Consider the following 144,179-nt stretch of genomic DNA (forward strand, 5'->3'; position numbering starts at 1 on the left):
AGACGAAAGATCGTTTTTATGCCCAGCTGTCTAGCATCCTAGCAAAAGTACCCCCTCATGATGTTTTAACCCTTCTTGGCAGCTTCAACAGCACTGTCAGAGATACAGACGGAGTTTGGAACAGTGTTCTAGGACCTGTAACACCCTAATGCTTGAACGACAATGGGCTAAGGGTGCTTCAGCTGTGCAACATGCAGGATCTCGTGATCACCAACACCCTTTTTCAAATGAAAGAGGTTCACAAATATACCTGTTATAGCAATGACGGACAAATTGTTGAACTTACAGAAGTGCAGAATTGGGAAATACCGACCATAGGCTTGTCGTCTCTAACCTTAGATTAAACAAAAAAACTAGTTTTTTGTAACTGAAAGTAAGGAGCGACACCAAAACTTAAAAGGAACAGATAATACTCAGCATATGAAATGCGTTGTCTCCTCCGCAATCCCTCGCTCTTTACGCTAAACTTTTTAATTGTTTTAAAAGTAGAATTGTGGCAAGAGTCAAACTTTAGCGTAAAGAGCGAAGGATTGTGGAGGAGACAACCCATTTCATATGCAAAGTAATTTCTGTTTGTTTTAAGTTTTAATGTTGCTCCTTACTTTCAGTTAAAAAAAACTAGTTTTTTTTGTTTAATTTCTGAACATTTTTGAATTAATGCATGTTTGATTTTGGCTCTCCGCACATAAATTATTAAAATGAAATTTGCATATTAATTCTTTTTTTTTGGCTAAATGACTTTCTCTTAGTTTTGATTAGACGATTTTGAGAAATAAGGGGTGGGGAGGAGGCCTAGTTGCCCTCCAATTTTTCGGTTACTTAAAAAGGCAACTAGAACTTTTAATTTTTAACGAACGTTTTTATTAGTAAAAATATACATAACTTAAGAATTAACTTTCGTAATAAACTTTTATGTTCTTGTATTTTTATTATGTATATGAGGGGGTTTGTCCCGTTGTTAATACCTCGCTCTTTACACCAAATCCTAAGTCTTGTCCCAATTCTTTAAGAATGATCCCTGAATCAGAAAGGCTGTATAATAAATAGTTGAAATTATTAAAAATATTTTAGCATAAAGAGCTAGGTATTTATCTCCTCCTAAATACCTCACTCCCCATCCTAAAGTATTTTTAGAACCCCTCATATGCGTAATAATCTCTGTTCGTTTTAAGTTTTAATACTACTCCCCATATTAAATAATTATAAGATATTTATAATATATTATTATGTAATTATAATATATTTCTAATTATAACATATATATATATATATATATATATATATATATATATATATATATATATATATATATATATATATATATATATATATATATATGATACGTTAATATAATATGTTACAAATATATATATATATATATATATATATATATATATATATATATATATATATATATATATATATATATATATATATATATAAAATATGATATTTGCAAATATCCATCCATCCCAATCAATTTAAAGCCTCCTTCTCAACACCCTCTCATGAAGTTCCGACTTCCCTTAAATCCTTTCTTAGGGAACGATCCATTCGGAAACGATCTGTTTTGCTTGATCCTCGATGATTGGTCGAGAAGGACGATCTATTTATATTGCCTAAGTTAAGCCTCGTTAAGTTTATGAAGTCTACAGGCATTAGTATAAATAAAATGGCTTTTTTTAATCTTCGAATTTCGGTGGAATTTCTGTTTTTCTAAGTTGGTTTTCATAGCACCACCGGGACTATTTTCTAGGACATCAGGACTAAAACGTGAAATTCGAGACTCTTGAAAGTGGGTCACGTTTGATTAGACGAAAAAGACATAACTTATATAGAAAACATACAAATTTTTTTTTGTCAAAATCGTAAAAGTATTACTCTATTTCTCTGCCGATACTCTATTCGTCGCACTGCGCCATGTTTTTTTCGATGTATTGCAGTTAAATTCCTAGCCCAACTGCAAGAACTCACTGGAATCATTAACTTTGCCTGAAGCCTGTAGAAGTTTTCATCTGCCACATTGGGCCAGAAATTTATTTATTGTATCTCTGTGTAGGCTAGATGATAGTCTGGACTATGCAGTCTAGTAATCTACGCAACCTAGTGTAGTCCATATCTGTCTAGTACTCGGCTAAGACTTGAGTCTAAAGCCGTCCTAGCTGAGTGGTTAGCGCGGTAAACTTGAAATTCTAAGTACAAGGGTCGGGGAGAGGGGGTTAGGTGGGAGGATCATTCCATGAATTTTCCTTGGGGGGGGGGAGAGCTCACATGGCACTTATGGCGAGGTCGAAAGAGCAAGAGCTCATATGGTATAAGCTGTAGCAAAATTTAAGAACCAATAGATTGCATTAAAAGGAAAATCAGAGGCTTAATGCCGGTCGGGATTTAAAATGAGAACTCTGAGTCCCGAGGTCCTTCTAAATATCAAAATTCATTAAGATCCGATCACTTACTCATAAGTTAAAAATACCTCAATTTTTCTAATTTTTCCTCTCCCTTAAGCCCCCCAGATGGTCGAATCGGGGAAAACGACTTTACCAAGTCAATTTGTGCAGCTCCCTGACACGCCTACCAATTTTCATCGTCCTAGCACGTCCAGAAGCACCCAACTCGCCAAAGCACTGGACCCCACCCCGTAACTCCCCAAAGAGAGCGGATCCAGTCCGGTTACGTCAATCACGTATCTACGATATTTATAAGCGTTTTCCAAGATTTCCGGTTTCCCCCTCCAACTCCCCCCAATGTCAATAGATCTGGTCGGGATTTGAAATAAGAGCTCTGAGACATGAGTTCCTTCTAAATGTCAAATTTCATTAAGATACGGTCACCCGTTCTCAATTCAAAAATTAAATAAAAAAAAACAAGTTTTTTTAACGGAAAGTAAGGAGCGACATTAAAACTTAAAACGAACAGAAATTACCTCGTATATGAAAGGGGCTACTTCCTCATTAACACCCTGCTCTTTACGCTAAAGTTTGACTCTTTCTCTCAACTACTTTTTAAAACAGTAAAAAACTTTAGCGTAAAGAGCAGGACGTTGATGAGGAAGCAGCCTTTTTCAAATACGAAGTAATTTGTGTTCGTTTTTAGTTTTAATGTCGCTCTTACTTTCAGTTAAAAAAAACTTGCTTTTTTTTATTTAATTTCTGAACGTTGTTGAATCAATGCCTGTTTTGATTTTGGCTCTCCGCAGAGGAATAATTAAAACTAAAACGAACGGACAGATCCGTTCCGGTTATGTCAATCGCGTATCTAGGACTTGTGATTGTTTTTCCCACCAAGTTTCATCCCGATACCTCCACTCTAAGCGTTTCCCAAGATTTTAAGCTTCCTCCCCCAGCTCCCCCAATGTCACTAGATCCGATCGGGATTAAAAATAAGAGCTCTGAGACACGATATCCTTCCAAACATCAAATTGCATTAAGATCCGATCACCTGTTCGTAAGTTAAAAATACCTAATTTTTTGTAATTTTTCCGATTGAACCGTCCCCCCTCGTCAATACCTTGCTCTAACCGGCCCCCTTGTCAGTACCTCGCTCTTTACGCTAAAGTTTTTTTTAGTACTTATAAAGCTATTTAGTCTAATTAAACGTCATTTATTATTCAGGGGTCATTCTTAAAGAATTGGCATGGAGTTCGAACTTTAGCGTAAAGAGCGAGGCATTGACCACTCATTCTAACAGATATGAAAAGTTCTAGTGACCTTTTTAAGTGACCAAAAAAATTGGAGGGCACCTAGGCCCCCTCCCACACTAATTATTTTCCCAAAGTCAACGGATCAAAATTATGAGATAGCCATTTTATTCAGCGTAGTCGGAAAACCTTATAACTATGTCTTTGGAGACGACTTACTCCTCCACAGTCCCCGTGGGAGGGGCTACAAGTTACAAACTTTGACCAGTGCTTGCATATAGTAATGGTTATTGGGAAGTGTACAGGCGTTTTCAGGAGGATTTTTTTGGTTGGGGGAGCGGTTGAGAAGAGGAGGATATACTGGGGGAACTTTCCATCGAGGAATTTGTAATGGGGGTAGAAAATTTCCATGAAGGGAGCGCAGGATTTACTAGCATTATTTCAAAAAAAAAAATGAAAAAATAAATATGAAAAGGTTTTTTTTTCAGCTAGAAGTAAGGAGCAGCATTAAAACTTAAAAAGACAGAAATTATTACCCATATGAGGGGCTCACCTCCTCCTAATACCTAGCTCTTTACGCTAAAGTATTTTTAGTAATGTCAACTATTTATTCTACGGCTTTTGTGATTCAGGGGTCATTCTTAATAAATTGGGACAAAATTTAAGATTTAGTGCAAAGAGAGAGGTACTGACGAGGGGGCGAACCCTGTCATATGTGTAATAAAAACATGAGAATAAAAATTTCTTTACGTAAGCTAATTTATAAGTTACGTATATCTTTTACTAATAAAAAGATTCGTAAGAAATTAAAAGTTCTAGTTGCCTTTTTAATTAACCAAAAAATTGGAGGGCAACTAGGCTTCGTCCCCCACTCTTTTTTCTCAAATCATTCGATCAAAATTATGAGAATGCCATTTAGCCAAAAAAAAAAAAAAAAAAAAAAATATGCAAATTTCGTTTTAATTATTCCTCTGCGGAGAGCCAAAATCAAAGCATGCATTGATTCAAAAACGTTCAGAAATTAAATAATAAAAAAAAAGAAAAGTTTTTTCAACTGAAAGTAAGGAGCAACATTAAAACTTAAAACGAACAGAAATTACTTCGTATATGAAAGGGGCTGCTTCCTCATCAACGCCCCGCTCTTTACGCTAAAGTTTTTTACTGTTTTAAAGAGAAGAGTTGAGAAGAAGAGTCAAACTTTAGCGTAAAGAGCGGGGCGTTGATGAGGAAGCAGCCCCTTTCATATACGAAGTAATTGCTGTTCGTTTTAAGTTTTAATGTTGCTCCTTACTTTCAGTTGAAAAAACTTGTTTTTTTTATTTAATATAAGCAAGAAAAGAAAATAAGACGGAAAAAGATCTGAAAGAACTAGAACTATTCATTCATTCACGCAAGAAAAAGAAAGCTTTGTATAATGAACAATCGTTTTGCTTTGTTCAAATATGTTAAACTGTATGTCGAGCATCCTTAATATTAAATCAAAGAAGTTTATAATTCCTATTTGTTTTAAGTTTTAATGTCACTTTGCTTTCAAATAAAAATTTTTTTTTTTAATTTAATTTCTGAACATTTTCCAACCAATGTACATTCGAATTTAGCTCACCGTACATGAACAATTGAACGGAATTTGTACATTAATTTTGGCAAAGTTTCCCCCCGTGTAAAATTTTCCCTGAAAAGTTCATCTCCAGAAACTACCCGCCAAATGTGAAAATGTTACCGTATAAAACCAAAATTATTTATTATGTGTACAAGGGGGTGTCCCCTCATACAAAGCCAGGAAATCTGGCTCCCCCTCCATGAAAAATTCCTTCCCCTCATCGCAAATCCCTCCATGTAGAATTCTTTCCATATAAAATACCCCCCAACCAGGAAAATTCCCCTCAGGTAATTCCAATCTAGCTGAGAATTACCCCTGGAAAATTTCTTGGGGATGATTCCGGCTGATTTTTTTTTTAAAGCCCACTTTTATTTGAAAAAGACTTTAATTTCTGATTGTTTTTAAAATCACCTCGGATATCCCCCTCCATAGAAAATGCTTCTCACAAATAAACCCCCCCCCGCCCCCAGTAGAAAGATGCTCCTGCAGAAAATTTCCACTGGAGAATTTATCCCATGGAAAACTCCCCCATGGAGAATTTCTCCCACGGAAAATTCCCCCCCCCACCTACGGAAAGATACTCAACACAATCCCAACACGGCAAATATTTCCCCTGAACAGTTCCCCATTAAATTGATCTCCACATGTAATTGAGTCGGTAATCAAGATAACATGTAATGTAATGGAGATAACATGTAATGTTATCTCCACATGTAAAATTGAGTCGGCAGAGAGAAAGTAAGACAAATAAAAATAATTTTTGTATAGGAATCTTGGCAAATTCCCCTACTGTAAAATTTTTCTTCGAAAATTCACCCCCCCCCCCCCGGGAACTTATATCCCCACGAAAAATTATTCCTGTAGAAAATCCCCCCACCATAAAATTATCCAACCTCCACGGAGTACGTCTGTCTGTATACTTCCCAATAAGAAATTCTATACGTAAATAATGGGGAAGTTTCTTGACTTACAAACCATTCCCCAGGGGCAGTGGAGGTTTTGTTATCCTCACAGACATAGTTTCTAGGCTTTTGCACTATGCAAAAACAACAAGTCTATCTCAGAATTTTGATCGGATGAAATTTATGAGTCCTTTTCTGATATTCTAGGACTATTGGTTCGATGTGATCACCCCTCGGAAAAACCAATAAACAAACAAAAACAACGAAAAAAAAACACCAATGAAAAAACAAATAAACACATATCCGTGACTTTTTTTCTGGCAAAAAAAAATATTAAATTCCACATTTTTGCAGATAGAAGCTTAAACTTCTACATCAGGGTTCTCGGATACACTGAATCTGATGGTTTGATTTTTATTAGGATTCCTTAACTTTTAGGGGGTGCTTTCCCCTTTGTCGAAAATCAGGCTAATTTTCTCAGGCTCGTAGCTTTTGATACGTAACACTAAATTTAATGTATCTTGTATATTTGGAATCAATATAATAAGCTTATTACTTTTATATGTCTATTAACAGTAAAATTCGTTTTTTAGAGTTTCGGTTACTACTGAGCCGCATCGCTTCTTACTTAGGATTCGTTACCTGAACTGTTTGATACCAGATAACATTAAGATCGGACGGTATTATTACCGAAAATTAACTGTACAGAAGAGGTTTTATCAAACAGTTTGTAGTAACAAACTATAGTAAGGAGCGACCCGGCTCAATAATACCCAAAACTCTGAAAAATAGAATTTGATACCAGTAGTTACGTCAAAAGAATTTAATTTTTATTCTGATTTTAAATATATACGTTTCATCAAGTTTAGTCTTCCCCATCAAAAGTTACGAGCCTGAGAAAATATGGAATTTTTTATTTTTGCCAGAAGACAGATCACGGATACGTGTTTATTTTTTTTTTATTTTTTTTTTTCCCAGGGGTGATCGTATCAACCCATTGGTCCTAGAATGTTGCACGAGGGCTCTTTCTAATGGAAGTAGAAGTTCTAGTGCCCTTTTTAAGTTACCAAAAATTAGAGGGCACCTAGGCCCCCTTCCACGCTATTTTTTTCCCAAAGTCACCGGATCAAAATTTAAAGATAGCCATTTTGTTCAGCATAGTGAAAAAAAAAAAATTATGTCTGTCGGGACTACTTAATCCCCCACAGTCCCCGGGGGAGGGCCTGCAAGTTACAAACTTTAACCATTGTTTACATATAATAATGGTTATTGGGACGTTTTTTGGGAACTTTTTCGCGTTGAGGGAAGGTGGGGTTGGTTGGCAGAGGGCGTTAAGTGGATCTTTCCATGAAGGATTTTGTCACGAGGGAAGAGAATTTACATGAAGATTTTCATTACTTTGATTTTCTATCATTATTTTAAAAAAAACAATGAGAAAATAAATGAAAAAGTTTTTTTTTTCAGCTGGAAGTAAGAAGCAGAATTAAAACCTAAAACGAACAGAAATTATTACGTTTACAAGGGGTTTCGTCTCCTCCACAATACCTCACTCTTTATGCTAAAAGTATTTTTAGTAATCTCAACTATTTATTCTATGGCCTTTGTGATTTAGGGGTCATTCTTAAAGAATTGAGACAAAATTCAAGCTTTACTGTAAAAAGTGAGGTATTGACGAGGGGGTGTACCCCTCATATACGTAATAAAAATATACAAAAATAAAAGTTCTTCACGTAAGTTAATTAGTAAGTTACGTATATTTATTACTAATAAAACCGCAGGCACTTGTGACGAGGTCCGAAGAGCTAAGAGCCAAGAGCTCATATGGCATGAACTCTAGCAAAATTCAAGAATCAATAGATCGATTTAAAAGGAAAATCAGAGGCTTAATGCCGGCCGGGATTTAAAACAAGAGCTCTGAGACACGAGGTCCTTCTAAATATCAAATTTCATTAAGATCCGATCACTCCTTCTTAAGTTAAAAATAATTCATTTTTTCTAATTTTTCAGAATAAACCCTCCCCCCAACTCCCCCGAAGAGATCGGATCCGTTCCGGTTATGTCAATCACGTATCTAGGACTTGTGCTTATTTTTCCCACCAAGTTTCATCCCGATCCCTCAACTCCAAGTGTTTTCCGAGATTTTAGGTTCCCCCCCTCAATTCCCCCCAATGTCACCGGATCCAGTCGGGATTCAAAATAAGAGCTCTAAGACATGATATTCTTCCAAACCTCAAATTCCATAAGATCCGATCACTCCTTCGTAAGTCAAAAATACCTCATTTTTTCTATTTTTTTTAACTACCCCCCCCCCCCCCAAACAGAGCATATCCATTCCGGTTATGTCAATCACGTATCTAGGACTTCTGCTTATTTTTTCCACCAAGTTTCATCCCGATCCCTCCATCCTAAGCGCTTTTCAAGATTTTAGGTTCCCCCAACTCCCCCCAATGTCATCGGATCTGGTCGGGATTTAAAATAAGAGCTCTGAGACACGATATCCTTCCAAATATCCCTGGAAATTCACTCCCTGGAAACTTCCATCCCCATGGAAAATCCCACGAGCAGGAAATTAACACCCCCCCCCCAAAAAAAAAGTGTATGCATACTTCCCAATAACAAAAACTATACGTAAACAATGGGCAAATCTTGCAACTTAAAGACCTTTCCCCAGAGGCTGTAGGGGGTCTTGATATCTTCTAGGGCATAGTCATTCGGCCTTTCAACTATGTTGAACAAAATGACTATATCAAAATTTCAATCGGATGGTTGTGAGAAAAAGACGTAGAAGGGGGCCTAGTTACCCTCCAGTTTTTTGGTCACTTAAAAGGGCACTAAAACTTTTACTTTCCGCTCGAATGAGCCCCACCCCAATATTCTAGGACCACCGGATCGATTCGATCATCCCTGGCGAAAAAAAAAACAACAGCAACAACAACAAAAACAAATAAACACGCATCCGTGATCTTTCTTCTGGTAAAAATATAAAATTCCACATTTTTGCAGATAGGAGCTCGAAACCCCTGCAGTAAGGTTCTCTAACATGCTGAATTTGATGGTGTGATTTTCATTAAAATTCTAAAAATTTTATAGGGCGTCTCCTCGCTTTTTTGAAAATAAGGCAAATATTCTGAGGCTTGTTACCTTTAATGAGTAAGACTAAGACCTAATGAAACTTATATATTTGAAATCACCATAAAAATCTTATTCTTTTGATATATCCATTGGAATCTAAATTCCGAGTTTTAGATTCTCGGTTACTCTAAAAAACTTAATATTTCATATATTATGAATTATATTAGGGGGGCTGCCCCCTTTTCAATACCTAGCTCTTTACGCTAAAGTTTTTCTGAACTTTAAAGAAAGCTCATTAATCTAATTAACCGGCCGCTGTGTTTCAGGAGTCGTTCTTAAAGAATCGAGACAAAAAGTCAAAGTTTAGCACAAAGAGCGAGGTATTGAGAAGGGGAAAACCCCCCTCATATAATCAGTAATTTCTGTTCGTTTTAAGTTTTGATGTTGCTCCTTGCTTTCTGTTGAAAAAAAACTTTTTTATTTCATTTCTGATCGTTTTCAAATGATGCTGAGAAATCCCCTCCTCCATGGAAAATTCCTTCTCCCACCGAATACATCCACGGCAAATTATTACCACGTAAGATCCCCATCCTCCGCCATGAAAAATTCTTCCATACAATTCCATTCTAGCTGAAAATTCACCCCTAAAAATTTCTTGCGGACGGTTTCACGAGAAAATTTTTATTAGCGCACCTTCATTTGGAAAAGACTTTTATTTGAAAAGATTGTTTTTACAATCATTCCGAAAATCCCCTCCTCCGTGGAAAAGTTTTCTTACAAATACCCCGCCCCCTCGTAGAAAGTTGCTCTCGCAAAAAAAAACTTCCTCTGGAGAATTTATCCCGTGGAAATCTTACCAAGGCGAATTTCTCCCGTTAAAATCCCTCCCTTTAACATCTCCACACGTCAAATTGAGTCAGCAAAGAGAAAGTAAGACTAATAAAAAGAAAATAATATTATATTTTTAACTAGAAAAATAAGTTTATTTTAACTGAAAGTAAAGAGCCATATTGAAAATTAAAACGAACAGAAATAATTCCAAATATGAAAGGGGCTGTCCCCTCCTCAAGATCTAGCTCTCTACATTTTAAAGTTTTTATTACTCTAAAGATTAGCGTAAAGAGCGAGGCGTTGAGGAGGAGACAGCCCCTTTCATATACAGTATAAAATCAGCTCGTTTTAAGTTTTAATGTATTTCCTTACGTTCAGGAAAAAAGCTAGCTTTCTTAATTTAATTCCTGAACGTTTTTCAACCATTGCAGGTTTGAATTGGGCTTACCGGAGGCTATATGAAAAATTAAAATTAAATTTGCATATTAATTTTGGCAGATTTATTCCGTATATGAAGGGTTACCCCCTCTTCAATACCTTGGTCTTTATGCTAACGCTGTTGCCATTTCTTAAAAAGCTTCTTATTCTTTCAAGCTTTTTGCATCTTTGATTTAGTTTTTTCCCTGTGCTTCTGCATGGCAACCAAGCCAAGTCCTCTTTTAGTAGGATTCTTCAGCATCTTTTACAAAGTACTTTTGCGAACTAACAAGGCCAAGTTCTTTAATTATCTTTCTCGTCTTTCCGCAACCTAATTTGACGGAGCATTCCTATTTGCATAATATGTTGAAACATTTACTCGTAATGTCAAACTGTTACATGACATTATAATTTGTACACAAGCAATTATACAAATCAGATAAATGTTGCTTAATTGTTTAATAATTTACTCGTCAAAGAATACTTTGGAATACTGGCATTAAAAGTTGAAACTCGCTTTTTTGCCAACTTTCGTTGAACATTTTATTGAAGTAAACATGCAGAGATTAAGCTGAAAAAGAACAATCAAATCAGGTTTCGATTACAATTTTAAACTGTAAATAAAATGTTAGAAAACAGCACGTAGTTATGTTGGGAAAGCTGAATTAAGCACTGATTAATTTGAGAAGCATGCACAGACAAAGGATGCCGATTGAAGGGGGCAAAGACGAAGCAAGGGGCAGAAGGCAGAATACTGGCCTTTGACCAGTATTTTAAAAATCTATTTTCGGTATTTTTCCTACACCACTATTTACTCATAGATTAAGCTATTTCAATCAACGGGCACTAAGTTGAAACGAAAGAGTGACGTATAGTAAAATCCATGGGAAATATATAATTTGGGATAAATATCTGCAAATTAGAAGGACGGGGTATAATAAAGTGAAGCGGAATTTGAAATTATACAAGTAATCCTGAAAGTAGTAAAATACTTACTTATACTATTCCTAAGAAAACTTTACTTTACTTTAACCAAAATTACCCCTTTCTAATGTGCAAATAAACGACCCAAATTATATATGTCCTATATGCTCTCTTTGACATGAAACAAATATGACCCGTTTGAATTCGAACTCATTGAATTTGATTTTTGACTTTGATAAAATCATAGAAAAATATATATTAAAAAAGAATAAAATACCAAATGATCTTACAAAGCACAGAATTTAGATATCATCAATGCATTATTTTGGTCTTAGACAACTGATAATCTCTTGGACAACTGATAATGTATTTTGGTCTTAGACAACTGATAATGTTCATAATGTCTGTTCAGTCTGTTGACTGAACAGACTGAATTTAGTCTGTTGACTGAACAGACTAAATTATTAGCACTTTTCATGCATTACAATCATTGTGGGGTCTAAAATTGTTAAAGGCAGGGGACAGTTGCAAGTAATTAATTGTCATCGATAATAATTGTTTTTGGGAAGTTGCAATTTGACATGGAGAGTACCAATTTTAACAAATACATATGGAAACGAAAGCTTTTCTTAAACGCGGATTGAATGACAAAACGACGAATGGAGGGGAGGGGGGATTGCTTGGTGCTTCGAAAACAGCTTTTATTACTTTTATGTTTTCCATTCATGATTACATTTTATTTAGGTTCAATGAATAAGCATACGCTCACGTATTTATTCATGTGCGGTTTCTTACATAATTTGGCTCGCAGATTTGGAATTCTACTTTGCTTTATAGGTAATAGCCAAAGACCTTTCAATGTTAGGCACCAAATTATACTATTTAAAATTCTACTCTTCATGAAAATGTTCCTCATTTTCTTTCTAACTTGTTGTGACTTTTCTTATGTTATTTCACCGACATTTAAAATCATGACAGCATAATGTCTCGGTTATTAGTGTGCTTTAACGGAGTTGATAAGTACACGGTGATGTCTTTTTGAGGAGGTAAAAATGGGGATATTTTTAAGGGGAGGTTCTTTTTTCCTCTAAAATGCAAAAGCTGATTAACAAAAAGAAAATAGAAGTATTGATAAAGGAAACGGACAAATTCAGTTCAGTTGATGATGTAGTCAATAGGCAAATAATAACTGAAAAACATTAATATATAATAGTCACTGAGCATCAGTAAACAAATAAGATAAAGGCTAAAATAATGATGGTAAAATGATAAAAAGGCTAATTATAGTTCTCAGTAAAATCAGGTCTTTGGTACCCAAACCTTTTCACTTTAGGATCTAGACTCTAAGTGGCAGTTTAGTAATTTCGAGACCTGTAGGTACCTTGGGTCGGAATAGCTGCTTGTTAATTTAGGTACCTCTGGAAATCTAACTATTAATATAGATGGCATTACTGTCTCTCCGTGTAAAGGAACACTGTGTGCAACTTAGAAACAATCAGTTTTCAACCCTCATAAGTTCTAAGCTTGGTTCCAAGAGGTAGAGCTTCTGGGAAATCCTTTCCGATTCTTTTTTCTTGGTCATGGCAATCATAAAGGCTTTATAAGCAAGAGTAGAACTATAAATCTTGTGAGTTTAAATTTTTGCTCATACCGGAAGGAGGTAAAGGTAGTAAATCAACGAAGATCTATTCTCAATTTACTTGTATCTATATTATTGACAGCGATTTCCTAGCATAACTGAGTTTCGTTCGATTTAACAAAACTTAGTTAACTAACAAGTCTACTTTTTCATTTTTAGCGTTTTATTTGTCAGAAAGTTAACCAAGTGAAGGAAGAAAGTTCATCAGGCTTTTGCCAATAGAACGGATAGTTTGGCAGAAAATTCCAAATTGCGGTAATATGAACCGTACAATGACAACAACGAAAATTTAACACCTCTTATTTCCTTTTATAAAAGAAAAGTAAACTCCAAGATTAAAAATGCTGCCTCTGAGTCACTGATTTTAATAAACAACTGCATCACTCAATCTGGGAAACCCTAAATGAATTACCATATTCTGCAAGAGGCAAGCCTTTTACCATGGAGGCAAGCATGAGCCATCCAGTTCAAATTTCTTGCCAGAAATTCCTTGTAGATACCAAAGAACGAAGAATTCTTAATAGTAATTTCGCAGACGACTAAATAATGATTGCGAAAAATGGCAAAATCTACTTATTAGTTAACTAATAAAGTAAATCGAACGAGGCTCTGTCTATCAACTAGTCAACAAGCTGGCAACCTTTCTTTTTGTATATACTGCGATACTATCTGCATTACTCTTGGGATTTCACCCATCAACCATTTTAGATACCCTTAAATTTATTAGGCATTGAAATTAGCAGGCTCTGGCCCGACATTAGATTCGAAGGGGTCCAGCCAGCGTTGCCAAAGCTTTGAGATAAACTGTACCAGTTTTTCAATGAAGATTGTACCACGAGATTAATTTGTACCATCCGAACAGCAGGTCAAACATTTGCCATACCAAAAAAAAAAATATTCGAAAGAATAAAACTTAAACAGATATCTGAGCCAGTATGCAGCAAGTAAATCCAAAATGTATCAGAAAATTTGGTTTTGCCACAAAATTTCCAAATGTACCGTATTGTAATAGGACCTCTAAATTGTACCAAAACGGTACAATTCTACCGCGTTAGCAGTGGTAAGCCTAAACCAGGTACAAAAGAACTGACTTCCGTTTCACCAAATAGTTATTGGTAGAATTAGTTATCTCGATTCTAAAAGAATTTTTCATTTATGGCCAATAGTAAAAATTAAAAAAAAACTTACACGATGCTTGCACATTTATTGATAGGCTAAACCTACTTAATGAAGCTAAGTCTTGCTTAGAATGTTACATTTGAGCTGAGTTTCAGTAATAGAAGCACTTTCCATATTAAAAAGACTTGTTTTGGTAATGTCATGGAAATAACTGACCTCCCCCACAATATTTTCATGAATTGTGGCCACTAGAAGAAATAAATGAACTTGATATTTACATATTTAATAAACTTAAGAAAGATATTCACTGGTTAATGGAGACACATAGTCAAATATTCAAAATGTATTATCCGTTCAAACCATGGAAAATAAGTAGATTAGAAGGAACTCTATTTGATACTCAACTGCCATCTACTCTCTCAAAGCAGGATTGTAATACCAGGCTTTAATATTGACTTGTTAATATTGATATACTATGCTGCTAGTATTCACCTGGTACAGCAGTCTTGAAAACGCGGTGGATTACTAGGAGTCAAGTGACTGTTAGCCTAATGCTCAATTCAGCATAATTTATTTGAGTATTATGACACGAAATGGATCCTATCTTGTATTAAAATAAAGCTTATTCTATAACGCATAAATAATTGTAATATAAAATCCTCAATGGACTACCTCACAACAGGAAAAAATGCCACATTCTCATCGTTAGGATGTGTTATATTTCGTTACCTATTGTGTAACACATAAGAAAATCCATGCACATTATTTTCTTTTCAATCTCTGAACAACACTGAACTTGAAGAGAAGATGAAAACTTGGCATAACAAGGTCAGAGCAGCTCTTGTTGCGACACATACAAAAGGGTTTCTTCATAAACAATAAATAAGGCCATATGCTAAGAGAAACATTAATCTTTACTAAGTCAACCCTTTTGTATCCACAATTCATCAATCAAACAACTAACAAATTTTTAAACAGCAGCGTGGGGTCTAGGATGAACAGGAGGAAAGTGGGGTGCCATATGGAGACCCCAACTTTCTGATGAAATGCTGCATCGTAATGAATGCTTTAACGACAACTTTAAAAAGCCGAAACAAAATATTTATGATTCTAATCGGCGATGAGATTCAAAACTAATTTTAGAGAGATGTTCCGAACACCATTTTTTTCGTTAAAGGATAATTATGCTATAGTGTTACAGCATTAGTTTGAGGGGCATTGGCCCCATTTTATGAAGAACAGTTTATGCTATTTTAAACTTCTAATTTTGCTCTGACTATATGTCAACAGGGTAGTATCTTTTCGTGAGCACCATGAAATAGAGCCATGTCTCATTTTTTTTACATCTTTCTTATAAAATTACAAATTTTCTCAGTTTATTTTTATGCATAAATAAATCATCTACAATGTCATTACACTGTATTCTGTATTTATTTAAAAGATTGATAAAACTAAAAAAAAAAAAACTCAAACGAGGCTTATTGAATAAATATAGAATTACAGACCTCGCCCCACTACCCACGGGTCAGAGATTGAAAAGAAAATAATGTGCATGGATTTTCTTATGTGTTACACAATAGGTAACGAAATATAACACATCCTAGCGATGAGAATGTGGGATTTTTTCCTGTTGTGAGGTAGTCCATTGAGGATTTTATATTACAATTATTTATGCGTTATAGAATAAGCTTAACAACATTCTAAAGGAGGCTCCTCATAGCAATTTCACGACCGGTATAGCCAAACGCAGTTAAAACGGTATAAAAGTACCCGGGGGTGGGGGGGAGGTTGGGGTCTTTTCTCTCCGAAATTCTGGATTTTATTAAATTTCTGTTCACATCTTCTTGAAATTAACAAATAACTATTTATTTTGTAAAATTCTAGTTAATTGACTTCTTGCTATCTCGGAAAGGGTTTATGTTAGGAGAATGAAACTTTCAGGGATGAATCTACAGACTAAAGTATGTCCCGGGAAGGTATTTTGAAGCAACTACCTCTACTCTTTCTCCCTCTAGAGGGCCCTGACCTTTAAAAATATGTGTCTTATAAAATTGAAACCTTGCAAAATAGATCTTCTGCTTAATTGAAGTACAACAAAATTGTTTTCAGCTTCATAACTTTGCTCAGTTCTATTTTATAAGGTTTTAAAGATATGCAAATATATATCCTAAATTTTGAAAAAAAATGTTGATATGGCTCAAAATTCTACTCAAATAACAGGAATTGCATTTTCAGAACTAAAGGCAGAGAAAAAGCAAATTGTAACTGAAAATTAAGATAAAATGTTGTTTTGTCAAAATTTCAATAGGTTTAGACCTGTCATGTAGGCAAATTTCAGGGCCCTCTAGAGGGAGAAGGAGTGGAGGTGGACACTTTAAAATACCTTCCCGGGACATGCTTTAGTCTGTAGATTCATCCCTGAAAGTTTAATTTTCCTAACCTAAACTCTTTCTGAGATAGCAAGAAGTCAATTAACTAGAATTTTACCATTTATTTTTTATTATTGACTTCCCCCTCCATTTGTTATGATTATTTGATCAAAAAAAAACATTGTACGTCCCTTTAGTAAGAATAGCCTACTCTTTTAAGGCGGGGGACTGTCCAATGGGGGTTGATAGCTATGATCATGTAGGCTAGTGCCTCATAGAATACAAGGCATTCAGGGTGCCGAGGGAGCGTTTTAGCTAGAAAATAGACGAGTGTCGGCATATTCTTTGAATCCATATCAGATTTCTTTGCTTCTCGGAGCCCTTAGCCAATATTTCTGAAAGGCGAGGATAAAAAATAAAGGTGAATTTGGTAAATGAAAAAGTTACTTCTGTAAAACAATTAGGGGTGGGGAGTGAGAGGATGCAGGGGAAAATTTACAGATAGTTTATGACTAATAGGCGAAGCCACATCTAACTGTGACCTCTAAGATTCTGATCCATTAGACTTGAGCCCCTTCCCCTGCCAAGGCGTAAATTAATGAAAATGTTGGGAGATGAAGAATATGTTCCTTTTCTTAATCTTTTCAACGAAAGTACAGTTTTTTTTTCAAATTTAAACCGCTCCCTAACCCAGTCGGCAGAAGTAACCTATACCAACCTCTTTTCCAATTAGGCAAAGAAGACTCCTGGGGGTGGAATTTAAATTGAATGGAAGAGTATTCTTGGTAAATGTTTAGTTTCGTTCCAGTTTAGAGCACTTAGAAATGTCAATTCTGGAAGCGCATCCATTTCTGGTTGTTCCTCCTCCTCCATGGGGCAAACTAAAAATGTGTAAATTGGGCCTTCTTACAGTAAACATTTCCTATAGAGCGAAGCATACTAGTCTATGAGACCCGTGGGTAGCGGGGCGAGGTCTGTATTCTATATTTATTCAATAAGCCTCGTTTGAGTTTTTTTAGTTTTATCAATCTTTTAAATAAATACAGAATACAGACCTCGGCCCGCTGCCCGCGGGGCTCATGGACTAATACCCTTCACTCTATTGGTAATGTTACATCTAAGGAAACCCACTTTACGCATTTTTAGTCTCGTTGGAGGGGGATTTTAGAAACCTAAAAAATGAATACGCTTCTCTAATAAATGACAAAGAAATAATCGTCAAAAGAAATAATATGCGATCGTCAGAATCTTGCTATATGCAGTAATACCCACTTTAGAGCACTTGGAACGAATCTAAACATTTGCCGTATTATTCTTACCAGTTCTTGCGATTCCATTCCAACAAAACCTTGGGATTAAATCGCTAAATTGATTTATTATGGAATTTTTCTCGGATTGTTCTCACGTGCCAGACAACAGTCATTGCTCACGCTCGGGTTTCTGGTGGGCAGACAGAATATCACCAGGCGCTGAACACTGTCCAGTTGGCAACGCGGCTTCATCGTGTTCGCAGACGTAAGATAAGAGTAAGTAGAATTGTATTGATATGGTATATCGGAAGATTCGGCTTAAAGTCTCAGCTTACACGTAATAAGTGGGCCATTTGAGCTAAATAACAGCACAAATAGAGGGGAGTGGGCCCATGAGCAGCAAATTTTGACATCATTTCATTCTTTCTCATTCAAAAAACTATTTTGACCTCCAGTTTCACTTAGTGTTTTGTAGCGAATGGACTATATGCCAAAGAGTTAATTAATGAGCCTTGTTACCTTTCAATCACTTCTGACTTATTAAAAAAAACAAAAAACATTAAAACTTTTTATTCCATTTCAGAAGAGTCCTTTCCAAATATTCCAAAATTTAGGCTCTATTTGATCTTAGTTTGATAGAGGATATAGAGAATAGTAGGGAATATAATCCGTCAAGCAATTGGATTTACTTTTGCTCAATGTTTTATTCGAAATGTTACTTTGTCTTTGTTTCTTTTAAAATTTATCAATGAGCCTTTGCCCTAAAATATGCTATGTACCTCATTTTTTTTCTTTTGTATAAAAAAGGGAATCTTTAAAAAAATCAGTGAGATTTCTGTTCGATTCGTAGTCTATCAAGGTATAACGTTCTCATCTTTCTAATATAATTGACAAATTAATATTTTCATAAGAAATATTATTTCTATAACTTTTGGTCATTTTCCTGAGATGTCTTTTGGAAAACAACATATATTCATCTCAGGATAAAAATAGCCTTATGATCTTGAATTCGACAATGTCTAACAAATTTATTTATCCTCAAGGATTTATTTATTAGTCCTTCTGAATAAAATAAGTAGTTACTCATACCCTTGGGGGCCCTTGCCCTAATGACTAATGGCTACCCTAATGGCTGCAAAAGTAAACCTAACTTGCACAATGCTCAAGCATTTTGATTGAAATGGCTTTTAGCCTTAAACGTGCAACATGATGTCAAATTTGCTTTTTTTTTTGAATAAGTGTATATATGTGCTTTTGGGTTTTATACAAATAGTCTTTGGACATGATTAAGGAAATAAAAAGTGGTTTATTTATAGTTAGCTTATTCAGCTTATTTTAGCGTTTATGTGTTAAATATTACACAACACATAAATATTTGCATGGATACCTTATGGTAATAGGGCCTTGTGAAAATACTCGTCAATTCGACGTGTCAAAATAAGCCTCGTTAAAATATAAGCTTTTCCTTTAGATTAATGGATGTTATATTCCCTCGGAAAATTTTCCCTTGGAAATATCCTCCTGTAAAAAAATTCCCAATCAAACAAAGTGGCCCTCTGAAAACTCCTCCAATATTTCCCTCCATGAGCCCCCCCCCCTAGCCGAAAATTTCACCACGTGCAAAACTAAACAGCCAAAAAGAAAATATGAACAAAAGAAAGAATCTTGAAATATTTTGCCTACTTTTCAAAATATAGGCAGAATATCCTATAGTATTTATTTTACATTCTTATTTATCTTGATTTTTTTTTCTTGTTTTTGGGGTGGAGCTATCATAGGAGGGTTCAAGTAATGGTATCATAGCTAGGTTCAAAAAAATAATTTGAACCTGCGAAATTACTGGAAACTGTAGAAGAGTTGCCCTATGTTAGAAGTGCACAGAAATAACAAGGTGGGACAAAAGAATACGAGTAATTACTCCCTCGTTGATTTGGTCTGGCACCAACCAAAGGTGGCCTTAGCCAGAATGTCTGGGGGCAATGGATTTCCACTTATTGGCTGGTCATCTTTACCGACTGATCTGGGTGATATTGTTATTACAATTACTGTTTTGTTCTACACCAGCTGGGATTTCTCTTCAAATTTTACACAAAGCTTGTTCCCAAAAATGAATGCCCGTGTTCTGCAGAGCTCATAGAAAGCTGTTTATACTCATCCAAAGGATTAATAATACGGCTTCTAGAGATATAACAGGATATCAATGGATATTCTTCTGAGTATCCACCAATCTTACTAGCTATATACTAGTATCACCGTTACGGTAGGTAAAGAAACACCTCACAAGGGATAGTCAATTCCTATGTTTAGACAGCCTGATTGCACTAAGGTCATTACTAAAAAAAATACTACAGTTGCCAACAATCTATGAAAAGGGGTTGAGCCTTATATCTCGAATCGGCAAAAACTTGTTATAAAGGGTATTTTCAATTACAACAGCAGAAAGAACTTGTTTCCCAAAGAGCATGGTGACTTTTTTTCCACACCTGGTAAGCATGTGTTTTTTCAGCATGGTCAACATGTTTTGGTTTATTCGTAATAGAATTTCTGTGATTTTTCTGTTAATTAGATTCTAGTATAAGCTAAAACGAAGCAAGTTGGTATAGATTATTAATATTTTTTTATTGGGGGGGGGGGCTGAAATACTACGCCTGCACGGTGGAAATTTGGCATTGGTTGCACGACTTTCACTGGTTTTAAGTTTTATTATTGAATTACTAAGTAAACATAGAGCATTCACTAACTGCGCATGTACCAATAAGATGATTAAATATAGACTTGTCTCACATTAAGAGCTAATCCTCTAAATGATCATTGCGATAGTAGCTTATTCTGCATTTTTTTTCAGGCGCTTATAATATGCACTGGATTGAATCAATATCCACTGAATTGAATTCCACTGTCTTGGAAAAATTTCCCTACTGTTCCTAAGTAGTGTTTGTTTAAACTTACCATGCATGCACTTATTCCCCACCCCTGCGTTAATCATTGGCTATCAAGCAATAAACGATGTCGTATGGGTCACGTGACATTGAAACCCTATGATTCAACCGTAGAATTTTATTGTTTTGCCCGTAGGATTTTGATTCTGACCTCTAAGCAGAGTTTCAAAAATAACTAAAATTTCGACATTCTTAAGAATCCATTTTTCATATTCTATACTCGAGTTAAATTTTTTCAATAATTGTATAAGTTTTCAGATGTGGTGTGACTTAGCTGACAACACTGATTTGCATCTTTAAGTAAGAGTTTTAGGGTCTATTCCGAAAATTGGAATAGGTTTAATATTCGATCCCACTCAAATAGCAAGCTTATGAAAAATATTATTGCACTTATGCTATAAATAATTAACGCTTAATGCTATAACCTCTTTTGTTCTAGAGTTACTTTCGATTTACGATCAACTCAAAATCTATTATAACAAAATTTTCACGAGTTTTACCGACCAAAAGCGTTAAGTACAGGTCTCCCCCACAGTCAAAAGTATAGCGTCTTTTCAACAATCGACGGTTTAAAAGGCGTTTTATATATTTTTTTGCTAATCTTCAACATTTTGGAAAATGTCATAAAATATATGCCGTATTTCCACGACCTTACTGCAAAGTTCTTTTGAAAAATCAAAATTCTTCTTCAATAATTTTATTTGGTTCTTAAAAGTGTCCTCTAGGCTTTCATACAAGCCTAGATACTCATGAAAACGCCCAAAGGTTTTTTGGGGTTAGTATGCTCATCCATAGACCAGAAGCTATCGTCAACGCAAAAGTACTGTATACATTGTTATTTCATTTAAAAATTCAATGCATGAAAACGATACATTTTCGCGAGAGAAAAGACACAATTTTAGAGATCAGAGCGGGCATATGTCGAATCCACTAAGTTAACAATCTTAAACCAAACAGCCTATATTGAAAGTAGAAATCCAGCACAAAAAGAAACGGAAAAGGCCATTAATATGAGTAGTGCAACCCTCATTTAACTCCCCAAAACAATTAGTGGCATTGGCTCTTCAATGAATACGCAATATATTTTCAATTGAAATTATTCTTTACCCGATGGTCAATATATTTGACAGAATGAGTTATTTTAGTCATTTTATAATTATTATAACTTCGCCATTAGTGAGCATATAGATACAGTAAACCCTAGCATTAAGGTTTTTGGACAAGCAAGATCCCCTTTCCTACTTTTATCAGGTTCACTCTATATATAAAAAAGTCCTAGCTACATTTTTTAAGTTATAGCATTAATCCGCAAAAATAAAATGGCGGGCCCAGAAATAGGTCTGTCGAAACTGTTTTTGAAACATAACCACAAAATCACTTTTCCTCCATGGCATCCCCTTCTTAAAAGGGGATGCTTAAAGTTGAAAGTATACAATAGTTGTTCGTGTATAATAAATGCTCTTCATTAATTATTTTGATAAACATAGTTATGTATTTATTTTAATTTTCCCTATCTTGTACTCCGTCCCTATGAACTATCCCTAAATCTAAGAACAACAAGCAGTTTGCAAGAATACAAAGAAACAATATTTTATTGATTAAATTTATATATAAATATAAAATAAAAAAATGTTCTTGTATGTTGAGTCAGGAAGAGGTTCTTTGGCAGGAGCAGAGGCCACATAATTGCAGCTTCAATGAGCAGTAAATTCGTTAGGTGAAGGATGAGCAAAAAAGAAAATCGATTAAAATTTTTTTAAGGGTTCTATTTTTTTTAGTAAAATATAAAAAGGGGATATACGCGAATTTTACTCAGATTCTATTTAACTTGAGGTTTAGAACCCTTGTTTTTTTTATTTAAACTTTAAAATTATAAGAAACCAGTTCTGCTGCACTGTCTTTTTATGTAAAAATAAGCGTCTATACACAAAAAGACGAATGCAACAGAGAACAGGCCTATACAGAGAAATTTACTTTCCGAAATTTACTGCCCAGCTACTTCATTATCTAGAAAAGAAAAGGAAAGTCAATCATTTGCAGACAATAGACAATATGTTTTTCCGAACTAAAAAATTTATGAAAGGATAAATTTTGAAGACTGGCTAAATACATTACAAGAGCGATAACCTCAAGATGGTTGCGATGTCTGGTCAAGACCTTTTTTCTTCATATGTAATTATGCTTGCTATTAACAAATCCTTTTAGACTTTCCTGGAACATTTTGTGATATAGGAAAATCACCGATACAAATGTGTTCCTTAAATCTAAATTAGTCAATACAAGAGAAATGCTAAATGTGAAAATGAGCACTACCTAAGGAGGGGCGGGGGTAGCATAGATAAGTTTTTGGCAGAAAAGAAATTTTCTGGGCATAAACTTTCATGAGTAGATAAGGTATGATTTAAAAAAATTACATTTTCTAAGAGCCCCACGAAGATAAAACCATCAAAAAATTGATGAAGAACTAATATATTATACAAGATATATATATATATATATATATATATATATATATATACATATATATATATACATATATATGTATATATTATCATTTTATCATATATATATAAATCACTTTAGCTCTTAAAGAGGGCACTATAACTTGAGAGGAGAGAGAGAGAGAGAGAGAGAGAGAGAGAGAGAGAGAGAGAGAGAGAGAGAGAGAGAGAGAGAGAGAGAGAGAGAGAGAGAGAGAGAGAGAGAGAGAGAGAGAGAGAGAGAGAGAGGGAGAGAGAGAGAGAGTCTAATTTTTCTAATATTATTATGGACTAAGCTTATTTACTACTGTTGACTATATTTTGTAATTAGGTAGATCATAAAACTATTTATGTAATTTTGTAACTTCAGGGCTAAAGTGTGCTGCCGGGATACTGTAGTCCTGTAATAATAAACCCTGAGATAGAAGACTGCAGCTAAAAAAAAATAGTATACGGTAACTCATTTCTCCTTTTTTCACATAGTTTATAATTTTCGGTATGAAGTCAAAATGGTCCATACGGCAGAAATTTTGCATTTTGGGGGTCGCAGATGCGTGTTCATTTGTTTTTTTTTTCAGGGGCGATCGTATTGAACCTCCCCGTAAGGCCCTTCCCACAAATTTGTCCGATGAAAATTTTGAGATAGCTATTTTGTTCCGGATAGCTTTTTGGCTCAATAAATATACCGTTGGGAATAAAATAACCCCCCCCCCTCTTAGCCTCTAGGGAATGGGCTGTAAGCTGTGATATTTGTTTATATTGTTCATATGCATTAATTGTTCAAACGTAATTCCTACGCACAGTTCACACCCATGTAAGTGAGCGTATAAATGCAAATCGAAAGGTTACAAGTTCAAAAAAAGGTCATTCTGTAATATTTTTCGGAAAAAAAAATATGAAAGAATGATGAAATGAAAAATGAAAAAAAAATGACTTGAAGTTTGATATAAAATAATACACTGAGGGTGTTGGTTTTCCAGAATTTTTTTTTTTTTTTTTTTAGCGAGGAGTGAATTTTCCAAGGGTTATCCTCCAGATGCTTGAATAGCGGGTATTTTACGCGAGGAAAGTTACTTTGAGGAAGTTTCTCTGGGGAAGAAATTTTTCATATACGAAAATTTATTTTTCAGGATTATTTGAGTTACGACAAGAGATTAACACTTAAGCGATTCGAAATATTTATCAAACTTACTAAATGACCTTCCATCACGAGCAACATTTTTTCTATACCAATTGTATGCTTGCGGTAGACAATATAGAGCTAACACTACAAATCCTTTGCTGTAGCTTAATTGTTCCATATATGTAGCTATTGTTCCATATAGAGCAACAATTCTTCAACAACAGACATTCTTCAACAGACAATTCTTCAACAACAGATTCTGCCCCAACAACAGACAGGGATGGAATATCGGGAGGAAGATTAATACAGCTGAAGTTTTGATAACTAGTGATGTCTAGGCTGACGGCAAAATATTATAAAACTGCAAAAAAAAGAATTACTGATTTCCTGACAAATTTAATGACTTTCCAGTTTTTGCGAAACGTCTGTAAAATATATTTATAAAAATTTATATCAGCGACTAAATGGGTAGAGATTTATTTAACTCGATTTAGCCTTTATTTATGTATATTCTGGTATTAACGGGTAATTGAGTGAGTGTTTTTGTCCTTCTTTAATTTTTTTTTTTTTTTTAAATTCATTAGGTTAAGAATCAGAGGATTGCAGCCGTCCGACATCAGGCTGTTTAAGCCTTCTCCGGGCGGTTGTGTGTATTTATAGTTTTTGTAATTTAGTAGTTAATAATAATAATAATAATAAAAATTTATCCTGGTAGTTGTTTTGTAACAGTTTTATTGTTTTGGAGGGGGGCAATTTCCCCTTTCACGTCTCCTCTGTTAACATCACTGAAAAGGGTATCAAGATATTTTCAATTCCGTTCAAATGAGCCCTCTCCCACTATCAAACTACCTCTGCTTTGGTACAATTACACTTGGAGTAAAAGAAGAAAAGAAAAAAACGATGCATATCAGTATTGATTCGGTAATGCCCATGCAAAAATGTGATCACGTCATATCTATGTGGGGGAAGGGGCAGTTTCAAAATATTTAGGATTTCAGGGTGTGTGTGCCTGGTTTCACGCTCTTTCTGAAATTCCAAAGGATTTCGTAGCGCAATCAGAAATTCCCGTTCAGTTGAATCTGAACGATAATTAATATTTCAAAAAGAGATATGCCTTCCATTAGGCAGTTTTTGTGGAAACCCATTTTTTAATTTCGGCAACTATGGGCTGTGACTTACTTTTTACTAGATAGCAACTACTGCTGCAAGAATGGCCCAATATTATCTCTATAAGCGAGCAATAGAAGTGTATGTATGTTTTTTTTTTCTTGAAAACGCCTCTATATTTTTTCGGGAAGATTTGTATCCTGGGATATTCTGGCCTTAAACAAGAGCTAAGAGCTCATATGGCACTTGTGACGAGAAATCGGATCCGGTCCAGTTATGTCAATCACGCCTCTAGAACTTGTGCTTATTCTCGAACTGGCCAAAGCACTAGAAATCCCCCAAAGAGACCGGAGGGAGGGAGGAGAAATCATGAAAATTGAGATACGTTTATCTCACGAACGCATGATCAGATCTTAATGAAACTTGATAGATAGAAAGATATCATGTCTCAGATTCTCCGTTTTCAATTCGGATCAGATCCGGACACTGGGGGGAGGGGGGGTTGGTGGAGAGGGGAAACGGAAATCTTGGAAACTGAAAATCTTGGAAAACGCTTAGAGTGGAGAGAACGGGATGAGACTTGATGGGAAGAAAAATCAGAAATTTTAGATGCATGATTGACATAACGTGACTAGATCCGATCTCTTTGGGGGAGTTGGGGGGATTTCTAGTGCTTTGGCGAGTTAGAGAATAAGCACAAGTTCTAGATACGTGATTGACCAAACCGGACCGGATCTGATCTCTCATCACAAGTGCCATATGAGCTCTTAGCTCTTGTTTAGAGTTTAGGATACTTGTGATCTGGGGCGCTCCTTACTTACAGTTCTATAGTACGAACTTTTTTATTATCCATCAAAATCCAAATAGATATCATTGAAATATTAATAGTTTTTCTGTGCTAGCAAAAGTATTGTATTCATAAAACTTTACAGTTTCATGAAATGTAGTTAAACAAATAGAAAAGGTTTTTCACTAAAGTAAGGAGCAAGTTTAAAACTTAAAATAAATATAAATTACTCTGTATATAAGGGGAATTTTCCCCTTCTCAACACTTAGTTCATTAGAAAAAAGTTTTTTAGTAATTTGAAAAAAAAAATTCCAGTTGTAGATTTTCTTAAAAATTTGAAAAAAAAAAAAAATTCACACTAAACAGTAGGGAGCTAAGGAGCAAGCAACCTCCTTCATACAAAGAATATTCTGTCCAAATAGACTCCAAATCTATTCATTGCTTTCAGTTGTAAAGCTCATGTAAAGTGATCAGATCTTAATGAAATCTAGAAGGATCTTGTGTTTTAGAACTCTCATTTTAAATCCCGACCAAATCCGGTAACACTGAAGGGAGTTGGAGGGGGAAAATGGAATTCTTGGAAAACGTGAAAATCGAGGTATCTTACGAATGGGTGATCGGATCTTAATGAAACTTGATATATAGAAGAATTTTATGTCTCAGATGCTCCATTTTCCTTTCGAATCGGATCCGGGGACATAAAGGGTTGGAGGGAGGGGGAACAGAAATCTTGGAAAATACTTAGAGCGGAGACATCGGAATAAAAATTGATGGGAAGAATAAGCACAGGTTATAGACACAAACAAGTCCAAGACACGTGGCTGACATACCGGACTGGATCCGCTCTCTGGGGGAGCTGATGGGTGGAGGCAACTTGGAAAAATTAGAAAAAAACGTGGTATTTGTAACTTACGAACGGTTGATCAGATCTTAATGAAATTCGATATTTAGAAGGATCTTGTGCTTCAGAGCTCTTATTCTAAATCCTGACCAGATCCGGTGACATTGGGGGGAGTTGGAGGGGGAAACCAGAAATCTTGGAAAACGTGAAAATTGAGGTATCTTACGAATAGGTGATCAGATCTTTATGAAACTTGATATATAGAAAGATTTTATGTCTCAGATGCACTATTTTCAATTTGAATCGGATCCGGAGACATAGGGGGTTGAAGGAGAGAAATGGATATCTTAGAAAACACTTAGATTCGAGACATTGGGATCATTTGGTCAATTGATCATCCCCGTTTGCATTCTCTGACAGTTCTGATTTCATAATCTAAGTCATTTTTACATAGTCATTTTTTACATTTACATAGTAATTTTTTACATTTTTCATTTTTTACATGCTCTCTTTTAACATAGTGTGTTTTGATTTAGCTGAAAATTTACTTCAGCATTCCATGAAACCTGCACATGAATGGCCTTGGGCTTTTTGAAAATGATAAATCCAAGATAATTAAAATAAACAATCATAATAAATTTAGAGATAACATGTACAGACAAAGATCATTTGAAGAAACTCTAAAACGAATAAATTTAAATTTAATATTAGTTCAAGCTTAAAACGAATAAAATATACTAAATATAGGAATTTGGCAACTGTCACAAACAACTTTCTATTTTTGTCAAAACGACTAGGACAAAAAAAAAATTAAATCACTATGATAACCAACATCACTGGAAAGTACTAATAAGCCTAAAAACATATTCAACATACAATAACCTTACTTCTTAGGAACTCTGCAATTCAAGATTATAGGTTATTTCATTACAATTTTACTGTTGATGTTATTGTGGGGTTTTTTTTTCAATGTTTTCAATGACATAAAGAAAACATTAGAGAAATAAATCGTTTTCAGTAAAGCTCAAATGGAACAACAGCATTTAGACTTCTATAATTATGGGGGGGATGGAGAGGGGGACAATAGCCAAACTCCTGTTTGTATTAATATTTGTTTGTTTTAAATTTGGTTCAATTTTCACTCGTTTGAAGATTTATTTGTTCATTTACATTTTTATTTAAAATTTTTATGTTACTCATGATGGTTAATTTTCATTCCTGTTTGTTTTGGGTTGATGTTCCTATAGTAATTTCCTTCTGTTGGCTTTAAGCTAGAGGTAGACTTTCAACTTAACTCTTTATTTTCAAAACAAAACTGCATGATCAGGCAAATAGAAAATGAAGCAAGTTAGGTTTATTTTATTTGCACTGTGACCTCATTTTGAAAAATATCCTCTATTTCACTATATTTTGAAAAGATTACTGTCACCAAACATCTGTAACAACATCTTTTGGAATGTTCTTAGAAAGCAACATAGTTGGCACACCTTGTTTCCTCCAATGTATGGTTTAATTTTATGATTTCCTCTAACGTATGGTACAATTCTTATTTCTACCAATGTATGGTATCACATGATGGTTTATTTTCATTCCTGTTAGGTTTTGCTTTAGGTTACAATAGAAATTTCCTTCTGTTGGTCTTAAGCTCAAAGTGGATCTTTCTTTTTTTTTTTAAAAATCTTTTCCGCTAAGTTTTTCTTCAATCATCTTGTTCAGTTCTGATAGCAAAATTTCTGTTATTGGTTATTATAATAAAATTTTGTCTAGTTTTTCATGGTTCCAGATTAAGAATTGAAATATTCAGTTCTAATTTATTAGTTCTAATTTGTGTCTTGTGATTTATCTCAATGTACCTCTCAACATTCCTTAAAAGCTTCAAAGAATACTATTAGTCACTTGTGGAAGACACACCGTTTGGACAACAAGGATGAACATAGTATTTTTTAACAGCTCAAAATCCCACTCATCTTTCTCTGAAAGTTTCAACTTAACATCCTTAAGTGTCCCTAAGATATACAAACTCCATTTTAACAAGCTAGATGTACATAAGAAAAAAAAAATTATTTGACATACCCTGAAAATTCCAACTAAATACCTTTAGCAAACCAACCCTCATACACTGCACATACGCAACTTTGACCAGTGGGATACATTTTGATTGAGTTCAACATATCCATCAAGTCTAAACATTGTGAAATGACGCCCTTACCAATTCCTTGGATACCATTTTGAAAACCAGAATGGCTTTTTTTTTCATTTAGGTCTATGTCTCATCCCATTTACTGACAATTCCAATTTACTAATTTTAGCCATTAGATTTGAAAAATGACAAAATTACCACAATGTATTTTTTTTAGATGGCCTGATTTTTTCTGGTCAACATGCTTAATTTAGGGCACTTCTTGTCTTAGCGTGGTTTTTAGCATGTTGGTATTTTGTTCCCGGTAAAGCATTAGTAGCTCAATATTGTAATGTAAATAAGAAAACTTTAAACTGAAAAACAAAATGTCGTGTGTCACCAAAAACTAGATAGTTTTGATAGTTTTTTGTTTGTACTAGCACCAGTTCTCTCTTAGAGGTTATCCATACTCTGATAAAAAATTGCTGTATTTGTTCAACATAGATGTATTTTATGCCACATTTCTAGCTGAGATTTCCTTCTGTGCTGAGTTATAGGATTTTTAGGCTGAGATTTATGTTTAATAGGTTTTGTTAGAAAGTGACAATTTATGTTTTGAAGCTATTTACTAGTTTACTTAATTTGCTACTTGATGGCATGGCCCTTGATATTAGCCTAGGAATTGTTGAATTTTTATTTTTTCTAAATTCCTGAATATTTGTCCAAAATATGCTAACATTTTCATGAAGAGCCAGGTTATGATTTGTACATGTTTTAGTACACACTAAGTCTGTCTAGCTTAGTTATGTGAGCAGAGATTATAATTACATAATAATGGTAATAATAAATTAAGCTTAAGTGTGTTATTAGATAAAACAATGAATAATGAAAAGGTACAACTAGAGGTTACAATTATGGCTCTTTTGTCCTGATGACAGTCGTTTACTTTTCTATTTTTAATTCTGGAGAGACAAAAACTGTTTGAAGAGCTGAGAGGACATATAGTAAATCATTGTACATCATATATAGAGGGCATATAGTACATCAGAAGTCAATTCATTAGGACTATTTTTACAGGTAGATATTGAATATAATTTTAATGTCCAAAAGTTTGTCTTCATCTTTCAGCTTAGCTCTGTACTTCCAAAACAAAACTACATGATAAGACAAAAAGAAAAAGAAGCAAGTTAGGTACCATTTTATATTTACATTGTGAAATTCCCAATACTTATGAGGGTGCCCTAAAAGCTAGTTAAAGTCTAGAAGTGCTACTCTACTGAAGGAATAACAATAGATACAATATTTTATTCTCCTTTTGGATATAATAATCATTGCCCAGAAAATGAAAAATAATCCTTGATGATTCAATTTGTAGTCTTTATAAGATATTTCTGCTATTAATCCTATCTAAGCTAGTTACAGATCACAGTTCAAGTACTTTGTTAACAAAGTTTTTAAGGAGTCTAGAACCTTGGTCCTTTTCCTCTGTGATTGAATGCAGATTTACCAAAATATTAGACAGGGAAAAAATTAGAAACAATATAGCTAATAGCCTAGTAATTACCACAAATACTAGGCCTAATATGACATTTAATAAAGAAATCAATTTATAACCTGATTAGCCTAATTTAATTATCAATGTAACTCCTTGGTACAATTCTACTTTAGCCAAGATATTGGGGTAAATATATGACTGTCCATATTATTGACTCACCAATAAAGTGAACATACCACTGAAGCCTTTTTTTGCTCTTTACAAAATAATAATTGTTTCAAATTCAAATTTAAGCACCTTTTGATCTAATCTAACCTTACTATAAATAATTTTGGCACTGAGAAAATGTAGTATTATTTGTCAAAAACAAGCCAAGAAAATGTAGTATTATTTTGTCATAAAAAGACCAATAACTCATGCTTTAATTGAAAATTCATCATTTTTAAGAGCTCAATAAGTGCCTAAATATAAATTTTGCAATAGAAACCATTATTTTATCTGTAAAGAGCAAAAAACAAGGTATTGAGTGGCATGTTCACTTTATTGCTAAGTCAATAACATGGACAGTCATATATATACCAAAATTGGAGATACATTGGGTAAAATTCTGGCTTATCTACTTTTTGCTATCTTGGAAAGGGGTTAGGTTACAAAAATGAACCTTTCAGGTATATGTCTACAGACTTAAGTATTTCATGTGAAGGGACTTTGTAGTATCTATATCCACTCCTTCTCCCTCTAGAGGGCAGTGACCTTTAAAAATCCTTGTGCTACAACAGTAAAACCCTGCAAAACTGATCTTATGCATAAAAGAAGAATATAAATACATGAAAACTGTTTTCAGCAGGAAAGGCTATCCTTTGCCGCTTTTTTTGGAAGCTCCTTTGCCCACAAATTTTTCATTTTAAGTATTAAATTATACTCTTAACTGCTTCTAAATGCAATGTAATCCTTGACCAAGGTAACTCATCACCAGTTTAGGCGGTGATTAAGTGAACTGATGGAACTCGAAAATCCCATGTTAAATTGAAAATTTATATTTAAAAAGTACTCAAGTATTGATTGGCGGAAGATGCCGCTTTTAAAATCAGGCCATAGCTTCTTGAAGATGCTACAAAATGTTTGAAAGGATTTTGTTCTATTTCCTCTAATTGCTTAGAAATCTTAGAAAATGTCTAGGTCTTTTTCACAAGTGTACTCTATGAAGGATATTGCTTTTGGAACAAAATCGGTACTATCATGAGCAGAAGACAATAACCTATAAGATGATTGGAACCATTTTTTGATGTATTTTCCTGTTTTCTAACCGTCCCCTAGAATATTTACAGCTACCTGAAATTTTTACAAGTCGGTTGCCAGAAAGAATCTTTTCAGATCACCGATAATATCCCCCAGAGACCAAAATGACAAGCTGGTATAATCAGCTGCTTGTTAATAGAGGTTGAAATTTTCATAAATTATTTCAATGCAATGAAGTAACCTAGAAATGAGAAATAGCCAGGAGCCTTCAGTAAAGTTGTGCACACAAAGCCAAAATCATGGGGAAAATTAAATCAAAGCGAGGTATGCATCTTAAAAGTGTTACCACACATAGACAGCGCCTTTGTAAAAAGTATTTAGAGCTTGGTAGATGCAAATATCCAAAATACCTAATAATGCGGTACGCCGAAGAACTAGACAAGTCAAGAGATTTAGGTCAAGCGACAAAACTTGAGATGGAGCAGAACCCCCTAGCTTCTTCCCCGTTGCCCTACTGGATCGTGACTGGTGGTAGAAACTTGGATTGCGACGAATTGAAGGATTGCCGACGGATTTTTGATCCTGCATTTTTCATGCGCGATCTGGAGATTAAAGTTTGGAAGCACAGGTGAGCTTTATTTTATACTCTATAAATTAAGCCGAATTCTTATGCGTTTTCATTTAAAATGTTTTTAAAAATCAAAGAAAGATTTTTCTTCTGGGTCTTGATAAAGTTTTCAAAGATTCAAAATTTATTATCAAAACTTATTATTATTTTCAAAGATTCAAAATTTAGTAATTATTTTAGAAAACTGAACCAATTATGCCTTAGACGATGCCGCATGTCAAGCTTGGATACAAATGTTCTAGCCCAAAAAGGAAGAGAGGGAGACGTTTTTTTAGAGAAATGGTCAAATAATTATTTTATTAATTAGGTCAAATAAATCAGGACCAAGAGACTCTATTTGCAGGAAAGATAAGAAGTTTTTGTTTGATATACCATAATATGTACTTAATAAGCAGAAGGAAGTAGATATACTGACGATTTACAACAGTAAAAACATTACAGAATAATAATAGTGAAAAACAATACTTTTATTATAATGGTCGATTGTGACAAAATAACAAGAGCTAAGGGCTCATGTAGCACTTGTGACGAGGTCGGAAGAGCCAAGAGCTCATATGGCATGAGCTGTAGCAAAATTTTAAGAATCAACAGATCGCTTTAAAAGGAAAATCAGAGGCTTAATGCCGGTCAGGACTAAAAATAAGAGCTCTGAGTCACAAGGTCCTTCTAAATGTCAAAATCCATTAAGATCCGATCACCCACTCGTAAGATAAAAATACCTCAATTTTTCTATTTTTTCCAAATTAACAACCCGCAGCTCCCCCAAAGACAACAGATCCGTTCCAATTATGTCAATCATGTATCTATAACTTGTGCTTTTTCTTCCCATCAAGTTTCATCCCGATCTCTCCACTCTAAGCATTTTCCAAGATTTCTGGTTTCCCCGTCCAACTCCCTCCAATGTCACTGGATCTGATCGGGATTTGAAACCTGTGTTCTAAACAATAAGATCCATCTAAATATCAAATTTCATTAAGATCTGATCAGCCGTTCGCTTATCACCTCCGAACTCCTTCCGTTTTTTATTTTTTCGTTTTTGAGTAATTTTTTTGAAGCTTGTGTCCTCCAATTTTCATTCGTTATGAATAACATCTAAAAATTTCGCAGTGGAGCGGCATCGACGACTTCGTGTCATTGCTTATAGTTTTTGATTTGTGAATCCTTTTCGTTTTTGGGATTAACGACACTTGTGACAACAAAGGTCCTTGCGCCGGTGGCGTATTTCCGCTATTCAGCAATTTGAAATGTCGAACAAAACGAAGAAATGTTTATCGAACGATGGATCGGTTTCGAAGCATGACGACCCAGGGCCTTTACGATTCCGAGACATTTGTTTAAATCCCCGCCCCCGAAAATAAGATCCTGGGAAAGGGTCTATATGTTGGCAAGTTCTTCAGTCTAAAACTTTTGGGAAAGTCTCATTCATTTTATTTTATTAAATAAATATTTTTTTTTTAGTTGCAAAGACATCAAGGACGTCCCAAATATGATGTTTGAAAAAGAATATCTACAAGGACTCCGAAGTAGATTTGTATTCAGATGTGAATCCTGCAAAGAGGAGGACTCAGTATTTACCGAAGCTCCTCCATCACGAAAAAAAGATAAAAATGCACCGCAAGCAGATGACAGAGAGACCAAAAATTTAAATCGTGAGATGGTCCTGGGAGCAATAAATGCTGGACTTACGCATGCCCAGATTGAGGAGCTTTTTTGTACATTAGGACTACATATTCCAGCGTCTGCAGGGTTTTCAAAGTACGAGCGTGAAATCTGCGAGAAAACAGAAAAACTCCTTGCCGAATATTTATTACAAAATGGAAAAGCAGAAAGAGAGGCAGCTTTGAGAGCTGGAGAAGGGTTCGACCACGAGGGTCTTGTGCAGACAACTGTAATTGTTGATGGAAGTTGGTGCACGCGAAGCTACGGGACTCGTTACAGAGCTTTATCTGGATGTGGTGTGGTGATTGGATACTACTCTAAGAAGCTGCTCCATATTGGCGTTCGAAACAAGTTTTGTGCTATGTGCTTTCGTTACAGAAATTCGGAAAAACCCCATCACAAGTGTTTTTTGAACTGGGATGGACCCTCAACAGGAATGGAAGCGGACATAATAGTAGAGGCATTTCGCTTAGCTCCAACAATGCACAAATTAAAATATAAGAGGTTCATTGCTGATGGAGACTCCAACTTGTATAATGAGTTGATCGCTAAGGTTCCATACGGACGGATGATTGAGAAAGTGGAATGCGTAAATCATGCCTGCAAATGCCTTACATCGCGATTGTATAACAAAAGGAAGACTGGTGGCCAAGAATGCTCAAAAAGGCTAACTCCAATAATGATTAAAAAGCTAAGTGGGTACGCCCGGGCAACGATCATCCGAATTAGCCAAGAAGGCAAAGGCGCAAAAGAATTAATAGAGGCTCTTAATGCCATTCCTCACCATTTCTTCACTGGTGATCACACAAAATGCCCTGGGCTCTGTAAAGACTCAGGTAGCAAAATGCCTCTTACGGATTGTCCCTCTATGATATTCCTCTGCCATGTCCTACAAGCATTTGAAACTCTAACAAGAAGAGCGCGACTACTGATTGGGAATAATACAAGCAACTTAGCTGAGTACTTTATGAGTATAGTTGCAAAATTAATATTAATAGGAGGGAAGCAATTCCTTGTGACTCAAAATGGTCGATATAATTCTCGAGTAGCAGCTGCTGGTGTTAAATATAGTAAAGGAGAGCTAGGAAGGCTTCATATATATAGAAAATCACAGGAAGGATACCACCTCGAGCGATGACAAAACTTTCAATGAGAAAATCTAGGCTAAGAGCTCTAAAGAAGAGGGCTCGAAAGTCAATGACTTGTCCCAATGAAATACTGAAGCAGAAGAAAGTAAATGAACCTGATGGGAAGTATGGGCCAAACGCAACAACTCCCAATCTTGCAGCTGTTGACTTCAAAATAATGAAGAGTGCCTTTTTACAACGGCTAGAGTGCAGCACTGAACAAATTCAAGAAATAGAAGCTGCGACTCGCCTACAAGGAGAAGACGACGGAAGCTGGTCAGCAGTACGCAGGGACAGAATAACGGCTTCATGGGCCGGAACTATAGCCAAGCGAAGGACGAAGATTGTAACCCCCTTGGCGCAAAAACTTCTTTATGTGCCATCAAAAGTGACTAAAGCAATGATACGGGCATACATTTGAACCAGTAGCTGCAAAAAAGTTTGAAAAATCGACCAGATTTAAAGTGGAGCGATGCGGTTTTTTTTGTGCACTATGAGCATGGCTTCATTGATGCCAGTCCAGATTACTTAGTAATTATGCCGTGCGGAAAAAGAGCACTTTTGGAAATAAAGCGTCCAGAAACTGCAAAAAATATGGAGATAGGCGAGTGGATAAAGAACAGAAAAGAGGCTAAGGCGGACTGTTGCATGGAAGTTGGAAAGAATGGACTGGTCAACCTCAAACGAGGCCACGACTACTTTTACCAAGTACAATGTCAGCTTGAATGTGCTCAGCTAGATACTTGCTTTTTCATGATTTTTACCCAGAAAGACTTCTACATTGAAAAGATAGACCGCGATCCAGACTTTAGGACCGAAAAGAATTTTCCCAAGCAAAAAGGATTCTTCGTGGATGCTTTGATCCCAGAGTTCCACGGGGGCTTCCAATACGAGAGCCGTACTTATAAGATTAATGGTCTAGTACCGGTAACAAGAAAATTTATTTTCCTGACATTCTATCCTTCTTTGTATTTATATACTTAATTTTATTATAATTTGAAATAAAATACCTTTGTTTATATTGCTTGTCCTCCAACTTTATCAAACAGTTCGTGGTAACGAACTGTAGTAAAGAGAGACCCGGCTTAATAGTAACCAAAACTCTTTTCAGTGACCAAAAAAATCGGAGGGCACCTAGGCCCCCGTCCCACGCTAATTATTTTCCCAAAGTCACCGGATCAAAGTTCTGAGATAGCCATTTTATTCAGCGTAGTCGAAGATCCTTATAACTATGTTTTTTGGGACGACTTACTCCCCCACAGTCCCCGTGGGTGGGGCTACAAGTTACAAATACTGACCAGTGATTACATATAGTAATGATTATTGGGAAGTGTACAGGCGTTTTCAGGGGCGTTTTCATTTGGTTGGGGGCAGGGGTTGAGAAGAGAGGGGTATGCTGGGGGAACTATTCCTGGAGGAATTTTTCATGGGGAAGAAAATTTCCATGAAGGGAGCGCAAGATTTTCTAGTATTATTTAAAAAAACAATGAAAAAATAAATATGACAAAGTTTTTTCAACTGAAAGTAAGGAGCAGCATTAAAACTTAAAAGGAACAGATATTATTACGCATATGAGGGGCTCACCTCCTCCTAATACCTCGCTCTTTACGCTAGTGTTTTTATAAATTTCAATTATTTATTCTACGGCTTTTGTGATTCAGAGGTCATTCTTATGAAATTGGGACAAAATTTAAGCTTGAGCGTGGAGAGCAAGGTACTGACGAGGGGGTGAACCCCCTCATATATGTAATAAAAATATGAGAATACAGAAGTTCCTTACTTAAGCTAATTTGTAAGTTACGTATATATTTAACTAATAAAATTTATTTTTACTAATAAAAAAATTCTTAAAAAATAAAAAGTTCTAGTTGCCTTTATAGGTAACCAAATAATCGGAGGGCAACTAGACCTCCTTCCCCGCTCCTTTTTTTCTCAAAATCATTCGATCAAAACTATGAGAAAGCCATTTAGTCAAGCTTTGCAAGACGCAGCCAAATATATTAATATTTGTCGGCTGAAGTATCTCACCAAAGGAAGCTGTCAATCAAAACCTTTCACAAGACTTGATAATTGGTGCTATTTGAAGTTTTGACAATCGGCGGTCTCTAGAGAATTAAAAGACGAAAGGCTAACCTAACTTCAATTTTGAAGCTCGATGTTTTCAAGTTCACTTAATCACGGCCTTAAGCTAAGCCATCAAATCGCATTCTTACCCATGACTATGTAATGACATGGTGCATAAGCCTAAAAATGACTGAGAAAAATTTAATATTTTGTATAAAAATCTTGCAAAAATTTTCCATATTTTTAAATTTTTCTGAACTTTTCAATTATGTTAAATATTTCAAACTTTCCAAATATTCGCAAATTTTGAAGAGGCCCCTGAATATTTTAATTTTGCAAATATTCACTTGAATTTGAGTATGGTTTCAACTTATTTTTAATGACCTAGGCCTAAGCTAAGATGAAAGGAAACCTAACAAATAAAGTTGATGAAGGTGGAACTCTCCTAACCAAGTTCATACCAAAAAACACTGACAAAGAAAAGACTTTTCCTTTTGATTGGTCAAGTTCCCATTACCCATAACAAGTGGCAGAGAAGGTTCCAAAACTGACCCCAATCTAATGCAAAACTCAACACTACAGCAGAAGTTACAAGTCTAGTTTTGTGTGGATTGTTTTTTTATACTTTTATCATGTGCTTGTGCTGTAACCAATTCAAGTTTTATCTAATATCATATTATTGATTTGTTGTTCCAATTCGAGGCTGGCTAAACTATAAGCTTAGGCCTGCCAACTTTCCTCCTTGCCACTGCATATTTGTGAGGAAAAGAGCATAATTGGCATGTATGATTAGTATAATCTAAATCTTATAGAATTCCATCTTATAGAAATGTTTTCTAGGGCGAAATTTTGTATCAGCTAGTTGATTAATGAAAACTTTTCTGGGGAAAAGTTACTTGCCAACTAGATGGTTAACAAAAGTTTCTGGGGCAATGCTGTTTGCCAACTAGACAGTTAACAGAATTGCTTCCAGGGCAAACACTTTCCAGCTAATTAGCAAATGAAATAATATTTGGGGCAAAGTTTTTCATCAGCAAGTTGGTTAATACAAATTTTCTGGGGAGAATGTTACTTGCCAAATAGATAGTTAATAGAAGTGTTTTTGGGGAAAATTTTGCTTCTAGCTAGTTGTAAAAGTGTTGCTAGGGATAAATTACTTGTCAATTCAAATAATAATACAGAAATTACTTGAGGTTTAGTTAGGATTCAAGTTGGGCTAAGAATTGTTACAAGTTAAGCCAGTTTGCATTTTGCCTGAATAAGAGGAGAAATGACTGACTACTATTCAGCCCAAATGCAGTGTGTCACATCCACCAAGCATCCTTCATAGCATTAACAGTTTGGACTAGAATTTCATGTGTAATTATGGCAGGGTTAGTGTAAGAAGCCTAGAAAATGCAGGCAATCCTGTGATGATCCATTTTGGGTTTGTCTTTAAATAAATGAAGCATTTTCAGACCAAGCAATTGAAGTTGTGCAAAATTTAATCCAAAAAATGAAAAATTTCTGACCAAAGGAACTTCCAATACTAGTGTACAAGGATAGCCCTACTTTCAAAACTTTAAATTTCAACAAGAGCTAAGAGTTCATATGGCACTTGTGACGAGGCAAGAAGAGCTAAGAGCCAAGAGATCATATGGTATGAGCTCTAACAAAATTCTATGAATCAATAGATTGATTTAAAAAGGAAAATAAGAGGCTTAATGCCGGTCAAGATTTAAAATAAGAGCTCTGAGTCACAAAGTCCCTCTAAATATCAAAATTCATTAAGATCCGATCACCCACTCGTAAGTTATAAATACCTAATTTTTTCTAATTTTTCCTCTCCCTTTTGCCCCCCAGATGGTCGAATCTGGGAAAACGACTTTATCAAGTCAAATTGTGCAGCTCCCTGACACGCCTACCAATTTTCATCGCCCTAGCACGTCCAGAAGCACCGAACTTGCCAAATCACTGAACCCCTCCCCCCAACTCCCCCAAAGAGAGCGAATCCAGTACGATTCTGTCAATCACGTATCAAGGACATTTGTTTATTCTATCCACCAAGCTTCATCCCGATTCCTACACTCCAAATGTTTTTCCAAGATTTCCCCCTCCAAATCCCCACAATGTCAAAAGATCTGGTCGGGATTTGAAATAAGAGCTCTGAGACATGAATTCCTTCTAAAAATCAAATTTCATTACGATCCGATCATCTATTCGTAAGATGTAAATACTCCAATTTTCATGTTTTCCAAGAATTCCGGTTCCCCCCTCCAACTCCCCCGAATGTCACAGGATCTGGTCGGAATTTGAAATTAGAACTTTAAAGCACAAGATCCTTCTAAATATCAAATTTCATTAAGATCTGGTCACCCTTTCGTAAGTTACAAATACCTCAATTTTCAATATTACCCCCCCCCCCCCAATTCCACCAAAGAGAGCAGATCCGGTCCAGTTATGTCAGTCACGTATCTTAGACAGGTTTCTATTCTTCCCATCCAGTTTCATCCTGATCTCACCACTTTAAGTATTTTCTAAGATTTCCAGTCCCCCCAACTGCCCCCCCCCCCAATTACGCTTGATCCGGTTGAGATTTAAAATAAGATATCGGAGTTACGAGGTCCTTCTAAATATGAAGTTTCATGAAGATCCGATCACTCCTTCGTAAGTTAAAAATACGTCATTTTTCTTATTTTTCAGAATTACCCCCCCCCCCCCCGCAATTGAGCGGATCCGTTCCAATTATGTAAATCACGTATGCAAGACTTCTGCTTATTTTTCCAACCAAGTTTCATCCCAATCCCTCCAATCTAAGCGTTTCCCATCATTTTAGGTTTCCCCACCCCAAACTTCCCCCAATGTCACCAGATCTGGTCAGGATTTAAAATAAGAGCTTGGAGACACGATATCCTTCTAAAAATCAAATTTCATGGAGATCCAATCACCCGTTTGTAAGTTAAAAATACCTCATTTTTTCTAATTTTTCAGAATTAACCCCCCCCCCCCAACTACCCCAAAGAGAGCGGATCCGTTCTGGTTATGTCAATCATGTATCTAGGACTCGTGTTTTTTTTCCACCATGTTTCATCCCAATCCCTCCACTCTAAGTGTTTTCCAATTTATAGGTTTCTCCCTCCCAACTGCCCCCCCCCCAATGTCACCAGATCCGTTTGGGTTTAAAATAAGAGCTCTGAGACACGATATCCTTCTAAACATCAAATTTCATTGAGATCCGATCACCCGTTCGTAAGTTGAAAATACCTCTTTTTTCTAATTTTTAAGAATTACTCCCCCCCCCCAACTACCCCAAAGAGAGCAAATCAGTTCCGATTATGACAATCATGTATCTGGGACTTGCGCTTATTTTTCCCATCAAGTCTCATCCCGATCCCTCCACTCTAAGTGTTTTCCAAGATTTTAGGTTTCCCCCCTCCAACTCCCCCCAATGTCATCAGACCCAGTCGGGATTTAAAATAAGAGCTCTGAGACACAATATCATTCCAAACATCAAATTTCATTAAGATCCAATCACCTGCTCATAAGTTAAAAATACTTCATTTTTTCTATTTTTTCTGAATTAACCAGCCCCCACTCCCCCCCCCCAGGATGGTCAAATCGGGAAAACGACTATTTCTAATTTAATCTGGTCTGGTCCCTGATACGCTTGCCAAATTTCATCGTCCTAGCTTACCTGGAAGTGCCTAAAGTAGCAAAACCGGGACTTTAGGTTTTCCCCCTCCAACTCCCCCCAATGTCATCAGATCCGGTCGGGATTTAAAATAAGAGCTCTGAGACACAATATCATTCCAAACATCAAATTTCATTAAGATCCAATCACCCGCTGATAAGTTAAAAATACTTCATTTTTTCTATTTTTTGCGAAATAACCGGGCCCCCACTCCCCCCCAGATGGTCAAATCGGGAAAATGACTATTTCTAATTTAATCTGGTCCGGTCCCTGATACGCTTGCCAAATTTCATTGTCCTAGCTTACCTGGAAGTGCCTAAAGTAGCAAAACCAGGACCGACAGACAGACAGACCGACAGAATTGGCGACTGCTATATGTCACTTGGTTAATACCAAGTGCCATAAAAAAAGAGCAAAAATTTAAGTATTCCTGTCATCAGGTAGTTGGTTAATGAAAATTTTCCTGGGGAAAAGGTAATTCCAAACTAGATGGTTAACAGAATTGTTTCCAGGACAACCACTTTTTCTAGCTAGTTGGAAATGGAAACGTTTTCTGGGGCAAAGTTAATCATCAGCTAGTTGGTTAATAAAACAATTTCTGTGGAAGTTAATTGAAGTATTTCTGGGGCAATTTTTGCTTCTAGCTAGTTGGAAAGGTAGTGTTGCTAGGGAGAAATTAGTTGTTAACTGACATATTAATACAGAAATTACAAATTACATGAGGTTTAGTTAGGAATTGAGTTGGACTAAGAATTGTAACAAGTTAAGATAGTTTGTGTTATGCCTGAAGAAGACAAGAACTGGCTAACTACTGCACAGCCCAGAAACAGTGTGTGTCTGAAAGCTCAGGATCCAGCATTAACTTAGCATCCACCTAGCATTATCAGTTCAGACTAGAATTTCATTTGTAATTATTGCAGGGTTAGTGCCATCAAAAACCCTAATAAAAATTCCTCCAAGTTGAAGTAGGCTAAGTGCATAAGTTTTCTCAGAAGAAGCATAGAAAATGCAGGCAATCCTGTCATGATCTGTTTTTGATATGTATTTACATAAATGAAGTGTTTTTATACCATTAAAATGAAGTTGCACCAAATCTAATATACAAACTGAGAAATTTCTGATCAAAGGAACTTCAAATAAAAGGGGATAAGGATAGCCTTTCTTTCAATACTTCATATTTTAAACTTAAAAGCAGCAAAAAAAGTCAAGAATTCCTATCTGCTGGTTTGACCCTAGTGCCACCAAGCATAAACTTACCAATGTAGAAAAAAAACTATGCCCAAAAGAAGTTAACCTTAATTTTACCTTAATTTTCAGTTACTAAGCCTACTTGCTTTTTCTCTGCCTTTAGTTCTGAAAATGAAATTCCTGTTATTTCAGTAGAATTTTGAGCCATATAAATATTTTTTTTTTTTAAGTTTAGGAAGTGTATTTACATATCTTAAAAACCTTATAAAATAAAATTGAGCCAAGTTATAGACCTGAGAACAATTTTTTTTTGTATATCAATTAAGCAGACGATCTATTATGCAAGGTTTCACTTTAATAACACACATTTTTTAATGGTCATCAAAGGTCAGGGCCCTCTAGAGGGAGAGGGAGTGGAGGTAGTTGCTACAAGATACCTTCCCAGTACATACTTTAGTATGTAGCTTCATCCCTGAAGGTTTTATTTTCCTAACCTAAACCATTTCTGAGATAGTAAGCAAGTCAATTTATTTTATCTTAACATTAAATTATAAATGTTATACTTACAAAAAAAAAAAAGATTAAAGGAGATAACTGTATGATATTTATGTGGCCTCCATTAGTTCCTGCAGATTGATTGAAGTGATGAATTATTTGTAACGTGGTGTACTCAGGGTTGCCGCGAAGTTTAGATTCGTACCATTTTCGGTACGTTTTAAGTTTTAGGTTACGGTCCTAAAAGTAGTAGATTTTGGTTACGTTTTTTATTTGTGTTACATTTTTGAATAATGATTAAGTTGTACATTTTCTGAGTAATTTTTTTTCGTGAAAAAAATTCCACTGTTCCCACTTTGATTACACTGACTAGAGTAATGACAATCTTGAAATAGCATTCGTTGCGTGAACCACTGTATTCTGAACGAAAACATAATCTTTTTCTGGATTTTAAGCAAAAGGGGTTGGAAATTTTTTATGAACTTATTTTACAATAACTCAACATGTTAAGGTTGCGTATGAAACTTTTTTGACTAGTTTTTAGCAAGAAATTAGACAATTCATTTAACCATCAAGCAGTAAGAATATAATTAAGAAATCCGATATTTATAGGAAATCAAGCTGCGATAGAGGTGACGAGAGAAAAGTAAGCAGAAGGGGGTTGAGAGAGTTGGTAGCAAGAGCCGTGGAATCCACCGGGCTTTTGCTAAAATTTGCGGGGACAACGTGGTCGGCCTTTAATACTTCCTTTATTTCTCTCGTAAGGAAACCCTCCAAAAATGACGGTTTCTATACTTGTGTAATCAGTTTTTGAATTTTCTGCAGCGGAAAATTACAAAAAAAAGAAACAATTATGAAGATTTTATCAAAAATGTTCGCGAAAGATGCCATAAAGCAGGCAAAGGACATCTGAAAAAGTGACTTGAAAATTGATGTTTTTGAGAAGTGCAAGGGTTAGCATCCAAGGACAACATTTTTGACAATATTCAATAATCTGATAAGTGTTTCCTAGCGTCCAAAGAGGAGCTACCCCTCTTTGTTATAGTTGATCCTTGTGACATGCCAGTTATCTGTAATAAACCAAGCACTATTGTACCATCTCGCTAAAACAAGTACGTGAGGATGTTAAATTTTATTGTTGAAAAGAAGGAGACCTCGATAAAGCCCCTAGGCCCAGTAGGCTGGCCCTCAGTCCCAGCTCAGGCGCAATCTTCTATTCTGGTTGTGTTAAGCAAAGTTCCGAGCAACTTGAATATCCAAAACCTTATTAATCAACATGATTTTGTGGGAAAAACTTGGTTGTGCTGATCAGGTCCAGCACATTCTGGCTAAAAAGCACAAGTTAGTAATACATATGTCTGAGAAACAATAAGCAGCTGCTGCTGTTGCTGCAATACCAAACAGGCTACTGTGAAAAAAATTACTACGCTAAAAATTTAAAAGGAAATACCTGAAACTTACATCCGTAAGCTAAGGGACATAAAAATGTCAATAAAAAATCCATTTTTCGTAATTTCAAAAAGAAGTTTTTAATAAACCTTATAAAACTCCTATATTAAGCCCAGTGTCCATTTCTGTTTTATTTGTTAATCCTTTTCATTTGTTAATATACATCTGATTGTTGTTTTTTCCCCAACCCGTAACCTTTTATAGGTCTTTTAGGCCTAGAGGCAAATAGGTCAGAGGCACAATCTGTCAAGACAAATTTACACAGGAGACAAATTTATTAAACAATGGCCTTTGCAGCTTATTAATAACGTGAATGGGTCCAACCTTTGAGAATAGAAGAGTATAATGTTTTTTTTCAATAGTTAGGGGGAGGGTTAAGATTTCAACTTGTCAATAAAAATACCAAAAAAAGGTAAACTTGTTATCCTTGAATGCATGTTTGACGGCCAATGCCAATTTACCTTTTTAGGGAATATTACTTCGTCCACAGTTTATGAGAAAAAAACATTCCCCATTGAAGTTCTGCCACTAATTACCTCCCCCCCCCCAACTACCCCAAAGAGAGCGAATCAGTTCCGATTATGTCAATCATGTATCTGGGACTTGCGCTTATTTTTCCCATCAAGTTTCATCCCGATCCCTCCACCCTAAGTGTTTTCCAAGATTTTACGTTTCCCCCCTCCAACTTCCCCCAATGTCATTAGATCCGGTCTGGATTTAAAATAAGAGCTCTGAGACACAATATCATTCCAAACATAAAATTTCATTAAGATCCAATCACCAGGAATAAGCTTGTAGAGGAACCCGTTTTAACGAGGCTGTTTTTGCTTACCTCCCTCCAATTTAGCTCTGCGAGTCAGCTTTATCAGTCTGACGCATCATATGACGGTAAATATTAAAGTCAGGTTATTACACTTTACGTTAGTTTAATTTAGGTTACGTTAAATTTGGTTATGAATATCAGAAATGGGTTAAAAACCAAACTTAACCCAACCCATACTTCAGCGAGCCTAATCTAACCTTACCTGTCATCATCAAACCTTGATTCTAATGGAAAAAGATGTCTGGCAGCGCTGACAAAATCCATCGAGAAAAAAAAGGTATTTAAGACATTCACCAGTGAATGTCGACATTCCCAAATTTTTAGACACTCAAATTTTAGGCACTGGTAATACATATCAAACAGTTCGTGATAACAAACTGCAGTAAGGAGTGACCCGGCTCAATAGTAACTGAAACTCTAAAAAACGGAATTTTGATATCAATAGTAGTTACACAAAAGGAATCGCATTTTAATGCTGATGTTAAATATATAACCTTCATCAAGTTTAGTCTTATCCATCGAAAGTTACGAGCCTGAAAAATTTGCCGTATTTTAGAAAATAGGGGGAAACATCCCCTAACAGTCATAGAATCTTGACGAAAATCACACCAATAGATTTAGGGTATCAGAGAACCCAACTGTAGATGTCTCTTATCTACAAATTAAATAAAAAAAACAAGTTTTTTTTTAACTGAAAGTAAGGAGCGACATTAAAACTTAAAACGCACATAAATTACTTCGTATATGAAAGAGGCTACTTCCTCATCAGCGCCCCGTTCTTTACGTTAAAGTTTGACTCTTTCTCTCAATTCTTCTTTTTAAAACAGTGAAAAAAAACAGTGTAAACAGTGTAAAACAGTTTAAAACAAAGACATAGTTATAAGGTTTTTCGACTACGCTGAATAAAATGGCTATCTCAGAATTTTGATCCGTTGACTTTGGGAAAATAATTAGCGTGGGAGGGGGCCTAGGTGCCCTCCAATTTTTTTGGTCACTTAAAAAGGGCACTAGAACTTTTCATTTCCGTTAGAATGTCTATGACATTCTAACGTTTGCTAAAAACCTTTTCAAGAAGTAGTTATAAACTGTTCTCAATTATTCTTCTATTGGTGCTTTTGTTAAATTATAAAACAACAAGTTTGATAGATTTGTCCGTCAGTCCGACTAATAAAATATGTTTCTAGTTTAAAACAAAAATTGCTTAAACATATTTTTTTAAACATAAAAAAAGCCAGTCCAAAAGCTAATTTCAAGCTCACTTGCGTCGAAGCGGCCAGTTTTTCACAAGCTGGTTGCCTCGTTTTTATGGCAATGCCAGTATTAGAATACTACATAAGTATTAAAATTAGAACAGTAGTATTCACAAATACTAGTATTATAAAAAAACACTCGTATTATAATCAAGAACACTAGAAACATTGCAGTTTCAGATCAAGACGGTTGAAACATCACGACTGTAAAATTAATGTTTTCCTAATATATGGGGCAATTGGGCAAATCTTATAGGAGATTCTTCCTGTGGGAAGGTACGGGTGAAATGAACATTTTCCTCTTAATTGCAATTCTGGAGTATACTACACTGCAAAATGTCATTTTGGAAAATGATTTTTCCTCTTTTAGCTCTCTCTCTAAACCGTAAATTAACTATCGGTAACTACCATCTATTGGCAGTCGCAAAAAATAAACGTAATCATCATTAACATTTTATTGCTCATTTGAAGCTTGGCATCTGACCTCTAACATAAACACTTAGTATACCAAACTTTCCCAAACAGTCACAAATGAAAATTGTTTTGTCTGGTGGGTGAAACATTAAACTTTTCACGACCAAGAAGTGACAAAACATTTTTTCTAACATTTTGGTTTGATTGATAGTAGAAGGCTAAACCGGGATAGACTTGGATAATCTAAGACATCAAAATGCAATATAACGAGGCAGATCAGGGGCATAGGTGCCAATCGGAGGGGGTGCTAAAAAACAAGCATCCCCATTGTATTTGAAAAATACCCTTTCTGCATCTCTATCTGGAAAAATAATAAAAACTCCATCTAAATAAAAAGGCAATGCCATTGCATCTTTTTTTGAATAGGCGTCACTGGTCAGGGACACTATGAATGGACCTCTTTGAAGATCTCTTTGAATAAGAAAATTGTTTTTTTTTAACTGCAAGTAAGGAGCGACATTAAAACTTAAAACGAACAGAAATTACTCCGTATCTGAAAGAGGTTGTCCCTCCGCAACACCTCGCTCTTTCCGCTAAGCTTAAAGCTCTTAAGCGAGGCGCTCTTCTAAAATATTTCTTTAAAAAGCTACCTAAAAAATTATTTTTTGGTACCTTTTGTCCAAAATTAACAAGGCGGATGTATTTTGAATCAGTTAGAAAAAACAATCTTTTCACAATTTGAAAGACTTAAAATTAATTTTAGCGAAACTTTAAATCATTAAGCCCCAACAAGCGAACGCTTCGCCAAGCCTAGAGCATTCAAAATTCTCTTCCTTTTATATTCTGATATAAAAAATACAAAATATAATAAAAGAACACTCAGGGACATGGAGTATGAACCTCATCTTTAAAACGTTGTTTTATGCCCTAAACGTTGTTTAGATACCAATATTGGTATCTAAGCTGTGTATGCAAAAAAAAGAAAAAAATGCGTTCCCGCCTATGGTGTTGTAGTACGATCTACGCGTCGGAGCGCGGGTTTGGAGGAGGCTCCAAGCTCAGAGCTCTGTACCAAACGCTTCTCATTGGCAAGATAGGAGTTGTCATAACTGTATTGGTATCTAAGCTGTGGTTTGCACTGAGGTACTGCCCACCACCATCTGAACAGGGTTGCCAAAACTTTTTGGCAACCCTGATAAAAACTAAACTGATAAAAACTATAGTTTTTGATAAAAACTTTTTATCAAAAAGCGATTGAAACGCGCTTGGATTGGAACGTGCTTCACATCCTTTTCACCTGGCTTTCGCCAACGCGTTTGGTAACGCTGCTCTCGCAAAAATACACAACAACAGCGTTATTTCATCCAACATTAATGTATTCATGAAATCAATTAACTAAGAGATCAAACTTGATAAGGAGAGAGATAATGACAAGACAAATATCAGTTGTTCTGTATAAAGCTAATTTACGAAAGTAAAACAGTTCAAAATAGGGATGATACCTTTTTATTGACAGTTAAATATAAAATTATTTAACTGGATATTTCGAACACATATACAGTGTTCATCATCAGCAGTAAAACTAAAAGACATGAATAAAAATAAACAAAATTTATGCCTAATAAACTAATTACATATAGTTTATTGCTCTTATTTTTTTCAATGCAACAGCCGAGGCAAATCTCTTTGACCTTTTCGGTTCCGGTTCATTAGAATTAACTGACATATTACGTGGACAGAGGTCATAGCTCTTAGGTGAGGTGATATTTACTTTATTTGACCTCACTAAATTATCATAAATTGAGTTCAATCCAAATTCATCTGTATCTCTGTTTATGGAATTATTCTTGAATAGAATTTTTTTAATGTCGATTGTTTCCCTGAAATATTGCTTTAACCCTTGGTCCTTAGAAATCAAATGAACATTTTAAAACAAAATAAAATGATTTGAAAATTAAAGATATGCTCTGAGAGGGCCGACGTGAAATCTTCAGGTTTGGTATTTTGCTTTAAAGACGATGAAATGGAATTATGAAGTTGTAGCAATCTCGTTTTTAAATTCTGGTTAGTACGTCCCACATAAGAGCTTCCACAAGTACATGGAATTTTATAAATCCCACTTTGTTGCTCTACGGAAGTCCGATCCTTTCCAGAATTTAAAAAACTAGCCAAAGTATTACTACCTCTTAAAGCTACCTTTAAACCATTATTTTGTAAAATTCTTTTAAGTTTTTCACTCAAAAATGGAACATATGGTAGAGAACAAAAAATATCTTTCTTTTCTGTTGTTTCCAGTATATCGTCAGAACATTCTAGAAATTTTTTCCTTCTTTTCGAAAAAGTCTGGTCAATTAACCAGCCCGGATAATGGTTACTTATTAAAATCTCTTTTAACAACAATAATTCCTCCTCAATGAAATTTGGAGAACAAATTCTAAAAATGCGGTCAGTTAAAGATATGATTAAACCATTTTTTACTTGGCAAGCATGACTGGAGAAAAACGACAAAAATCTGTTATTGTTAGTAAGTTTTCTGTGAATCTTAAAATCCACACTATTTTCATTTTTTAAAAGAAGGACGTCCAGAAAAGGAAGTTTATTATCCTCTTCTAATTCTATTGTAAATTTTAAATCCCCTCCACAAAAATTAAGATGTTCTAAAAAATTTTTTAATTCCTCCACCCCATAATTCCATATTGAAATTATGTCATCCATATATCTCCCCCAAAATTTATGTTTTAAAAAATATGAATCTAACGCTATTGTTTCAATATTTTCTACAAAACAATTTGCTAATAAGGGACTTAAAGGGGCCCCCATGGGTAAACCATTTACTTGTTCGAAAAAAAAACCCTCTGAATTGAAAAAAATAAGAGAGTATGTTGCACAACCTAACTAAATTCATAATTACACCGACTTCCAAAAACAGTTTCACCACCAATTAAGTCCAAATTTCTTAGTATCTTTCTCTCAAGAAGAATTTCTGCGGCTTTTACATCAATACTCGTATACATTGACACTATGTCGAAACTTGAAATTATAGAATTTGAAGAAATCTCAACTTCTTTTAGTTTTTTTTACAAGTTCTGACGAATTCTTAATGTAAGAAATTTGTGTAGACATGAGTGGTTTATACAATGACACTAGCCACTTACTCAGAGCACTTGTTGGTGACTTGTTACTCGCAACAATTGGTCGTAACGGCAGATTTGGCTTATGTATCTTTGGAAGTCCATATAATTTAGGGCACAAAAAAACCTCTTGGTAAGAAAATTGCAATGTTGCATTGAAAAAAATCTCTATCTCTTCTGTTCGTAAAAATTTCACTTCGTTTTAAGTTTGACCAGACTATTCATAATTTCTTTTCGTATTCGTTTCGCTTATCTTATGATAGTAGTTTCCGTCCTTTTAAGTTTGAATTACTAAATGACTTTTTTTGCTCCTCTATAGAATTACTACGGCTCTTTAAAAGTTTGCTTAAGATTAATTTATAATCGTTTTTATTTTACATGTTAATTATTAATTAATCTTAAGCAATCCTGTCATGATTAATTAATAATGTCATTATTAATTATGTCCCGGGAAGGTCCCGGGACATATTAAGTATATGTCCCATATACTTAATATACATATTAAGTATTCTACTCACATCCTTTTCACCTGGCTTTCGCCAACGCGTTTGGTAACGCTGCTCTCGCAAAAATACACAACAACAGCGTTATTTCATCCAACATTAATGTATTCATGAAATCAATTAACTAAGAGATCAAACTTGATAAGGAGAGAGATAATGACAAGACAAATATCAGTTGTTCTGTATAAAGCTAATTTACGAAAGTAAAACAGTTCAAAATAGGGATGATACCTTTTTATTGACAGTTAAATATAAAATTATTTAACTGGATATTTCGAACACATATACAGTGTTCATCATCAGCAGTAAAACTAAAAGACATGAATAAAAATAAACAAAATTTATGCCTAATAAACTAATTACATATAGTTTATTGCTCTTATTTTTTTCAATGCAACAGCCGAGGCAAATCTCTTTGACCTTTTCGGTTCCGGTTCATTAGAATTAACTGACATATTACGTGGACAGAGGTCATAGCTCTTAGGTGAGGTGATATTTACTTTATTTGACCTCAGTAAATTATCATAAATTGAGTTCAATCCAAATTCATCTGTATCTCTGTTTATGGAATTATTCTTGAATAGAATTTTTTTAATGTCGATTGTTTCCCTGAAATATTGCTTTAACCCTTGGTCCTTAGAAATCAAATGTACATTTTAAAACAAAATAAAATGATTTGAAAATTAAAGATATGCTCTGAGAGGGCCGACGTGAAATCTTCAGGTTTGGTATTTTGATTTAAAGACGATGAAATGGAATTATGAAGTTGTAGCAATCTCGTTTTTAAATTCTGGTTAGTACGTCCCACATAAGAGCTTCCACAAGTACATGGAATTTTATAAATCCCACTTTGTTGCTCTACGGAAGTCCGATCCTTTCCAGAATTTAAAAAACTAGCCAAAGTATTACTACCTCTTAAAGCTACCTTTAAACCATTATTTTGTAAAATTCTTTTAAGTTTTTCACTCAAAAATGGAACATATGGTAGAGAACAAAAAATATCTTTCTTTTCTGTTGTTTCCAGAATATCGTCAGAACATTCTAGAAATTTTTTCCTTCTTTTCGAAAAAGTCTGGTCAATTAACCAGCCCGGATAATGGTTACTTATTAAAATCTCTTTTAACAACAATAATTCCTCCTCAATGAAATTTGGAGAACAAATTCTAAAAATGCGGTCAGTTAAAGATATGATTAAACCATTTTTTACTTGGCAAGCATGACTGGAGAAAAACGACAAAAATCTGTTATTGTTAGTAAGTTTTCTGTGAATCTTAAAATCCACACTATTTTCATTTTTTAAAAGAAGGACGTCCAGAAAAGGAAGTTTATTATCCTCTTCTAATTCTATTGTAAATTTTAAATCCCCTCCACAAAAATTAAGATGTTCTAAAAAATTTTTTAATTCCTCCACCCCATAATTCCATATTGAAATTATGTCATCCATATATCTCCCCCAAAATTTATGTTTTAAAAAATATGAATCTAACGCTATTGTTTCAATATTTTCTACAAAACAATTTGCTAATAAGGGACTTAAAGGGGCCCCCATGGGTAAACCATTTACTTGTTCGAAAAAAAACCCTCTGAATTGAAAAAAATAAGAGAGTATGTTGCACAACCTAACTAAATTCATAATTACACCGACTTCCAAAAACAGTTTCACCACCAATTAAGTCCAAATTTCTTAGTATCTTTCTCTCAAGAAGAATTTCTGCGGCTTTTACATCAATACTCGTATACATTGACACTATGTCGAAACTTGAAATTATAGAATTTGAAGAAATCTCAACTTCTTTTAGTTTTTTTTACAAGTTCTGACGAATTCTTAATGTAAGAAATTTGTGTAGACATGAGTGGTTTATACAATGACACTAGCCACTTACTCAGAGCACTTGTTGGTGACTTGTTACTCGCAACAATTGGTCGTAACGGCAGATTTGGCTTACGTATCTTTGGAAGTCCATATAATTTAGGGCACAAAAAAACCTCTTGGTAAGAAAATTGCAATGTTGCATTGAAAAAAATAAGAGCCATAAACTATATGTAATTAGTTTATTAGGTATAAATTTTGTTTATTTTTATTCATGTCTTTTAGTTTTACTGCTGATGATGAACACTGTATATGTGTTCGAAATATCCAGTTAAATAATTTTATATTTCACTGTCAATAAAAAGGTATCATCCCTATTTTGAACTGTTTTACTTTCATCATGGAAAGAAGTGTGGTCTTCGAAGTTATCAAAGCTAATTTATTCTTCAAAAAACAAAGAAATGTCTAATTCTTTGCAAATAGTGACAAAACAAATACCAAATGTGCTCAATCAAATGTTGAAATAAAAAAAGCACAGAAAAACAAAGAAAAGGGCTTTTTGGTGTCAAGAATAGCTATGGTTTTTCGAGGATAATCCGTTTCTCTCTGCCAGCTCTCTTTCTTCTGAGAAGAGGTCGACGGCGTCTGTAAAAGACACTGGAAAGGCTTATTTAATCACAATCCTTTTCACCAAAAGCAGAATGGTGCACAACAAATGTCTAAGCAAATCCAAAATATTTTGCGCTAGGCCTTTTCCGTCTTCGTGGCTCAAGATGGCCCGAACCAAAAAACCTAGACAGCATGAAGAGACCTTTATAAGGGAATGACTGTGTTGGATTTCCCATACGGTGCATTTCATGTTATGGAGACTTACGAAAAGTGAGCATATACAAAATGAATCGGATTCCAATTCAGAAGCGCTATACAGAGGTCCACCCACACCCTGGGTTCAGAAAAGGCTGGGTTTTTCAAGAAAGAACGAAGAAAATTATAAGAATGTGAGAGTACGAAGGGAAACTTTAATGCAAAATTCTTGGACAATAAATCTGTTCAAAGCTTCAGCTTTTGTTTTTGAAAAAAAAAAATCAATTTCTAGTGGTTACCCATTTTGGAGAAAAAAACTTCGGCTACTGCAATCTGATTTCAATTATTTGGTTTTCTGATTAGTCAGTGAAATAGGTCAGGTTCAGATTCATTCTCTATTTGCTCATCCTTGTCGTCAGCAGTGTCACCTCGAAAAGTTATTAAGTAATTTTGGCGGAATCCTCCACCGATCCACCGACGCAGCAATACGAGTAACCATCTGCTTAAATGCATGAGGGAATCCACAGTTTTCACTTCCAACCGATTTCGCAACTTAGTTTTAATGTTTGTTAGTTGAGAAAACTGTCTTTCGGCACCAGCACTTGAGTAAGGTAACGCGCATTAGTGCCGTCGGGATTCTTCACATCTAAAAAGAGCTTCCAGAAATTAGATGGTGAGGACACTAGCTCTTCACCACCAGACTTCAGGATCATGTGACTTGAAGTCAAATGTTTCACCACGTTTGAATTTTTGCGCTTTTGAAAAGGAAAGTAGTGCGGATACGATAAAAAAAAAATCGCTAAGACGAAAACGAACCTGAAAAGCACAAAGCACAAATTAGAAGTAGTTGCAGTTAAGAGAAAACTGAAAATAAATGCATATGGTATTGATTTTGAAAAAATGCCAAAAAGTGTCTTTTTTAAGTGTCCCTTTGGCAACCCAGGGAGCGACTCGGCTCAATAGTAACCGGCTGCTTTTGGTGAATGTACCCGGTCCGACGTTCTTCGCTTTATGTCACTTGGTAATACCAATTGCCATAAAATGTAGGCCCGTCTGTGTTGTGTTTGTTCTTTAATTAACATAGTCCTTCCCAAACTTCTTCTACCACCCTTTTTCATGAAAAAATATCACTCAGTGCCCCCTGCAGATTATTTACTTTCACATTTTAAGACCAAATAAATAGAAAAGAGTAAACAATAATGCATCTACCCTCTTCATAAATCAAACATTTCGTGGTAACGAACTGTAGTAAGGAGCGATCCGGCTCAATAGTAACCGGAACTCCAAAAATGGAATTTTGATACCAATAGTTGCATCAAAAGAATCGCATTTTAATGCTGATTTTAAATATATAAGTTTCATCAAGATCAGTTTTAACTATCAAAAGTTATGAGCCTGAGAAAATTTCCCTCATTTTAGAAAATAGGGGAAAACAGCCCCTAAAAGTCATAGAATCTTAACGAAAATCACACCATCAGATTCTGCGTATCAGAGAACCTTATTGTAGAAGTTTCAAGCTCCTATCTACACAAAGGAGTTTCGCATTTTTTGCCAGAAGACAGATCACGGATGCGTGTTTATTTGTTTGTTCATACTAAAGAAAGGAGGAAATTGGAAAAACTGATGCTATTATTAAAACAATTGTCTTATAAAGCATAACAAAGTAACAAAATTATCTACAATGAAATTTGTTTTATGAAAAAATCTTGAAACTAGCCATTGAACTTGAAATAGAAAAGTAATACAAAATAATTCAAATATTCAAAATTATCTCATTGAGGAAAACAAACCTGGTTTGCTGCTAATTTAGAAAGCCTTGGGGCAATAATAATCTTAGGACACCTACCCTATTCTGAAAAGCTGTTTTTTGTGTTTGTTCCCAAAAATGAATGCCCGTTTTCTGCAGAGCTCATAGAAAGATGTTTATACTCCTCCAAAGGATTAATAATAGGGCTTCTAGAGATCTAACAGAGTGTCAATGGGTATTCTTCTGAGTATCCACCATTCTTACTAGCTATAGACTAGTATCACTGTTGCACTAGGTAAACAAACACTTCACAAGGGGCAAGTAAATCCCTATGTTTGGGAAGCCTGATTGCGCTAAAGCCATTATTAAAACAAGAGCTAAGAGCTCATATGGCACTTGTGACGAGGCGAGAAGAGCTAAGAGCCAAGAGATCATATGGTATGAGCTCTAACAAAATTCTATGAATCAATAGATTGATTTAAAAAGGAAAATAAGAGGCTTGATGCCGGTTAAGATTTAAAATAAGAGCTCTGAGTCACAAAGTCCTTCTAAATATCAAAATTTAGTAAGATCCGATCACCCACTCGTAAGTTATAAATACCTAATTTTTTCTAATTTTCCTCTCCCTTCTTAGATAATTTTCCTCTCCCTTCTTGTCCCTTCCTAGAGAACTTGTTGTTCTCTAAGAACAACAAGTAGTTTGCAAGAATACAAAGGAACAATATTTTATTGATTCAAATTTTTAAAAAATATTGGAAAAAACTGGTCTTGAATTAGGAAGAGGTATCTTGGCAGGAGCAGAGGCCACATAATTGCACAGCTTCAATGAGCAGTAAATTCGTTAGGTGAAGGAGGAGCAAAAAAAAAATTTATTTTAAAAAATTTTGAGGGCTCTATATTTTTTAAAAACAAAATATGAAAAGGGGAGAGGAAGAAAGATATACGCATATTTTACTGAGATTTTATTAAGCTTGAATTTTAGAGCCCTTGATTTTTATTTATTTAAACTTTAAATTTACAAGAAACCCGTTCTGTTGCACTGCCTTTTTCTGTCAAATACAGCACTATGACACAAAAAGACGAATGCAACAGATAATAACAGGATTATACAGAGTGTTCGAAATTTACTGCCCAGCTTTCCTATTCTTCATTTTACCTAGAAAAGAAAAGGAAAGCTAATCATTTGCACACAATAGACACTATGATTTAAATAATAAACAAATAATAAAAAACAAAAAACTAAAACAAAGAATATTATCCCACTCCCGATAGCACTCCTTTAAAAGTTTCAAGGATGTTTCAAGCTAATATAGAGCGACACTGCCTATGATATTGCTTATTTACCTTATGAAAACCTGTTTTGGTACATTGTTTCTTCGTTTAATTGAAACTCTCTCTCTCTCCCTCTAAAACAAATTCTGCTTCCCTTTATTTGCAATTTCCACCCATTATCTTTTTTGTTAATCGCTTTTAACACTCTTTTAACCATATTTTATTAATCAATATCTTTCTCCCCCCCCAAAAAAAAAATATTTCTCCCAAAAGAAAAAAAATAGGCCCATCTGTGTCGCGTCTGTTCTTTAACTAACATAGTCCTTCCCAAACATACTTCTTCTACCACCCATTTTCATGAAAAAACATCACTCAGTGCTCCCTGCGGATTATTTACTTTCAAATTTTACCACCAAATAAAAAGAAAAAAGTATACAATAATGCATCTACCCTTTTGTAAATCATACTAAAGAAAGGAGGAAATTAGAAAAACTGATGCTATTATTAAAAAAAATTTTATTATAAAGCATAACAAAGAAACAAAATTATCTACAATGAAATTTGTTAACAACGAAATTGCTTTGAAAATGTTGAAACGTTGACAAAGAGCGAATAATGCAGCAATTATTGTTTTCTGCACCAATTGGGTGTAGAAACCGAATGCAACGTACAATATTTAATTGGTGAAAGTTAGACACTTTTGCAAACCAAAATCTGTTACTTGCGCCCTTGAACAAGCAGCGATTTAGTTGTTTCAACATGCAACATCGCGTCATAAGAGACATGATTTTTACTTTTTTCTTAAAGGGATAGTTCAAAGAATATTGGTAACTTATAAGAGTAGGAACTGGCACTAGTGTCGACGAAAAAATTTTTAATGCCATTTGGTGTTTGGTGACACTTGGAATATTTTGTGTAATTATAAGAATAATTAAATTAATTAGTATAATTGCTAAAATTAAGGTACCAATAAGCATTTACTCTCAATTCCCGACAATAAAAATTAATACAAAGCTTAAAAAATGCCAAGTGTCGCCAAACTTTAGATGGCGTCGATAGTTTTTTTGTAAACAGTAGGGCCAGTATACACTGTTCTAAGTAAATTTGTTTCCACGACAAACATTTACAATTAAGAATAATTTAAATAATAGATATCATTCCTGAATCAGCATTAACGGCAATTTTTTTTATACGAAGATTCAGTAGCACAAGAATTTAGCTGCATGAAAATTCAGTTGAATGGGGATGAGTTGCACAGGGGGTTCAATTGTACGAGGGTTCAGTTACAGGAGGGTAAAGTTATACAGGGGTTGAGTTACACGTGCGTTCAGTTAAACAGGGGCTCCGTTTCCCCTGGGGTCAGATGCACGAGGGCTCAGTTAAATGGGTTCAGCTACAAGACTTCAGATACATAAGGGTTCAGTTGCAATAGAACCAAAAAAAGGTTTGAAACAGATATGAAATATTATAAATATCAAAATATTAAAACAAATAGCAACAAGGCATCGGGCATGAAAAAGTTCGGGCTTTGCAAAATTTATTTTTCAAAATTCACGGTGGGATACTTTGTTTTTTTCGATCGTTTTCAACAAAACACAAAAAGGATATTTTTTTAAATATCCTTAAAACTTAAAATTCATCTAGAGTAAATGAAAGCTAATAAAAGGGGAGAAACTGTTACATGACATTATAATTTGTACACAAGCAATTATACAAATCAGATAAATGTTGCTTAATTGTTTAATAATTTACTCCTCAAAGAATACTTTGGAATACTGGCATTAAAAGTTGAAACTCGCTTTTTTGCCAACTTTCGTTGAACAGTTTATTGAAGTAAACATGCAGAGATTAAGCTGAAAAAGAACAATCAAATCAGGTTTCGATTACAATTTTAAACTGTAAATAAAATGTTAGAAAACAGCACGTAGTTATGTTGGGAAAGCTGAATTAAGCACTGATTAATTTGAGAAGCATGCACAGACAAAGGATGCCGATTGAAGGGGGCAAAGACGAAGCAAGGGGCAGAAGGCAGAATACTGGCCTTCGACCAGTATTTTAAAAATCTATTTTCGGTATTTTTCCTACACCACTATTTACTCATAGATTAAGCTATTTCAATCAACGGGCACTAAGTTGAAACGAAAGAGTGACGTATAGTAAAATCCATGGGAAATATATAATTTGGGCTAAATATCTGCAAATTAGAAGGATGGGGTATAATAAAGTGAAGCGGAATTTGAAATTATACAAGTAATCCTGAAAGTAGTAAAATACTTACTTATACTATTCCTAAAAGAACTTTACTTTACTTTAACCACAATTACCCCTTTCTAATGTGCAAATAAACGACCCAAATTATATATGTCCTATATGCTCTCTTTGACATGAAACAAATATGACCCGTTTGAATTCGAACTCATTGAATTTGATTTTTGACTTTGATAAAATCATAGAAAAATATATATTAAAAAAGAATAAAATACCAAATGATCTTACAAAGCACAGAATTTAGATATCATCAATGCATTATTTTGGTCTTAGACAACTGATAATGTCTTAGACAACTGATAATGTATTTTGGTCTTAGACAACTGATAATGTTCATAATGTCTGTTCATTATGTCTGTTCATAATGTCTGTTCAGTCTGTTGACTGAACCGACTGAATTTAGTCTGTTGACTGAACAGACTAAATTATTAGCACTTTTCATGCATTACAATCATTGTGGGGTCTAAAATTGTTAAAGGCAGGGGACAGTTGCAAGTAATTAATTGTCATCGATAATAATTGTTTTTGGGAAGTTGCAATTTGACATGGAGAGTACCAATTTTAACAAATACATATGGAAACGAAAGCTTTTCTTAAACGCGGATTGAATGACAAAACGACGAATGGAGGGGAGGGGGGATTGCTTGGTGCTTCGAAAACAGCTTTTATTACTTTTATGTTTTCCATTCATGATTACATTTTATTTAGGTTCAATGAATAAGCATACGCTCACGTATTTATTCATGTGCGGTTTCTTACATTATTTGGCTCGCGGATTTGGAATTCTACTTTGCTTTATAGGTAATAGCCAAAGACCTTTCAATGTTAGGCACCAAATTATACTATTTTAAATTCTACTCTTCATGAAAATGTTCCTCATTTTCTTCATTGTACCCTCCGTCCGGGAAATCTAACTTGTTGTGACTTTTCTTATGTTATTTCACCGACTTTTAAAGTCATGACAGCATAATGTCTCGGTTATTAGTGTGCTTTAACGGAGTTGATAAGTACACGGTGATGTCTTTTTGAGGAGGTAAAAATGGGGATATTTTTAAGGGCAGGTTCTTTTTTCCTCTAAAATGCAAAAGCTGATAAACAAAAAGAAAATAGAAGTATTGATAAAGGAAACGGACAAATTCAGGTCAGTTGATGATGTAGTCAATAGGCAAATAATAACTGAAAAACATTAATATATAATAGTCACTGAGCATCAGTAAACAAATAAGATAAAGGCTAAAATAATGATGGTAAAATGATAAAAAGACTAATTATAGTTCTCAGTAAAATCAGGTCTTTGGTACCCAAACCTTTTCACTTTAGGATCTAGACTCTAAGTGGCAGTTTAGTAATTTCGAGACCTGTAGGTACCTTGGGTCGGAATAGCTGCTTGTTAATTTAGGTACCTCTGGAAATCTAACTATTAATATAGATGGTATTACAGTCTCTCCGTGTAAAGGAACACTGTGTGCAACTTAGAAACAATCAGTTTTCAACCCTCATAAGTTCTAAGCTTGGTTCCAAGAGGTAGAGCTTCTGGGAAATCCTTTCCGATTCTTTTTTCTTGGTCATGGCAATGATAAAGGCTTTATAAGCAAGAGTAGAACTATAAATCTTGTGAGTTTAAATTTTTGCTCATACCGGAAGGAGGTAAAGGTAGTAAATCAACGAAGATCTATTCTCAATTTACTTGTATCTATATTATTGACAGCGATTTCCTAGCATAACTGAGTTTCGTTCGATTTAACAAAACTTAGTTAACTAACAAGTCTACTTTTTCATTTTTAGCGTTTTATTTGTCAGAAAGTTAACCAAGTGAAGGAAGAAAGTTCATCAGGCTTTTGCCAATAGAACGGATAGTTTGGCAGAAAATTCAAAATTGCGGTAATATGAACCGTACAATGACAACAACGAAAATTTAACACCTCTTATTTCCTTTTATAAAAGAAAAGTAAACTCCAAGATTAAAAATGCTGCCTCTGAGTCAGTGATTTTAATAAACAACTGCATCACTCAATCTGGGAAACCCTAAATGAATTACCATATTCTGCAAGAGGCAAGCCTTTTACCATGGAGGCAAGCATGAGCCATCCAGTTCAAATTTCTTGCCAGAAATTCCTTGTAGATACCAAAGAACGAAGAATTCTTAATAGTAATTTCGCAGACGACTAAATAATGATTGCGAAAAATGGCAAAATCTACTTATTAGTTAATTAATAAAGTAAATCGAACGAGGCTCTGTCTATCAACTAGTCAACAAGCTGGCAACCTTTCTTTTTGTATATACTGCGATACTATCTGCATTACTCTTGGGATTTCACCCATCAACCATTTTAGATACCCTTAAATTTATTAGGCATTGAAATTAGCAGGCTCTGGCCCGACATTAGATTCGAAGGGGTTCAGCCAGCGTTGCCAAAGCTTTGAGATAAACTGTACCAGTTTTTCAATGAAGATTGTACCACGAGATTAATTTGTACCATCCGAACAGCAGGTCAAACATTTGCCATACCAAAAAAAAAAAAAATATTCGAAAGACTAAAACTTAAACAGATATCTGAGCCAGTATGGAGCAAGTAAATCCAAAATGTATCAGAAAATTTGGTTTTGCCACAAAATTTCCAAATGTACCGTATTGTAATAGGACCTCTAAATTGTACCAAAACGGTACAATTCTACCGCGTTAGCAGTGGTAAGCCTAAACCAGGTACAAAAGAACTGACTTCCGTTTCACCAAATAGTTATTGGTAGAATTAGTTATCTCGATTCTAAAAGAATTTTTCATTTATGGCCAATAGTAAAAATTAACAAAAACTTACACGATGCTTGCACATTTATTGATAGGCTAAGCCTACTTAATGAAGCTAAGTCTTGCTTAGAATGTTACATTTGAGCTGAGTTTCAGTAATAGAAGCACTTTCCATATTAAAAAGACTTGTTTTGGTAATGTCATGGAAATAACTGACCTCCCCCACAATATTTTCATGAATTGTGGCCACTAGAAGAAATAAATGAACTTGATATTTACATATTTAATAAACTTAAGAAAGATATTCACTGGTTAATGGAGACACATACTCAATTATTCAAAATGTATTATCCGTTCAAACCATGGAAAATAAGTAGATTAGAAGGAACTCTATTTGATACTCAACTGCCATCTACTCTCTCAAAGCAGGATTGTAATACCAGGCTTTAATATTGACTTGTTAATATTGATATACTATGCTGCTAGTATTAACCTGGTACAGCAGTCTTGAAAACGCGGTGGATTACTAGGAGTCAAGTGACTGTTAGCCTAATGCTCAATTCAGCATAATTTATTTGAGTATTATGACGCGAAATGGATCCTATCTTGTATTAAAATAAAGCTTATTCTATAACGCATAAATAATTGTAATATAAAATCCTCAATGGACTACCTCACAACAGGAAAAAATGCCACATTCTCATCGTTAGGATGTGCTATATTTCGTTACCTATTGTGTAACACATAAGAAAATCCATGCACATTATTTTCTTTTCAATCTCTGAACAACACTGAACTTGAAGAGAAGATGAAAACTTGGCAAAACAAGGTCAGAGCAGCTCTTGTTGCGACACATACAAAAGGGTTTCTTCATAAACAATAAATAAGGCCATATGCTAAGAGAAACATTAATCTTTACTAAGTCAACCCTTTTGTATCCACAATTCATAAATCAAACAACTAACAAATTTTTAAACAGCAGCGTGGGGTCTAGGATGAACAGGAGGAAAGTGGGGTGCCATATGGAGACCCCAACTTTCTGATGAAATGCTGCATCGTAATGAATGCTTCAACGACAACTTTAAAAAGCCGAAACAAAATATTTATGATTCTAATCGGCGATGAGATTCAAAACTAATTTTAGAGAGATGTTCCGAACACCATTTTTTTCTACTACTACTACTACTAATAACTCACTGCAGCACCAAGCCGCCTGAGGCCAACACAGCTACGCACGCTCCTCCTCCAACCTAATCTATTTAAAGCCTCCCTCTTTACACCCTCCCAGGAAGTTCCCATTTCCTTTAAATCCTTATTTATGACATCCTCCCAACCCAGACAAGGACGACCTGCTTTCCGTGTAGCCCCAGACGGTTGGCCAAAAAGGACAATCTTCGGTAATCTGTCATCCTTCATCCGTAGAACGTGGCCTAGCCATCTCAACCTTTCTTTCATTATAGCCCCAGAAAGCGGGATTGAACCACACTTTTCGTACAACCTACTGTTTGAAATACGGTCAGTCAGCCGGGTACCCAGAACAATCCGTAGGTAATTTCTCTGGAAAACATCTAGTAAATTTTCATCTGCTTTTCGGAGTGTCCATGCTTCAGAGCCATATTTGACCACTGTCATCACTGTAGCTTCCAATATTCTAATCTTGGTTTGTAGGCTTATCTTTCTATTCTTCCAAACTTTTTTTAACTGTGAAAAAACACCCTGAGCTTTAGCTATTCCACTTTTAACATCTTCACTGCTCCCACCATCTTTACTAATAATACTACCAAGGTAACTGAAGCTCCCAACCTGATCAATCTTTTCGTTACCTAAGGTCACCTGTTCATCTTCACTTATTCCTAACCTTAGTGACTTAGTCTTCTTAACATTAATTTTCAAGCCTATTTTAGCACCCTGAACTCGTAAAACCTCTAAAAATTCATTCATTTTGCTCACACTTTCATCTAATATGCTTAAATCATCAGCATAATCTAAGTCCAGGAGCGTTCTTCCTCCCCATTTGATTCCATGGTCTCCAATTGCCTTTCCTGTGCTCCTTAAGACGAAGTCCATCAAAATGATCCATATAAAGGGGGATAGAACACAACCCTGCTTAACTCCTGATTTAATACAAAACCAGTTGCTAACCTCATTTCCTACCTTAACCGCAGCAGTATTATTCTCGTACATAGCGCAAATCACTTTAATGTATTTTTCTGGTATACCATATAACGATAAGACCTTTGTTAACGCTGTTCTATCAACAGAATCGAAAGCTTGCTCATAATCGATAAAACTAAGGACCAAAGGTGTTTGACAACGAAGGGACTTCTCAATTATTAACCTAAGAGTGAAAACATGGTCGACACATCCTCTACCTTTTCTAAAACCGCATTGTTCTTCCCTTAAAACTTTGTCTACAGCATGTCTCAGTCTAAAAAGTATCATATTACTCAGTAATTTGCTACCTACAGAGACCAGACTAATGCCTCGATAATTCCGACATTCACTCTTGTCACCTTTCTTATACAGTGGTTTAATTAAGGTTTTCCTAAAATCATTGGGTACTTCCCCTTTTTCAAAAATCATGTTCATAATCTTCAGTAGCTTATTCCTAACCTCAGAGCCACCATATTTAAGGAACTCATTAATCATACTATCAGCACCTGGGGCCTTATTATTTTTTAATCCTTCTAGTACTGTCGCTAATTCTTCCTCACTAAACAAATCTTCCTTCACATCCAAGGTATCACAAACTTTTTCATTTTCATCTATATCTTTTCCTGCAACTGTATCTCGGTTTAGCACATTCTCAAAATGTTCCACCCATCTTTCTTTAACTTTTTCCTTATCACTAATTGTGGCCCCATTTCTATCTTTAACTGGGACTAGTCCGGATCGGCTACTCCCTTTCAATTTATTAACATGCCAGTATAATATTTTACTATTATGCCGTCTAGCCGCATCTTCCAGATCCTCAGCAATTTTATCCATCGCCTCCATTTCACATCTCCTTAGTTCATATTTTAATGCTTTCTCCACTTTCTTTACATTCCTTTTGTTTTCATACGACCTATCGCTCAGATAATTCTTATACAAACCCCTTCTACTATCTATTAAACCTAAAGCTTTTTCACTAATATTCCTAGTTGCTGTCTTAGCACTCTTCCCTAGGACACCATCAGCAACTTCACAAATTGTTTTTCTGAAATTATTCCATCCATCTTCCACATTGTCAAATTTTAAACCCTCAAGTTTAGTACTCAACTGTTCCTGGAATTTTTTTCTCAAATTTTCATCCTGAAGTCTACCAACATCATAACTTTCCGGGAGGGAGTTACTCTTCCGAAATTTCAGCTTTAAATTAACCTTAGACACTACTAGATGGTGATCTTTACTTTTAACATCAATAACGGCACTCCTATACACCCTAGTATCTTGTATTGATCCTGCTAGTCTTCTGTTTACAATAACATAATCAATAAGGTTTGCTGTCTTACAATAACATAATTACAGCATAATTATGCTATAGTGTTACAGCATTAGTTTGAGGGGCATTGGCCCCATTTTATGAAGAACAGTTTATGCTATTTTAAACTTCTAATTTTGCTCTGACTATATGTCAACAGGGTAGTATCTTTTCGTGAGCACCATGAAATAGAGCCATGTCTCATTTTTTTTACATCTTTCTTATAAAATTACAAATTTTCTCAGTTTATTTTTATGCATAAATAAATCATCTACAATGTCATTACACTGTATTCTGTATTTATTTAAAAGATTGGTAAAACTAAAAAAAAAAAAACTCAAACGAGGCTTATTGAATAAATATAGAATTACAGACCTCGCCCCACTACCCACGGGTCAGAGATTGAAAAGAAAATAATGTGCATGGATTTTCTTATGTGTTACACAATAGGTAACGAAATATAACACATCCTAGCGATGAGAATGTGGCATTTTTTCCTGTTGTGAGGTAGTCCATTGAGGATTTTATATTACAATTATTTATGCGTTATAGAATAAGCTTAACAACATTCTAAAGGAGGCTCCTCATAGCAATTTCATGACCGGTATAGCCAAACGCAGTTAAAACGGTATAAAAGTACCCAGGGGGGGAGGGGGGTAGGTTGGGGTCTTTTCTCTCCGAAATTCTGGATTTTATTAATTTTCTGTTCACATCTTCTTGAAATTAACAAATAACTATTTATTTGGTAAAATTCTAGTTAATTGACTTCTTGCTATCTCGGAAAGGGTTTATGTTAGGAGAATGAAACTTTCAGAGATGAATCTACAGACTAAAGTATGTCCCGGGAAGGTATTTTGAAGCAACTACCTCTACTCTTTCTCCCTCTAGAGGGCCCTGACCTTTGCTGACCTTTAAAAATATGTGTCTTATAAAATTGAAACCTTGCAAAATAGATCTTCTGCTTAATTGAAGTACAACAAAATTGTTTTCAGCTTCATAACTTTGCTCAGTTCTATTTTATAAGGTTTTAAAGATATGCAAATATATATCCTAAATTTTGAAAAAAAATGTTGATATGGCTCAAAATTCTACTCAAATAACAGGAATTGCATTTTCAGAACTAAAGGCAGAGAAAAAGCAACTTGTAACTGAAAATTAAGATAAAATGTTGTTTTGTCAAAATTTCAATAGGTTTAGACCTGTCATGTAGGCAAATTTCAGGGCCCTCTAGAGGGAGAAGGAGTGGAGGTGGATACTTTAAAATACCTTCCCGGGACATGCTTTAGTCTGTAGATTCATCCCTGAAAGTTTAATTTTCCTAACCTAAACTCTTTCTGAGATAGCAAGAAGTCAATTAACTAGAATTTTACCATTTATTTTTTATTATTGACTTCCCCCTCGATTTGTTATGATTATTTGATCCAAAAAGAACATTGTACGTCCCTTTAGTAAGAATAGCCTACTCTTTTAAGGCGGGGGACTGTCCAATGGGGGTTGATAGCTATGATCATGTAGGCTAGTGCCTCATAGAATACAAGGCATTCAGGGTGCCGAGGGAGCGTTTTAGCTAGAAAATAGACGAGTGTCGGCATATTCTTTGAATCCATATCAGATTTCTTTGCTTCTCGGAGCCCTTAGCCAATATTTCTGAAAGGCGAGGATAAAAAATAAAGGTGAATTTGGTAAATGAAAAAGTTACTTCTGTAAAACAATTAGGGGTGGGGAGTGAGAGGATGCAGGGGAAAATTTACAGATAGTTTATGACTAATAGGCGAAGCCACATCTAACTGTGACCTCTAAGATTCTGATCCATTAGACTTGAGCCCCTTCCCCTGCCAAGGCGTAAATTAATGAAAATGTTGGGAGATGAAGAATATGTTCCTTTTCTTAATCTTTTCAACGAAAGTACAGTTTTTTTTTTTCAAATTTAAACCGCTCCCTAACCCAGTCGGCAGAAGTAACCTATACCAACCTCTTTCCCAATTAGGCAAAGAAGACTCCTGGGGGTGGAATTTAAATTGAATGGAAGAGTATTCTTGGTAAATGTTTAGTTTCGTTCCAGTTTAGAGCACTTAGAAATGTCAATTCTGGAAGCGCATCCATTTCTGGTTGACCCTCCTCCTCCATGGGGCAAACTAAAAATGTGTAAATTGGGCCTTCTTACAGTAAACATTTCCTATAGAGCGAAGCATACTAGTCTATGAGACCCGTGGGTAGCGGGGCGAGGTCTGTATTCTATATTTATTCAATAAGCCTCGTTTGAGTTTTTTTAGTTTTATCAATCTTTTAAATAAATACAGAATACAGACCTCGGCCCGCTGCCCGCGGGGCTCATGGACTAATACCCTTCACTCTATTGGTAATGTTACATCTAAGGAAACCCACTTTACGCATTTTTAGTCTCGTTGGAGGGGGATTTTAGAAACCTAAAAAATGAATACGCTTCTCTAATAAATGACAAAGAAATAATCGTCAAAAGAAATAATATGCGATCGTCAGAATCTTGCTATATGCAGTAATACCCACTTTAGAGCACTTGGAACGAATCTAAACATTTGCCGTATTATTCTTACCAGTTCTTGCGATTCCATTCCAACAAAACCTTGGAATTAAATCGCTAAATTGATTTATTATGGAATTTTTCTCGGATTGTTCTCACGTGCCAGACAACAGTCATTGCTCACGCTTGGGTTTCTGGTGGGCAGACAGAATATCACCAGGCGCTGAACACTGTCCAGTTGGCAACGCGGCTTCATCGTGTTCGCAGACGAAAGATAAGAGTAAGTAGAATTGTATTGATATGGTATATCGGAAGATTCGGCTTAAAGTCTCAGCTTACATGTAATAAGTGGGCCATTTGAGCTAAATAACAGCACAAATAGAGGGGAGTGGGCCCATGAGCAGCAAATTTTGACATCATTTCATTCTTTCTCATTCAAAAAACTATTTTGACCTCCAGTTTCACTTAGTGTTTTGTAGCGAATGGACTATATGCCAAAGAGTTAATTAATGAGCCTTGTTACCTTTCAATCACTTCTGACTTATTAAAAAAAACAAAAAACATTAAAACTTTTTATTCCATTTCAGAAGAGTCCTTTCCAAATATTCCAAAATTTAGGCTCTATTTGATCTTAGTTTGATAGAGGATATAGAGAATAGTAGGGAATATAATCCGTCAAGCAATTGGATTTACTTTTGCTCAATGTTTTATTCGAAATGTTACTTTGTCTTTGTTTCTTTTAAAATTTATCAATGAGCCTTTGCCCTAAAATATGCTATGTACCTCATTTTTTTTCTTTTGTATAAAAAAGGGAATCTTTAAAAAAAATCAGTGAGATTTCTGTTCGATTCGTAGTCTATCAAGGTATAACGTTCTCATCTTTCTAATATAATTGACAAATTAATATTTTCATAAGAAATATTATTTCTAGAACTTTTGGTCATTTTCCTGAGATGTCTTTTGGAAAACAACATATATTCATCTCAGGATAAAAATAGCCTCATGATCTTGAATTCGACAATGTCTAACAAATTTATTTATCCTCAAGGATTTATTTATTAGTCCTTCTGAATAAAATAAGTAGTTACTCATACCCTTGGGGGCCCTTGCCCTAATGACTAATGGCTACCCTAATGGCTGCAAAAGTAAACCTAACTTGCACAATGCTCAAGCATTTTGATTGAAATGGCTTTTAGCCTTAAACGTTTAACATGATGTCAAATTTGCTTTTTTTTTTGAATAAGTGTATATATGTGTTTTTGGGTTTTATGCAAATAGTCTTTGGACATGATTAAGGAAATAAAAAGTGGTTTATTTATAGTTAGCTTATTCAGCTTATTTTAGCGTTTATGTGTTAAATATTACACAACACATAAATATTTGCATGGATACCTTATGGTAATAGGGCCTTGTGAAAATACTCGTCAATTCGACGTGTCAAAATAAGCCTCGTTAAAATATAAGCTTTTCCTTTAGATTAATGGATGTTATATTCCCTCGGAAAATTTTCCCTTGGAAATATCCTCCTGTAAAAAAATTCCCAATCAAACAAAGTGGCCCTCTGAAAACTCCTCCAATATTTCCCCCCCCCCTAGCCGAAAATTTCACCACGTGCAAAACTAAACAGCCAAAAAGAAAATATGAACAAAAGAAAGAATCTTGAAATATTTTGCCTACTTTTCAAAATATAGGCAGAATATCCTATAGTATTTATTTTACATTCTTATTTATCTTGATTTTTTTTTCTTGTTTTTGGGGTGGAGCTATCATAGGAGGGTTCAAGTAATGGTATCATAACTAGGTTCAAAAAAATAATTTGAACCTGCGAAATTACTGGAAACTGTAGAAGAGTTGCCCTATGTTAGAAGTGCACAGAAATAACAAGGTGGGACAAAAGAATACGAGTAATTACTCCCTCGTTGATTTGGTCTGGCACCAACCAAAGGTGGCCTTAGCCAGAATGTCTGGGGGCAATGGATTTCCACTTATTGGCTGGTCATCTTTACCGACTGATCTGGGTGATATTGTTATTACAATTACTGTTTTGTTCTACACCAGCTGGGATTTCTCTTCAAATTTTACACAAAGCTTGTTCCCAAAAATGAATGCCCGTGTTCTGCAGAGCTCATAGAAAGCTGTTTATACTCATCCAAAGGATTAATAATACGGCTTCTAGAGATATAACAGGATATCAATGGATATTCTTCTGAGTATCCACCAATCTTACTAGCTATATACTAGTATCACCGTTACGGTAGGTAAAGAAACACCTCACAAGGGATAGTCAATTCCTATGTTTAGACAGCCTGATTGCACTAAGGTCATTACTAAAAAAAATACTACCGTTGCCAACAATCTATGAAAAGGGGTTGAGCCTTATATCTCGAATCGGCAAAAACTTGTTATAAAGGGTATTTTCAATTACAACAGCAGAAAGAACTTGTTTCCCAAAGAGCATGGTGACTTTTTTTCCACACCTGGTAAGCATGTGTTTTTTCAGCATGGTCAACATGTTTTGGTTTATTCGTAATAGAATTTCTGTGATTTTTCTGTTAATTAGATTCTAGTATAAGCTAAAACGAAGCAAGTTGGTATAGATTATTAAAACAATTTTATTGGGGGGGGGGCTGAAATACTACGCCTGCACGGTGGAAATTTGGCATTGGTTGCACGACTTTCACTGGTTTTAAGTTTTATTATTGAATTACTAAGTAAACATAGAGCATTCACTAACTGCGCATGTACCAATAAGATGATTAAATATAGACTTGTCTCACATTAAGAGCTAATCCTCTAAATGATCATTGCGATAGTAGCTTATTCTGCATTTTTTTTCAGGCGCTTATAATATGCACTGGATTCAATCAATATCCACTGAATTGAATTCCACTGTCTTGGAAAAATTTCCCTACTGTTCCCAAGTAGTGTTTGTTTGCACTTACCATGCATGCACTTATTCCCCACCCCTGCGTTAATCATTGGCTATCAAGCAATAAACGATGTCGTATGGGTCACGTGACATTGAAACCCTATGATTCAACCGTAGAATTTTATTGTTTTGCCCGTAGGATTTTGATTCTGACCTCTAAGCAGAGTTTCAAAAATAACTAAAATTTCGACATTCTTAAGAATCCATTTTTCATATTCTATACTCGAGTTAAATTTTTTCAATAATTGTATAAGTTTTCAGATGTGGTATGACTTAGCTGACAACACTGATTTGCATCTTTAAGTAAGAGTTTTAGGGTCTATTCCGAAAATTGGAATAGGTTTAATATTCGATCCCACTCAAATAGCAAGCTTATGAAAAATACTATTGCACTTATGCTATAAATAATTAACGCTTAATGCTATAACCTCTTTTGTTCTAGAGTTACTTTCGATTTACGATCAACTCAAAATCTATTATAACAAAATTTTCACGAGTTTTACCGACCAAAAGCGTTAAGTACAGGTCTCCCCCACAGTCAAAAGTATAGCGTCTTTTCAACAATCGACGGTTTAAAAGGCGTTTTATATATTTTTTTGCTAATCTTCAACATTTTGGAAAATGTCATAAAATATATGCCGTATTTCCACGACCTTACTGCAAAGTTCTTTTGAAAAATCAAAATTCTTCTTCAATAATTTTATTTGGTTCTTAAAAGTGTCCTCTAGGCTTTCATACAAGCCTAGATACTCATGAAAACGCCCAAAGGTTTTTTGGGGTTAGTATGCTCATCCATAGACCAGAAGCTATCGTCAACGCAAAAGTACTGTATACATTGTTATTTCATTTAAAAATTCAATGCATGAAAACGATACATTTTCGCGAGAGAAAAGACACAATTTTAGAGATCAGAGCGGGCATATGTCGAATCCACTAAGTTAACAATCTTAAACCAAACAGCCTATATTGAAAGTAGAAATCCAGCACAAAAAGAAACGGAAAAGGCCATTAATATGAGTAGTGCAACCCTCATTTAACTCCCCAAAACAATTAGTGGCATTGGCTCTTCAATGAATACGCAATATATTTTCAATTGAAATTATTCTTTACCCGATGGTCAATATATTTGACAGAATGAGTTATTTTAGTCATTTTATAATTATTATAACTTCGCCATTAGTGAGCATATAGATACAGTAAACCCTAGCATTAAGGTTTTTGGACAAGCAAGATCCCCTTTCCTACTTTTATCAGGTTCACTCTATATATAAAAAAGTCCTAGCTACATTTTTTAAGTTATAGCATTAATCCGCAAAAATAAAATGGCGAGCCCAGAAATAGGTCTGTCGAAACTGTTTTTGAAACATAACCACAAAATCACTTTTCCTCTATGGCATCCCCTTCTTAAAAGGGGATGCTTAAAGTTGAAAGTATACAATAGTTGTTCGTGTATAATAAATGCTCTTCATTAATTATTTTGATAAACATAGTTATGTATTTATTTTAATTTTCCCTATCTTGTACTCCGTCCCTCAGAACTATCCCTAAATCTAAGAACAACAAGCAGTTTGCAAGAATACAAAGAAACAATATTTTATTGATTAAATTTATATATAAATATAAAATAAAAAATGTTCTTGTATGTTGAGTCAGGAAGAGGTTCTTTGGCAGGAGCAGAGGCCACATAATTGCAGCTTCAATGAGCAGTAAATTCGTTAGGTGAAGGATGAGCAAAAAAGAAAATCGATTAAAATTTTTTTTAAGGGTTCTATTTTTTTTTTAGTAAAATATAAAAAAGGGGAGCAAAAAAAAATATACGCGAATTTTACTCAGATTCCTATTTAACTTGAGGTTTAGAACCCTTGTTTTTTTTATTTTAAACTTTAAAATTATAAGAAACCAGTTCTGCTGCACTGTCTTTTTATGTAAAAATAAGCGTCTATACACAAAAAGACGAATGCAACAGAGAACAGGCCTATACAGAGAAATTTACTTTCCGAAATTTACTGCCCAGCTACTTCATTATCTAGAAAAGAAAAGGAAAGTCAATCATTTGCAGACAATAGACAATATGTTTTTCCGAACTAAAAAATTTATGAAAGGATAAATTTTGAAGACTGGCTAAATACAATACAAGAGCGATAACCTCAAGATGGTTGCGATGTCTGGTCAAGACCTTTTTTCTTCATATGTAATTATGCCTTAAATCTCATATGTAATTATTCCTTAAATCTAAATTAGTCAATACAAGAGAAATGCTAAATGTGAAAATGAGCACTACCTAAGGAGGGGCGGGGGTAGCATAGATAAGTTTTTGGCGGAAAAGAAATTTTCTGGGCAAAAACTTCATGAGTAGATAAGGTATGATTTAAAAAATTTACATTTTCTAAGAGCCCCACCGAAGATAAAACCATCAAAAAATTGATGAGAACTAATATATTTACATATATATATATATATATAATATATAATATATATAATATATATATATATATTATCATTTTATCATATATATATAAATCACTTTAGCTCTTAAAGAGGCACTATAACTTGAGAGGGAGAGAGAGAGATAGAGAGATAAAGAGAGAGAGAGAGAGAGAGAGAGAGAGAGAGAGAGAAGAGAGAGAGAGAGAGAGAGAGGGAGAGGAGAGAGAGTGAGAGGGAGAGAGAGAGAGAGAGTGAGAGAGAGGAGAGAGAGAGAGAGAGAGAGAGGGGAGGAGAGAGAGGAGAGAGAGAGAGAGAGAGAGGTAGAGAGAGAGAGAGAGAGAGAAGAGAGAGAGAGAGAGAGAGAGAGAGAGAGAGAGAGAGAGAGAGAGAGAGAGAGAGAGAGAGAGAGAGGGGGAGAGAGAGAGAAGAGAGAGAGAGAGAGAGAGAGAGAAGAGAGAGAGAGAGAGAGAGAGAGAGAGAGAGATTTTTTATGAATACCAGTTCGTTTGATTACCCATTACTTGATAGCCACAACTATTTGATTTAATTTAAACTCAACGAAGAACGTGCAATTGATTACCTCTTAGGTAGAACGTGCACTTTCCCCTATAATTGATTAATTTAGCACGATCCCTCGAAATCTAGTACATTTTACAAGATTATGGTATGGTGTTGTACAATTCTTGTATTGATGTCGGGGCTTTCAACTACCCCGAAAATCCTTTTGTCTCCCCGAAAATCACGGTGACACCCCTAGTGGTGACACCGGATTTCAATCTTTTACGGTATACCACTAGTAGCTCCTTCTCTAGTAGCGCTCATTTTCAACAGTTTTTGATATTTCATTTAAATCTTTATTTTTGGAAGAAAATTGGCACTCCATAGTTTAAATCCCAGCGGTAATTAAAACTGCTAAACTAGAGCTCGAGCTTATGTTTCAATACGATACTCTTTTGAAAAACGAACATCTTATTCAGCAATTTGGAAAATCCGTCCTAGCCAATAGCACATTGACCGATGTTGCCGTTATCTTTTACGGTATACCACTAGTAGCTCCTTCTCTCCCCACAAAAGAAAAAAAAACAATAATATGAAGTACATAAGATATTAAATGAAAAGATAAAAAAACAGAAAGAACAGAAAAATGACTGCACACATTATAGAGCAAAAACAGTGGAAAAGAAAATGGCGAAATTAATGACGGTAATAGAGAAGCAGGCGTAAATAACCAGTTTTGCCTACTTCAAACGCTCTAGAAAACCTCTGCTGGTGAAATAGAAGGAAAAGCATAAGGAATCAGCTGAAACAGATAGTGTGTGTAATTTATTATAATATATTACTTCTATGGTTATCGCTAAAGTTGAATTTCTCCCTACTTTTCTTCACTGCCTGAGCCCGCCAAACCTAAAAAAATTTCCTAGCCCTGAGAAGGCAAATTCCATAAATTTTCTAGTACAAAGAATTAAGAGAAATAGTAATTTCCCAGTCTTAGATTCTTACCTTGACGGCATGGTAAATAGCGCCAATAAGCCACGGTAATCCGAGTCCAAGGGAGACATTGACTGAGTTACTTCCCATGATGTTTCCGATGGCGTTGTCAGCAGTACGGCTTTGGACAGCTGCCACCCTGCTGACAAATAAATCGGGTAGGGATGTACCCAAAGCAACAAGTACTATTGCTAGAAAGAAAAATAATTTTCAACTGGGGTGCTTCTATCCCGGTTTCTAGGACTATAATAGCTAGGACACGTTCTGCGGGTGAAGGACGACAGATTCCCAAAGATTGTCCTTCTGTACCAGCCACCTAGGGCCAATGTAAATTAGGTCCTCCCCAAATGGGATGGGAAGATGCCGTAAGGGAAATGGGAACTTCTTGGGAGGGTGTAAAGAGGGACGCTTTAAATAAATTGGGATGGATGAGAAGTACATAGACTCAGGTGGCTTACTGCTGCAGTGAATTGTTAGCAGTAGTAGGAGTAGTAATAGTACTTCTATGCTTTTCAAGGAAAGTTATCCCAACAACAGACAGGAATGGATATCAGGAGGAAGATTAATACAGCTGAAGTTTTGATAACAAGTGATGTCTAGGCTGACGGCAAAATATTATAAAAACTGCAAAAAATAGAATTACTGATTTCCTGACAAATTTAATTACTTTCCAGTTTTTGCGAAACGTCTGTAAAATATATTGATAAAAAATTTATATCAGCGACTAAATGGGCAGAGATTTATTTAACTCGATTTAGTCTTCTCTGACACCATATAGATTCGATTTTTGATGCTAGTTTTGTGAGTTCAGTGAATTACCATAGTGCTCGTTTGATTCGAAATAGGAAATAAAAGACAACTTTGATCATCTGAGACCACAATTATCTCTAATTTTAATTTATTAGGTTAATCAGACTGAAAATTCTCAGTTGGCAAATAAGCTTTTATCAGTGTTGCAACTATAATGAAAAATTGGTAAATTAGATTAGAATTAGGAATTTCGCAAGGTTTGGAAACATTTGCAATTTCTTTTACCAACAATGGTTGGAAGGACAAGGCGCGAAAAAACATTTGAAAAACAGCTTCAAAATGCTTTAAAGTCTGAAAGAATGACTGCATGTATTAAAATATAAACTTAAGATGATGTGACTGAATAACAAAATATAGCAGAATGTACGTCTGTATTTATTAATATATGGTCATACTAGGGGATGAACATAAGAATGTATTAAAACGTCATGTCTTAGAACGAGCAGCTTCCTAAACGCTGAATATTTAAAAAAAATGGTAGTTTTATTTTATCCTTTTTTATGGCATTCTTTCCAATCATCTATTTGTCCTTGCTTTTCTTTTCATGTTCCTTCTGAAATTCTCAAAATACCAGAATTCTCGAAAATGTTCATTTTGGAACTTAACTGAACCATCAAATACGTTTTAGTTGGGTTTTCATCAGTATTTTAATTATAAATAATACTTTGTTGAAGATATGAATAATCAGTATTAATAACCAACATCAAATATCCCCCAACCCACCCCCAAGACTCTATGGTGGAGAATTTAGAGAGAAGAAAAAGAAAACCAAACAAGAAAAAAAAAAAACATAAACACAATGACATCAGCAAAAACATTTCACATTAAATAGCTCCATGCAAGGCTCTATGGCCAATATTGTGGGAGAAAGAAAAGGAAAACAAATAATAAATTATAACACAAAAAAAGAAACTCAAACAACCATCCGTGACTACCGTAAAAACACCCAGCCAGTACAGGCATCCTCAGTGGCGTCAATTTATGGAAATTGGGAGGAAGACAAAAATGTATCTATTAATATCTAGGGAGGAGGGATTTATTTCAAATTTTTCAATGAAAATCTATCAATCTATATAAACATATACTGTTTGTTTTTAACAAAAAAAAAACTAAAGAAAATGAAAACACCAGAACAACTAAAAAAAACAAAACTAGAAACAGTGGGGTTTTAGGGGGGGGATAGCTGATACTCCATGTGTTGCTGGGGCACGCAACGGCCCAGCAACGCGTGGCAGGGGTCAACTAGCATAAAATAAAAACATCCTTGGATAAAAACACCAATAAAAGCCGTTTTTTTATAAATCTATAGAGAAGGGCAAAATACCATACCTCCCTCCTCAATTGGCGCCACTAGGCATCCCGTATGCAAAACAAGAAATCTTTGGTAATTTTCCCAGTATTTCTTTGCAAAAAAAAAGAAAGAAAGGGAAAACCTTTAGGTTCATCTTAAGCAATATTAAAGCCAAAAATCCACTTACATCTTAACAGGGAAAACATCAAGGACATTTTTGTTTTTCCCTTGCATCCTAATAAAGCACAAAAATTGACTGAAACTATAAGTCTGTAATTTCATTGTAATTATTTCAATTAGCCTATTATCAACCAAAGTGATTGCTGGATGAAAAAAGCGAATACAATATTAGAAAATTGTCTAAAAATAATGTTAACTTCAAGGTCCAACAAGAATTTAAGGACTTGCACCGGAGTTAAGGCGGGGTATTTTCCTAAGACAAATTTCTACTCAGTTTCACCAACATACATTTTCTCTCCCCTTGCAACAATTAATGATCCACATTACTGTACCCTTTGTAAAAAAGAACAAGAGCTAAGAGCTCATATGGCACTTGTGACGAGGCAAGAAGAGCTAAAAGCCAAGAGCTCATATGGTATGAGCTGTAGCAAAATTCTAAGAATCAATAGATTGATTTAAAAGGAAAATCAGAGGCTTAATGCCGGTCAGGATTTAAAATAAGAGTTCTGAGTCATGATGTCCTTCTAAATATCAAAATTCATTAAGATCCAATCACCCACTCGTCAGTTATGAATACTTAATTTTTTCTAATTTTTCCTCTCCCTTTAGCCCACCAGATGGTCGAATCGGGGAAAACGACTATATCAAGTCAATTTCTGCAGCTCCCTAACACGCCTACCAATTTTCATCGTCCTAGCACGTCCAGAAGCACCAAACTCGCCAAATCACTGAACCCCTCCCCCCAAAGAGAGCGAATCCAGTACGGTTACTTCAATCACGTATCACGGACATTTGCTCATTCTATCCACCAAGCTTCATCCCAATTCCTCCACTCCAAGTGTTTACCAAGATTTATTCCTCCAACTCCCCCCAATGTCAAAAGATCTGGTCAGGATTTGAAATAAGAGCTCTGAGACATGAACTCCTTCTAAATATCAAATTTCATTAAGACCCTATCACCTATTTGTAAGATAAAAATACCGCATTTCTCACGTTTTCCAAGAATTCCAGTTTCCCCCTCCAGCTCACCCCAATGTCACAGGATCCGGTCAGAATTTAAAATTAGAGCTTTAAAGCACAAGACCCTTCTAAATATCTAATTTCGTTAAGATCTGGTCACCCTTTCGTAAGTTACAAATACCTCAATTTTCAAGATTGCCCCCCCCCAACTCCACCAAAGAAAGCAGATTCGGTCCGGTTATGTCAGTCATGTATCTTAGACCGGTTTGTATTTATCCCATCCAGTTTCATCCTGATCTCTCCGCTTTCTAAGATTTCTGGTTCCCCCCCAACTACCCCCCCCCCCCAATGATGCTGGATCTGGTTGAGATTTAAAAAAAGAGATCTGAGTTACGAGGTCCTTCTAAATATGAAGTTTCATGAAGATCCCATCACTCCTTTGTAAGTTAAAAATACCTCATTTTTTCTAATTTTTCAAAATTAACCCCCCCCCCCGAACTTCCCCAAAGAGAGCGGATTCGTTCTAGTTAGGTTTCCCCCTCCCAACTCCCTCCCCCTCCGACGTCACCAGATCCGTTCGGGATTTAATACAACAGCTCTGAGACACGATATCCTTCCAAACATAAAATTTCATTAAGATCTGATCAACCATTTGTAAGTAAAAATACTTCAATTTTTCTATTTTTTCCGAAGTAACGGGCCCCCCACTCCCCACCAGATGGTCAAATCGGGAAAATGACTATTTCTAATTTAATCTGGTCTGGTCCCTGATACGCCTGACAAATTTAATTGTCCTAGCTTACCTGGAAGTGCCTAAAGTAGCAAAACCAGGACCGACAGAATTTGTGATTGCTATATGTCACTTGGTTAATACCAAGTGCCATAAAAACAGATCTTTAATAAAAATTTCGAAACAAGCTACTAATAAATAGAAATAATTATTTCACAACTTGTATCTTTGGCCTGTATAAGAGATGCAATTGTGGTTAATACATATAGGACATCAGACCGCCCCTTACAACTAGGTGTCAGCTCATAGATGAGAATTGCCTGTGGCACCATCCTTCAGCCCACCTAGACAGCTAAGTCTCCAATAATAGCAGTTACAAAATTACCTGTGACATCATTAATAAATTTAACCATAATAAAAATTGGCATATAGATTAAAATTACCATTGAAACCATACCTCATCCCAACTATGTAGCCAAATATAGCAGCCATATCTCCAATAATAGTAGTTAAAAACAATACCTATGCCGCCACTAATAAAATTTGTATGATAAAAATTTCAATATAAATGGGAATTACCTGTGACACCATCCTTCAGCCCAACTAGACAGCCAAATATAACAGCCATATCTCCAATGATGGCAGTTAATACTCCAATCATAGCCAATGCAATTATGAAACGGAGCCAACCTCCAAGAAGACCAAAAGACGGTATCAGTGCAAATAAAATCTAGAAATGAATATTTGCTCTTTAGAAAGTAATTCTTTGAGAAAATAGGCGCCAAACGGAAAATAGAGCCAACCTTCAAGAAGACCGGCAGGCGGTACCAATGCAAATAAAATCTAGAAATGAATATTTGCTCTTTAGAAAGTAATTCTTCGAGAAAATAGGCGCCAAACGGAAAATAGAGCCAACCTTCAAGAAGACCGGCAGGCGGTACCAATGCAAATAAAATCTAGAAATGAATATTTGCTTATCATCATAACAATTACCATGTCAGGTATCTCTTCCCAGCCACCGAAACAAGAATTATAAAACTTAGAACTGATATGACTAAATGATCGTTAGAAGACTAGTGTTACCACTTAATGTTTTATTGCAGTGCATCTTTTAATTAATATTTTTACATCCTTTACCCATCTTTTATGCTTTGTTTTATTGACAGTTAATATTAGACCGCTTTAAGAACATGCTGTCCCGGTATTGTATTTTGACTTACCTTTGGAACAATCAAATGGAACTGAAATAACTTGGAAACGTGCTCTTTTTCATTTACCCTGGCCTGAAAATTCAGTATTCTGAATTATTAATTAAATGCATTTTAGTTTTACTGATGCAACGGAGACTGAAACTGAGTTTGGATTTGTGAAAAAATACCCAGATATCCAAAGACACCCGGATATCCTTCCCTCACATTTTATCTTCAAGCGACCTCCAATGGTTGTCGCAGGATCAGTCCCAGAACTGACAGAAATAAACGCAAAACATATGCGGCAAGCCATAATTTACCAGTATCGGTTCAGGGGCAGATTACATATGCATCGATTAAGGACTAATAATTAACTTCACACCATCAAGTCCTACAAAGGACAATGTAGGATTCAGGTGCTTAGATTTAGCACAAAAAGAATCCATAAGGTGATTGAACTTGTAAAACCATCAACAAAGAAAACCACATACACCATAGCCAATGAATTAGACTCACCAAAGTAAGAATAGGTACCAAAGGATCGATGATACTACTATCTAACCGAATAAAAAAAAACAACAAAAACTGGTGTAGTAAGATGAAAGCTCGTTGTAAGGTGGAGGCTAGACTAGAGGAACTGTATCCCCATGGGGCAGATTCAGCCCCCTTAGGAAGGCTTGGTTCAGTTTAAAAATTCCAGAAGTAAAGATAAGACATTTCTTTTAATGATGATGAGCTTGTCATTCAAGGGACAGTCCAGTTTTCACTAAAATGTTTTCACTTCAATTTATATAATCTGCCAGTCGTCAATTGAAAAATAAAGTAGATTTGAGATTCAGATAGAAACAGGAGTTATCGGATCTTACTGCAATGTTGGAATTATTTGAACCTGAAACTAATTCCATGACAGCTGTTACATAGAAACACAAGTTATTTCAAGTGAAAGTAAAGAGCCACATCAAAACGTAGAACAAAACGAAATATTTATGGTGCTTTAGTAAAGGCCTTTATGAGTGCAACAAATGCAGTTAAGCGGCAATTACAAGTGTCTTACTTATCAATTGCCTTTTAAATGTTTGAACAAACAGTTCTGTTTTTTAAAGCAACTGCATGTCAAGAACTTCTTTCAGTCTCAAGGCATCGTGAAAGATGCTTATTTTCTGATTCCTATCTATCCTAAACCTACATTTTTAAAGCACTAAGGGCATACATACAACATTTCCAGTAAGAGTTAGAGGTTGAGGAAGGGAGCCCCCCCCCCCTTTCTGCATATAATTTCTAGTTGCTTCAAATTTTAATACCCCTCTTTAGAGTAAAAAGAACTTATTTTTCTTTTATTTAGATTGCTGTTCACTTTTAATATCATATCCAGGGTCACTCTCGAGATGAAGGCTGTCAAACCCCACTCTCTAAGGCAGAGTTCAATTTTTGAAGACAATGTTTTGATATAAGTAGTTCATTCAATGTATTTGTTTTACGAAATACAGTATAATTTCCAAAATAAACTCTTATTTTAGCAACAACAGAGGGGTTTTCGCTAACTCAGCAAAATGAATTTTTCAAGGAAAATTTCCTATTTTGTACACAGTTGCTTCAGGGCTCTTATACATGTTACTTTATTATGTAATTTTCATTAAGATTGCACCCCTTTTTAGGAAATTTAACTTTTGTTTCCTGAATGTTAAGTTCTCATATATTAATATTTTTTGATGAGCAACATTAAAGCTAATACCTTTTGTATGGCTTAGCCACATGCACACATGATTCTCATAAATTTTCTGAAGCAAGAATTTGTCAAGCATAGTATTTTATAAACAACTTTCATTAAAGAATCGTACTTTTAAGATTTTTTCAGCCCTTTTTAGGTATGTACTCTAAAGGTAGATGATGTTAGCACACTATTTTAGACCCAGAGACAATTTTAGATAAGAGAGCATTTTGTACAAATGTTAATTAATAACCAAAAATCTTGATAATATGACATCTTGATTGTTTCAATCATTTTTTTAAAAGTAAGAAGAATCAGTAATGCCAATTTCACTCCAAGTTAAAAATAAGACAAAATTGTTTCTCATACTTTCCAGACAACCGCAAAGACGTGCATAAACCAGTCAAATGCATTTGCATTCTTTGAATCCCCATCTTTTACAATGATGACATCACATAGCCGACTGCCGAATGTTTCATTGTGAATTTCTGGGGAAGTTAATTGAAGTGTTTCTGGGGCAATTTTTGCTTCTAGCTAGTTGGAAAGGTAGTGTTGCTAGGGAGAAATTAGTTGTTAACTGACATATTAGTACAGAAGTTACAAATTACTTGAGGTTTAGTTAGGATTTGAGTTGGACTAAGAATTGTAACAAGTTAAGATAGTTTCTGTTATGCCTGAAGAAGACAAGAACTGGCTAACTACTGCACAGCCCAGAAACAGTGTGTGTCTGAAAGCTCAGGATCCAGCATTAACTTAGCATCCACCTAGCATTATCAGTTCAGACTAGAATTTCATTTGTAATTATTGCAGGGTTAGTGCCATCAAAAACCCTAATAAAAATTCCTCCGTTGAAGTAGGCTAAGTGCACAAGTTTTCTCAGAAGAAGCATAGAAAATGCAGGCAATCCTGTCATGATCTTGTTTTGATATGTATTTACATAAATGAAGTATTTTTATACCATGAAAATGAAGTTGCACCAAATCTAATATACAAATTGAGAAATTTCTGACCAAAGGAACTTCAAATAAAAGTGGATAAGGATAGCCTTTCTTTCAATACTTCATATTTTAAACTTAAAAGCAGCAAAAAAAAGTCAAGAATTCCAATCTGCTGGTCTGACCCTAGTGCCACCAAGCATAAACTTACCAATGTAGAAAAAAAACTATGCCCAAAAGAAGTTTATGCCTGGATCATTGTTTTCTGGGAAAAAGTTTCATCAGCTAGTTGGTTAATGAATATTTTATGGGGAAAAATTACTTGCCAATGAGATAGTTAACAGATGACTGGTGCAATGTTTGTTTCTAGCTAGTTGGAAAGAAAGTGTTGTTGGGGAGAAATTGCTTGTCAACTAGTTTATATAAGCCTATATGCTATTTTTTCCATTTGTCAAAAGGTTTCCCAGTGAAGACCTACTAAGATCTAGGCTACCTCCATCCAGCCTTATCAAGTGCCTTCAAAAATTCAGACAAACTGTTAATCTAGCCTATTAAAACAGTGTATAGGCTACTTATAACTTTTATTTAGATTCTAACCAAAGCTAGTTGATTAAGAAAAATTTTTATGGGGAAAAGTTACTCACCAACTAAATAGTTAGTGGAATTGTTTTTGGGGCAACCACATTTTCCAGCTAGTTCGAAAAAGAAATGTTTTCTGGGGAAAAGTTTTGGTAAAATTCTAGTTAATTGACTTCTTGCTATCTCGGAAAGGGTTTAGGTTAGAAAAATGAAACTTTCAGGGATGGGTATACAGACTAAAGTATGTCCTGGGATGGCATTTTAAAGTGCCCACCTCTACACCTTATCCCTCTAGAGGGTCCTGAAATTTACCTACATGACAGGTCTATAGCCTACCTATTGAAATTTTGACAAAACAGCATTTTACCTTAATTTTCAGTTACTACTAGCTTTTTCTCTGCCATTAGTTCTGAAAATGTAATTCCTGTTATTTCAGTAGAATTTTGAGCCATATCAATATTTTTTTTTTTTTTTTTAATTTAGGAAGTGTATTTACATATCTTTAAAACCTTATAAAATAAAATTGAGCAAAGTTATGGACCTGAGAACAATTTTTTTTTGTATATCAATTAAGCAGAAGATCTATTATGCAAGGTTTCACTTTAATAACACAAAAATTATACTTACAAAAAAAAAGATTTAAGGAGATAACTGTATGATATTTATGTGGCCTCCATTAGTTCCTGCAGATTGATTGAAGTGATGAATTGTTTGTAACGTGGTCTAATCAGGGTTGCCGCGAAGTTTAGATTCGTACCATTTTCGGTACGTTTTAAGTTTTAGGTTACGGTCCTAAAAGTGGTAGATTTTGGTTACGTTTTTTTATTTGTGTTACATTTTTGAATAATGATTAAGTTGTACATTTTCTGAGTAATTTTTTTTCGTGGAAAAAATTCCGCTGTTCCCACTTTGATTACACTGACTAGAGTAATGACAATCTTGAAATAGCATTCGTTCCGTGAACCACTCTGTATTTTGAACGAAAACATAATCTTTTTCTGGATTTTAAACAAAAGGCGTTTGGAAATTTTTTATGAGCTTATTTTACAATAACTCAACATGTTAAGGTTGCGTATGAGACTTTTTTGACTAGTTTTTAGTAAGAAATTAGACAATACATTTAACCATCAAGCAGTAAGAATATAATTAGGAAATCCGATATTTATAGGAAATCAAGCTGCGATAGAGGTGACGAGAGAAAAGTAAGCAGAAGGGGGTTGAGAGAGTTGGTAGCAAGAGCCGTGGTATCCACTGGGCTTTTGCCAAAATTTGCGGGGACAACGTGGTCGGCCTTTAATACTTCCCTCATTTCTCTCGTAAGGAAACCCTCCAAAAATGACGGTTTCTATACTTGTGTAATCAGTTTTTGAACTTTCTTCAGCGGAAAATTACAAAAAAAAAACAATTATGAAGATTTTATCAAAAATTTTTGCGAAAGATGTCATAAAGTAGGCAAAGGATATCTGAAAAAGTGACTTGAAAATTGATGTTTTTGAGATGTGCAAGGGTTAGCATCCAAGCACAAAATTTTTGGCAATATTGAATAATCTGATAAGTGTTTCCTAGCGTCCAAAGAGGAGCTACCCCTCTTTGTTATAGTTGATCCTTGTGACATGCCAGCTATCTGTAATAAACCAAGCACTATTGTACCATCTCGCTAAAACAAGTACGTGAGGATGTTAAATTTTATTGTTGAAAAGAAGGAGACTTCGATAAAGCCCCTAGGCCCAGTAGGCTGGCCCTCAGTCCCAGCTCAGGCGCAATCTTCTATTCTGGTTGTGTTAAGCGAAATTCCGAGCAACTTGAATATCATAAACCTTATTAATCAACATGATTTTGTTGGAAAAACTTGGTTGTGCTGATAAGGTCCAGCACATTGTGGCTAAAAAGCACAAGTTAGTAATACATATGTCTGACAAACAATACACAGCTGCTGGTGTTGCTGCAATACCAAACAGGCTACTGTGAAAAAAATTACTACGCTAAAAATTTAAAAGGAAGTATCTGAAACTTACATCCGTAAGCTAAGGGACATAAAAATATCAATAAAAAATCCATTTTTCGTAACTTCAAAAAGAAGTTTTTAATAAGCCTTATAAAAGTCCTATATTAAGCCCAGTCTCCATTTCTGTTTTATTTGTTAATCCTTTTCATTTGTTAATATACATCTGATTGTTGTTTTTTCCCCAACCCGTAACCTTTTATAGTTCTTTTAGGCCTATAGGCAAATAGGTCAGAGGCACAATCTGTCAAGACAAATTTACACAGGAGAAAAATTTATTAAACAATGGCCTTTGCAGCTTATTCATGACGTGAATGGGTCCAACCTTTGAGAATAGAAGAGTATAATGTTTTTTTTTCAATAGTTAGGGGGAGGGTTAAGTTTTCAACTTGTCAATAAAATACCAAAAAAAAGGTAAATTTGTTATCCTTGAATGCATGTTTGACGGCCAATCCTAATTTACCTCTTTAGGGAATATTACTTCGTCCACAGTTTATGAGAAAAAATATTCCCCATTGAAGTTCTTCCACTAATTTCAATATTGTATATATGTAGAAATATGCATAGATTTAGTAATTATTTAAAAAGAAGTTTTATGTCATCATCCCCCAAAGCTACCCTCCCCACACAATAGGAATTCTTAGTTATCGTACAGAAATTAAAAAGGGTAGCTTGAATTCACCATTTTTGTAATTGCATAAACTAGCTATTAAATGAATCTGCAAGACAGAAAGGGCCTTGGGCCTTTTAAGTCAAGGCCAACTTAAGTATTTTAAAGCAGAAAATTATTATTTTGTTCTGGAATTCAATGTTTTGATTTCCATAAACTAAAAATTCAGCTGTTGTTTAAGTGGTATACAACTAAAAATTAATTATGTTTATTGGTTTTCTTCATCATTCTTAAGGTTTTCAATTCGATTTGCTCGTGATTAATTTCTTTCTGTGAATGAAAAAAACTATTTATAGTAGGGTGAATTACAATTACCTGTGAGAAGTTTTTCAACGGAAAGAATTCATTTTCAATCTGGCCATTTTTTCAGGGGGGGGGGGAACTCAAACCCTCAGAAAATATCCACTGCCGCTAGTCATTTAGCCGGAATACAGGGTTAATACTTTTTCAGTGCTCAAATATTCATACCAATATAAAAAAGATATCAAACAAGCCTTCTGAGCTGTCAATACAGTCATAAATTCCACCTAAATACGAGGTTCAAACACATAAGATTTCGAAAAAAAGTATTAAGAATTTGGGAAAAATCTTTGGAGGACTTGGTTGCTATTTTCGACTTGAAAACTGTTCCAGACATTATGAATAGTTATTTTGGAAGAAAATGTGGGATCTCCTCTCTACTATTAAATCTAACAAAGTTTTCCGCAATGTTTCACTTAATAAAGCTTCTCCTGCCCACGCAAGTATTTTACTTTTATTGCTTACCACATAAAGATCCTATTTTGAAGATTAAATATTGAGATTAATTGAGATTAAATGGTAGTATTTATATACTTACGCAAGTTCTTGAGCTAGAAGTAATAACGCAATGCAATTTCTTCGTTAAACATTGTATTTCTCAAAATATGCGTTCATCAATAATAATTTTTCTTTGAGAACAATGAGGGCACAAAAAAAATCACAAGGTTTTCTGGCTTTGAACTCTTCTTCTTAGTATAAGGCCACTCCTCTAAGTTATCAGACTCAAAACTGAAAGTATCCCTTAGCCAATTGATTGCTCTATAACTATACCTGAAGTACTGGTCTATTTTATTTTTTTATAATTATTAGACCGTTAGTATAACAGTATAGATTAATGAGGGTAAATATACGGTACTTTTTTTTTAACAAAAAAAAAGCAAAAATTGCAGGACTATGATTTTGAGCAAGATCACCTTTAATTCAGAGAGGGAAAAGTTAAAGTTCGGATTCTTTTTTTCACTTTATTTCTTGACCCAGTGAGCGGTTCCTTAGCTGAGGAGTAGAGGCCATAGAAGAAGCAGAAGAGCATGAAAACACACCGGGTTTTCCGGCTTCAAACTCTTCCTTTTAACCTAAAGCCACTCCTCTAAGTTATCAAACTTAAAAGTAAAAGCAGAGTCGATATGACTAAGGTCAAATCAAATAAATCCGGCTCTCAGTAACATTGGGTCTTCGGTACTTGGATCACTGTTCCTTGGGATCCACATCAGAACAGTAGTTTGCTAATTTTAGGACCCAAAGGCATCTAAGGTTGTGATGGGAGCTTAATTCTGATATCCTATTATTTCAATTCTTAAATTCAGGTCATAGTCTGTTTCCCTGCAGTGCCGCCAATGCACGAGAATGTGGGTGGAGGGGGATTCTTGTCGACAATTAAGGCACAAAAAGCTTTCTTTAAAAAAAAAGGAAGACCTGATTATCAAAGCGCCAATTTTAGTTTTATCGAATAGGTCTCAGCAGAATTAACAGAAAAAAAACATGTGAATAGACTAAACATTCAAATTCGCAACACATTGCGTGAAAACACTTTCTTTGAGCTTTTTAAAGTGTGTTCGCACAAGTTAATGAGGTTCGTTCCCGTGGCAAATGGTCAAGGAACAAAATTTATGTTTATTATTTGGTTACATCTACGTTGGGGTTTTCTCTTGTGTTTGGAAGGGCTAAATTATGGAAGTTGTTTAATGACAATATTAAAAGCAGTGATTTAAGTGAAGTTAAAGACTGTAAAGGCTGTTGAAGAATGGATTGTTTTTAAACATGATTTTAATGATTAATTTAACAGGATACATAATTGATAGAATAAAACAGTACTAAATAATTATAGTATTTTATTTCGACTGATGCGTGTTAAGGAGGAAGTTGAGTGTTTAGTGTTGTTAGTGATAGCAGGGTACATATGGTTGCAATTATGTTTGGTTTTTTAAATTCCCCCAGGGATTAAGGTTAACTTTTACTAATTATTTTCTTTTTGTAGAGTTGTTTGATTATTCCTCCTTCATATTATGCTGCGGCATTTGAAGAGGATAGGTTATGGTAAGTTTTTTGTAAATAATTGATATTGAATTAAATTAAATCGAGCTACAAATAAGCTTTTTTGCACCGTATAGACACATAATAAGAGTGCTCTTTCGCTGGAACTAAAAAATAGTATGTAGTTTTTATCACTAAAACTTAGGAAGCTCTCCTCCTCCCCCTCAGAAAACAAAGGTTACTGGATCAGACCTCTGAAAAAGCTGAAAATCTTTGTATTCATCATATATGACGATAATGTAGAAAACTTGATTATAATATCAAAATGGTTCTGGATTAAGCTTACATTGCTAGATAAACTCATCACTAATCATACATGCACGAAATAACCAAGATACTTTTCCCTCTTCCCTTTTGAAAATTTAAGTTTTGAGAACCCGAACTACTTTAAATGACCAAAACCACAACGAATTTTCAATTTTCAAGAAACTACTTTTTACACAGAGAACAGATCAAGATAACATGAAAGTAAAATTCCCAATAAGATGAAAATCTCGTTTACAAAAAAGATGAATGGAGATTACCAGTTTTCCGTTCAGATTTGTATGATTTCTAAGATCGTAGAAGGTGATGTATTCACTAGGGTAAATATCTGCTTCTCTTAATTTTCCCATTAGTGATTCGGGGCCTCTGAAAATGGAAAGGAAGAAGTGGATACTAAAGACGATCAGAAATGATTATTAATAAATTAAAATGATGTATCTTTTTTGTAAACTAACTATCCTTGTAAAAAAAAAGAAAAAAAAAGAATAATCTATTATCGTCCTCTCCATATTTCTACCAAACCTTCAAAATCCACACAAAATCCAACTACCGAAATCAACCAACTGCTGAAAGAACCAATCTTCAGGCTTTTCCTGCACTCTCTTACTTAAACTTTGGTTGTCTTGATTGGGACTAAGGTTTATAACGAAAGTTATCAGAGGCCCTGAAGTACTTGTTAGAATGTCCAAGGGCTCAAAGAGTATTCAACAAAAGCCTAAGGAACATTTTTGTCGATTTCAGAAAGTCAAATATTGTAGAAATATTCACAAGAAAACTTCTTTCGTAGAAGGTAACCGTTAAAAAAAAAGAAAAAAAGCACAAAATGTTTCAAATAGATAATATAAATGAACTATCCAGTATAGATAAACGAGTTCATCGTAATATTATTCCATATATCGTAAGCTTAGAAAATTCCTATTACTACATATGACAAACTTAATAAATTTCATTTATGGTCATAGAAATCAGTTCTACTCAGATCAAGAACTTGAGTGGGGTCGCTATAATCCATATATACTAGGAATAGTTATTGGATCTTTCAACTATGCTGAATAAAATAACCATCTCAAAATTTTGATCAGATAACTCTGGGGGGAAAGTTAGCTTGACAAGCTACATATTATTTCTTGCCCTCAGGGCAAATAACTAATTTGCCATATTTAATATTACAAACTAACTTGATTGCCTTAAATTACTCTTGCAAGCAATAAGGATGAATCCTGTAGATACTGGTTACTGATGATGAGGGCTCAGTTTATTGGGCTAGCCACCTAGTCGGAGAAAATATTGTTCTTTACCCTACTATTGACAGGTTTCTGGTTGAGCTTCAGGGGGGTACTATTAAGTTCTTGAGGAACTATCTATCTGGAAAAGGTTTGGGATGATATCTTGGGCACAAATGAATGTCACACTACTGAGTTCTCTTATCACCCAATTTCCATGATACCCTTTTCGATCTTAAATCTTGGATTACTAATGAAAACTGTCTGGTTCTGAAGCAGAACAACGACATTAATTTTATAGTCTCTAACTTCTGAAATCTGATTAAAACAAAAATGCAAATTCCTTAAGTTCAAAAAAAAAGAAAAAAAAGGGGGCATAATACATTATACCAAAGAGACTGGGAAACTCATTAGAGTTAGATCTTAGGTAATTTAACATGGTGAAAATTCCTAAGCACCACTAACATTGCAGCGTCTGACGACATCTTTAAACGAAAAGAAAAAAAAATATCAAAGCCAGCTGGATAATTGACAGAACTAATTAGTAGTCTTACAGGACCAAAGCTGAAATTTCTTTTGAAGTAATATCTAATCGGCATTGTTTTTTAAAATTATTTCAAGTCAACAAGTTTTACGTCCTTGTCGGCCAACCGTCTAGCGCTAAACGAAAAACAGTTCGTACCCGATTGGGATGGGAAGATGTCGTAAGGAAAGATTTAAAGGAAATGGGGAATACCTGGGAGGGTTTAAAGAGGGAAGCTTTGAATAAATTGAGATGGGAGAGGAGTGTTCGAGCCTGGGTTGGCCTCAAGCGGCTTGGTGCTGCAGTGAGTTGTTAGCAGTAGTAGTATTTCATGTCAAAATCAAATCTTCGCTAAGTAGGCCTGGATTAGCGTGAAAAATCTTGGCAGGTCTAAGTAGGTTTTTCAACTTTGAGCAGGCAATTTCATTCCTAACATTATGCCGCTTCCTTTACTCTCTCTAACATTTAATATATCCAAAATAAGACAAGTGGTCAATCAACGAAGTTTAGATTGAATTGGTGATATTCAGTTTTCCAAGGGAAAGAAAGGGTTTCCCCCTTGTGAAAAAAAAATATTTTGTGAACTATGAGTACAGAGCACAGAAACCGTACCCCCTCCGCCTTGGATACGGCCTTGCCTAACAATTTTACACTCGTTAGTTGTCATTTTTGGGGATCAATAAATTTGTAATGTTTGAGTTTTTTTCAGACGAAAATATACATATAACAATACATATTACATATGAAAATATACCCCTCCCAAGGACACTCTTATACTTACTGCTCCAAAACACTTATATATAATTTATTGGGTCATCTTCTGTATTACTATCACCTATTCCAAAACTAATTTTTACGAATGTTAATAAATAGGCTTAAAGAAGTTAATAAAAAAATTCATATAAATTACAAAGAAAAATTTTGCAGCCATTGATAATGCTAAAATTAATACTGTAATAATTACACCCCTCTCCCCTCTCTCACAGTCCAAGTTTTCAGCTTCGTCACTCAACTTTGAACATAGGTCATTGCTGGCAGATGGCTTACAACCAAGTTATCAATTTACTTCATATTCCCAAAAATGATATTTCACATGTTTGTTACAATTTGGTAAAGCTAACCAATGTTATAATACATGTTTGTTTGACCCCATTTTTAGTCATTAAATGGTCTTACTCTTTTGATGCCAAACTTTTAACAACACTCTGTTTTAATGGTCTTCTTTTTTCTTTTTTTTTTTTAGCAATATCCAAGAGTACGTTTTAGAATATTCTTAGATTTCCACAAATATTCCAATTGGAAATGACCGGTTGTGCAGCTTTGAACTCACTTCCGGAGCATAAATCTACTCCTCTAAATTATCAAATTTAAAACTGAAAGAATCACTTCTCCAATTGATTGCTTCAATAATTATATTTGAAGTATTGGTCAATTTTATCATTTTTTAATATAAAAAAAACATTCCAGGAATAGGATTTTGGGCAAGATCAACTTTCCAATTGACTCAATCATTTTATCAGGGGTAATTAAATAATTCCTTTCTTTAGGATCGGCAAGTAGTGATTACACGTTAATCTAGTAGTATACAAAATAAGAAAGTTTCACTTAAAAAAGCAAATGTTTATTAAGATGCAGAAAATAAAATGTGATTCTTTTTTTTGATGGTTTCTTGACTCAGGATGCGGCTCCTTGGCTGAGGAGGAGAGGCCACACAAGGAGTAGAAGAGCTTAGATGAGCAGTAAATTCGTTTAGCAAGGGATGAGCAAAAAAAAATAATAGATTTGAAAATGTTAAGAGTTCCATTTCTTTTAAAACATGAAAATGGGAGATAAGAAAGAATAAACAACAGTTTTACTGAAAATTAACTTTACTTAAGGTTGAGAACCCTTGGTTTTTATTTAAACTTTATAATTATAAGGGGCCATGTCTGCTGCAACGCCTTTTTCTGTGAAAATAAATGCTATCACACAAAAAGACGGCAACAGGTATACAGGCCTTACTGATTATGCATACCCATGCCACCTTGACAATATGTTGCTATACCACCCCTAGCAAGCAATCCAAGATGGGAGAGGGTTGTTATTAGCGGGAAAGTTTTATTTACGCTTTACTTCACGATCTACAAAACTCCTGTAAGCGAAATTAAATAATTTTTCTTTTTTGCTTGAAGATAGATCAAGGAAGCCGGTATGCGAGGGGACAGTATTTTTGGCTAGAATACATGTCTAAGTTAACGGTTTATTTTGTAGAACTACCTGCAGCCTTAGGAACGAATGCGCTACTGTACGGCATTACTGCCTGCCTCTAAAACTCAAGGCTCAATATGTGTATTGATTTTTAATAATTCTAAATCAACTGACTATCTCAGAATTTTCACTTGATAGTATTTTGGAATCCCTTCAGCTGTAATTTTTGTTTTGCACCACAAAATGGCTGAAAACACCGCTTTGCTGTGGGACACTCTTTCTTGGCTAAAATAAATGTGAGTTTTAACCTTTTGTTTTGTAGGACTACCTCTACCTTTAAAAATGCGCCATCATACGGCATTACTGTCTCTATAACTCGAGGCTCAATATGTGTATAGATTTACAGTAATTTTAAATAAATTAATTATCTCAGAGTTTTCCCACAATATAATTTTGGCCCTGTTTTGGCTAGAATTTTTGTTTTGCACCATAAAATGGCTGAAAATGCCGCTTTGCTGTAAAACAGTCTTTTTTGCTAAAACAAGTGTCTATTTTAACCTTTTTTTGTAGGGCTACCTGTAGCCACTTTGCTGTGCAAAACAACACTGCTAGCCAAAAGAAGTCTATAATGTCATTACGTAAAGATTCTGAGACAGTCAGTTGATTTAGAATTTTCGAATATGTGCACGCATATTGAGCCTCGAGTATCAGAGGCAGCAATGCCGTGCGGTATTGCATTCGTTCCTCAAGCCGCAGGTATTCCTACAAAATAAACGGTTAAGTTAGACATTTATTTTAGCCAAAAATGCTGTGCCACAGCACACACGCATCCGTGATCTTTGTTCTAGCATAAAAATGCGATATTCTTAAATTTTGCTTATTGGAGCTTTGTAAATCTTGAAGAAAAGCGTAAATAAAACTTTCCCTCTTATAATTACCCCCTCCCCTTTGGAACTGCTTAATAGAGAGTGGAGTAGCCACATATTGTCATGGTGGCTTGAATATGCATAGTATTTACTCAAAGAATTATAGCATTTTCATTAAAAGCTCTCAGAAATAACCAGATGCAAAAATGTGTGATTTTTCATGCAAGTTTATCTAATACAGCAGTAGAAACGTGTCATTTTCATTAGGACTTCTCAGGAATGTTTTAACGATCTGTAATACAAACACATCCCTCTGGAATTGATTGCTAGGGTTCTCACCTTTCTTTAATTCATGGTTCTATTTGCTTTTATTTTATCCTTTGTAGATTTTTTTTTTTGTTTATTACGTTTTAATTCTTTTTTCTGTGTTTTAATAATACTCGTAATTGTTTTTCTATTTTCTATTAATAAAAGTTATATTTACTACAAAAAATCTTCATTCTTTAGATTATAAGTTCTAGGATAAGACTTCAATACATAATCATTTACGCAATGAAAATGTAAAGCCATTGCTATGCAAGTTAACCCGTCTAGATCACGTTAGAAAATTAATAATGATTTAACAAACTGGTGTATCTAATAGGGCAAAAATAATAGCATTTGGATGCTTGTGCTCACATGTGGAAAGAGCTGGAAGCATGAATCATTTAGTCATTCTAGGATGCGGGAAGAGGGGATCTTCCTTGCTTGCAATAGGTTCTCATGCAGAAAGTATCCCTTGAATCAAATTATTATGAAGAGTTTGCTGGTTCAGATGGTTAAGGGACTTGACTCCCTGAGGAAAAATATCATGAAAGAAAATGAAGTCTAAAAAAACTCCTTGAAGGAAAATAAATCCAAAAAAAACGCCTTGAAAAACTAAATTAAATCCTGAAGGAAAAATTTATTGAAGTATTATGTAAAGACGCGTTTGAGCACAGTCATTATGTAACCCCCCACATGCGTCCTGCCATTACATCATCTATGTTCCTAATAAATTTACCAAGTCAGGTAAGACTGCGTCACCCCCAATAAATCAATCAAGTCACGGAAGTTTGCGTCATATCCCACTTGTGCATCGTCATGACGTAACACCCACGTATGTGTCACCCTCAGTTACAACCGGGGATCCTATACGGGCCCCTGGAGTCTGGCATCTCAGGTGAGATTACGTTATCCTTAACACAAGTAAATATTCCCTATTACATAACATCAAATGAAATCTTGAAACGGGTAAAAAAAAATCTTATCGGTGAGATTGGTGCTAGGCCCCCCATGGAGTTTTTTTGCTAGCCCTCCCCCCATGGAATTGACTTCTAGGGTCCCCTGGTGGAAAAGGTTGCTAGGTTAGGTTAGGGGCCCCCTGATGAAAAAAGTTGCTAGGGATCCCGTGTTCACATCCCACGTGTGCACCATCATTCACGTAACACCAACGTGTGTTTCCCTCAGTTACAACTGGGGATACCCCACGGGCCCCTGAAGTATGGCGTTTTAGGCGAGATTGCGTCATCCTTAACAAAGGTTAACATTTTCCTATTTCCATAACATTCAGTGAAATCTTAAAACGTCTTGAAAAACATCTTGTCGGTGAAACTGGTTGCTAGGCCCCGATGGAATTGGTTGCTAGCCCCCCATCCCTTGGAATTGACTGCTTGGCTCCCCCGATGGGAAAGGTCGCTAGGCTAAGGGAATCCCCTCCGATGAAAGGTTGCTAGGGTCCGAGGTGGAAAAGGTTGCGAAGGGGTTCGAAGAAATGGGATGCAAGAGGCCCCGGCTGAATTTGTTGCTAGGGGCCCCGATGGAATTGCTCGGTTGGAATTCATTGTTAGTTGACCAGTAAAATGGCTCACTAAGGGTTCTGTTAGAATTGATTGTTGCGGCCCCATTGGAATTAATGGCTAGAGTCTAGTGTCTTGAAGGATCCTCTCTAGCCGGCCCTGAGTGTTTTTCCCTAGCCCTTCTTGGGTTTTTGAGAAAAACACTATTATGTAACAAGCATCTGCATCTCGAGGAAAATTATTCCCTGTTACGTAACAATCGAAGAACAACACTCCCTATTACGTAACAACCAAAACTAAACAATTCCTGTTACGTGAGAACCAAAGAAAAAACTTCTCTATTAGGTAACAACCAAACCCTATTCGTAATATCCCAATAAATCCTGATTTGGCGGGCTCCTGAAGGTTTTTCCCTACACTCTAAGGCTTCTGAGTAATTAACACAAGCGTCGTTTAGAAAACATTCCCAATTACGTAACATTCACCCGCTTCCCGAAGAAAACATTCCCTATTACTTAACAAGCCCATACATCTCTTAGAAAACATTCCCTATTACGTAACAAGTACCTACATTTTGAAGAAGTTATAAAAAAGTGTCCTGGTCCGGATTTGAAGGGACTGGGCTACGGTTAAACTCATTATGCTGTCACTACTGCCGAGAACAATTATTTGAAGAACAGCTTCATCGGACGGTGCGCTTGATCTGGAATGATTTTCTAGCGGAAGTTATCCCCAGAAGTTTCTCCGTTGACTCTTTCAAAAGAAGGTCCAACGGTCATCTAAAACCTCGATAAAAGACTAGCGACACATCAGATACTTAATTTCGCCTGATGCCATGAATTTACGAATGAATAAAAAAAAACCTCGGATAAGCTTAATTATTGTGCTGTATTTCTCATTTCAAAAAATAAAAGAAAAAAAGTGAGAAAACCTTGTAAACCCATAGAACCTTTCAAACTAACGGAAAAATTATAGGTTATGTATAGTATAAGCCTTATACTAATAGAAAAATATTCCACGGATTTTCTGTCAGTAAAAGGATGAACTAGAGCTTATTGAGATATGTAGGCTAACACTGAAAGCAAGCAATTAATTGCAACAGGTTTCAATAAGTGCTTTTGAATTCAATTTACTAATTACAATTGGCTATTGGACGCTGAAAATTACAAATGTCAATTGTAATAAGCTTATGGATTGCGGGCTCCTTCTGAACCCTGGTAAAAGCAGCCCTGTCTTCATTAGTATCTATCCGCAGTTTTTTTCTTCTCTTTCCTCTTTTCTTATTTTACTTGAGAGTGATTGGTGTTAATGATGTATCGTCTTTACTGTCTTACAGGATATAGCCTTCTCAATGATGTGATGATCTATGCATTTGATATGAATAAAATTAATTGTTATTATTAAAAATTGTATATGGGTCAAATAATATGTTTGGAGGGGAGATCATGTTTTATATCTTTTTTGCAGGGTAAGCATTGTCTTTCCAGGGGGGGGGGGGCACGTTTCTAATTCTATGGTGTGAAAAACTTTAATTTCTGACCTTAACATTGAGCGGTGCGTCAAGTCTTTATCAAATTTGTAGCCAAGTTAAAATTTGGGTGGCGGAAAGCAGCCTAATCCATCTGTCTTCAGTTCAAGGTAGAGATACCGTTTTTAAATAGAGAGGCTTAATGCCTTAATATCTGATTACTATTGTCAAATTGATTTGCAAAATAGAAAATCTCAGGCTTCACGTTAGTAACGTGTTACAAAATGTAAGATAATTTAATTGAAAATTGATTAAATAACAATAGACTAATTGAAAAATAATTATAATTAGTAATAATATTATTTAAAATATGCAAAAAACTAACAATTCACCGTCTGTCTGTACTCGCTTTAAGTCATACTCTAATTAGCTTTTGCGATATACCTAGTGGTGAATACATCTGGTATAGTTAATCGATGAGTTGTGAGCCTTGCTTTTCCGTTATATGCCCGCATATGTGAATGTTTCGTAGCAAATCGAATTCTTTTTCTTAACGAATTTTACATGGAAACCACGAGTGATCTCTAGAGGGATAAATTAATCCATTGTTAATCCGTACTTTTTTTATAATTTAAATTGATTTTAATTGTTATTCCATCTTTAAGGGCTTAAACATTTTCAGAACTTTTTTGTGATTAGTCAGGACAAATTAAATTTATTTAGATTACTATATACAGCGTTTTAAAATTCAAAAAGCTACAAAAAACATTTAAACTTAAATTGAAAAGAAAGAAAACACAGTTAGAAAAAGCCCGCGCCAAAAGGTTCGTAGAATAATATGGAATTTAATTACATATCAAATATAAAACATATAGAATATGTAATATATAATTGCATATAAATACAGTTACATATAAAACACGTAATTATATCTTTTTTTTAATTAGAGATTATATAAAACTTTGGAATAGCCCCCCTCAAATCGCCTTTATTAGTTTCTACTTTTGCTAACAACTTACTGCTGCACAATTCAACCTGAGGTCATTTCTAAGGCTTGAATGCCCGGTTATGGCCTTTGGCTTTAATGTTAATCTTTTGCGGCTTTTACGGCCATAATTATTTACCGTGATGTAGTGGGGTTATCTGTTTCTTCATGCGTATAATGACAGAGAAAGATTGCTTTTCTATAGGGAGTATGCTCCAATTTAAGCGGTTTGAATCTGTAACATATTTTTGTTAGCCAATCCCATTGACTGTACAAATTTTGTGACTAGCTAAATTTTGTATAGGCTTCCTTTGTTTGTTTTTTTTTTTCAATTTCCTTTATCTTCTGTAATTTAACCTCAATGAAGTTGAAACCTAACTTCTATTTTATGTATGTAAAATTACTAATTTGCAAAGAATTCACAGCTGTCAACTGTTTAAATTGTAACGCTGCTAATACCTGATTCAATGTGTGCGTCTAAAAACAATTAGTTTATTTTCTTTTTTAGGCTCTGCGAATTTTGCTACAGCATGTCCAGTCTTTTGCAACGAGATATGGCCGATATATACGTCCTATTTTATCAGTGAGCGTCGACTTTTATATCCGAATTTTCGTCCAAGTTTTCTCTGGAAATAGAGAATGTAAAAGAACTGCCAGGTAAATTTAGACCGTGTCCGAAAGCTTATTTCACAAAGAATGCTGCATCCAGATGCAGGGTTAATTCTGAATACTCAGTCCGAAAGCTGTTTTCGTCATTTGTTCTTTGAAGCTCAAATCTCTACTCAACAGCAACTCAGTAGTAGGAGAAGAAACAGAAATCAACCATCAGATTCAAAAAAGCTTCTATGTAGCTTACAACTGCAAATTAAAGTACTGGACATGCTTTTGCTCTGTCTGATGGAGGAGCAATTTTTCTCGTGCAGATAATGCATGCACAATTGTCAAGATTTTGTATAGCTTAGGTCAGACACTGGGTATATCTAGCATTTACCATAGTCTTTGGTAGGCTTATGCCTAACAATAAGTAAGGCCCAAGACTTTCTTATGATGTCAATCAAGATCGAAGGTCATCACTAGATTCAAGGATCAAATTTTCTCCGGCCCTTGAAATCTAGTGGTCATTCAAATTGGGTGATCATTAGATTTGTAACATAGTGCATATCCACTTATGCGCTAAATATACCTCTAGAGAAAATAAAATGTAAATGTCTCCATAACCATCTAGACCATATCTAGTAGGCTAATAGAACTGAGATTGTCCATTGCCAAGCTGCTGCTAAGAATCAGAAACACAAAGAATTCAGAATAGAAAGCTGTTGTTTTTATAGGCATTGATTATTTAGACCAATAAGATCTGTCATATATTTCACCACCTTTTAGCTGAATTCTTATGTTTTGCATTTGCTTTTCTAAAAAGTTGTCTTAAAAAGTGCCAAGTTTAGAGAGTTATGTTAATATTTTTCTTGCTGATCAGAACAATTGTCTTTACAATTCTTTCTGTTAAAAGAATTTCAGAGAGTTTATAAGTGCACCATGGGCATATTGCAGTCTCAAATGAGCTTATGGAAAACAAATAGGAAATATAATTTTTCTTATTTTGCATTATTTCAAGACTAGAATATCACAAAACTAAGCTTTCATATTGCTTATTGTATCTTAAGTAAATACAATTCCTGATGGAGTTTTGTTGATACCTGTCTTAAATTTACTTTGTCTAAATAAAATGCATATTTTTTATGGGCAGCAACTATGGCTTGAGTTTTTTTCAATATTTTCTTTTTTCAAACAATTGTTGTTCTGTGGTCACATTTGTGTTCTTTCCTAAGTGACTGGCTCTCTAGCTTGAGAATCCTTGTCCAAAGGGCACAGGTTTAATTCCTGGCATTACCAGTTTATTTGGTTTTGGACAGGGATCAGTGATGTGACTCTGTCAGCTTGGCTAGAATTGGCCCAACTTTAAAAGGTTACCTAAAGAAATGTGGAGCAGTAAGCAGGAAGGGCATGCAAAAGCACAGGATGGCTGGCCCCTAGCTTGCTATTGTACTTCCTGGCGAAAGGAACACCTGGTCCTTTACTGGCCTACTGACTTGGCCATATAAGCTTTCTTTTAAACTTATTAAACATAAGTACAAATCAATTTAAAGATTAAAAGACAATCATTTAGAATTCAAACAAGACAAATAAATAAAAATATCCCTTTATAACAATTTGATGAATTGTCACAAATGTAGGTCACTCTTAAGATTGAAATGAACAAAGCTTCAATTATGAATCTGTTTTTTTTTTAAACAGGCTGAAGGGGCAAACCTTCAAGCTTTGACAAATTCAATCTTACCTTTGGGCTCTTTTCAATGGGAACTTTCTTTGGATTTTTTTTTTTACCAACTAAAAACAGTGGGGAAAGCATCAGGTATAAGTGACTTAAGAGACTTGACAACATTTAGAAAAAAGCTACATGCAACCTGATCTAAATAAGGATGCTATTGTTGAGTATCAAAGAGAAGTCTACAGGTATATCCCAAATACAGTAAAGGCATATTACAAAGAACAAGAACAGGTTCATAGAATACCATTGAAGTGGTAAAGAAACAAGAAAATTGCAAAAATTGAGATTATAAGATTAACAATAAACTATGAAAATTGCAAGTACAGTACTAGCCTCCTACCAACAGGACAAATAAGGGAATTAATACATTTTTTCACATATGTCAAATACGACAGTTGACCCAGGAGTTCAGGGTTAGGGATTCAACACTCTGTGGTGCCACAAATGGAAGGACCTTTGCTGTCATAAGCATTGTTAATCCTAGCACACCCACACTCAAATATAACATTCTGTAAAATCATAAATATCTTAAACAGCAAAAATAAGACTTTTTTTATTTTTGATAAATATTATTTGAAAAAGGACACCACAAGGCAAATATCAGGTTCATCAGCATGCTAAATTTGATGTGTCAATGATAATATTTGTTAAATCTTTTCTGGGATCAAATGTGTTAGCTATAGATAACACAGACATTGCAATATCTATTTGTCCATCCATCTGTTTGATTGAGATTCTGAGACTATGACCCTAAGTCAAAAAGGCTAAGGCTTTTAAAGTTTTTTTCATTGACCTTAGGTCAAATAGGGAAAGAGAAGGGGGTTCTATAAACAAAAAGTAGAATTTTTTGTTGATTTGCTGAAGTTAGTGAAAGGAGTATCAAATTTAAATGGAAGATGGAATAAATTTACATAGCAAAATATCACCATATTGGATCCTACTAGAATTTATCAGATTTGTTCAGTATAATTTCAAGCATAGGTAAGGTGCTATCTCTGATATTTGACCAAGTTTAAAAAAAAATCCTTTAGACCAAAAAGCTTAAAAATAAATTTGTGTCTGATACACAATATAGTTAAAGATATGTAGTTAAAGGAAACGCTATCATATTTTTGATCCCTGGGAAATTAGTTTAAAGCCCTATCCTGATTAGAAGAGGTAGCTCACATCAGGTTACTCAAGCATAATTGTAAAGGAGCTAGACCATGGTTAAAATGCTAATACTGCACTGATACATAGTCAACTATACTGCTATTTCAGCCTATTTGCATTGTGATGTTGACAATGGGTTTGCAGCTTTAATGTGATGATTGCTTGAAGACAGGATTATCACCCTATTTAGGGCAGATCAATTTTACTTGAAAGAAAATCACTTGGTAAAATTCTAGTTGATTGACTTCTTGCTATCTCAAAAAGGGGTTATGTTAGGAAAATGAAATTTCCAGAGATGCATCTACAGGCTAAAGTATGTCCTGGGAAGGTATTTTGAAGTGCCTACCTCTATTCCTTCTCTCTCTAGAGGGCCCTGACCTTTGATTACCTTTAAAATATGTGTTATAAAAGTGAAATACTGCAAAATAGATCTTCAGCTTGAATGAAGTACAACAAAATTGTTTTCAGCTTCACAACTTTACTCAATCCAAATTATAAGGTTTTAAAGATATGCCAATACATTTTCTAAATTTTGGAAAAAAACTTTGATATGGCTCAGAATTCTACTCATAACAGGAATTGCATTTTCAGAACTAAAGGCAGAGAAAAAGCAACTGGTAACTAAAAACTAAGATAAAATGTTGTTTTGTCAAAATTTCAATTTTGACAAACCTGTTAAAACTGTCAAACCTGTCATGTAGGCGAATTTCAGGGCTCTCTAGAGGGAGGAGTGGAGGTGGGTATTCTAGAATTCCTTCCCAGGATATACTTTAGCCTGTAGACCCACCCCTGAAAGTTTCATTTTCCTAACCTTACCCCTCTGTGAGATAACAAGAAGTCACTCAACTAGAATATTAACAATCACTTTATTAAACAACTATAAAAAACTGCTGATAAGCTATCACTGTGCTTAGAGATAACCTTTAGCAGGGCATGAGAAATTTTATGTTTTCTCTGTTTAAAACAGCTTAATTTTTTTTGCTTCAAGAATAACAAAACAAGAAGTCAATGATCACTGTATTTAGCAGTTATCATAAAATTAAAGCTCTATGATCAATGAGCAAGGTGAACATCTACATCCTTAATGATAATAATCTAAAAGCTGCTGATCACAAATGATTATTTTTTTAACTGAGATATTCTTAGCCACTTACATTGGAAGTTTTTTTATTACACATTTCTAGAATTTGAAATCTCTCTGGAAACAGATCTTTCTTCCTTATGCTCTGGTCTTCCTTATGCTTTGGATATGGATCGCCACTATCTTTCTTTAATTTCTTCTGAAAAACCTCAGATAAATGCTGCTATTTCGTAGAATTTTTTTCGTGGGGTTTTTGACGTCAAAACCCTGCGATAATTACAGGTGAAATTCTAGTCCGGACTGAGAATTCTTCGAAGAATTCCAGACGGATGCGAAATTAATTCTGCATACTTGAGCTTTCGGACACGCTCTTAAGGCCTTTTTTCGCGTCAACCAAAGAGACTGTTTGAGCTCAACCACTCGGTGTGGTTGAGCTCAACCGCTGTTTTTGCGTGAAACAGTGACAAACCAGGTTGTCATGAAAAGTGATTTTGCGTGAAACAATTGACTGGTTGAACTCTAATTTAACCAGAACTGTCATTGTTTTTAACCGTAGGGTTCTACCATTCAATTTTGTTGGTTGACCTTTTCAGGCGTAGATTTCGAAAAGAAGAATTCGTAGGCTATAAATAAGTCTATATAAAATAAGAATTATAAGCTGACAAATATAATTCTAGCCACGCAAAAGTAAGGTTTAATTTTGTTTTTTTCGTATTAGGGCTATTTGGATAAATGTTGGGTTATATCCTGCAATTTGATTCACATAGGCCTTAAGACAGGAAGTCAAGAGTTTGAATATGCTTTTGAAAACTTATGTAGATACTTGGAAATCTTTGTTTCATCCTTGTGATGCCCTAGGCTTGACCTTAGCTTGGTAATTTGGCTTCAGAGATAAAACCTTGATGAAGCAAGACCCTAGTGGTTATAAAGCATTGTTAATCCAATTACTATTCTTACTAGATGCTTCAAGATGTGTTGCATCTTTGTCAGAACTCTTTACATTTCAGCCTTACCCTATAGGGCCATGGATAAATTTTCAGGTCAAACTCTAGTTTGGCTACTGTTTGCTATCTTAGAAATGGGTTAAGTCAGGAAAATAGAACTTCCAGTATTGAATCCAAAGCAAAAAATACGTAAAATTCTAGTTTAGCTAATTTTCATTATCTTGGAAAGGGAATAGGTTACAAGAATGAAACTCAGTAATTAATCCAGGGTCAAAAACACTCTGGGAAGGTACTGCCAGGCTTCTATGTCAACCCTTTTCTGATTTCTAAGTCTTAGATAATTGCTTACTCAAAAGGTCTATACCTATACTATTGAAATTTTGACAAAACAAGATTTACCTTAATTTTTTATTATCAGTTTCTTTTACTCTGGCTTTAGCTCTTAAAATGCAATTCCTTTTATTTGAGTAGCATTTTAAGCCATATCAATATTTTTTTTCAAAATTTAGGAAATGTCTTTGCATATCTTTAAAACCTTATAAAGTGGATTGAGGAAAGCTGTGAAACAGTTTCTTTGTACTCCATGTAAGCAGACCTTCCCAGAACATACTTTAGCCTTTAGACCCATCCCTGAAGGCTTTTTTTTCAATCTCACCCCCTGGTGCTCTTTTACACATTGTATAAATTGTGAAGAAATGCCTGCCCCCTTGCTAAAAGTCTTAGAAGTATCTTATATCAAAATACACCTGATACAGTTTAATTTTTTAGAGATGACACAGAATAGCATTAAAGCTGAGTATTTACTTTGCAAGAAATGTGTCCCTTCTGTTGTAAAGCATTTTGGAAAGACACTAATCTAACCATGGGCGGATTGCTGTTGCAAATGGTTTTGCTTAAAATGGTTTGGAAAACAAATAGCAAATGTAAATTTGCTTTTTTATCATTATTTAAGACTAGAATATCACAAAGCTATGCAATCACATTGCTTGTTGTATCTTAAGTAAATACAATCCCTGATGGAGTTTTGTTGATACCTGTCTTAAAATTAATTTGTCTAAATAAAATATATTGTTTATGGGACAGTAGAGAAAATGGCAGCAACCATGAATTGAGTTTTTTTCAATATTTCTTTTTTCAAATAATAGTTCTCTGGTCACATTTGTGTTCCTTGCTAAGTTGTTGGCACTCTGGTTTGGGAATCCTTTGTCCAAGGGGTACAGGTTTAATTCCTGGCATTGCTAGTGTATTTGGTTTTTACCAGCTAAGTATTCACCATGCTAGTTTGCATCTTAAGTAAAGCAATCCCTACTGGAGCTTTGTTGACACCTGCCTTACAATAACTTGTCTAAGTAAAATACAATGTGCATTGAAGATTAGTGAAAATGGCTGTAAATCCATCTTGGTTTTTTTTTTCAATATTTTTTTTTTAATAGTAGTTCTACTCTGGTTGTAAAAATGTTCTTGGCTAAGTGGAAAGCACTCTTAGTAAGAAATCCTTTGTCCATGGGGTACAGGTTTGATTCCTAGTATTGCCTGTTTATTTGTTTTAAATGGGGGTCAGTGATGTTAGACAGATCTAAACCAGTTCTAAATAGGCAAATGGAGAAATATGCAAAAGGTAAGCAGGGAGGGTGTACAAAAGCACAAGGTTTCTGGCCCCCAGCCCTTGATTGCAATTCTTGGCCAAAGGGTCACAAAGTGGAAATTAGCACTGCCAGTTTAGACCTTGATGTGTCACTGCTGCCATACTTACTTACTTGCATATTGGTGTTGAGTTGCCCACATTTTATCTTCATTACTATCTAAAATCATTTAGACATTTAGCAAACTGTCTCAAAGCACAATTAGTATTGAATAGTTTTTGGGCCTTACTGACTTTCCCTTTATAGCAAAGGTTTATTGTTGTGTATAATGTAGATATTTTAAAGTAATCAATCATTAAGAAGTCCCTTTTAGTTTTATCAAGTTTTTGAGTAATAAACCTTTTTAATTACCTTAAAATATTTATTCAGGTCCTTTACTATTGGCTGCCCTTTATATTACAATAATGATTGAAATATATTGTGGTAACTAAAAATTTGGATAATCCAACCTATTTTACCATCTAAAGGTTGTTTACAAAGGTGTATGAAATATTTAAGTACTGACTTAGCTACAGAAAACTTCTAGATATAATAAAATGTAAGCAAGATGGCTCTTACTTTGACCATATCTATGGAAGCACTAATGAGAGAGTGGGTCATTTGATGCATTTGTAGGATTGAGTGAGATGAGAAATGAAGTGTAGGTTTGATGAGAGATGGCTGGTGAATGTGATGAGGGATGAATGTTTTGCAAGATTTTAAAATTTTGGACAATTTCTCATGTTGACAGTAGAGTGCAGAAGTAAAATTTTGTAATTTTTTTTTCTTTGTTTCTGTTATGTTAGACAATGTTGAATATTCTAAAGTGAAGTTTCTTTTTTGTTTGGAATTGTGATGGCCCTAGGGCTTTAGTGCAATACAAATTACTAATGTTTATTCACTTTCTTTAAACAAACACAAGGTCTATGTCTCCTAGCTTTAACAAAGTCTAATGTAATTTTAAGACCAGGGATTTCAAAGTAGGTCAAATGAACTTCTGGTAAAAATGAGCAATTTATGAAACATCTAGATTAAAAAAAAGTCTTTTAGACAACAAAGAAGACAATTGAATAAAGAAAAGTACCTTATATCATAATTGTTGTGCACCCTTAAGATAGAAATGAACAAAGCTTCAATTAAGGTTCTGTTTTGTTTAAACAGACAGAAGGGACAAACCTCCAAGCTTTGACAAATACAATCTCACTTTGTGGCTCCTATCTTTTCAAAGGGGACTTTCTTTGGATTTTTTCTATCCAACTAAAACTGAAAAGGACAGCATGATATACAAGTGACCTTCCAATTACCCTACATAGCAAGAGAAAATCATTAAGTTAGGCTATGCTTTATCTCAATCCCCCTCCCAATGTGCAGAAATATGGCTCAAATTTCATATTTTCAATGCATTTAACCTCCTGTCACCTGTTTTTCTAGTTATTGTTTGTCACATTTGTTTAATTTACAGCTACATGGGATGAAGTTAGAGAGACAGATTGACAAAACAAATGAAAAATAGGAAATTTCAGCAATACATTTTTATATTGGGAGGATTGAGGGGTAAAGTAGAGCAAAGTTGAATATAAAATGTGTTACCAGCTATTATTCTAAAAATTATGAAGCATGATTTTTTTTTTATTATGTTTCTTTCTCTTCGGGTCCTTCTCTAGGGCTTTACCAAATCAAACATTCTATGCCCAGAAAAATTAGCAACAAGGTATAGTCTATATACAAAGGCTTATGTTATTTAACTATGAATATGGAATTTATATGACAATCAGGAACTGGATACAGGCTAAAGCAAGTAAAAAAGAAAGAAAAAACTTCCCTAGTTAGCTCAGGAGACTTTTAATAGATTACTCTTCAGATAATTGCCTATGATAGATAATTTAAATATTTACCCCTGTACAGTAGGGCGTTAAAACAATCTATCACAATGTAAGATACAGTATATTTAGATATGATGCTGATTTACAAATTCCAGGATTCTTTGTTGTAGTTTTCATAATTTTGTTGATAAAGTTTTATATATTCATCATATTTTATTTTATGTCATTAACATTAGCCAAACTAAACTTCTCAATAGAACTTGAATGTGGTGGCTATAATGCACAAGTACTGCAAAATCTTACAACACATTATATGTTATGGTAACTGTTCAGTGAGAAAAAACTATTTTCCTAGTTTAGCTTAATTTGTTATATTTTTGTTCTTATCAGAAATATTTTGTTAATTTTAGGCAACTGTCCCCCCTCAAAAAATTCTTAAACATTTGCTGGTTTATACTTAACTAGTATTCTACTGAAAACAAAAATTAATATATTTTGTATTGAAGAAATATAATGCCCTTTGGATTTTTTTTTTATTAAGATTAAGCAGTTTGCTATTTTCTTTTGTTAGGCTAAGCCTGTAATAGTGCTTTATTGTGAAGAGTCAAAATTTGTAGGGATTGCAAAGGCTAGCCTGAACAATATGTTATTACAAATTATTAGGTTAAACTTCTGTTTGGTAAAATTCTAGTTTAGATAAATTTGTATTATCTTGAAAAAGGTTTAGGTTAGGAAAATGAAACTTTTAGGGATGGGTCTAGAGACTAAACTATATCATGGGAAAGTATTTTGGAGCATCTAACTCTACTCTTTCTCTCTCTTAAAAATGTTTGCCTTAAATTATCTTAAATCACATTGTCTAATGAAATAAGGATTAAATCCTGTAGAATTGCTGGTTAGTGATGATGACAGTTGGAAATCTCAATATTTGGTCAACACCCTTAAAAATGCTTGTGTTATAAAAGTGAAACCCTTGCAAAATAAATCTTCTACTTAAATGACAAGAAAAAAGCGTTTTTAGTGTCATAATTTTGCTCAATTTCAATTTATGAAGTTTCCAAGATTTGGAAACTTTCAGGATATACATTTCCCTATATTTAAATACAAAATACTGATATGGCTTAAAATTCTACTCAAATAACAAGAATTGCATTTTCAGAGCTAAAACCAGAGAAACAGAAACTGCTTGCTGAAAATTAAGGTAAGATGTTGTTTTACCAAAATTTTAATAGTTACAGACCAGACCAGTATGCAAAATTCCCGGATTTAAAAACAGAAGAGGGTTATCACATAAGCTTAGCAATAGCTTCTCAGAGTATGTATTTAGCTATGGAGTAATCACTGAAAGTTTCATTCACCTAACATAACCCCATTCAAAGATAGCAAAAAGTAGCTAAACTGGAATTTGACTGGAAATTAAATCTATAGCCTGGTAGGCTAGTAGAATTCCAAATCAAAACAAAAAGAAGTCAAACTAGAGTTTTATCCTCTGTTTAGGGTAGCTCAACAAAGCTAAAGTCTTATCATTTAGGACTTTTTTATAGATAATTTTGCTTTTACAGTATGAATACAACATTTTCCAATATATAACCTGAACAATTTAACCAAGGATTCCACTAATTCAGACCCTTCCTATCTCTTCAAATATACCAGAGAGTATGCTAGATCATTTTTCAATTCTCTCTGATCTCAAACTAATGTGAAATATGTCAAATCCGGAGGAAATTAAGCCAGTGCTAAATCATTAACACTATACGGATGTTTTATGTTTGAAATTTTTTGCCCAAACTGACAAGTAAAAAAAGTGTTTTCGCGAACCAGTTTTGTTTGAGCTCAACCATATGTAATTTTTTTCCGTTTTTGCCTTAAACATACAAGCTGGTTAAACCAAAGCTGTCATTGGTTAAACCAGCTGGTTGACGCGAAAAAACGCCTTTATTGACAATCAAGAGAGCTTATGCGGGCAAAACTTTCAAAATTGTTATCCCTGTTTTTACTGTCATAAGATAATGGATGAGACTAAAACTACAATTAGTTTCAAATGGATTACAGTTGTCATTTCTTGCCAATCAAAAGAGCTTATGCGGGCAAAACTTTTAAAATTGTAATACCAAAATTTATAGTCATTGGCATTTTCCATGTGTTTTTTCCTCTAAAATTTTATGTTAAATTCTAAACACTATTTCCGAAAGTTCATGAAGTTTTTCTGGTTTAAAACCTATATTTCATCTTAAAACCTATTTTTTATCTTAAAACCTTATATCTCACCTATTCCAAGTTTTGGGTCATTTTATTTTTATATTTTACAAAATTTCGATTCGTTTATTTAGTTCCATTGCAGCCACTGATCATTAAAAAAAACTTCCGTGAGTGGAAGGGGGGGGGGGATTGCCTTCGTTTATAGACGAGCAGAATCTAGGAACAGACGGTAAATAAGCAAACTCAAATGAAATTCAAAATTCTTTTTCCAGAGGTCGGAAACCTGTACGATACATGCCAACTTTTATCCAGCGTCATATGGAATCGACAAAAAAGATTGCGCGAGTAATTGCTCGAAAGTGACCTAGTATGAACCAAACTTGAAGTTTAAAGCTTAGACACGAATAAAGCAGTGTTCACACGCATATCTGGCTAGAAACTCATGTGTAGACACGTATCTGGTCAGAAATCAATTTTAGGCAAATACCGTTCCCTAGAAGAATTGAGTGCTTAGCTAAAACTGCAAATTTAGTTTCAAATGGATGACAGTTGTCATTTCTTGCCAATCAGGAGAGCTTATGTGTAAAACTTTCAAAATTGTAATCCCTGTTTTTACTGTCACAAGATAATGGATGAGACAAGCCAAACAATTGCCTTAACGTGCTTCACAGTTGTCTGGTGTTATATATTTGCCTAAAATGAAGAAATAATTAATGAATAAACAAAAATTTAATTTCAGTTTAAAAATACAAACCTAGATGATGAAAATAGTGGAATTTGACACGTTCTGATTGGCTGTAGTCAAAAACCTTAGACTTTGAGTATAGAGTCTAGAACTGGATGCTTAGCTGTAACTTAATGACGAAGCACCAAATTTCTCTTGTGAACAATAGTTGTCTAGACCTTAATTTATGACCAGACTCATGTCTAGACATGCAAAATAATTTGCACTTTACCAAAAAAAAATATTTATGGATGTGCAATGTCAATGTAATATACATACGCTGATATGTATTCCGTGAGATATTAATAATTGTTCATGTATTAAAGGTAAAGTAGTGAACACTTTTAAAATGTATTTTTTTCAGTAAAGTACAAATCATGTTCTGGTCTCGAGAAGGCATGGGGGTTGTCAACCCTACTCATTTTAATTTCTGCTTGTTTTGAGTTTGACTTGGCTAGTCTGTTTGTTGTAATTTCTGCTCGTTTTGGGTTTCATTTATTCATTGATGGTGATTTGTGGTAGTTTTACCTTGGTAGATTATTTGATTTATTTCTACTCATTTTTGGTTTAATGGAGTTCTATACTTTCTTCGAAAAACTGAAGGCTTTTTCATGGAAAAAAAATAATATTTTTTTGTCTATAAGGATCCATAGTTTTAGCTGGTATTTGTATGTTGCAGAAACTTTTTGATCAATTTTTATTCTGGACACGAATAGTTTTGTTTAATTTAATTTAATTTAAGGAATTCATAGTTCATAATAAAGAATTCATAGCTTGCTGTTTGTATGTTGGAGAAACCTTATCAGCAATTTTTAAGTACATACAGCCTTTCGGAAATCTTGACACATGCCTAGTTTTGACAATACCTTACTGACAATACCTTAAAAGACATACCTTAAAATCTTTGACATACCTTTGTTTTACACTACCTTAGATGACCTTGAACATAAAACTTAATACTTTTCCCAAAAATTCTATCTATGCTCTTTGACAACCTGAAAACACTTACACTCTTGATTTAGTTAAATTGTAAGATCAGAAGCGGTAATAGTAGTAGCCCTTAAAGTTTCAACTTAATACCCTCAGTTATTCTTGGGATATTGCTGAGATGTTTTATGGTCAACCAGTGTACACACAGTGCCTTTTGATTTATTTTTAAAGCATAATAGGTAAATTGCATAACTGCAGGGGGTTGATATTCTCAATATTCCTAGAGACACGGTTACTGGACCATTAAAAAAGTGTTTTGGAATCTATGGGCTAAGGAGGAGGGCTGCATGCCCTCAAGTCACTTTGGACTCTTCAGATGGACACTAGAACTTTTAATTTCCAATTGAATTAGCTTCTTTGAAAGCTTCAATGGTATTAGTAGCTATGATAGAGCAGCGCTATCAATTATATTGCTTATATGCTCTTTTCAAAACCTGCATGCATATGGTCTTTTTTTAAACTTTTTTTTTGTAATAGTCTTTTTTCCCCCTAAACGTTCCTTAAAAAGTTTACTTTAATGTCCTTAATGTAATTAGTTACAGTAACCGTAGAAGTAGTATTAAAAGTATACACATAGGGTCTTCTGGGTACTTCAGAATCTGCCACGACTTACCTTGAAAGGTCTAAATTGATAATGTAATCGGTTCTTTAGATATTGCTTTTTCATCATTTTGACCATCTACATGTTCATAATTCGTTTCGATTTAGTTCAACATCCAACTAAATATTCCAACTGGGAAATGATGAACTTGGGGGGGGGGCTGGTTGTCTTCTAATCGCTTTTTACTCTTTAAAAGAACACTAGAACTTGCGATTTTTCCAATCAAATGAGCCCCATCCCAACTGTATAAGACCATTCAGTCCATAAGAACCTTATGTTCCCCGGGGCATAACTTACAACCCTAGGTTCTGTTTTTTTCCAATCCTGGAGGCATTGTAATATTTCCTTCTGACTATTTTTGAGAAAATGGCTATCTCACAATTTAGATCTCGTGCGTTTGGGGAAAAGAGGGTTCCGGGGGTTGGGGGGGGGGCTGGTTGATCTCCGACACTTTTGACCCTCAAAAGGGAACTAGGACTTTCAATTTCCAATCAAATGAGCCTACTCTAAAGTTTATACGACCACGCTTTCAATAAAAATGTTTCATTCCCTGGGGTATATTTTACAACCATTGTCTCCAAGCTCTGGGGTGTGCTTCAACCACGAAGACGTTTTTATTATGAGTTTTGCACTATTTCGAATAAAATGGCTATCTGTAAATTTCTATTGGATGCATTTGGGGAAAAGAGGAAGGGTAGGGGGTTGCTAGTTGCCCTCTGATCATTTTTTACTCTTAAAAATGGCACTAGAACTTTCGATTTCCAGTCGACCATCACTTCCGTATACACCTTATGTGTTATTAATGGGAAGCTAGTATAACTTATAGCCCTTGCCCTTGGCTTTGTGAGGTTGTCATCCCCAAAGAAAAAATTACTGGCCCTCTCAACCGTGTTGAACAAAATGGCTATCTCAAAATTACGATTGAAGGTGTCTCGGGAAATGATAGCGTGGGAAGGGGTCTGGTTGCCCTCCTATCACTTTTACTCTTAAAAAGGGTCCTAAATGATTCAATTTCCAATCAAATGAACCCCTTTCGAAGTTTCTACAACAACTCCTTCTAAGCGAAGTGCCCGTGTCTGAAAAAAAAACATGGTGCCTTTGATGTCTTGACAAACGTACACTTAAATGGGAGCATTACCAAATGGGATTACCCTATGTCTAGAAGAAAAATCATAAGAATATCCAGGAAATAGCCATGTGCTGGCCAGGCCGTAAATTGACATGAGTTGGGTCCAACACAAGATGCTGTGGTATTGACTGTATTTAATGCAAATATATACTTGCTATGAGCATAATGATAAAAACAAAATAATGTTTAATGAGTCGAAATACCAAATTAGGAAAATACCAAAATAAAACTCGTGAGTAAGTATAGAAGGAAATGAGCAATTATGATCAAATTAAGGTCATTAAAGAACAAAAGTTGAACATCCGAATGTATTCTCCAATTCACATTCCCAACGCAAAGACCCTATGTTTATATCCCCAAACTGAAGTCTGTTAATATTGAACCATAGAATCCTAGTCAACGTCACTTAAACTAAACCTTACAAAATTAAATATTTTTGAGATGGTACTTAAAAAAAACACATAAAAAAACAACAATAAGAGGTAACAGGTATTAGTATTCGTTTCCAGTGAAAAAGGGGTCAGACTCATTTTACAAAAAAATTGTTTTATCAATTTTGTTGTTTTTGTTGTTGTTATTTTTTGTTGTTATTTACAATCCTTTTTTTGTTGTTATTTACAACAATATTTGTTGCATTGTTCATATAGAATTGGTCCCTCAAACTTTTATTCAGCCCTTGAGGATTTTGCCGCATATCACATTATTGAATATAATGACATTTTCATGTTGGTAATATTTATACTTGGAGCCTGATATCTCCGGTGCAAAGTCTAAAGATTTTATAAAGGACTCATTCTGAATTAAGGTATAGGGTATTACACTTTGTCCTATACCCTAATCGGTGTTGTTTTAGAAATATTCTGTTTTTAGCTGAAAAATATTTTCTCTTACAGTGAGACTGCAATGGGTTTCCTGTGTACGGGTTGTGAAACTTAAAGCTTTCAGTATTTGAACACCCTTTCGATTGAAAATAATAATGACAAGTTTGGGCGAACCACTGGACCCCCTGTTAGCTCCTCATGTAAGTACTGCGGGAGCTCTCATCATGTAAGATTTTACATACACTTCTCTTGCTTATTTTTTGTTTCTATAAAACAACCGCCGCGTTAAACCATCTGGAAGTGCCCCTTAGTCAGAAGGGGCACTTATTTTCTAATAATGGTAAACCAAAATTTGGGAGTTGAGGAATGTGGGATTGTAAAAGTTTACAGTTTCCATGCAGATACACATTTCAATGGTGTTTAATTAATACTGAGGGATAGACTTGGTTAACGCTAATTTTGAAAGCCGTTCAGTAAAACCCCTCTCATGTACAATAGTCGTTTAGCTAGCGTCCAGAACCGGATACAGCCAAAACAAAAAATATGAGGAAATGCTGAGGAAACTCAAGTTTCGTTTTGAGGAAAAAAACAATCAACCTTATCTTGCGATACCAAGAAAAATAGTAAAGTAAGTAGGGAAGTGGCTAAGAAAATATTATTGTTATTACTTTTTCACCTCTGTAAATTACGTTTGATTCAAATCAGGCAAAAGTTGACACATCAATTTATTTATTTTTCAAAATGGTGGCCATAAAATGGTGGTCGTTTAATTTTTTTAAGACTAATTCAATGGCTGTCTACAAAGTATAATTTTGATAGATTGAAATTGAAGTTTTTTGCATAGTTCTGGCTTATAGCCTTCTGTCTCATAATGAAGGGATTACTTTAAGATGTTTTGAACCTCATTTAACTCAATCTTCATGCCATCCATCCCCCTTTTAACCAATTCTATTTGATTCAATTTCTATTCAAATCAACCCCATTCAGCTCGATCCTCTTTAAATCAATAATATAACTCGTACCTAGAAAATATAATTCAGCCCGTTTTGTCGAAAGCCGTGGGGCATGGAAGTTTGGTTAAATGAGGGTTGAATTGGACAGAAGTTGAGCTAAATGAGTGTTGAGTTTCATTGTGGTTTATTTAAATTGAGTTGAGTTGAATGTGGTTGATTTAAAAGGGGGTTGAGTTAAATGGATGTTAAAATGAATGAGAGCTCAGCTAAATGGGTTGAGTTGAAAGGGGTTCAGTTCAGCGGACGGTTCATTTACGCGCAAATCGTCCATGACTCTTCAACCAATTCATTAAAATTCTTGAATCCATAATTAGTAACCAATGGTACATAGAAGGAATGTGTAACGGCTTAAATTTACGACAATTTATGGGAACGGGGTAAAAAATGTTTTTGAAAATATTTTTGGGAGGAAAAACTGAATCAGGCATTTTCCAATGAAAGTATCCCCCAAAAAGGTATAATTAGCTATGTTTATTTTCAACTGAGACTACCAAAATCATGTCGTAAATAATTAATCGGGAAGCCCAAACGGCATTTCATTTTCTTATCGAAAAGGAATTGATTCTGGGAAAGAAATCCTAGTTCATAATTAAACATGTTAACAATTCAAAATTCAAAAAAAGAGTTCAAAATTCATAATTAAATGGACGATTTTTCATTATTAAACTCTTGATTAAATTTAAATACCTTTCATCCATACATGCATATCTTTTGTCAAGCCGTTATTCGCTAGCCGGGCATTACCATCTTTCCAGTGAATTGAAAAAAAAAAATTGAGTCTTTTCTAAAGCATTTTCTCAAGATTATCTACAAAAAAAATTCCGAGAACTCTATTCCCCCGTCCTCCTGAATGCGTCATTCATCCTTTACCACCTTAAAAGAATGGAAGGATAGCATTTGGTTACACTTTGCTTTTGACCCTTTTTCTTCATTCTTGCTCTTGTCTGAAGCATTGTCTGGTTTGTTATACTTTGCTTTGCCACATTTAATGTATATTTGTCAATTGTTTTTAGTTTTTAGAATTTAGATTGTGTTTTTTTTAGATTTAAAGATTCCAAGACATTTAGTCATGTTTGGGATATGTTGAGTACAGAACAGTTAACTGTTTTTAGCTCTAAATTTTTTTTTATGTTAATTGTGTCGAAATCGCTTTGAAGTAATCAATTGTGTTAGTGAAACTAATATTATTGTAATAGAAATTGATAAATTGCACTAAAAGACATGAAAAATATTAATTTGAATATGTTCAATGCAAGGATGAAATTACGAAATATGAATGTTGACAGTTGCCACATAGCAAATTTAACAGTCCCCATGATCATTAACATTTCTTAAAACTAGTAGCAGTCATTTCTGTTCGTATGAATTTCTTATTCATTATGATGCTTATTAAAAAACAAATCAAGCTCCGTAGTAATCGACAAGAAGTAACGTTAAAAAAACTCTGCGAGGTATAATTGTGTTAATTGTGTCTGAATTGTTTTTAATCGTCTATCTCTTTTGTCTTCCTTGACCTTGTAAATTTTGTTTGTTTTTAATTGCTCTTTCAGTGTGTTTTTTTTTAGATTTAAAAATCTAAAAATTATTCCATCAGGGCAAAATGTATATTTATTTTCTTTGTAAATCTTATCTTATTTTTTAGTTTATGTTTTTTTTTTCAGATTGGAGGTCCCTTCTACATGGGTCCTTTACACGATCAAAGCTTTTTGAGAGACTAATTGAACAATATAAAAACGGATCCAGAACCTTTGGGTACAGTTAAAAGGCTGGAAGGAGTGTTAACTATGGCTATGGAAGAATTGTCAGATGTGCCTTTCTATTATTTATTAGACCAGATGAGCTCAAAAGTAAAAGTGACTATGCCAACGGCCAAACAGTTCAGGTATGATTATCCTATAGTTTAGAGTAGCCACGCAGGGATGGTCTTCGGGACACGTAACCACTCCCCGCCCTCAGAAGGTTGAATGTTGTTGGTCTACTAATTACAGGGCTCGAGGTGGAGAAACACCAACAAGACTCAAACTCAATCGATTTTACTGTCAGGCGCCTCCCATGGTCATGCCGATAAGTGGCACTTCTTGTTGCGACAAAAGATAAGGCATTATAATCACATTTGGATAATAATCACAGGCATAACCATCATCATACAAATTTATATGTAAATTTGGAGTAACACAAACAGATTCAAATCTTTCAGGAAGTTGGACATTTTGATATATAACTTCCTGAAAAAATTAAAATAAACTCAAGTTTAAATTAAAAAAAAACTTTAAAATCAACAACAAAAAGAGGGGCAATGGACAAAAACAAATGTATCTTTACAATTATTGATGAGTGAGTGTAGTATTGAAAACCGACGAACAAGGGGACGAAATCATTCGCATAACGTATGTGTCGTGCTGTTACCGGCTGAAAGCTAAGTTCCAGCTCAACTTCTTGTTGCGGGAGCCGTTGGCGTGAAAAGGGATGCTCAGAGGGAAGATTTCACGAAACCGTGGGTTTGCCCAAAATACCGACATCCAGCTTAAAACTATAATTCATCAAGGCATGGCTAAAGAGTTGTAAGGGAAAATTATTTTAAAAGGAAGTAACAAGGGACTTCGGGGAATTTAGAAACTACAAGAAGAGCTTAGTATAAGATTCTTTCCAGGCAGTCCTTCTTATCTAAAGTCAGGTCGTAATGCCAAACGGGGCAAGCATATTCTACTAGCGGCCGAATAAACGTAAAGAAAATACGTAATAGGAGGGGGGTTGGGTCACCATGGCAACCAAAGAGTTTTAAAGATAGGATACCCAGGTCTGCCCATTTGATCATCTCCTATGTCTGTTTCTCCCACCCCAGTTCATCTGTGAGATATATTCTTAGAAGTTTGATGTCCGCGATGCCGCAACCTGAAACATTCTGTAAAGTAGGAGATGAGTTGTCCCTCTGAAAAAAAAAAGTTAATACGATCGATTTTTCGCGATGGACGACCATTTTTTCCTCCGCTTGGCGTATTCCGTGACATAACAGCGTTACTTGAAATGGGAGGTTCTGAAAATTATCAAGTTCCTAACTTTTAAATTCTAAATTTAACATCGAGGACAGTTAATGTGCTTTCTTATTTGTCATAAAACTACTGGAGGTGTAATAACTAGGAGCAGAGTAGGGAGTGTCTAATTACAGGAGGGGTACCTATTTCAGACTTCGACAGAAATGAATGGGAAGGAAACTGTAAATGCAGGTCTCCCTAATCCCCATCTCAATAGTTATATCTATTATACCAAATGGAAAATTAGTTTTTCTCTACTTACTCTGTCTAAATTTTCTTAAAAAGTATTCTATTAGTTTGAATATTTTACCCATATACAATCGTAACTATTTTAAACGCACACACAGTTAACAGTAGAGGCCTAATTGTAATTGCAAATCTATAGCTTGAGCCTAATTTTGGAAAATAGGCTACTGCCCAATCTTGGACAGAGGATCTTAAAATTGAAGTATCCTAATCATGGACAGATTCAATCACTGACAGGTGTTGTGAAAAAGAATAATCATATTTAAATAGGCTTGGATATAAGATTGTAGTCAGCCAATCCTAACTATCTGCACTAGGTCCAAAATTAAGAACCTGCTGTCCTTTTTTACGTAAGATACATTTTAGTCAAAACATATATCCAAGATTACAAACAGTTTAAGCACTGTTTTTTTACCCTAAATTTTCCAAGCCCCTTTCACACATTACCTCTCCCACCACTCATAGTCGTCACACTGACCTCTGCAGTAGGTTCTACCTTCTCCCAAAAGGCCCTCATAGATGACTTTTACAAAGTTACCAACTGCAACCCAAATGAGAACTAAGTTCACATTCCTTTTCACTATCTTACCCAAGAGAACTGTCTGAGTTGTAATATTCAGTCAAAGTCTGGCAAAACACTCATAAATTTTCTTATAGGTTTATGGTTTAATATGAAAATGGATAAAGGTTGAGCATAGAACCTCTTGAGAATATATATATATATATATATATATATATATATATATATATATATATATATATATATATATATATATATATATATATATACATACATATATATCTATATATATATATATATATATATATATATATATATATATATATATATATATATATATATATATATATATATATATATATATATATATATATATATATATATATATATATATATATATATATATATATATATATATATATATATATATATATATATATATATATATATATAAAATTGTGAACGTCAAAATTAATTTTTTCTCCTTGGATTTAGTTAGCGTTGCCAGTCAACTTCCCGACTTAGTGCAAGGTATGATGATGACAGGTTTGTTTAGGTGAGGTTAGGTTGGACTAGCTAATGTTATGTTTTAACCCATTTCTGATATTTAGAACATGATTTAATCTAAGCTTGCCTAAACTAACATAATCTAACCTAACCTTAACGTTTACTATCATAGCTTGCATAAGACTGAAAAACCTGACTCTCAAAGTTAATTGAATCAAAGCAGAGAAAGGGAATTTCAAACATTCATCGGTAAATGCCAAGATAAACCATATTTTGGACATTCACGTTAACATCCAAGAGAATCCGAGAAGGCACATCAATTAAACCAAATTGAGCAATTATTTTTTTTATTTCGGTGCCATTTAGGAAGCCGGAGGAAGAATTTGCAATATCTGAAATATATATATATATATATATATATATATATATATATATATATATATATATATATATATATATATATATATATATATATATATATATACATATATGTATATATATACTATTGAGCCGGGAGCGACCCGGCTCAATAGTAACCGAAGCTCTAAAAATGTAATTTTGATACCAATAATTACATCAAAAGAATCGCATTTTAATGCTGATTTTAATATATAAGTTTCATCAAGATCAGTTATACCCATCACAAGTTACGGGTCTGAGAAAATGTGCCTCATTTTAGAAACTAGGGGGAAACACCCTCTAAAAGTCATACAATCTTAACGAAAATCATACCATCAGATTCAGCGTATCAGAGAACCTCATAGTAGAAGTTTCAAGCTCCTATCTACAAAAATGTGGAATTTCGCATTTTTTTTACCAGAAGACAGGTCACGGATGCGTGTTTTTTTGTTTGTTTTTTTGTTGTTTTTCCCAGGGGTAATCGTATCGACTGAGTGGTCCTAGAATGTTGCAAGAGGGCTCATTCTAACGGAAATGAAAAATTCTAGTGCACTTTTTAAGTGACCAAAAAATTGGAGGGCACCTACGCAACCTCCCACGCTCATTTTTCCCCAAAGTTACCGAATCAAAATTCCGAGATAGCCACTTTATTCACCATAGTCGAAAAACCTATTAACTTTGTCTTTGGGGATGACTTAATCCCCCACAGTCCCCCTGGGAGGGGCTGCAAGTTACAAACTTTGACCTGTGTTTACATATAGTAATGGTTACTGGGAAGTGTACAAACGTTTCTAGGAGGATTTTTTGGTCTAGGGGTGGAGAGTTGAGGGGGGGGGGGGTTACGTGGGAGGATATTTCCATGAAGAAACTTTTCATGGGGGAAGAGAATTTCAATGAAGGGAGTGCAGGATTTTCTAGCATTATTTGAAAAAATAAATATGAAAAGTTTTTTCTACTGAAGGTAAGAAGCAGCATTAAAACAAAACGAACAAAAATTATTACGCATAGGAGGGATTTACCTCCTCGTTATACCTCACTCTTTTCGCTAAAGTGTTTTTAGTAATTTCAACTATTTATTCTACGGCCTTTGTGATTCAAAGGTCATTCTTAAGGAATTGGGACAAAATCTAAGCTTTAGTGTAAAGAGCGAGGTATCGACGAGGGTTGAACCCCCTCATATACGCAATAAAACATACGAATATAGAAGTTCGTTACGTAAGTTACGTATATTTTTTACCAATGAAAACGTTTGTAAAAAATTAAAAGTTCTAGTTGCTTTTTTAAGTAATCAAAAACTAGGAGGGCAACTAGGCCTCCTCCCTCGCTTCTTTTTTCTCAAAATCTTCCGATTATTTGCAATTAATGAATATGCAAATTTCGTTTTAATTATTTATGTGCGGAGAGCCAAGATCAAAACAGTAGTAAGTTTCTTACTGTTTTAAAAATAGAGTTAAGAGAAAGAGTCAAACTTTAGCGTAAAGAGCGAGGCGTTGAGGAGGAAAAGCCCCTTTCATATACGGAGTAATTTCTATTCGTTTTAAGTTTTAATGTTGCTCCTTACGTTCATTTGAAAAAACTTGTTTTTCTTATTTAATCTGTATATAAGTCGATATAGGTGAATTTTGACATTCACCGGTGAATATCCCAAATACCTTTTTTTGACATTCACCGGTGAATATCCCAAATACCTTTTTTTTTTCCTCCTTGGATTTAGTCAGCGTTGCCAGTTAGCTTTTTCAGTTTAATGCAAGGTTTGATGATGATAGGTTAGGTTTACTTAGTCTAGGTTTTTAACCCATTCCTTATATTTATAACCAAATTCAATCTAACCTAAACTAATATAATCTAACTTAAGTTTAACTTTTACCATCGTAGCTTAAGCTTATCCGCAAAGCTAATTGAATCCAAGCCGAGAAAAAAGAATTTTGGACATTCACTGGTGAGTGTTGACACTAATCAGATTTGGGACATTCACGTTAGCATATATATATATTTATACAAAAAAAAGTTGACGTTTTGGAGTAACTTTTGTATAGCCAGTGTGGTCTGGAAACCATAACTAATTGCAGCACTCTTTTTAATATAGGAGTATAGCAGAGTAATCTCTTTTTTTCTCTTCTTACTTCTTTTTTCCTTTTTTAATTTCTTTTTTTTTCTGTTACACTTTTTTTTTACTTTTGTCTTTTTCCCTATTTTTACTTTTTCTATCTTTTTTACTGTTGTATTTTTCCTCTTTTTTTACTTTTTCTCTGAGTTAAATAAAAAAAAAGTATGTTTGAATCAAAGGAATTTTAGTAAAGTCATATATTTTGCTCACAATTGTATAGTTTTATTTTAGGTTTTAATATTGTTTAATTTGTATCAGCTTACGCCACCGGTGACGTCAGTTTGTTCAAAAACATAGCCAGTGTACTGTGTGAATCATAATTAAATTGCAGCGCATTTTGAAATTACGAGTTAAATTAAAAGGATAGAACATTAATCTTTCTTTTTCACGGCTCTTTTTCGTACTTTTTTCTCTTTTAATATTTGGTTTAATAGTGTTTCGTTTGTCTCAGCTTGGGCTGCTGGCGAAATAAGTTTTGTGTTTTTTTGTCCTCTAGAAAAGATGGTCCATTTTTTTACAATCTTAACTTTAATTATTTTCGACTCTGCGTCCTCTTGACGTACAAACAACAGTAGAATTAGAAAAAGATGGGGAACTTCCTTTTCTTGATATTCTTCTTTTAAAGAAAGAAAATAGTCTGGATTTTAAAATTTATAGAAAACCAACTAACAATAATAGTTTTTTGTCTTTTTTCTGTGGTCATGCTCGCCAAATAATTTTGGTTTAATCATAACTCTAACAAAGCGAATTTTTAGTATTTGCTCTCCGAAATTTATTAAGGAGGAGTTTTCATTTCTATGAGAAATGATAAGTAACCATTATCCAAGCTGGTTAATTGACCAGACTTTTCTAAAAAGAAGAAAAAAGTTATATTTCTAAGAAGTTTTAGAAACAACTAAAGTGAAGGATGTGTTTTGTTCTTTACCATATGTTCCAAGGTTAACTGAAAAACTAAAAAGAATCTTACAAAGTAATAGTTTAAAGGTAGCTTTAAGGAATTGTAATACTTTGGGTAGTTTTCTATATTCTGGAAAGGATCGAACTTCATTGGAGCAGCAAAGTGGAGTCAATCAGATCCCATCTACTCGTGGAAACTCCTATGTTGGATCTACTGACCAGAATTTAAAAATGATATTATTGCAACACAAATATTCTATTTCATTGGCTTTAAAGCAGAATTCCAAACTTGGAGATTTCGTATCTGCTATATTAGAAGACTTTTTCAATATTGGAGCCATTTTATTATGTTCAAAGGTGTCTCTTTGATTTCTAGGGACGGGGCTTAAATTAATTCTCAGAGAAATAATGTAAATTAAGAAAATTTTGTTAAAAAACATGGTTTTGAATAGAGATGCGGGTGAACTTGGCTTAAATTCAATTTAAGATAATTTACTAAGGTCAGATAAAGTAAAGTTCGTTTCTTCCAATACATTTGACTTCTGACCACCTGATAATCCAAATCAATCTAATGAACCGAAAACTGAAAAGTCAAGGATAGTTACTTGTGTAATTGTGTTGAAAAAAAATAAGAGCGCTAAATAAAATAATATTATATAACACTATAATAAAATATATTATAAAACACTAAATAATAATATTATGTAATTATTTTGTTCTGTATAAGTATCGCTGTTTTAATTGTAATACTTCAATTGATCTGCTGATGACGAGCACTGTATGTGTGATCGAAATATCCAAAAGTCTTGCCACTGTCTAATACAAGGATTTACTGGATAATAATACAAGGATAATAATAATAATAATACAAGGATTTTATCTGCTAATATCAAACAGCTACCTTCCATAATGCGTCTATGCTACCTTTTAAGCATTATTTGAAATTGAAGGTCTTTGTTTTTAGACTTAAAAATTATTTTGGGGCTTGACTATTCTATTCTTAACATCTTCACTGTATCTACCATCTATACTAATGTTACTACCTAGGTAAGAAAAGCGACCTACTTGATCGATCTTTCCGTTATCCAGCATCACTTTCATTTTTTCCAGTCTAAGCTATTCAGTCTTCCTAACATTGATTACTGTCAAGTCTTGCACCCTGGGCCTCCTTAAAAAAACAATTATTTTTCTAGCATATTTGAACTGTTATTTGTACCTTCTTAAGTTTTAAGACCAAATTATCTACATATCAACTTCATTCATAGAACTCACGTTGAATTCATTGAAGAACAATTGATTTGAATTTGAAATTATTAAAGCCAGATTAAAATCATTATTATTTTAACTATTTTATTTTAGTATTTTCAGGGTGAACTCATAAATTTGAGTCAAGGGCTAAGGCCCACACACAAAGACCCATTGTCTGTACACATAACAAAAATAAAAATATATAGTATCAACAGCCGTTGGGATAAGTGACGCCAATCCATGAAAATGTAGTGGAAGTCAGGGGGGGACAAAATGTACTTTTTATATCTATATGGGTAATATTGTTGTTTTCTTAACTTCTAACGAAAACACAAAAAAAAAAAATAGTTTTCAAAATTTAGGCTAACCCATTGGTGAATTGGGAGATGAAACGATTTTTTTTTTCCGAATCTGATGAAGACCTTTTTTCCTCCCTGCAAAAGTTGAACATATCCTTTACAGTCTAAGAAAAATTTAAAATAGCGTTTTTTATGCTTATCTTCTAACAAACTGAATTATTCCTTTAGATATGGTCTTAAAATAGTTAGAATGATAATGACAAATATATATTGCCAATTTATAAAAGAGAATAAAGGGAAGTACAACAGGAAAGAAGAAAAAGCTGCGGTTCAGAAATGATTCTGGTAAATATATTTAAAATTTGTGATAATGATGACCCGTCTTAACCTTTTTACGTTGTATTTTTTTATAAGCGTATTCCCCCCATCACAAATTGATACCGAATGATCACAAAAGTTCGAGAATAGCTTTGTTAATGCTTGCATTGAGGAACGACGATGATTACCAAAAATTTGAATTTGAAACTAAAAGTATTTAGAGACTGAAACCTGATGCCATCGAAAAGAAGTGTCTGGTGGTATGCAAACTGAACTACAATCTAAAGGACGAGACGACGAGAGACCAATTCCATTAGAAATGGGATATTCACGATTATTAATGTTTGGTGATAATCCAAGACTTGCAAATGGAAAGGTGAAAGATCGGACCAAACATGTCGAGCTTACCATAGTTCGGCTAATAAAGAGAAAGCTGTTAATATAAGCTTAATGTCACACTTCGAAATTGGAATACAAAACAACAATTTTTATTTGAAGAATTAAACATTTTAGGAGAGAGAACACCCCGCTGTCCAACTCTGCAGCTCACTTGTTTATGTCCAAATTTTTTACACTTGATGAATTGTACATGATATGAGGGCGCCAGCCATCTGCTCTAATCGTTTTTTGTACTGCTTTTATTTTATTTTCTTGGCAAATATGAGTTATACGATCTCAGATCAATAAAAGCATAAGTTTTCATTTTGTATTCTATTTTTTTAATTCAGTATTATTTAATCCTTTTTTTAGTATTTGTTTCTCCTAGATAATGTGACTTCCAGGTTATTGCACCTGTAAACAGACAGGGAGTATCTGCCAATATTGGCCCAAAAAAACCTCCTTTCTCGGGAAAACTTGAGTCTCCAATGTGATAAATGGTCTGATAAACATTCAAAAAATTTTAATCCCTACTAAGCATGAAAAAAATCTAGTCCTTAATAGTTAGTATTGTTTTGCTAAACATATTCAGTTTTCTGAAAATCTGAATGTACTAATCATAGACATCTTAAAATCACACAATCGGAATCTTGGATAAGATTTTTTTTTTTCATTATGCCTCATATTTTCTTAATACTTTGTTCATCATGAGTGCTATTTTCGGAATTGACCCATCCAGAAAATGTCTGCTTTAATTATCTGGGAGGAGATGGTCGGTCCCCCACTGAACAAGAATTTATTAACGAAATTCTCCCGTAGGAGGATGTCAGGATCGTATATGGAGATTCATTTTCCGTGGCAAATATTGGGATCCAGTCTATTTACTCATAATTGTGCATGTTTTTTTTTTCTCTTTACGCAACGCCATCACGAGTCCCCCCTCCTGAATTTCAAAGAATGCATTCTTTTTGTATTTTCATTAAAAATATATTTTATTTTAGCATGTTTGTAAAAAAATATATGAATTCCTCCTAGATTTTTAGGATATGTAGGATATGATTTTATATATTTATACTTTTCACACTTTCACGTATACATTCACTTTCTTTTTTTTTTACACTTTCACGCGTACTTTCATTTATTTCTGGCATCCTCTTTGAGGGGTTTCAGACTATTTTTTAAAATCTTCATAAATTTTGTTTTTGCAATAAACTTTTAACATTAAGATTAACCTATGTAACAGTTACCATATGGCGACTTTTCCTCATTTGATTGTTTTTTTGTTTTTTTTTAGAACGTGTTTCTAATTTTTTTTTGTTTCTACTGTTTACTAGCTTGCATCCGATGCTCCAGCCATGACCTCTGCTTTTTATTAGAGATTTCAATCTAATCTTTATTAGAAGGTGTGTGTGTGTGTGTGTAAAAGATTTTTTTTTAAAAATAATTACTTTTCGACCACTTCATAAACACAATTTTAGTCATGTCGAGGAAAGTAATGGCTGGTTATGGCAAATAATTGCCCTTTTCTTTGGCTGGACTTTCTAACTTTCTTGATAGTAGTGTGAGCCAAGCTCTATCTTGTAGTAGCTGTATGATAAGATTTTATTTTATGACCAGTTTTATGTAACCCAAATTCACGTTTTACTTAAGGTAGATTGAGAAAGAAAGTAAAAAGAATTATTAATAACGAATTATTAGAACGAATTATTAATAATTTATGATTATAGTATTATTTATCATAAATATACGAACTATATTATATTATGATGATAAATATGCGTACTATTACACTTGTAATTATTAACACTTTATAAGTCAACACAAAATGAAGGTAATTCACAGTCTAGTACACTACAGTATGTCCTTTAAGAGGGAAATTAGTAACCCCCTCCCACTCCAAGAAGAACTAAAGAGATGGTAGTGGAGAGACAGAAAAGATAGTGTATTTAGATGCTCTGTGATCAGATTGAAGGAAATTGCTGAATAGCTGATAAGGCAGTTCCTAAGGATTTAAACTTTTGACCTGGAATCTGCCAAGAACTTGCATCTTTTCAAATTTATTTAATATGCAAATGAAAGCTTAGGGTTTTACTCCATCTAGTAATTTTGTTGCTTTTTTAAGTTTTTTTTTTTTTACTTTGGAAGAGATTCCAGATTTAGAAGACATACCTGGGCATTTTAGGTTCATACTAACTTTACAAGTAATTCAATTAGGGTTTTAATCCAATAAACCATTAGACTTGTCCTATTTGGTCAGGGAATTTTAGTAGGTCTAGAAGCGGCCACTGTGCAACTATGTCTAGAGCCGCAACCGGGATTTTTGTTCAGGGTGGGGTCCCAAAAGGATACATTTTTATGGACGTCATGTAACAGCATCTGGTAAGATTGGGGACTCCTTAACTGTCCCAGTTTGTTTTATCGTTGTTTTAATAGGGGCTTTTGGTATTTTTACAACCAGTTTACGAGGCGGACAAATATCCCTCGTAAGTAAGTTCCTTCACCTTCTTAGAGCCTTTATTATGCTGTTCGATTCTCCCTATGCTATTTATTATGCTATTCTTGTTTTAGGTTGCTTTTTATTATACTATTCTTTTTTTAGGCCTGTCCTTATTGTCTGTGTTTTGGGCCATTTTATCCTGATGGGTATTTTAACCCTCTACTCAAAATATATGGAAAAGAGTATATTTTGTATCGCCAAAGAACTTGCAAGAGTTGGTCTTGGCCCTGACATCGTATGGAAAGGATCTTCAAGCTTAAAAAGGTAAGAAAGCAAATTCAATTAAAGGAACCAAATTTTTGTGACCTTAAGTAAAAGAATTGGTCTCATGGAAAGCCATCTTTTTAAATTTGCTCGCGTTACCCGTTATCCGCAGGCGTCGTTCATTTTGCCCTATTGCTTTTTACATTTTGTTGTATTTTGGGTAATTGTTAAAATTGGCTCTTTTGTTTTACCGAAATTAGCTCTTGGCGTCTAGATAAAGTAAATATAAGGAACTAAAGTCTACAATATAGTCTACCTGACCTATAAGTGCCACGTACCATGGTGCGTTTCAGTGACACGGAAGTTGGACCATTAACACTGCCTTCTTTATATTTGATTCAAAGTCCGTCCGTTTTTCAATATTTGTAACCCTTGAATTACATGACTTTTGTCTCACTCATTGAAGGTCCCCTTGGGGCCTCTTCTTATACACGGATGTAGCTTTTTGCTGGGCGACATTTAGTTACCTTTTCGTCTCTTGGGGTGGGCTACTTCTTGGGCAAGGACCATGTACTTGTCAATGAGAGATTATTTCAGGGAAATTGTTGCTTTTCACGTGTTGTTTGGGAGTGTGTCGTGTTTAACCTTGAGATTTATTAGAAACTTGGTTTTGAAGATTTTATTCCGATAGACGATACCATTAATGGGTTGTTGGAAGTCCGTATCCAGGAGGGTGGGGTGTATTGGGTTTGATCCCCCCCCCAAAAAAAAAAATAAGTCAGACTCATAAAAAGAGTGACAAAAAATACAAGCCCCTCTTCTGACAAACTGTAGTAACCTAATGATAACGAACGGAAAAAGTAAGTGAAAACTAGCGTCTTGAAAATGTTTGGGATTTTTGGATAATCTTTGTAAATTGAAATGTTTATTGAATTAGATTGCATTCATTTGGAACAAATTAATGCCTTTGAAATTTATTACTTTAATTTCATGGATTTAATAATTGAATTGTGCGTTTTAACCAATTTTTTAACCTTAAATCATAGTCGAAAAACTGTGAGCAAGGTGCTTTACCTTTTAGGGTCTCTTTAATGACTCAAGATGGCGTTTTCTCCTGAAGCAATTATTATATACATAATATAGAAAAAAGAAAACAAGTGATGTATTTATTTTCTTCTGGAAAATTTATGAAAAAATAATGCTTCCTGGAAAAAAGGGAAAATTAACCTTTGTTTGACATTCGTGATTTGTGAACGCAGTGATTGTTATAAAAGGAATGAAAATTTTATTAAAAGGCTTTTCTTTAATAAAAAGCTTAATTTCTTAGAATTACAAAGTAGAACTAATTTTTATACCTAGATATGCATTTATTTGTACACAAAAAAGAACATGGAAATACTGTTTTGACGAATTTCACAAAGAAGTTCAGCAGCTCTTCCTAATGGGCAAAATTCAAGAAAGAAACTTTCATAAAGACTTTGAATGAACTTTGTCATTGAACCCTCTCTGAAAAAAATCTATTGAACAATCTGGAAATTAATTTCTTTTTGAATGACCCGAAAAGCTATCTATTTTGTTTTGTATAAATTTGCTAGTTTCGATTCTATTATTTTAGTAATTCTACTTATGACGGTCCATGTGATCGTCTTATGCTGTACATGTGATCGAAATATTTGGACTTTTGTAACTGTTTTTATTTTCACTGTCTAAATAAATTTATCCCCATTCGAACCTTTATTTGTTTAATGAAATAACAGAATTCATCTATGTTCAAGGATATACCCAAAATGGAGGTCAGGAGGCCTCCAGCCCAGCAGAAGACCAAAATAGACAGGTTTTGAATCTACTGTTCAAATCCCCACTCCATTCACTCAGATTTTTTTGTACACAAACAAAATAGAAAATTGATTGCACATTACTAGTAGAGATCAAAATTTGACTGTATAATAATCTTGCACAGCATACATAGGACATTTTGAAACATTCTATTACATCTGAAACATTTGTTTCAGAGTTGAAACTGATAACAACTAAAATCAGATACTTTATAAACATTATCAAATCAGCGAGTTCTTCTTTTTGAAGTGAATTAATTTGCCATTTCGCAATATTTGGCTTGGGATTATTGTTGACTTATAATCCTGACCTGTATTTCATAATTAATTCAGTGACTTTTCTCAACAATTGGTTCGGCATAGTTATCTATAAGATTTTTACAAAGTGACGCAAATTGGCAAGCAGAAGAGGGGCGGTTCTCCGTCGGAAGCGCCGTTGTACCTGCCGGTAGAGTCTCCCTTAAACTGCGGGGATCGGGTGAATTGGGACTGACGCTTCCCTTGTTTATTGGGGTACATCCCAGGGAGAAGGTGACGTCACGACACTATTTTGCATTGGGTTATACCTGTGTCTGTGAGGATTTTCCATGGTGGTGTATAATGTATGATGTTATTTCCTGTTCATTGATTCATTCTCCTGTTCTGAACATTCTGCAAAACAGCTTAAAGAAAGGAATTGAAGAAGATGTTATCTGTACCCATGCCATGGGTTTTTTGGAAAAGCTACTTAAAGTACACGATTGATCTATTTTGTAGATGTGACAGTTGTGGTGATTCTCTGGTTCCAACTTGTAATTATTTCCCCTGCTGAAGTTCCACTTATTCCAGCTGATGCTTTTTCTCAGCTTGCATCCGAAATATCCCAATTTGATAGTACTTTAAAGTTCATTAAAGAAAAAGTTGCGGTCTATGATCTGAATTATCCCTGCTCCCAAATGGAAATGAAAATTTCTAACGGAAATGAAAAGTTCTAGTGCCCTTTTTAAGTGACCAAAAAAATTGGAGGGCATCTAGGCCCCCTCCCACGCTCATTTTTTTCCCAAAGTCAACGGATCAAAATTTTGAGATAGCCATTTTGTTCAACATAGTCGAAAACCATAATAACTATGTCTTTGGGGATGACTTACTCCCCCACAATCCCTGGGGGAGGGGCTGCAATTTACAAACTTTGACCAGTGTTTACATATAGTAATGGTTATTGGGAAGTGTACAGACGTTTTCAGGGGGATTTTATTTTGTTTGGTGGTGGGGCTGAGGAGAGGGGGCTAAGTTGGAGGATCTTTCCTTGGAGGAATCTGTCACGGGGGAAGAAAAATTCAATGAAAAGGGCGCAGGATTCTTTAGCATTACTATAAGAAAACAATGAAAAATAAACATGAAAACGTTTTTTCAAATGAAAGGAAGAAGTAGCATTGAAACTTAAAACAAACAGAGATTATTACGCATATGAGGGGTTCTAAAAATACTTTAGCATAAAGAGCGAGGTATTTAGGAGGAGATAAATACCTTGCTCTTTATGCTAAAGTGTTTTTAGTAATTTCAACTATTTATTCTACGGCCTTTCTGATTCAGGGGTCATTCTTAAAGAATTGGGACAAAACTTACGATTTAGTGTAAAGAAGAAGGTATTAACGAGGGTGCAAACCCCCTCATATACATAATAAAAATTAAAGAATATAAAAGTTTGTTACGTAAGTTAATTCTAAAGTGACGTATATTTTTTGCTAATAAAAAATTTCGTTAAAATTAAAATTAATAGTTGCCTTTTTATGTAACCGAAAAATTGCATGGCAACTAGGCCTCCTTCCCCATCCCATATTTCTCAAAATCGTATGATCAAAACTAAGAGAAAGCCATTTAGCCAAAAAAGGAATTAATATGCAAATTTCATTTGAATAGTTTACGTGTGGAGAGTCAAAATCAATCATGCATTAATTCAAAAACGATCAGAAATTACATAAAAAAAACTAGTTTTTTTAACTGAAAGTAAGGAGCGACATTAAAACTTAAAACGAACAGAAATTACTCCGTATATGAAATGGATTGTCCCCTCCGCAATCCCTCGCTCTTTACGCTAAAGTTTGACTCTTTGCCACAATTCTGCTTTTTAAAACAATTAAAAGCTTTAGCGTAATAAGCGAGGGATTGCGGAGGGGACAATCCATTTCATATACGGATGTCGCTTATTTAATGTCGCTCCTTACTTTCAGTTAAAAAAACTAGTTTTTTTTATGTAATTAAAGAAAAAGTTCACGGTCTATGATCTGAATTATCCACTGCTCCCAAATTACAGTTCTAGCAAACCTGTGATGCTAAACTAACTGTGATGCTGACAAACTAACTGTGATGCCAGACTTAAAGAATACAATTTCTTTGGGATTGTGAAAGGCTTGGATAAAGCTTGTGCAGTGGAGCTATTTATTGGTTGCGATGGTGTTGTTGATGCAAAAGGGATTGGCAACTCGGCCTCAGTGAAAGTGTCTTTCCAAGACGCTATTGCCCTCTCTAATGCTCACCGGTTGGGCTTAAAAGTAGGATATGAGATATTCCGATTTTTGACTATAAAATGGCGCCTTCGTTTCTGCCACAAGTGTCAATCACTGCATCACCTTACAGCAAAATGCAACCAAGCTATAAAATGTCCTAGATGTGCTGGTTCCCCTGTGTCTACAAAAGACACTCCCTACCAAGGCATCCCGAAGTGTGCTAACTGTGAGGATGCTCATTTTGCTTCCAGTCTTAAGTGTCATTTAGGATGTTCTCAGAAAGAGCCTAAAGGCAAAAAAATGATTGCCAATATCGACTTAACCACATGTTCATTCAACATCAATGGCAGAAAGGACAAAGATAATTCAATTAGCCAAAAATTGAACGATTTCGATGTCTTGTTTCTCCACGAGCATCTTCTACCACAAGTCAGTATTAATTCGCTCCGTAGATGTGACGATCACATTGTCTATACAACAAACGCTTATAAAACCAGAGGGAGACCGTCGAGTGGACTTGTTCGCCTAGCTTAAAGATCCTTGTCCCTCACTCATGTATTGTATCACTCGGCGGATAATTTTTTGGCAATTAGAATTACTAATCTTGCATTGGTGAATGTTTACCTTCCTCATAACCAGAATTCACTGTCTTCTCTGACGACATTTGCAAGTGTTTGCTCCTCCCCTCAGCAGTCTGATCAAAAATATTGAAAGTCACGGATATGATTGGGTTGTAATGCGTGACTACGATTGTGATTTATGTAATTAGCCAACCCGCGCTAAACTTGTTTTAGCGTCTCCATCTACTGGTTTCCGCATTAGATCCTAGACACACGTATATTCATAACAGTGGAACTCTGCACAACATTGACCATTGTGTATGCTCTGCTACAGTGTCTTCCTCAGATGTACGTGTGGACGAAGATGAGCGTGCTTCCGACCATCTCTCGATATCCTTAAAGCGTCTCCATTTCTTTTTAACAACACCGGTTGCCCGTAACTGGCAGCAAGCTTGATAAGAAGTGGTGTTCTAAAAATGAATGGAGGAAAATTGATCTTCCATTGTACATTTTTACCCTTGCTGCTCTCCTCTCAAATATTCAAATCCTGTTCAGCTTGTTGTGCACTAGTGTTTATTTACCAAATGTTCGCTCCCTGTTAAACACATATTACCTTCAAACTGTTGCCTGTTTGAAACAAGCAGAAGCTGCTTGTTTAAAAACCTGTAGTTCACTTTATGCAACACAAAGTCTTTGTTTTGAAGTACAGTTGACTCTCCATATCTCCAACCTCGATATCTAAAATTATTGCCTTATGAAACCAAAAGCCAAACCCCCCCCCCCCCCCCCCCCCACAAACTCAAACTCAAACCAAAAACCATAATCAGTGAGCACCTTCTAAAGGTTTCTTTATTCATTTTTATTCTTCGCCCTTCAGAGAGATATAACTTGAGAATAATGAACTCGAATAGGTAATTGCGAACTGTAACTGATTCAATTACTTGTTTTAGGTGGGAAAAAAATAGTTTCAATGATCATTCAGGACGACCTTCAAAGACATTTTTTTAGGAACCAACTAGACTCCAAAGCACATAAATGTGCATCCGGAGAAAGTGAGGAGGTTTGACTGTATTTCTGCTCATTTGGCTTAATGAAGCTCTTTACTTTCCTTTGAAACACTTGTCTTGTGGAAAATGGATCATCCAGATTATAAAGTTGAAATCAATGGCTGCAGGGTACTTCTACAAAATGGATCAACCATTAAAATTATAAATGTATATAATGCAAATGGCAGCAACAGTGAAACTGGTGGATTTCTATTCCATCAGTTATTAAACCAACAGGGAGCGAAGACGAACCATTAAGCGGTATCTGCGTAGTGTACGGTATAATGGCTCTGAATTTCCCAAAACTGCTTCTCAATGGAGGCAAATGATCAAGTCCTCTAAGCTGGAACTCTCTGCTTCTAGTGATGTTTTTCCTGTGGCTTCTTGGATTAAGCACTAGTCTAGTATTTTCACTGTCTTTAACTAAGCTGTGCACTCTTGTTTTTCTTATCTCCTTAGTGATTTAGTTGGCTTGAAGCTGAAGCAAAAGCATATAAACTCAGTCTCCTGTGAACAAGTGCTTAAAAATATTCAACAACTTAAATCGAAATCTGTTTGTAATGATGGTGTTGCTGTCTCCCACCTTCGAACGGAGTTGCGAGATTTAATGTTCCACCTGCAGTTGCTTTTCAAAATGTGCTTGGCACTTTCTCTGGTGCCTGGCTCCTTTCTAAGCGGTGCAGTGACCTCGATTCTAAAGCGTGAAAAGGATTCTTTAAGTTGTGATTCCATAACTGTGGCCTGTAGTGTTAGCAAAGTTTTTGAGTATGTTTTGTTACCTTTTGTAACAAAAATTACGGATAGTAGTCAAAACCAGTTTAAATTCAGTGTATTGGTTGCCAGCATGCCCACCGTACTTTAACTTCTGTCCTTTTAAAGGCGCAAGCCAATGGCTCTAAGGTCATTTTTTTTGCCCTGGACCTTTCTAAAGCTTTTGACCGTGTTTCTCATGCTCAAGTTATGTTTTCCCTTGTCAGTTCTGGAGTCAACGTTTCTGTCTTTCAGATTCTTCAGTTTTGGAATAGTAATTCCCATGTTCGGTTAAAGTTTTACTCTAATTTTTATGGGAATATTCCATTCCGGTAGGTGTGCGTCAAGGTGGTGTTCTTCCACTGTATCTTTTTAGTATGTGTATCCAAAGTGTGCTATCCAAAATTATGCTCTCTTTAATGTGATTTGGTAAATGTCTCTTATATTGCATATGCGGATGATATACTTCTTTTAAGTCGTTCTAGATCTAGCCTCTCGAGTTCCGTGTCATCTATTTTAAAACATTTCCAAAGTGTTGGTCTGTCATTCGAAAAGGATTATGTTTTTTTTTTCTCTGGGCCCTTCCCACCCTTTATTTCGTTTATTTATTCGTTAGTTTTCACCTGTTTTTGTCTTATAGTTGTTTTATCTTTTAGAAGTTATTTCATTAAAAATATGGTTTTAACCTTGAAGAAGTGTGAATTAGCTCTTGAATCGGATACGGAAATTCTACAATTGTTTCGTTTGAGAAGTAACATATGTGGTTCGCGATTGTACTTGCAATGTTGTTTGAACAGAAAAATCCAGAAGAAGCTCGGAAACCAGAAGTCAAAGGAAGAATATAAATTCAACAATAAAACTGTTCACTTCCCAGTAAGTGTTTAATCAATCTTATGCATGTGTGCACCTACACGCTAGAAAATTAATACTTGGGAGGAGGAGTAGAAAAATGAACCTTTGCCTTTTTCTCCAAGGCTGCAAATTTAAAAGAAATTCGGAAGACCTTTAATTCTGGAAATATGAATCTGGAAATATGAATATGGGGTATGGGGACCACAGAGGATGGTAAATCCTTTTGTACCTACAGGGCTGCTGAAAAAGAAATATTTTTTTTTTTTGTAAATTTGGCATTTCCAATGATCGGAGGAGGATGTATATAACTCCTTCAAAGTTTCATTTCCGTCAGGGTCCTACAAATAGTTGATGTTTTAAACCGTGTTCAATATTTATATTTATGAACAGACAACTTAATGTTTACATTTATGAACAGGAAACTTAATATTTACATTTATGAACAGAAAACTTAATATTTGCATTTATGAATGGAAAACTTAACACTTCGCAAAGAAATCTTTGAGCTTTGATATTCGAGCTGACTGTTATAAAATCTGAACCAAATTATGACAGGTAGAATATTAAAGCTGGAGCTATATCAGGTTAAATTCTGTGTTTGTCCTTGATTAATGCATAAATGAAAATGCCCACTCAACAAGTAGCTTTGGAAATGCAACAGACACAACACCATAGGACTTTATCGCCTATGCTTGTGTATTCTTTCGGTGTTCGTACCCAGAACTCAGGAAGATCTGCATGTCTAAACTCAAGAATACAGAGAAGAAAATATTGAAATAAAAACTAATGCTTCTTTATCTGAGGTTGGCAATTTGGTTGCTTGCTCAAAAAAGGTTTGATCAAAGGGACTTGAAATCAAGTTTTCTTCACTATTTCGCTCCTGGGAGTATTCCTTGAATACCACTTGAAGTTCTTATAATTGTGATGTAGTACTACATTTCACTTCCTCTGATAGTTTGGGATTGTTCTCTATCATGATACTATGAGGCGTTCCGAACGCCTCACACTGGTTCTTAATCATGCAGGATTCCCAGAATTTTAATTTCATTATTATGGAGTCAATCTTGTCAGATACCTTTAAAATTTTGATCAAGATAATAGCTATCATTCCTGAATTAGCTACAAGTGGCAATTCTTTCTCAGTAGCCAGTTTTCTGTTAAAATGCATTTTCTGATTTTCGTTACTCTGGACCGTGCTTTGTTCTTTACTAAATTGCAGCTACCCCTCTGATAAAAATTACCGGGTCTTTTGCTTACGTAAACAAAAAAATTACCGATAAAAATTACCGGGTCTTTGTTTACGCGCTGCTTGTCTAAACTTAATCGATAATTTAACTATGATATGGTCCGATCCGCACTTCCAGCCGGTATCGCGTCCTGTGTAATCTTTGCTGTCTTATGTGGAGTTCATTCAGCGGAAAGATATGGGTATGTAGTCTATTTGAGAATATTGTCTGTCTCTAGACTTCCTTGTTAGGATATAAGAGGCTTGTGTCTGAAAGATCTGTTTGCTACCACAGGGTTTATTTCTTGAGCAAAAAGTTTAACCAATCTAGTTCATTGTTCGTATCTTTCATCTTTTACCTATCTTCTGCCCATGTGTATACTCCTGTCACTACCCATATGAAATGTTTGTTATCGTTTTGACCGCCTTATTATGTTTACCATTTAATATATATTGCTTTTTTAGAGCTGACCCCTGAGTGTTCGTAGGCTGACAGTATAGTAATATTAAATAGCTCAATTTCGAATCCAACTTTTGCAAGGTTCCCACTCTAGTGGAGCTTGTGCTGGTAACTCTTTTTGAGTTTCTGTTCATTGACCTTAAGAGAAATCTAACACCTTCACTAACACTGCTATCATTGAGTCCTAGGTTACAAATGGAGAAAGTATTCTTTGTATCTGGTGTTGCTATTGGAGGATTTTCAATAGTGCCATTATTGTACCATAAAAGATATACAGAAGAGAAGAGATATACAGAAGAGAGAATCATGAGGACGTTTTTCCTCATTTTTCCTCATTCTCATTATTCAGAATTTAGGACATGGCCAAAAAGCATGATTTTTTTAGTTGCACTCTCGTTGCGGCAGCTTGCAGAGTTGAAGGATTAATTCCAAGTAACTGAAGATCATAAGTGCTAGATTGGGGAAATTTTTTCCAAATACGAAGGTGAAAGTGTTATTTGGCGTTAGAATTAAAAAATAAAAATCAGAACGGGTAAAACTATCTGCGAAACGGTAATTTAGTCTAGCCTATGTGAAAAATGTTGTAAACCAAACTAAAACTGTACTCAAATAGTTTCTGATCATAGATTCAGATTTTGAAAAAAAAAGTGGGCTAGTATTGTTCAAAATGCCTATCATAAATTTTTATCTTAATTATAATTAATAATAATATCAATTCATTAAAAAGGCTTGACTTCAAAAAAAGCAGAAAGTGGGCTACTATTGTTTGAACTGCCTATCAAAAACTTTAATCTTAGAATATTAATTCATTAAAATGGCAAGACCTGAACAAAAAACCTCAGAATTCATTTTGCGCAGGTAAATTAAAAAGCTAAATTGTTTGTCTCTAGATCGATTTGTTTGTAATATAAAACTAGAGGCATATAAAAAGTCCATTTCCACTAAAATAATGAAGAGGAAAGTCTGTGTTTGAGTCAGATATTAAATTATATGGAGATCTAAGGGGCATGAACCCCTCTATATTTGTAAAAGTACTTATTTACGGGTATTTTCATTAAAAAGTGGAATTTTTTAGTATTTTTGGTTCACATAAATGTAAAGAGTATTAATTTTTCCCTCTTTATAACTTGTAAACACATTTTCCCTCTCCCGTTTTTGTAAATCAATGCATTTGACCTAAAGTTTAACAAGTTGTAAATTCAAATTTTCCTCTTTTCTTTTTCTTAACAGAGGAAGGCTTTCAAAATTATTCAAATATTCAACATTACATAAAGCTTCAAATAGAGTTGTTGAAAGTTTTTACTTGCATTAAAACTGTTACTAGCAAAAAAACACAACACGATTATGAGATTCAAAGTTATACAGCCTTTTTTAGGTAACTAAAAGCAGCGCCATGGTGGCAAGGTGCTAAATATTTATCATTCTGCCATTCTGGTCTTTTGTGAGCATATAATCTGTTGTATCCGCATGTTTCTATTCATAAAAATTAAACCGTCAATAAAATTTTAATTCATGAATTAGTTTCGTAATTTTCAAATTATCGCACTCAGATCTTTTCCAGCCTCCTGTTATGTCTAATTTTCCAAGTTGGTTGACTCTATTTGTATGCCTCTATTGTATTATATACATGTATTAAATCTCTATGTATTATATCTAAATGTATTAAAATGTGTCTATTATAAGACTCCATTTGTATCTATTTCTTTCAGTTTCATTATGAATTATTCTGAATATTTTACTATAGATCTATTTGCTATTTATTAATTATTTTTATCTTGTAGAAGCTGAAGAGGTTTCATCAATTGATAACATAGCGAGCAGAGATGCTTGTAGTTCTAGTCTGTCATCTGAACATCAAAATCGACCTGTGAGTATTTCATTCAGAATGTCAAAGTTATCGTCAGGCTCTAAGGAACTGCTTAGAAATGACGAAGGTATATTTCCAACTAACATTAGTGTGAAGTCCAGGTTGATTAAGAAATATTCTTTCCGAAAGTATTTCCTACATAAAAAATATTTTGTATGAAGTAAGGCTTAGTTTACATTTTGACTCCATGAAAAATGTATCTAAGCAATTTCAATGTAATATACCAAATTAGTCTTAAAACTGAAAGTTGATCTTGAGCCTCTTAACATTTATATAAAAACTTTCTTTTTAAGTAACTAGACTCTCTCTCTCTCTCTCTCTCTCTCTCTCTCTCTCTCTCTCTCTCTCTCTCTTTCTTTCTTTCTCTCTCTCTCTCTCTTACATCATCATCATGTTTATCATGATGATGATGATGATTATCATCTCATCTGCATATGATTTTTTTTACTTTACTGATTTTCTTGAATTTACATTTACATTTGCATTTGCATTTGATTTACTGATTTTATTTTGCAAAACATCAATTTTCTCCTATTGATGATTAAATGATGCAGGTGATAGTCTTGATAATAATTATAAAGTGACGTTTAAAATAAAATTTTAAAGTAAGTTTAGTTCATTCTCTAAGGAAATGTCTTAAGTTTTATCATACAAGTGACTGTTTGAATGAATAGATGACACGAAAATTATGCTTTTTGATGAAATTACAGAATAGAGAGAATGAAAATTTATAATCACTGAACCCCTCTTATACGAGGTAGAATAGAATTTATTTGAATATCTCTTTCACAGGATGGTTGCTTAATTTGAATTTCGTGTCTCAAATAGAACCAACACATATATATCGTATTGAAATAACTCGACCTTCACGTCAAACATAATCAAATACATGTCTCATCAACTGTATCAAATACATAGAGAAAACGAGTTAAAACTTGGTTAATAAGTTAAAAAGAAAAATAAATAGATAAAAATAATATTAATGACTAGTTTTAAGGCTATTATTTAATTTGAAAAAAAAACTCGGAACCAAACTCCTGCGATATCTTTATTTTTAACTGGGGTGGGAGTCAATTTGGGGGCTTTTGGGGATTTATATGGGATAGTCTGTTGCAGGCGAAAAGGTAGGGTTTGTGGATGACGGAACATAATTGAATAACAGACAGGGTCTTGGTACCGGAATGAAGCCATAGGGGGCTCATTCTCTCGGCTAACTTGATGAGGTTGAACTTACTCAGTAGATAAGGAAGATGATACCTTCCTTCCTTCCCTTACAAAGTAGATAATATGGAACCTTCCCTTCACCATTTATATTTCTAAGTGATTGATCTCGGAGACTTTCAATTTCATTTGGACAATTTCAATCACTCAACATGATGAAGTTGAACTTACCTTGTAAACAATGATATGGAACCTTCCCTTCACCATTTATGATTCTAAGTGCTTGTTTTTCGACATTTTTAATCTTATAAATATGTTCTGAAGAAAGACCGAAATGCCGCACTGGACAAGCATACTCCAGTATTGGCCAAATAAAACAACAATAAAGTTGGGGAGGAAAATTTTCACCCCGAGTAGTTTAATGCAAGTGACAGAGATTTTGGAAGGAATGGGGTTTGTGAAAGAAGTGGGTGATTTAAAAATTAACTGTCATAGCTGACGATTTATTAGTGTTAAGTTTCATCTTCGACAAACAAGCTACCTGTTAAACGTCAAGAAATGTCATAATTGCGCTTTTGATATTTCGTCGACTAACATCAAGTGTAAACAGATCGTCCACATACTTCCATTGATCTGCGTGGTCAGTTATGAGGCTATTTTTAATTATAAAGAACAAAATGGGATCTATCAGGGCTCCCTAGTGGACCCCACATAGGATAGGGAGTGGATCGGAATAAACATTTTTATATTTAAGCATTTGAGAGCGATTTGTTGAAAAAGGCAAGTGTTTTAATAATAATAATAATAATCTTTATTCTTTCCCTTTATCACAATGCAATAACATGGGTATCGTCAAACAAAAAAAAGAGAAAAACGCAAAAAGACGCAACATAAAGAACACACATGATGAGCTATCACGTCGATTTGGGGATATTGTCATTGTAGTGCTTCACGTAGCATGGAACGAAGGAGTTTAAAAATCTTGTCGTTGAGTAAATAGGCGGGCATTCATAACAGTTCTTTTCCCTGTTTAAAAGTTGCCAGCCTCGTTTTGTGTGCGTGGGTCACTGAAGTAAACTGAGGCAGGATATCTCGTTGCGTTGGGGACTTCAGGATGTCAGCTCCAAACTTCATCAGCGTTTCGTGCCTCCTTTCATCCAGGGTTGGGAGCCTGATTTCGCTCAAGCTTTCTTCGTAGTTTTTGTAATTTGATCCAAGAATTATTTTGCAGGCTCTTGTTGAATTGTTTCAAGCTCACTTCTGTCTTTCTCTGTGAGCGATGGGTGCCAGACAGGACAGCCGTACATGACTATGGGCATTACTTAAGTTTTGTAGCACGAAAGAAGGAGTTGTTCTGTCATTCCAAACCTTCTGAGATTTGCGAAGGATTTTAGAAGACCAGCTGCTTTTGCTGTGATCTGGTTGATGTGATCTCCGAACGTAAGATCGTCAGTTGTGAGATGCTGAGTATTTAGACTAATTTCTTTGTTTGAAGAGGTGCAGATGCGTCAATTCTCTTCTTCTTCAGGAAGTTGACACGCAACACACTAGAAAAGGACTCACTTGAAACACATTCAGCAGGTTATTTACAAGGATATTGTTGTCAGTTAAGTCGTGCGCTTTCTGGAGACTGATTAATAAAATATTCCACCAAGTATCAAGGTTTCTAAGAATGGCGCCAAGAAGACTAACAAGATAGTGTGAACTAGATGTTTCCTTTGGGTTTCCACACTGTTGTGTGTCAATAAGTTCAAGAATCTCCACCTTTGACAAATTAGCTAAGGGATTTCAGCGAGAGTGAGGCATAAGAAAATGGTGCCAAGGTGAATGGTCATACTCCAGTAAAATCGTTCAGGTCTCCCTTTTTTGATTAGTAGTAATATAGTCCAGCTTTCAGCACGACGTTTAAAACCCAGAATTACTAATATCATTGAAAATACTAACAAGTGGTTTTGATAGTTTATCAGGGATTGCTTTTATTATAGAACCACTGGGACATCAGTGAGGCATAAAGTAGTTTTTTTCAGTTCTGGTAGCTTTGCCATTATTTCCTTTGCTGAAATTTTCAGGATTTTATCTTTTTGAGTTTCAGGGATAAGATGGTTTTCCAAGAAAGAGGGGGAACGTTTGCACAATGTTAGCCTGGTGTTTATTAAGCTCATTGGCTGTCTGTTAAGACGGTTCATTCAAAAGAAAATCAAGGTTATTGCACGTGCAACCCCCTGTTTCTTTTACTTTTTTAAGCCATTGTTGAGGTTTACTCTGTTTTAAGTAATTTACTTAATTCTTACCATATCAAGAAACAGCACGATGTGTTTCTTGCTTTATTTGTTTACGAAGGGCTAAGGCAAGATCTTTCGTTGTAAGGCGAAAATGTTTTAGTTTCAAATGGATTAACCCTTTTAATGGAGTCAGGTTGAAGTAAGAAGTATGGTATTGAAATTGTCATTGTCAGAACCTCTTATTTCAACTTAATCTTCGTTGTTTTGTGTTAGAAACATTTTCAGAAACAAGCTGGCTTAATATGGAATGTTTAATAAAGGGTGGGAGGGTAGTGTACAAAATGAGATAAATGAAATTCATTTTTAAAGTTCAGTTCATATTAAAATTTGGTTCTTTTTATTACTTTCATATGGCAGTTTTTGAGAGCTCACTTTCGTTTATATTATCCCGCAAAATTTTGCTAAGGATAGTGTAGTGAGCATTTAAACAAAATCACTGAACATTCTTTTTCGGAGTTCGTATGTAGCAATAGCAATAATTCTTTTTCAAAATTATTTTTTTGAGTAAAGCTATAGCACAAAAGCGTTACTTTAGTGGATTAAAAATATTCTAGTCGTCAAACTTGTAAGTCTTACAATTGAAACTGCAACCTCCCTTCCAACTTGTGCTTGGGTATTCCCCTAGGGTCGACATTTGATTGTTCGTATGTTAATATTCTATTTTACTTAAATTCTAAAATCTTTTTTTTTATGATGATACAAGTAAAACCTTGAGATAGACGATATCACTCGTCTTTTTTCACTTTGCAATATCACAGCGTGTTAACAAAATGCAATCCTTGTCACTGGTACTTCAACCAAATTCCGTTACATCAAGGTTTTTTTTTATTTGAGAAGTAACGTTGCTTTTTTCAAATTTTATTTTACCGGTTAATTCATGTTGGAATCGACAATATTGGAGAATCAACATTGCTGCGCACAAGAAGACAAGCTCTCAATTACCAAATCTTACCAACCGTAAAAAAAGCCTCTTCGAGTGCTTATAGTTAGTCGTCTGATTTTTTGAACCCTAGTAAAGACTTTATATACCATAGAAAGTAGAAGAGTACTCATATGACTTCGATTTTTATGGCACTTGGTATTAACCAAGTGACATATAGCTATCGCAAATTCTGTCGGTCTGTCGGTCTGTCTGTCGGTCCTGGTTTTGCTACTTTAGGCACTACCAGGTAATCTAGGACGATGAAATTTGACAAGCGTATCAGGGACAGGACCAGATTAAATTAGAAATAGTCATTTTCCCGATTTGACCAACTGGGGGGGGGGGGGAGTGGGAGGCCGGTTAATTCGGAAAAAAATGAAGTATTTCTAACTTATGAGTGGGGGATGGGATCTTGATGAGATTTGATGTTTGGAATGATATTGTGTCTCAGAGCTCTTATTTTAAGTTCCGACCGGATCTGATGACATTGGGGGGAGTTGGACGGGGGAAACCTAAAATCTTGGAAAACACTTAGAGTGGAGGGATCGGGATGAAACTTGATGGGAAAAATAAGCACAAGTCCCCGATACATGATTGACATAATCGGAACGGATCCGCTCTCTTTGGGGTAGTTGGGGGGGGGGGGGGGTAATTCTTAGAAATTAGAAAAAATTATGTATTTTTAACTTACGAACGGGTGATCGGATCTCAATGAAATTTGATATTTAGAAGAATATCGTGTCTTAGAGCTCTTATTTTAAATCCTCACCAGATCTAGTGACATTGGGAGGAGTTGGGAGGGGGAAACCTAAAACTTGGAAAACACTTAGAGTGGAGGAATCGAGATGAAACTTGGTTGGAAAAATAAACACAAGTCCTAGATACATGATTGACATAAACGGAACGGATCTGCTCTCTTTGGGGTAGTTGGGGCGGGGGGTATTTCTGAAAAATTAGAAAAAATGAGGTGTTTTTAACTTACGAAGGGGTGATTGGATTTCAATGAAATTTGATATTTAGAAGGATATCGTGCTTCAGAGCTCTTATTTTAAACCTGACCGGATCTGGTGACATTGGGGGGGGGGAGTTGGGAGGGGGAAACCTAAAACTTGGAAAACACTTAGAGTGGAGGGATCCGGATGAAACATGGTGGAAAAAATGAGCAGAAGTCCTAGATACATGATTGACATAACTGGAACGGATCTGTCCTCTTTGGGGTAGTTGGGGGAGGGGTTAATTATGAATAATTAGAAAAAAATGAGGTATTTTTAACTTATGAACGGGTGATCGGATCTCAATGAAATTTGATATTTAGAATGGTATCGTGTCTCAAAGCTCTTATTTTAAATCCTGACCGGATCTGGTGACATTGGGGGAAGTTTGGGTTGAAGGAACCTAAAATCGTGGAAAACGCTTAAATTGGAGGGATTGGGATGAAACTTGGTGGGAAAAATAAGCAGAAGTCTTACATACGTGATTTACATAATTGGAACGGATCCGCTCTATTGGGGGGGGGGGGGTTAATCCTGAAAAATAAGAAAAAATGACGTAAACTTACGAAGGAGGGATCGGATCTTCATGAAACTTCATATTTAGAAGGAACTCGTAACTCAGATCTCTTACTTTAAATCTCAACTGGATCAAGGGTAATTGGGGGGGGGGGGGCAGTTGGGGGGGACCGGAAATCTTAGAAAATACTTAAAGCGGTGAGATCAGGATGAAACTGGATGGGAAGAATAGAAACCTGTCTAAGATACGTGACTGACATAACCGGACCGGATCTGCTCTCTTTGGGGAAATTGGGGAGGGGTAATTTTGAAAATTGAGGTATTTGTAACTTACGAAAGGGTGACCAGATCTTAATGAAATTTGATATTTAGAAGGATCTTGTGCTCTAAAGTTCTAATTTTAAATTCCGACCAGATCTTTTGACATTGGGGGGAGTTGGAGGGGGAAACCGGAATTCTTGGAAAACGTGAAAATTGGGGTATTTTTATCTTACGTATAGATTATCAAATCTTAAAGAAATTTAATTTTTAGAAGGAATTCATGTCTCAGAGCTCTTATTTCAAATCCCGACCAGATCTTTTGACATTGGGGGGAGTTGAAGGGGGAAATCTTGGAAAAACACTTGGAATGGAGGAATCGGGATGAAGCTTGGTGGATAGAATAAACAAATGTCCTTGATACGTGATTGACAGAATCGTACTGGATTCGCTCTCTTTGGGGGAGTCGGGGGGAGGGGTTCAGTGATTTGGCGATTTTGGTGCTTCTGGACGTGCTAGAACAATGAAAATTGGTAGGTGTGTCAGGGAGCTGCACAGTTTGACTTGATAAAGTCGTTTTCCGAGATTTGACCATCTGGGGGGCTAAAGGGAGAGGAAAAATTAGAAAAAATTAGGTATTTATAACTTACGAGTGGGTGATCGGATCTTAATGAATTTTGATATTTAGAAGGACATCGTGACTCAGAGCTCTTATTTTAAATCGTGACCGGCATTAAGCCTCTTATTTTCCTTTTTAAATCAATCTATTGATTCACAGAATTTTGTTAGAGCTCATACCATATGATCTCTTGGCTCTTAGCTCTTCTCGCCTCGTCACAAGTGCCATATGAGCTCTTAGCTCTTGTTTATTTAAAAAAACAAGAAGCACACAAGAAAGAAATAACCTAATATCCCTGTCACGGCTATCTGTCTTGTACAAGCGTTGTTCTTTCATCGCGGTAGTTCTGTTTGCACCATGGACAGCTCTGGGATCTTTAAAAAAAGAGCACCTTTCTGATGCTCTTGCATTTATTATCTATTTTTTATTAATCTATGTTTGTTTTTAAGTGGCATTGTGGTATTATTTTTTAATTTTAGGTACATCTGCAGTTTTTTAAGCTTTTCCACTTATGATTCAATGATTATACCTTATAATTTGGACAAAACTAAAGCATTCTATCAAAATTTTCGATCATTCTGTAAAAATTTTCCGGGTGGATAGCGAGGGAGATTATTATTCATATGAACTAAATATCTCCGCAACTTTTGTCTCTTATATGGCTGAAGTAATCCTGGCCTACATCGTGTATGCTAGGTTCGTATACGTATACGGATTAGGCATAATTCGTTTATACCGGAAATATGCTAACCGGAATACAATCTTTATTTTAATCAACCGTTTTATTAAAATTATCTTTCTACGTCG

At 34.7% G+C, this 144,179-nt stretch overlaps 1 protein-coding gene and 2 long non-coding RNA genes across 5 annotated transcripts in view; 2 read left to right on the forward strand and 1 right to left on the reverse strand.

Moving 5' to 3' along the window:
* Positions 1-22,273: 22,273 nt before the first annotated feature.
* LOC136038868 (sodium/calcium exchanger 1-like) lies at positions 22,274-82,877 on the reverse strand. 3 transcript variants are annotated; one of them, XM_065722330.1, is made up of 4 exons: positions 82,756-82,877; positions 78,296-78,446; positions 73,758-73,936; positions 71,408-71,856 (listed from the first exon to the last, which is right to left on the reverse strand). In XM_065722330.1, the coding sequence occupies exons 2-4, from the start codon at positions 78,375-78,377 to the stop codon at positions 71,845-71,847; spliced, it is 273 nt and encodes a 90-aa protein (XP_065578402.1). In that variant the 5' UTR covers positions 78,378-78,446; positions 82,756-82,877; the 3' UTR covers positions 71,408-71,844. The 3 variants fall into 3 exon arrangements, 1 of the variants encoding a protein (XP_065578402.1); XR_010620336.1 differs by lacking the exons at positions 71,408-71,856; positions 73,758-73,936; positions 78,296-78,446 and adding exons at positions 22,274-22,706; positions 24,372-24,663 and having other exon boundaries at positions 82,756-82,852; XR_010620335.1 differs by lacking the exons at positions 71,408-71,856; positions 73,758-73,936; positions 78,296-78,446; positions 82,756-82,877 and adding exons at positions 22,274-22,706; positions 24,372-24,663; positions 42,794-42,883.
* Positions 82,878-96,977: 14,100 nt separating this feature from the next.
* Positions 96,978-125,597, forward strand: LOC136038456 (uncharacterized). The gene is made up of 4 exons (XR_010620212.1): positions 96,978-97,121; positions 111,949-112,102; positions 114,551-114,771; positions 125,440-125,597. It is a non-coding gene; the product is annotated as an uncharacterized LOC136038456 (long non-coding RNA).
* Positions 125,598-132,887: 7,290 nt separating this feature from the next.
* Positions 132,888-144,179, forward strand: part of LOC136038869 (uncharacterized) — a 13,047-nt gene continuing 1,755 nt past the window's right edge. The window contains exons 1-2 of the long non-coding RNA XR_010620337.1: positions 132,888-133,091; positions 136,537-136,622. This is a non-coding gene — a long non-coding RNA (uncharacterized LOC136038869). The remainder of the gene's footprint in view (positions 133,092-136,536; positions 136,623-144,179) is intronic.

This window comes from Artemia franciscana, chromosome 18 (assembly GCF_032884065.1).
Source record: "Artemia franciscana chromosome 18, ASM3288406v1, whole genome shotgun sequence".
In the NCBI taxonomy this organism is placed as follows: domain Eukaryota; kingdom Metazoa; phylum Arthropoda; class Branchiopoda; order Anostraca; family Artemiidae; genus Artemia; species Artemia franciscana.

Excerpts from the sequence above, each read along its gene's own strand:
- LOC136038868 (XM_065722330.1), bottom strand. The coding sequence starts at position 78,377 with ATGATTGGAGTATTAACTGCCATCATTGGAGATATGGCTGTTATATTT. Across the intron at positions 73,937-78,295 it reads GCTGAAGGATGGTGTCACAG|CAATAGTACTTGTTGCTTTG; the intron begins GTAATTCCCATT and ends TTTTCTTTCTAG.